Genomic DNA, 144,179 nt, shown 5'->3' with positions numbered 1-144,179 from the left:
ACTCACAATGTATTTATTTTTTGTTCAATTTCAATAGACACATAGTTCTAGAATTGCTAAACCACTGCCCCACGAGAAACACATTTATCAACTAGATTACAATATCTATGTACAGTTCTTTTGCCTTTAGTGTTATAGTATATACTCTATAAGTTTTCCAAAGTTGCATAGGTTAGTCTTTTCTTACCACTTGTTCTATCTAGGATTCTCCCAACATCCTATTTGAATTTAATTAATTACTGGGGGAGAGGGGAAAGTTCCAGAAGTCAAAGCTATACAGGAAAGTGTATTCAGAGAAGTTCAGTTTATGCCTTGCCTCTACTACTCCGTTTCCATTGCACATTCTTTCCACCCTGTTTTCATTCACCTCCTACAGGTAATGAATCTCATTCCCTTCTGCTTTATTGGAGCTGTATTACTACTTATGCATAAATGAACAAATATATGTACATGCTCTTAATATTCTGTTTTTTTTTCTTAAATTAAGAACAATACTATAGATATTCTTTGGAGTTCACTTTTTTCATTCAACAATATTATTCTGGAATTACTACCTACCATTTCATAGATTTTACTTATTCCTTTTTATAGATACATAGTACTCCATGTGTAAATGACTTAGTTTATTCAATCATTTTTCTATGTGTGGGCATTTAGATTGTTTCTAATACTGTTCAATTATAAATGATGCTTCAGTGGACAACCTTGAACACATGTATTTTCGTATTGTTGGGAAGTGCATTTGGGAATAGACTTCTTAAAGTGGAATTTCTGGGTCACACAGTAAGTGCCTATGTAGTTTTGCAAGGTATTGCAAAATTTCACTCTAGAAAGGTTGTAGTAGTTTTATTTCAAACAAACAAGCAATGTATGTGAATGCCTATTTCCCCAGAGCTTCACCAACAGAATATTTGTTAAATTTATTAATTTTAACCTATCAAATAGGCAAGAAATGGTATCTTGATGTTAATTTCATTGTAGTCCTCTAATTATGAGTGAGTGTAAACAGTTTTGTGGGTATAAATGTTATTTTATATCTTTTCCTTGTGACTTGTCTGCTCATGAATGCAAAAGCCAGCAGCAGAAATGGTCACAAGACTTTCAAATCTGTCAGCTAGTATCTTCTGGGTTGAGCACCAGGCATGGAGACCTTGGACTTGCCTGCTTCCTTGGCACTCTCCATACCCCCAGCATGCCTGGGAAACAGAATTCAAGTCCTCCCAGAGACTGACTGAGTCCTTGATTCTGTAGTTCAATAGGTGCCCTGACCAGGCTCAATGATCTGTATATCCAAGGCCATGTTATTTTTACATCTCTTTTGTCAATAAAAAACTTTTTTGAGATGCTTAAGAGTAAGCCCTGTGTTTGGAAATCATGAAGTTAACAATTAACATGAGCCCTGGATGTCTTTGAGTTCCAGGTCTTAGTTCTCATGTTTCATGCTGGGAAAGGTTATTCAACTCATCATTTGCAAAGGTCTAAGCAGGAGAATGACCTCATGACTGATGAATTTATTTCCAGATCATCATGAATTCCTCTACCTTTCTGTCTGCAAAAGGAAAAGGGAATTTTTCTGAGTTACATTTGAATTAATCACACTTAAAAGCTCTTTAGAAAGAAAAAAAAAAAGCAAACATAAATCACGGGTTTACTTTTAACAGCCTTGGGATCCACACCTGAGGCACCATCTCTGTGTATGTGGTCAAGCTGGAAAGGAAGCTGGGTTTCAGCCTCTAAACCCAAACCTTTACCAAAGGCAGCATTTCTGCTACTCTCTTTTCAATATTGCATCAGTAAGAACTGGATCAATTTGAATAACAGTGCCATTATTGTATTTCAATTTCAATCCTTTTTGCTAATTTCTTGTCTACTTTTGATTCTCTAAATTAAAAGATTGTTGCTGTTGTTGCTCTTATTTAGCACTATTATAAAATTAAACAAGCAAATCTTACTTTGCTGATATTCTCCAGACCTGGAAGGGGAGCACTGTAGTACAAACCTTATTCAGATCACACAGCTTAAAAGCACCCTCACAAAGAGAGTGTGTTCAAGAGGCATTTCCTTTCCACATAAGCAGTCTCACCAAGAACTCTAACCTGACACCTAAAGACCATTCTACTTGCATATGACCACTATTTTTCAGTTAGATGACACTGAAGAAAATTAATCTATCCTCAGGGTCCCCATTACCCCAAACTGCTCTTAAATCTAGCTATAATTTGGGGAAAATAGGTAAGGGGAAAAGTAGCTAACAGAGTCTATCACTGACTTAAGGTGAAATTCAAGGTCTTGTTTGTATTATAGCTATATTTCTAAACACCTAAATCTATGATGTTTCAGCTAAGGACCATGAACGATAAACTCAAGTTCACTTTTCACTACAACCTTGGTTAATGAAAGAGAAGCTATAACTTCAGGCATTAGTCATCTCAAAGACCTTTACCATGGTTTGGTAAAAGTGTGATGGTTTCCTGACTTTGATGTAAATAAAAATATTCCACACCTTTCACTTTTTGTACCACGTGGTATTACTGGTGACCTTTTCACAGCCCTTTGAAAAGAGACAGAATGAGTTGGAAACTTATCAGTTTGAATGTTTCATAGGAAACAACTTCTGTCAGAGCCCCTGGCATACCAAAATTACTCAATATTATGTGAAACAGGGAGTCTGTTTTTGAATAATTTCTAGCTGGGGTGACCATTTTCCTATTTGTAAACTTTAAAGAGCTCTTATCAGGGGCCACGGTTTAACCATTAATAAGAAAAACACAGGCTCCTTTAATTCTATGATTCCCTTGTTGAACTTGGTCAATCATAGGTATAATGGCTCAGTGCCCACTGAGTCATTCCAACACTCTTCGGTTAGACATTGAGAACAATAACTTCAATTGTCCCCCAAAAAAGACATTTTATATATATGTTCATATTTATGTGTGTGTATATATATATCTCCTCTTAAACACATGAGCTATCTTCTGCATACACAACATACTCTGTACATGAACAGCAATGGCCTTACAAGCATAATAAAAGTTCTTTTAATCTCTTCTCTCTTTAGTGATTCCTATTTCACAGCCACACCACAGAGCCTTTGTGTTCTAAGTTCACAGGAAGCATCCCAAGCATTCTTGCAAGTCCTGTGGCTTGGCTCAAGCAGTTGGGAATAAAAGGTCCCTTGAACACAAATGGCAATGTTGCATTCTAGCAGCTGCCACCCAAGGGAAGCAAACACCATGCAGCTCATGTTTTGTACTGCTGCTTTCTGTCCAGAGAAAAAGATGAGAGAAATATTCTTCCTGGGGAGTCCCTTTGGTTTGATTTACTGGGGTGGGCGGGGGGTGGGTAAGGGGTGGGGATAGGTTCTTTAGATGATTCCCTGTGGTATGTAAAAAGTCTGACTTTAATTTTAACTACTAGGAATACATGAACTTCTACACAAGGTTATGTCTGAATTTTAAAAATGAAGGAATTGAAGGAACTGTTTCACTTTGCATGAAGCTACCACTATTCATCTTTCCAGACAACTGTAATGCGTGTTGTTAACAGCAGTGGGTTAGATCCTCTACCATTAATTGGAGGCGAGCAAGAACACTTTGGGAAAGGTCAGCAAGGCTTAACTGGAGCTGGAGGAAGTGAGTGACTATATTTATAGTCCTGGGATGGAGCATATTTCAGTTTTCACACAAAGAGGGCTTTCTTTCTGCTTTTAACATGTCACTAAGTCGAGGTGGATAAGTTCTGAAGACTCAGAGGGATTTGTTGCCAAATTGTAAATCCAAACTTACATGAATTTCATTACTGTATCTCTCATTCCACAGGAAGAGCCCATGGCACAGTGTCTTTGGACTAGCATAATCATGTGGAGGACAAAGAGTCTACAGAATTTCATGAGATGAAAGAATGGATGCTCTACTTCATTTTTTCTTTCTTCTTGAACTTTATGCATTTAAGATTGGCACACTTACACAGGAAGTTAAGTGCCTGAAGATGTGCTAGTGATGTAGACACAAAGCTTTTCACCTCTGGATATTGGGTGTAAACCTAGACTGAGTCAATGGTGATCAAAAGTAGATTAATGAGTAGCATGTTTCTCATGAAAATAATCTCTCCTTATTGATAGTTACTATGCTACACATCATCATACTGTCAAGAAATCCCGCAAGAGAAAGGGAACTTAGAGACAATGTTGTCTAACTTTCTTATTTTACAAACATCAAAAATAAGACTGAAAAAAGATAAACAACTAGCCTAAGGTCATAAGAGCTAGTAATGTCAAACCTGGGAATACAGTCAAGATTTCTAGACTCATATTCCAGTGTTTGGTCTCTTTATAAGTCCATGACACTTTACTGAATGTTATGGATTATTTCTCCCAAATGCATGAGATGTTTTTTTGCCACATAATTACTTAATTGAAAAATGAAGTAAATGGTGGATAATATATGGATAAGGGGTTAAGGGAAATAAATCACTGTAGGTGTCCAGGTAGGACTACTTCTGAAGTAGTCTAGACTGCATGTTAGAATCACCTAGGGGAGAGTGTTGGTTATCTAGTGCTGTGTAACAAACTACCACAAACTAGTTAGCTGAAAACCACAGCCATTTTATTAAATCTCACAATTTTGAAGGATAGGAATCTGAGGAAGCCTCAACCATCTGATTCTTCTGCTCCATAGGGTGTCAACTGGGATTACTGGATGGTTTTTAGCTGGCAGGTGGATTGGTTTGGAGGATGCAAGAAGCCTTAACTCACTCACCTAGTGCATTGATGGGAACAAATGGGAGTGCGGGCCCATCTGGGCTCTCTCCCATGTTATCTCAGTGAATCTCTACAGCCTTCTTACATAGCAGACTTCTTCCATGGTAGCTCAAGTCTCAGGAAACTGCTGGCAATTGCCATTTCCTTTTCAAGATTATGCCCATAACTGGCCCAGTGTTGCTTCTGCCATTCTCTGTTGGTAATGCAGTCATAGACAAGAACCATAGGGAGGGAAAACAGATCCCAATTCTTAGTAGAAGGAGTACCAAAGACTTTATGGCCATCTTTAATTTACAACAGTCCATCCTTCAACCATTTTTTATTTCCAATCCTCCCATACACAAAATATACTCCTTCTGTCCCATGATCTCCAATAGCTTCATCTCATTATAGTGTCAGGCTCAGATCGGAGATGCAGAATTTCCTCTTCTAAATTATATCTGGGTACAGATTAGACTAATCGGGTGTGATTCTCTCAATCTGAAACCTGTCAACTAAAGAGCCAACCTCTCTACCCATTATACTCTAAATATAATGATCACATTGAGATAAATAATTGCAGTAGTCACTCAAGTTCAAACATAGGGAGGGAGGGCAACAACAGTCACAGGGAAGTAACTTGTCCATGCTGCTGCTGCTGCTGCTAAGTCACTTCAGTCGTGTCCAACTCTGTGCGACCCCATAGACGGCAGCCCACCAGGCTCCCCCGTCCCTGGGATTCTCCAGGCAAGAACACTGGAGTGGGTTGCCATTTCCTTCTCCAACGCATGAAAGTGAAAAGTGAAAGTCAAGTCGCTCAGTTGTGTCCGACTCTTAGCAACCCCATGGACTTCAGCCTACCAGGCTCCTCCATCCATGGGATTTTCCAGGCAAGAGTACTGGAGTGGGCTGCCATTGCCTTCTCCGAACTTGTCCATAGAAATTCTGAAATACAATGGGCACATGCCATCAATTTCATGATTAGTATCCTGATTTAATTGGGTTTGGGGTGGAACCAAGGCATTGATATTGTATATTGTCTTCCATAGGTGTTTCTAATGTGTAGCCAGAGTTGGACACATTGACCTAGGGAGTTCACCCTGCACTTTTCTTATGAAATAGTTACTTGAAAACTTTATTTCCTGAAGTGTGTTCTCATTTCTGACAGCATCTAATCACCTTGGATTTTTTTTTTAATGCAAATTTCTTTTCTCAGTCTAGAACTATTGAACCCAAACCCATTTAACAAACATTCCCAAATGATTCCTATGTTACAAAAATTTCAGATCCACTGTTGTTGTGTGTGCATGCTCAGTCATGTCGGACTCTTTACGACCCTATGGACCGTAGCCTGCCAAGCTCCTCTGTCCATAGGATTTTCCAGGCAAGAATACTGGAGTGGGTTGCTGTTTCCTTCTCCAGGGGATCTTCCCAACTGAGGGATCGAACTAGCATCTCCAACATTGCAGGTAGATTCTTTACCACTAGCACCAGCTGGGAAGATCCACTGGATCTTTATAAAAATCCGATTGTATTTTGTGAATTTTTAAAGAATGTGATAGTATTGCACATTCAGTGGCATACTAATAAATGTTCAATAACCAGCTTTTTGGGGAAGTGAAAAAACTTGATTTAGAGTAGATGCCAATTTCTTTGGTATAAATACTCCCACACTGACTGATTTCAAGCTTGACACTACATCAAAAAATATGCAAAATTTCTCTTCTATGCACACCTGAAACTAACACAATATTCTAAATGAACAAAACTCCAATAATTTTTTTTTTAAAAAAACGTGCAAAATTTCTGAAACTACACAATCACCTCTCATGAGACAGCACAGACTTACTCTAGCATAGCATTTCCCATCTCAGGTGATGTGAAAAATCACAATAATAAATAGGAACAGAAGCTGTGAAGGAAGACTATCTTGGGTAAAAATTCTAATTATGCAAATTATTGGCTATGTGACCCTGGACACATTAATTTTCATAAGTAAAACACAATAATTTTCATAAAGGTACTTATTAATTTTCATAAGTAACACATTAATTTTCATTTTATAAGGTTAAAATTTAAGTTTCTTCAATCATGTACTCCCAAAGCGCTATGAACTTCTCCTATCTCAAGACTCTTCACACTTGCAGAATTTACTTGGCTGCCTTCCTCACAAGTCTGTGAGCAGAATCACTCCTTCCCTTTTGTTCCCCCATCCCCAGTGATCAGCATAGTCCCTGACACACAGCAAGGGCTCAGCAATCACACGTTGACCAAACAGGAGAACATATGTGCCCACTCCCTCCTACTGTAACCACGGCAAACATTTATAATGAATCGTGACACTTGGATACTAGAGGATAAATCATTTGAGAAAAATGGCACTCCAGGAAGCCTCTACCAACTAACCAGAACCAGTACATGAGATCAACATGCTTTCCACTCTGCTATACGCTCTGCTAATAAAGGATTCTGAGCCTCAAGGGAAAAAAGAGCAACCAGGTTTCAGAAACCTTTCTAACTACAAATAAAATTCTGTTTTATAATTTGAACAGAACTTAGACCTTAAAGTCTGAGAAGGAGAGATGAAAAGGAAGCTAAAGAAAAACTGGTAACTGTTCCATTTCCCATCAGACTAATTCCAGGACAGATGTAATTTTCTTATGGTCATTTTGATCTCAGTCAAATGTTGCTCTGTTGGCTCTCAGCTAAGCTAATGGTGTGAAATATGAGGATGTGAAGCCAGTCCTCAGACTCCATCCCTGACACTGGTCTCTGAGCTCGGGTCCCCACTGCCAATTAAAGGTCCAAAGAAGAAGGAAGGAAAGCAGAAGCCAGTGACCTCAAGAGAAACATCTCCATGGTAGATAAATCTTCTGAGAGGACAGCTATGATGGACTAAACCTCAGAATCTTACTTGTTCCCCCTCTCACACTTCACAGTGCCTGGCATGTCTTATCCCACTCGTGTAGTTTATCTGCGTTAGAGATTATTACATCATCTGTGTACTTATTAAGCAAACATCTGTTGATATAAAAATTTCTAATCACTGAGTAAATAAAATGCAAAAAAATATATATGTGAGATATTTTTGTTGAGATATTTTCAATCCACTTAGGAAAACAATGTATACATAAACAATCACAGTACAAGTAAGAAAGTAATATGTCACTGAAGAACATAAATAAAAATCTTCAGAGAATTCAGAGAGAGCAGGATCTAACTCTGGCTGGAGGTGGGGGCTTATTGATGGATAGGGGAATATGGAGGAGGATACCTGTGATGGAATACATGAGCACATACAGGTTGAAAAGGTATAAATGGTGCAACTGAGATGCAGTTTGATTAGATAGAAGGCCCAGGAGGATATGTGATGGCTAAGGTACAATGACTGGCTAAGGTGCAAGACAAGTAAAGATTTTTGAAAATGAAAAGTAATGGTTATGATAAATATTTTAGTAATGAGCAATGAAGACAGTAAAGGGAACAGATCCAGTGGACCACTAGTTAGAAGACTAACTATAATAATCCAGAAAGAAGCAAAGTTTTGTGCAAGAAAATTAACAGTTTTGAGATTCAATATGGAGAGAAAGCAAGAGGAGAAAGTCAGTAAGTCTGTGAAGTTCAGGGTCTGATGGGTAGGGAAATTCATCCATCCAGTCACCACAGAATCACGATGCTCTTGTTATGTGCCAGGCATTGTTCTTGGAGTATTTAGCACTGAACAGAACAAACTTGGGTTCTGCTTTATGGCACTTATAATTTATTCAGGAAATCAGATCACAGACAAATAAAAGATAAATAATCATAGGTGGTGATAACTGCTATAGTGGAAGTTAATAGAGTGAAAAGAGAGATGACAAGAGGAGGACCTTACTCAGAGAGGGTAGTCTGAGGCAGATTCTCTGTGTGGGTGGCCCTACACTGAGCCCAGAGGATGCGGAGCTATTCCTAGAATGGGGCTCGAGCAGTGGGGAGGAGATGCCCTCTAGGAGGAGGGAGTTATGTGGCTGAAATAGAGGTGATGCTGAAATGGAACATGGGAGATGGAAAAGGAAAGGTTAATTTAAGAAACTGTAGATGAGGGTCCAATGGGCCCACAAAAGAAGATAATAAAGCCATCACTGGAAACACTATACTTGAGTTCAGAAAAGAAGATCACCTGTATGGAGGTGATGGGGAAGCAGTGCTTCTGAGGGAACAGCTAAGGGGAGGGATTGAAATTACACAGACACATGAGACATGGAAATGGGATCAAAAAGATTCTGGGGCATGCAGGGTCAGTCCTAGGAATGATTGGAGGTCACAAGTCCACCTGTGAATTGAGGAGAATCAAGGTGGTGGAGGAGAGAGAGCTAATAATAGGAGTTCATGCAAGATTTCAAAGGCAAAGATAATAAAGGGAGCAAGGCTGGGACAGGTAATAAGATTGGGTAGCTACCTCTAGAACACCCAAAACTGTGTCTATTGCACAACAACATGGGCAGTGCCAGTGAGAGCACCAGTGAGAACCAAGCATGGAGCCTCAGGAAACAAAAGAAAGAAGGGGCTGGGCTAAATGCTGCCCAGGCTGAAGCAGATACAGATGGCCCTGGAGGAGAAGAACATGGACTGGAATTCCTTATTTCAGCTGTTTTGTATGAAAGCTAGTCCTGCCCAAGTCAAAATGCATGATGTGTTTACAGAAAATGATGACCTTTTGTTCTCCCACGAGTGAGTAGAGCAGGGATAGAGAAGGGAGTTGCTCTGGAGAAATTTACAACTAAATTAATGGCTCAAAAAGGCCAGGAGTGTGATGACAACTGCTTTTTCTCACACTTTCCTTTCCTGTTCTTGGAGACACTCTGTTTTCCCATAGGCTTTGCTGATCGTTGCTACAGAGAAACACAACACACGAAAACTTTCAAATCTGCAAGAATGAGAAAGAGAAATTCCCCTTTGGAACACTATTTTCAATAACATTAAAGCCACAAGGATGAATTTAACAGCATGATGCTGTGGGGGACTTCCAAAAGAGGAGAGTATACAAGTCACATATCCTTAGAAGAGAGAACGCTTTCTGGAATATATCTGGGTATCCACAGGAGGCTAAGAAAAATGACTTACTGGGTTTCCCAGGTGGCTCAGTAAACAATCCACCTGCCAATGTAAGAGACATGGGTTTGATCCCTGATACGGGAAGATCCCACACAAAACTAAGCCCGTGCACCACAACGGTCATGCCTGTGCTCTAGAGCCCCTGCTCCGAACAAGAGAAGCCATCGCAATGAGAACTCTGTGCACTGCAACTAGAGACTAACCCCCACTTGCCTCGACTAGAAAAAAAGCCCAGGAAGCAATGGAGACCCAGCACAGTCAAAAATAAAATAAATAAAATTATTTTTTTTAAATGGCTGCATTTGCCTTTCCACTGACGTACCCTGAGGCACAGCCTGTAACTTCCATGCAGTGCAGGTCAAGGATCTGAACTTAAATGATTGATTTTGCCATGTTTTTCACCTTCACTATGCTCTTAGTAATTCTTACAGAAATTGAAGAAAACAATTTCACTAACGTTCTTGGTCTGTCTGTACACACATGTGGACTTGAGTGGTTTGTCTCAGTACAGATCTTGTCACGCAATGAAGCAAAATGTTCTATTTCTCTCTGTCTGCTGAAATCCAATCAGTAGCTTTATTGTTACTTCACATCCCAGAGGATGAGAAAGAGAATGCAACAGTTTCTTCCTTCAACACCTCAGCAAGGTTTGTTTACCTTAATAAAACCAACCATATGCAGTTTGCACCTAACCAGCTACTGCTTAATTGTCCAATTGTCTAAACAATATGACATAGAATTTATTGGTATAGACACTATGCTAAAATGTAATACTCTTTCATTCATGCATTATTTCACACATACAAGTTCTTTCTCCAACAAAATTGTAAGCATTTTGTACTCAAGGATTGTGCGTTTCACTTTTAAAATTTTCCTGTATCAAGGCACAGGAGAGTGAGAAATGTATTTCACATACAGTAATAATAGCCTGGTTCTCCAGATATGAGTAAGCTTATTACTAAACTCTAAGAAGTGGTTAGTAAGACAAAAAGGGAAGATGAAGTTAGATAAACAGGTGAAACCGGTAAAGCAAGGATTCCCACCCCCATCCCCCACTGCTGATACAGAAGAAAAAAGGTTGTGACCAGAACCATTCTATGATTCACTGAGATGGTGGGGACAGACCATGCAACCTTCAAAAGGGATGCAGCAGGCTGAGCTCCTCTCGGAGTCTGGTACAATGAGAGTAACCACCTGGGAGGAGTGTCCCCTTACAGGTAAGAAGGAGAAGATGAAAAGTTGCTCTGAAATGAAAAGACAAGAGGGTGGGTCATCTCAGGAGCTCAGTTTCTGTTCCAGCACTAATGCTTCTGGTCCTAGTAAACCACCAGCCAAAAGAGGCTAAGACTCAAGGTCCATGCAAGAAGAGCTAAGGGCTGAGGTGAGAAGAAGCCCTTCCACGGCAGGTGGACATCCAGACCAGGAGGGCTACAGCACATGGTTCTTTCACAGGGCAATGGCCATGCGGTGCACCCAGGTAAGGAAAGAGCCACTGAAGACCCAAACTTGGAGACTTGTAAAGATGTGGGGGAACAGACAACTCCTAGAAAGGATGGCCTTCTCTTGATTTTATAAAGTGACCATATTCTGAGCCTCATGTGCTGAATTAGAATAAGCTAAACAACTCCAGAATCTCAGTGGCCTAGCACATAAGGGTTTCTAGGTTGCTCACACTGCAGGTTGGAAGCTGGCTGGCAAAGGGCTCTCTGTTTGCCATCCTTACTCAAATAGCGAAGTTGATGAAGGCTGCCTGTCCACCCAGCGCTGGAAAGAGAACTATATGAGTTGGGTGCTTGGCAAAGCTTCCTCCTGGAAGTGACCCATATCACTTCTACTCAAATCTCATTGGTCAAGGCAAATCATGTGGCCATGCCCAACTTCAAAAGGGCAGTGAAGCAGAATCCCACCAAGTTCCTGGACAGAAAGGTTTGTGAACTGCTAGTGACTGCCACCTGCACCACAGGAAGACCTGTTTGCCCACAGGTCAGGATCTACTTCATTCAGCACTGAAAAAATCTTTTCTCCAGAAGGTAAAAACTGAAAACTACTTGCCTGCTAATTTCACTTCATCACTGAAACATCACCCAAATATTTAATGAAAAGATTCAGAATTAAAACTTTTTTTAATCTTACTAAATCAATTTTATTGCAATAAGTAGTTAAATGGTAAATTCTCCTTGGCTAATTCTTTCCAGAAAGCTCCAACAAAGTAGGTTCCTTCTTCTTGTCCTCCTTCTCTTCACCCTGTTAATTCCCTTCATAGAATTTATCATTATTTGTAATTATTCATAGATCATATTGGTATAATTTTAGTCCTAATTATAGCATAGAAGACTTAAAATATATAAATATTATTCTCACCTACCATTTGCCATCTTGACTCATTACATACTGAAGGCTCAATAGATAGTACTGAAGCCCTCATGATAATAATATATATGAGAAAACATGTTTTCTAAGGCCATTTCATGTAATAAACAGAATTATGAATATCAGTGGACCCGTAATTAAGTCAGTGAATATTCAGGCTTATGATGAGAAATTTGGGTCATTAAAAAATAGTTAACTTATATTCACTATCCTCTTGGTAAGAGTACAAGAATAGACCTCAGTAGTAGAGATACTTAAAGCAAAGCCAGCAAAATCTTTACCTTTCAGATCATAACTAAATTACCAAATGAATATTAAAATAGGGGAAAACCTGTGTCAGCTCTGGAAAGAGTACCATCAATATGCCAGGACTTCAGGGAATTCCTAATGTATTGGGTTGGCTATAAGATGCTATGGAAAAATCTGAATGAACATTTTGGCCAACCCAGTATGTGTAGGAGGAGGTGAGCTCCACGTCTTTCTATTCTACCATCTTGACTGGTACCCATATGCTTGAAGAGGGAAGCAAATTAAAGGAAAGCCTTAGGTGGCAATGTGGAAATTTCTTCATTGAAAAGAACAGGAATTTTCAAGCAAAGGGAACTTGAGCCCAAATGTTCACAGCAGCATTATTCACAATAGCCAAAAGGTAGAAACAACCCAAGTGCCCATCAGCAGACCAATGGATAAAAAAATATGATATATTCATCTAATGAAATATTATTTGTCCATAAAACAAATGAAGTATTGATACATGCTAAGCATGGATGAACCTTAAAAACATTATACTGAGTGAAAAAAGTCACATACTACATGATTCACATGAAAATCCAGAATTGGGAAGTCTATAGAGACAGAAAGTAGATTAGAGGTTGCTTAGAGGCTAGGGCAGAGAAGGCAATGGCACCCCACTCCAGTACTCTTGTCTGGAAAATCCCATGGAGGGAGGAGCCTGGTAGGCTGCAGTCCATGGGGTCGCTAGCAGTCGGACACGACTGAGCAACTTCACTTTCACTTTTCACTTTCATGCTTTGGAGAAGGAAATGGCAACCCACTCCAGTGTTCTTGCCTGGAGAATCCCAGGGACGGGGGAGCCTGGTGGGCTGCCATCTATGGGGTCGCACAGAGTCAGACACGACTGAAGTGACTTAGCAGCAGCAGCAGCAGAGGCTAGGGAGCAGGGAGTGGGGCACAGGGGGTGATAGTCAAAGGGTACATGTTTCTTTTTGAGGTGATCTGCAGTGGTGATGGTTGGACATATCTATGAATATACTAAAAATCTTTGACTTGTATACTTTGAATGGGTGAATTGTAGATTGTGTGAATTAGGTCTCATGAAAGCTGTTAAAAATTAAAAAGAAAAAGAACAAAGCAAAGGGAACTGCAGGGAACCCTAGTCATTTGGCTGAGGGGGTGAGGTGGGGGTGGGCAGTGAAAGACAGCTGTAGGATGGATGAGGTCGGCTCCCTTGAAACCTCTTTCCTCATGCAGATCAACAGCATTCTATAGGAGATACACAGAAGGCCTGGGGCTGAGGGCAGTCACAGCAAAGAGAGAGCCTGCAGCCCTGGGCTGCTCCCAGTGCTGTGGATTCTCTGATGTGTGGACAGAAGGGCCTCTTGTACAGCAGCTTTATGAAACAGTGCAGAAACTGCCTAGAAAGAGTTCCAACTGGGACTGGCCACTTTGGCCACAGTAAAGCAGTCTTTGACTGTTATATTACGATCACACATGTCACTTCCATCCACCATCCTCTCTAGTCAGTGAGGTTTCTAATGACATCCAGGTTCTTATGATTCTTTGGCTATCCAATTTTCTCCAAACCCCTAATAGTGTCTAATGTACTTACTTCCAGCAAGTTCTATATGTCAGTAACCACACCCAAATTTCTTTCCTGGACATAACACTCAAATATAATTTACTTTTTTCCTCACTCAACTCCTTTCCACTTTTTCCTCAAATTAATGGTGGCTATTTGGGGAGGGAATATCACACCCTTAATGAATTCTTTGTCTTGAGACTGAGTCTTCTTCTTCTTTTTTTTTTTTAAGAGACTGAGTTTTAAGGGACTTTAGTTGCTTCTGTCAACCTAGATTCCCACCCTCTGGGCTCTAAAGACAGGCAACTTTTCCTACTTGAAAAGCTTCAAATTTCTGGACTCTCTCTAGTCTCTCTTGAATTTTTGAGCCAGGCAGTTCTTGCTTGAGCTCTTGCTCCTAAAACCTTACAAAATATAGTTACTGTCAACTAGCATACAGCTCTAATATTCTTTATTCAGTTTCTACCCATAGAACTATGGTTTATTAGTCACTTTATCTACCTTAAAAACTATCACTAACAAAAGTTTTCCCAAATATTTTGCCATTGTGAATCACGAGTCTCCATCTTCTAACTTCCAGTATCAGTTTCATCACTGTTTTCTCAACTGTTAAGACAGTACTCTGTGTTTGAGTTTTGTTGTTATGGTAGAACCCACTTTCTTCACCATCTCTTATGTAAGTTCACACTAGCTGCCATGATATTAGCAGCTGAGTGGCTTTACATAACAGAAGTTTATTTCTCTCTTACATATAGTCCAGTTGGCAGTAGAGGGGCTCTGCCCCATGCAGATATTCAGGGACTCAGATTAATAGAGACTTTGCCAATTCATGTGTGGTTTACAAGGTGGCCTTGGGAATTGCCATGCAGACCAGAAAGAGCAAAATGATCACACACTTCACCTTTACCATATTCTGTTAGCCAGAACTCAGTCATATGCTCACACTCAACACCAAAGGAAACTGTGGGCCCAGGAAGAAAATCAAATGCTCTTGGAGAAGACTAGACAGTGTCTGAACTCATCCTAATCATTCCAGAGATATTCACATAGGTCCAAACAAAAAAGTCAACAAAATCTCTATACTTTTGATAAGAGAAATGTAAGGAAAAAACGTAATAAAGAAAACTTAAAAACACAAGGATGACTAAAGACATACCAAAAAATACACAGAAAAAGAAAGCAAGGTGTTCATATTATTAACATCAGACAAAAAGTATCAAGGGAACTGACATTAAATAGCACATCAATTAAGGGAATTAAACACTACATCAAATTATATACAATGGTAACTGGAAATATAAGAAGAAAAGATGGGCAGAAAAAGTATAGTTGTGAAGACTTTAACAAACTACCTTTACTTTCTCATTAGAAAACCAAAAATAAAAATATAAAGTATTTTTAAGTGTATCTCATGAAGTTAATTTTAAAATGTTATAACTTTAAAGTTGAAGGATACAAAATAAATACACAGAAATCTGCTGCAATTCTATACACTAGCAACAAAGGATCAGAAAGAGAAATTAAAGAAACAATCCCATTTACCATCACATTAAAAGGATAAAATACCTAGGGATAAACCTCCCTAAGGAGGCAAAAGACCTGTACTCAGAAAACTGTAAGATGCTGATGAAAGAAATTGAAGATGATGCAAATAGATGGAAAGATATCATGTTCTTGGATTGAAAGGATCAATATTGTTAAAATGACTCTATTACCCAAGGCAATCTACAGATTCAGGGCAATTACTATCAAATTACCAATAGCATTTTTCACAGAACTAGAACCAAAAAATGTTAAAATGTGTATGGAGACACAAAAGATTCCAAATAACCAAAGCAATCTTGAAGAAGAAAAACAGAGCTGGAAGAATCAGGCTCCATCACTTTAGACTACTACAAAGCTATACTTATCACAACAATATGGTACCAGCACAAAAACAGAACTATAGGTCAATGGAACAGGATAGAAAGCCCTGAAATAAACTCAAGCACCTATGGTTGAGTAATCTACAACAAAGGAAGCAGGAACATACAATACAGAAAAGACAGTCTATTCATTACATGGTGTTGGGAAAACTAGACAGCTACATGTTAAAAAAAAAAAAAAGAATTAGAATATTCTTTAACACCATACAGAAAATAAACTCAAAGTGGATTAAAGACCTAAATATAAGATCAGATACTATAAAATTCTTAGTGGAAAAATATTGGCAGGATGTTCTTTGACATAAATTGCAGCAATATTTTTTTAGTCCTGTCTCCTAGAATAATGGAAACAAAACCCAAACTAAACCAGTAGGACCTAGTTAAACCCAAAAGCTTTTACACAGCAAAGGAAACCATAAACAAAATGAAAAGATAGCCCACAGAATGGGAGAAAGTACTTGCAAGCAAAGCGACTGACAAGAGATTAATCTTCAAGATATACAAACAGATCATGTGGCTCAATTAAAAAAAAAAAATCAAAAAATAGGCAGAAGACCTAAATAGACATTCTTCCAAAGAGGACATACAGATGGTCAAGAGGCACATGAAAAGATCCTCAACATTGCTAATTATTAGAGAAATGCAAATCAAAACTGCAATGAGTCATCACCTCACACCAGTCAGAATGGCCATCATAAAAAGTCTACAAACAATAAATCCTGGAGAGTGTGGGGAACAGGGAGCACTCCTAGACTGTTGGTGGGAATGTAAATTGGTGCAGCCACTATGGGGAACAGTATTTTTGCTGTTGTTTAATCACCAATTCATATCCAACTCTTTTTAACTCCAAAGTCTATAGCCCACCAGGCTCCTGGGATCCTGGGATCCTGCCCATGGGATCTCCCAGGCAAGAATACTGGAGCAGGCTGCCATTTCCTTCTCCAGTGATGGAACCCACATCTCCTGCACTGGCAGTGGGGGTTCCTTAAAAAACTAAATATAGAGCTGCCATATGATCTAGCAATCCCACTCCTGGGCATATATCTAGAGAAAACCATAATTTGAAAAGATACAGGCAGCTCAGTGTTCATTGCAGCGCTATTTACAATAGCCAAGACATGGAAGTAACCTAAATGGCCATTGACAGATGAATGGATAAAGAAAATGTGGCTCATATTCATAATAGCAAACCACTCTAGTGTTCTTGCCTGGAGAATCCCATAGACATGAAAGATATAGTCCACAGCCTCGCAAAGAGTCAGACATGACTGAAGTGACTTAGCACGCATGCATGCACTATTCAGACCTGTGGAGGATTCATTTTGATATATGGCAAAACCAATACAATATTGTAAAGTTAAAAAATAAAATAAAATTTAAAAAGGAATAAAATAATGCCATTTGCAGCAACATGGATAGACCAGGAGATTATCATATTAAGTAAAATAAGTCAATAGACCAAGACAAGTATCATATGATATCGCTTATATGCAGAATCTAAAAAAAAAAAAAATGATACAAATGAACTTATTTACAAAACAGATTCACAGAGAGAAGAAACTTAAGGTTATCAGAGGAGAAGGTTGGTGGGAGGAATTGGAGGTTTGGGATTGGCATCTGCACACTTCTATTACTTCTGTATTTAAAATATATAATCAACAAGGGCGTATTGTATAGCACATGGAACTCTGCTCAATATTCTGAAATAACCTAAATGGGAAAAGAATTTGAAAAAGAGTAAATATATGTATAACTGAATCACTCTGTTGTACAGCTGAAACCAACACTACATTGTTAATCAACTGTACTCCAATATAAAAGTTTTTAATGGAAAAAAATTAATAAATGAATAAAATAAAATATTGTACTTTCAAATTGAGAATGCACATTTCTTTAGCATATGCAGAAATGTATAATATTCTCAACTACAAAGAAAACCTCCTAATCATTTTGTGATAAAATTAGAAATATATTAAAAAAAAATGTATAATATTCTCAACTACAAAGAAAACCTCCTAATCATTTTGTGATAAAATTAGAAATATATTAAAAAAAAGTATAATATTCTCAACTACAAAGAAAACCTCCTAATCATTTTGTGATAAAATTAGAAATATATTAAAAAAAATGTATAATATTCTCAACTACAAAGAAAACCTCCTAATAATTTTGTGATAAAATTAGAAATATATTAAAAAAAATGTATAATATTCTCAACTACAAAGAAAACCTCCTAATCATTTTGTGATAAAACAAAAAATATATTTAAACAAAATATATTTAAACAAAAAGTTTACACTCGCACACACATACTTACATAAGAAATAGCTATAACCCTAAGATAAAAAATCCATTCCCTTAAGTAACTGTTGTGTTTAAATGATCAGAGTAACTGTTTTATTTATATTCTTTAGCCTCAGGTAATAGAGACTCACTCAAACTTCAATCTATGAGTTGATGAATTAGTGGATGGAATTGTGAGAATATCTGGAATCCTAGGGAGATGAGATCAAACAGAAATCAAACAATAGGAGCCACTGTAAGAATGGGCCACCCCCAGTCCAAGTGGGAGGTGATTCATGGGAGGGACCAGCAGACTGAGGATGTAAATTTTGCTCTAGTGGTCCACCATGAACTGACCCAGGTACCCTCCACTGCCTGCTTCTTCCTGAACTCCTCCAACTGACTTCCTCCATCTCCATATCTCATCTTTATCTTACCATTTCTGCTCCTTTGTGCCCTAAGCTTAGCCCTTTATGACCTCTCCATTCTTGCAGTATAAGATGACTTTTCAATTCTTCTCCTGCTGTGCTTTTTCTTCTTCTGCATATTTTGAAATGAAAGTCTTAAGAAATGGAATCTCATTAGCTAGCTCATCCTTTGCTTATAAGATGAGACCACACCTTTAGGTCCCCTGGCCAGCCTGTGGATTCTCTGGGGCCTCTATGAACCTCTTACTCAACTGGCAAAGACTGAAGAAAGAACAAATGGTATAAAATATGGATGCCTAATATCTGCCCTTTCTGCAAGGGTAGCAGTCAACTGCCCAGGAGGAGTTACAAGCATGGCAAGTGGGATTACAAGTACTTGTTGCTAGTGTCAGATGTTCTGCTAGACACTAAGCACATTGTGTAGGACACCTACAAACTACGATGCACTTTTCCAAAACCCACATTTATAGGCATGGAAAGAGATTCACAATATAACATTGATTTAAAATATCAGTTCACAAACAGGATTATTCTGTTTCTGAAAATAAAATATTTGTATGCATAAGAGAAAAATCTGACAAGATATAAAACATATGAACATGTTGAGCCATGATTTTCTTTGGGTTGCAGAAAATTTAGATAATATCCTAAATTATCTTTAGGATAATTTTAATTTCTTCCTCAATCTTTCTGAAGTGCCTGTAAATATCTAACATTGACCTTATTTCAGTATCTTTTCTATAATCAGGACAATAAAACTATTTTTTATTAGGGGATGGAGAGTCTTAAAATATCTATACCTTGTATCCTAGTAAATCCATTTCAAAGAATTTCTCCTAAGGGAATAATTGGAGTTATCCTCAAACATATTTTTATAAGAAAGTATGCAGGGTTTTTTTCCCTCCTAGAAAAAGAGTGTTTAACTTTTCTGTGGCTTCATGGTTTCTCTATAAATGTGACTCAAAAATGAGCCTCCTTCACATTTCCTTGGATGGTCTCAAGAAAATCCAGTAAAACAAGTCAACCACTGACTTTGAGACTATATAGTCTACAGGTATAGGTGAGAATGGTTGGCAGCACCCCACTAGAGCAGTTAGGGAAAATGGAATTGGTGACTATTAGTCTCATATCAGAAAGTGTTTTTCCTTCAGATATCAAGTATTTGAAGCATCTGTTGTTGTGAAAATTTGTTTCAGAAAAGAGTATTGAAACTAATTTTTACAAAGGTATAAGAGATAACCATGTGATTCTCCATTGGCACACTTAGTAAAAATTCTTTCTCCTTCCATCCTAAGATTTGTATCAGGAAATGTGAGTCATAATTAGCATTTTAACAAGCATGACAGATGACTTTTTATGGTATTAGTTTTAAGATGACACTGTTAGAAGGACTGCTTTAGGAAGCTATCTAAAGCATAGATATTTGCATTTTAACAAGAACCAAAACTTCAACTTTGTCTTCCCACATGGTTCAGTGGGTAAAGAATATGCCTGCAATGCCAGAAACACAAGAGATGCAGTTCTATCCCTGGGTGGGGAAGATCTCCTGGAGAAGGGCATGGCAACCCACTCCAGTAGTCTTGCCTGGAGAACCCATGGACAGAGGAGCACGGCAGGCTATAGTCCACAGGGTTGCAAAGAGTTGGACACAACCGAAGTGACTGAGCACGAAGCCTCAACTTAAAGGAGTGAAGTCAGTATTCATTTCTGACAGCATGGTGAGCTAGAGACCTTGATCAATTCTATCACTGGAAACAACTAAATCCCAGATTAAATATCTTTTAGCATCTTGTAAATTTGTTGATGAGCTGTCCAGAAAGGAAGACATTCTCTGAGGTCAAAAAACCTAAATTTAAAGCGAAATCAAAAATGTAAGCAGATAAACCTGTGGCGGATTCATTTTGATATTTGGCAAATCTAATACAGTTATGTAAAGTTTAAAAATAAAATAAAATTAAAAAAAAAAAAAAAAATGTAAGCAGAGCAGTTATGTTGGCTTTTGCTCTCAGGGATTTGCCAAACCCCATTAAAACTGAGTTTCAGTTTTCATGCTGCAAAGGACTTAGGGAGAAAGATGCTACACAGACAGTGGGGAGCCTACTAAGGTACCTCCATTAAAGCTGGGGTTCACAGGGCTACATACTCATTTAAAGGTTGGTTTAGAAATAAGCCTGCTCTCATTCCTGGGTAATGTATGGAAAAGTATCTGTCTCCAACTGTGGGGAGGATAAAAAGGGGGGGAAATCTCCCTTAAATATTCTTAACCACAAGTGAGATTTCATATAGCTTCATGCTTCCTAGACCATCCAAAACTCCTCAACATGAATATTTGTTTTTAAGTGTTTTGGGGTCAGTAGTTGCCCAGAAGCCTGGCAGAAGCAAGAGAAAATTCTCTCTGATGCAAATCATTTCTGACCTAGGTACAAAATATTGCCAAAGATAAAGTTTTCAAAATATGAGCTCTTATTTAAAAAATTTCCCATTTACATACAAATACATAGATGTCAATATCACACTGTATTACTGTAGCAATGAATCCTGATGACTTGATCTTTAACATACACACACAATTTCACCACCTCCATATTTACCTCCCTTACTTGAGTTCAAATCATCATTTCTCACCAGTACTGCATGTTCATGTTCACAATTTTAGATATATAATACACAAACAAAGAATTCTGAAGCATCTTAAATATAGTGTTTTACAAGAATTAAAAATATAGAGCAATATCTTGTTTTGGAAGAATTAATACTGTTAAAATGGTCATAGTACCCAAAACACCAGATGGTCATGCCAAAATCATATTGATTATATTCTTTGCAGACAAAGACAAAGAAGCTCTATACAGTCAGCAAAAACAAGACCAAAAGCTGACTGTGGCTCAGATCATGAACTCCTTATTGCCAAATTCAGACTTAAATTGAAGAAAGTAGGGGAAACCACTAGACCACTCCAGTTCAGTTCAGTTCAGTCGCTCAGTCGTGTCTGACTTTTTGCGACCCCATGAATTGCTGCACGCCAGGCCTCCCTGTCCATCACCAACTCCCGCAGTTCACTCAGACTCACGTCCATCGAGTCAGTGATGCCATCCAGCCACCTCATCCTCTGTCGTCCCCTTCTCCTCCTGCCCCCAATCCCTCCCAGCATCAGAGTCTTTTCCAATGAGTCAACTCTTCCCATGAGGTGGACAAAGTACTGGAGTTTCATCTTCAGCATCAGTCCTTCCAAAGAACACCCAGGGCTGATCTCCTTCAGAATGGACTGGTTGGATCTCCTTGTAGTCCAAGGGACTCTTAAGAGTCTTCTCCAACGCCACAGTCCAAAAGCATCAATTCTTCGCTGCTCAGCCTTCTTCACAGTCCAATTCTCACATCCATACATGACCACAGGAAAAACCATAGCCTTGACTAGACGATGCTTTGTTGGCAAAGTAATGTCTCTGCTTTTGAATATGTTATCTAGGTTGGTCATAACTTTCCTTCCAAGGAGTAAGCGTCTTTTAATTTCATGACTGCAGTCACCATCTGCAGTGATTTTGGAGCCCAGAAAAATAAAGTCTGACACTGTTTCCACTGTTTCCCCATCTATTTCCTATGAAGTGATGGGACCAGATGCCATGATCTTCGTTTTCTGAATGTTGAGCTTTAAGCCAACTTTTTCACTCTCCACTTTCACTTTCATCAAGAGGCTCTTTAGTTCCTCTTCACTTTCTGCCATAAGGGTGGTGTCATCTGCATATCTGAGGTTTTGATATTTCTCCCCGCAGTCTTGATTCCAGCTTGTGCTTCTTCCAGCCCAGTGTTTCTCATGATGTACTCTGCATATAAGTTAAATAAGCAGGGTGACAATATACAGCCTTGATGTAAGAGAGTTCCAGAAAAACATATACTTCTGCTTCATGGACTACTCCAAAGGCTTGGACTGCATGGATCACAACAAAGTGTGGAAAATTCTTAATGAGATAAGAATTCCAGACCACCTTATCTGCCTGAAAAATATGTATGCAGTTCAAGAAGCACCAGTTAGAACTGGACATGGAAAAACAACTGATTCCAAATTGGGAAAGGAGTATGTCAAGGCTGTATATCGTCACCCTGCTTATTTAACTTATTTGCAGAGCACATCATGCAAAATGCTGGGCTGGATAAAGCACAAGCTGGAAACAAGATTGTCAGGAGAAATATCAATAACCTCACATATGCAGAAGACACCACCCTTATGGCAGAAAGTGAAGAAGAGTTAAAGAGCCTCTTGATGAAATTGAAAGAGGAGAATGGGAAAAGTTGGCTTAAAACTTAGCATTCAAAAAACTAAGATCATGGCATCCAGTCCCATCACTTCATGGCAAATAGATGGGGAAACAATGGAAACAGTAAAATACTTTATTTTCTTGGGCTCCAAAATCACTGCAGGTGGTGACTGTAGCCATGAAATTAAAAGACGCTTGCTCCTTGGAAGAAAAGCTATTACCAACCTAGACAGCACATTAAGAAGCAGAGACATTGCCTACAAAGGTCTGTATAGTCAAAGTTATGGTTTTTTCAGTAGTCATGTATGGATATGAGAGTTTGACTATAAAGAAAGCTAAGCACCAAAGAATTGATGTTTTGAACTGTGTTGCTGGAGAAGACTCTTGAGAGTCCCTTGGACTGCATGGAGATCAAACCAGTCAATCCTAAAGGAAATCAGTCCTGACTATTCATTGGAAGGGCTGAAGCTGAAACTCCAATACTTTGGCCACCTGATGGGAAGAACTGACTCATTGGGAAAGACCCTGATGCTGGGAAAGATTGAGGGCAGGAGGAGAAGGGGAAAACAGGATAAGATAGTTGGTTGGCATCATCAAGTTAATGAACATGAGTTTGAGTAAGCTCCAGGTGTGGGAAGCCTGCTTTGCTGCAGTCCATGGGGTTGCAAAAGTCAGACACAACTGAGTGACTGAACTGAACCCAAAGCAATCTACAGATTTAATGGGATACCTATCAAATGACCCATGACATGTTTTTCACAGAACTATAACAAATAATTCTAAAATTCATATGGAACCATAAAAGACCCAGAATTGCCAATGCATTCCTAAAGAAAAAAAACAGGAGACACAACCCTCCTAGACTTCAGACAATACTACAAAGCTACAGTAATCAAAACAGCATGATATCAGCACAAAAACAGATCAATGGAACATAATAGAGAGCCAAGAAATAAACCCACACACCTATGGTCAATTAATCTTAATGGAGGAGACAAGAACATGCAATGGGGAAAAGACAGTCTCTTCAACAAGTGGTGCTGGGAAAAATGTAAATCAATGAAGTTGGAACATACCCTCTCACCATACACAAAAATAAATTCAAAATGGTTTAAAGACTTAGACATAAGACATAGCTCCTTAAAACTCTTAGAATAAATCACAGGCAAAATACTCTCTGTCATTAATCATAACAATGAGTTTTAAGTCACTCTCCTAAGGCAATAGAAATAAAAACAAAAATAAACAAATGGGACTTAATCAAACTTACAAGCTTTTGCACAGCAAAGGAAACTGTAAAGAAAATGAGAAGACAACCTACAGAATGGGAGAAAATAGTTGCAAACAATGCAATTGACAAGGGATTTAATCTCCAAAATATAAAAATACCTCATACAACTCAGTAACAAGAAAATAAACAGCCTAACTGAAGAATGGGCAGATGACCTAGACATATCTCCAAAGAAGAAATACAGATGGCTGATATGCACATAAAAAGATGCTCAACACTCTAATTATTTGTTGTTGTTTAGTCATTAAGTCACGTCTGACTTTTGCAATCCCATGGATTGCAGCCCACCAGGCTCCTCTGTCAATGGGCTGAGCCAGGCAAGAATACTGGAGCTGGTTGTCATTTCCTTCTCTAGGCGATCTTCCCAGCCCAGGAATCAAACCCATGTCTCCTGCATTAGCAGACAGATTCTTTACCACTGAACCACCTGAGAAGCAAATCAAAACTACAGTGAGGTACCACCTCACATAGGTCAGAATGACCTTCGTTAAAAATTCTACAAAATTATTTGTAGAATTATTATTCTACAAAATGCTGGAGAGACTGTGAAGAAAAGAAAATCCTCCTGCATTGTTGGGAATGTAAGTTGGTACGGCCATTGTGGAAAACAAGAAGGAAGTTCCTCAGAAAACTAAAAATAGAATTACCATATGATTCAGCAATCCTGCTAGTGGGCATATATCCAGACAAAATTCTAATTTGAAAAGATACATGCACCCCTATGTTCATAGCAGCACTATTTACAATAACCAAGATGTGGAAACAACCTAAATGTCCATACAGATGAATGAATAAAGCTGTAGTACATGTATAGAATGGAATAGTACTCAATCATAAAAAGAATGAAATAATGACATTTGCAGCAACATGGATGCAACTAGAGATTATCATACTAAGTGAAGTAAGTCAGAAAGACAAATACCATAGGATATCACTTACATGTGGAATCTAAAGTATGACACAAATGAACACAACTACAATACAAAACAGAAACAGACATTGAGAATAAACAAACATCATGGACATAGAGAACAGGCTGGCGGTTGCCAAGGGGAAGAGAGCTGGTGGACGGATTGAGTGGGAGACTGGGGTTAGCGGATGTAAGCTTTTGTGTTTAGAATGGATAAACAACAAAGTCCTATTGTATAGCACAGAGACAGAGAACTATATTCAATATCCTATGATAAACCATAATGCAAAAGAATATAAAAAATGTGTGTATGTATACATATATATGTATATTGCTATTGCTAAATCACTTCAGTCGTGTCCGACTCTGTGTGACCCCATAGATGGCAGCCCACCAGGCTTCCCCATCCCTGGGATTCTCCAGGCAAGAACACTGGAGTGGGTTGCCATTTCCTTCTCCAATGCATGAAAGTGAAAAGTGAAAGTGAAGTCGCTCAGTCATGTTCGACCCTCAGTGACCCCATGGACTGCAGCCTTCCAGGCTCCTCCATCCATGGGATTTTCCAGGCAAGAGTACTGGAGTGGGGTGCCATTGCCTTCTCCAATATGTGTGTGTGTGTATATATATATATATATATATATATATATATATATATGCATAAATGAATCACTTTGCCATACAACAGAAATTAGCACAACATTTTAAATCAACCATACTTCAATAAAAAATTGATAAAAATATAGAGAGCTATATATCTAGCAAAAAATGTGTAAGACCTTCATAGAGAAAATCACAAAACGCTATTTCAAAGTTAAAAAATAAATATAGCATTAGACCATGATATGAATTGCTTAATTCAATATTGTAAAGATGCCAATTCTCCTAAAATCTATAAATACAATGCAGAGCAAACCAAAATCCCAAGAGATTTATTTTTGATTCTTTCTTTTGTAAGTGTGTGGGTACATATTTAAGCTGTGTTTAAAATGCATGTGGAAGTACAAAGAACTAAAAGTAGTGAGGATTATCTTGGTAAAAATTGCTTGGGAGTGGAAAAATTTACCTAATAGCACGTCAAGAATTATTATATAGCTACCTTAGTTAAAACAATAGAGTATGAGTAAGGGATAATGAAGAACATAGCACATATGTGGTTTATGGCAGAGAGAGATTACAGAACAGTAAAGGAAAGATGAACTTTAAAAAAAAAATGGTTCTAAAACAATTGGTTATCCATAAGGAAAACTAATCAAATTGGATCTCTTCTGCACAGGTTATGTGAAAATCAATTCCAGGTGAATTAGAGACTTAAGAGAGAATGGCAACACTTTAACATTTGAAGGGAAAAAATAGAATATCTTTATGATGATGAAATAAGAAAACATTTTTTTTTTAAAATAAGGCTTAAAGACACAAACCATAAAGGAAAGACTCAGCAAGAATCAACTATATTAAAGTTAAGTAATTCTACACATTAAAGGACATCAAAGAGAATAAAAAGATAAACTACCAACTGGGAAAAGATATTTGCAACATATATAACCTAACAATGTTTAATATTCAGAATTGATAAAGAGATTCTACAAAAAAAAAAAACAAAGAAAATGGCCAAAGTTTGAATAAACATTACAAGAGAAAAAATACATCTTGAAAATTAACTTGAAAAATAAACTTGAAAATATAACTTAGTAACAGTAAGAAAACTGCAAATTAGTGCTACAATGATTAATAGCATTTCATGCCTATGAGAAAAGCAAAAATTAAAAATTTCAAAAACCAACCATTATTGGTGATGATTTTAACACTTATACAGCATTGATAGGAATTTAAATTGGTGCAACCATTCTGGGAAATAATTTGGCATTTTCTAATAAATTTGAAGTTGCACAAGCCCTATGATTCTACATCTTCTCTCCTAATAATAAACATAGAGAAACTCTAGTACATATGCACCAGAAGACCTATGCAAAGAATATTCACAGCAGCACTGTTTAGTGATAGCAAAAATCTAGAAACAGTACAAATATCCATCAGTTGTAGAATACAATTTAAATTGTGGCATATTCACTCAATACACTTACGTATAGCAGTGAGACAAATGAACCACACACAAACCAAGAACATGGATGAATCCCAAGATATACCACCGATTTTTTAAAGTTGAAGAACATAGTATAATTCCACTTAATATAAAGTTCAAATATAGGTAAAAACCAAACAATATGTTTAAACATAAAAGGTAAAATCTTAAGCAAAAGCAAGGTGATGATCAACATGAAAATCAGGATAACAGTTTTCTCTGAGAAGGAAAAGACTGCAAAGGACTTTAAAGACAATGATGAACTACTTTTCACTCTTCATTTTATCTTATTTACCTATTTTGTATCTTTTATTTTAAAGCTACTTTTAGATATTACGTATTCCTCAAAACAGTGAATTTCTATTAGGACATTTCAAACTTTTATAAGCAATTGGGAAAGAGACTGAAAAGGAATTTGGGATTCAGAGAACCTTCTCATCCCTCTGACATGTGGATATTAGGAATGACTTGCCTTCCCAAAAACAGGTCCCTCTGACTCTCCTGTTCTCCCACTTCTTGCAAAAGTTGGAATTTTAAAAATTCCCCAGCTCTCCTACTGCCATTTACAGGCATTCTTTTCAAGGCCATTATGGCCCATTTCCTCCTCAACTTTGTAAATAAGCGCATTTACCCACCCAGATTTAGCCAAACCTGTAGAAAAAAGGCCTCAAAACGGGCATGTTGTGTCACCTCAGCAGAATTTGCCCAGATCTCATCTCCTCTGGCCTACCAACTTTCCTGGTTGCTCAAACACCGTTTTGACCCAGTTCCTTGGTTCTTGACATTTGCTCAGCTCTTATGATGACTCGATGGACCTGAGTTTGAGTGAACTCCGGGAGTTGGTGATGGACAGGGAGGCCTGGCGTGCTGCAATTCATGGGATCGCAAAGAGTCGGACACGACTGAGCGACTGAACTGAACTATGATGGGTAACCTGGTTGGGCCACATGTTTCTGCCTTATCTTCAGCACTTTCCCGAACTTCCCTCCCCCTTCAGTCTGTCCTCCATCATCCATTCCCAAGCCTCAAGCACCAATGATCACACAAACGGCTTTGGGAGGAACAAGTCTGGCCCCCTCAGATGCCCACCTCCCCATCCCCAATATAGAGGAGAGCTGCTGCTGCTGCTGCTGCTGCTAAGTCGCTTCAGTCGTGTCCGACTCTGTGCGATCCCATAGATGGCAGCCCACCAGGCTCCCCGGTACCCCGGGATTCTCCAGGCAAGAACACTGGAGTGGGTTGCCATTTCCTTCTCCAATGAATGAAAGTGAAAAGTGAAAGTGAAGTCGCTCAGTCGTGTCTAACTCTTAGTGACCCCATGGACTGCAGCCTACCAGGCTCCTCCGTCCATGGATTTTCCAGGCAAGAGTACTGGAGTAATATAGTGATTTCATATCATCTGAAGCATGTACCTCTCTCAGTGTCCCCCCCATTTAAGCCTTGCTGACATTAGCAAGTTAAATGTTCCCACTGGGAACTTTCAAACAATGGAAAAACTCTGCAGAGAAATTGACGACTGTTTTACTTTTGGCCTAAGCTTGAGGTAGGATGGGCATTCCAGAGAATCCATCCAAGACATCACCTGATCTGGTTCTTTTACTCTCCAAGTTCAAAATGTTCCTCACAGAGGGACCTTGCATTTTACAGACTGTTGCCCAAAGAACTTGTTGCTACAACAAAAACTCCCAAACCATGGAAACTGTTTGTGTCAGCCAAATTCAAAGCTCAACTATATACACAGCCTAAAAATCAAGTTGCCTTCATCTTGCATTTTTGGCTCATTTTACCTGGTCATATCCTAAAACCAAGTGGATTGCATTACTAGGTAAAAATAAATTTCATCTGTGGGAACTGTTGCTATTGTCTCAGAAAACAAAGGGAAGGTCTTTTTCTGCCATGTCTTGAAAGGAGTGAAGTCACTGAGGATTAAAAATCAGACTTAAATTCCTACCACAAGCAGAAAAATGAAGCTGGTTGCTTAATTAGACTCCCTGCTAAAAGGTTACTTAATTATTTGAAATTGTGTTTTAAAATATTAAGTTCAGGGAAGACTTTCTGGGGGACAATTTGAAAATGTGCATTTAAGTTCTTTAAAAGGTATATAATTTTACCCAATAGTTCCAGTTCCAGGAATCATTAAGAAAGTGCCTTAAAGAATTATGTGCATGGATACTTTTAACAGTAACAAAGAAAAGAACTTTTAGATACCCAACATAGGAAGTTGGTTAAATAAATCACTGCATAGTAGAAGTATTCTTTAAGATCTATATAGGCCCCTGGATTAACCATCATGCTCTATTCTTTACCTAAAAGTATTGTCTAATGCCCCAGCATGCTGAGTTTTCACCGCTGGAAGCCCTCTTTAGCTAACCCACACACTCACACTCTCACTAGGTGAGTTGTATGCTCACCAGGATGCAGTTGTGTTTGTTCCCAAACCTATTTATGCTGTTACAGCTTTTGCTGTAATTATGTAATTTAATTAAATAATATGTACACCATTCCATGACAAAAGACAGATTTTTATTTAAAAAAAAAAAAAGTATTGGATATTTTAGAAAGACCGAGTAAGGTTGAGCTCCATCCTCTCAAAAATGCTGTTAAGTTCGGTGATAGTGAAGAACTGTAAAATAATGAGAGAAAACTTTTAACAATGCCAAAGTCCTTTCTCTAGATTGGTAAATATTTCTTAATCTAAAATAAATGGCCTGGGGTACATTATAAGTTAGAATAAAAATTGGATATGAGAGATTCTACTGAATCTAATCAAGTTGAATATGAGAGAACAGACTGGTTCCAAATAGGAAAAGGAGTATGTCAAGGCTGTATATTGTCACCCTGCTTATTTAACTTACATGCAGAATACATCATGAGAAACACTGGGCTGGAAGAAGCACAAGCTGGAATCAAGATGGCCAGGAGAAATATCAATAACCTCATATATGCAGATGACACCACCCTTATGGCAGAAAGTGAAGAGGAACTCAAAAGCCTCTTGATGAAAGTGAAAGAGGAGAGTGAAAAAATTGGCTTAAAGCTCAGGAAGTGAAGATCATGGCATCTGGTTCCAGCACTTCATGGGAAATAGATGAGGAAACGGTGGAAACAGAGTCAGACTTTATTTTGGGGGGCTCCAAAATCACTGCAGATGGTGACTGCAGCCATGAAATTAAAAGACGCTTACTCCTTGGAAGAAAAGCTATGACCAACCTAGATAGCATATTGAAAAGCAGAGACATTACTTTGCCAACAAAAGTCCGTCTAGTTAAGGCTATGGTTTTTCCAGTGGTCATGTATGGATGTGAGAGTTGGACTGTGAAGAAGGCTGAGCACCGAAGAACTGATGCTTTTGAACTGTGGTGTCGGAGAAGACTCTTGAGAGTCCCTTGGACTGCAAGGAGATCTAACCAGTCCATTCTAAAGATCAGTCCTGGGTGTTCTTTGGAAGGACTGATGCTAAAGCTGAAACTCCAGTACTTTGGCCACCTGATGCAAAAAGTTGACTCATTGGAATAGACTCTGATGCTGGAAGGGATTGGGGGCAGGAGGAGAAGGGGACGACAGAGGATGAGATGGCTGGATGGCATCACCGACTCGATGGACATGAGTTTGAGTGAACTCCGGGAGTTGGTGATGGACAGAGAGGCCTGGCGTGCTGCGATTCATGGGGTCGCAAAGAGTCGGACACGACTGAGCGACTGAACTGAACTGAACTGAACTGAATGTCCCTTGTGTGTTTCACCTCTTGGAATTTGGGGTACATGTCTAATTTCTTTATTAAACCATGGGATCCCTGAAGCAAGGACTGAATTTCCTGTTTTATCTCCCATGGTGTTTCAGTTAATCCCTACCTGTGGTCAGCATTGCCTTTGTTCCCTGGCTCTACCACTTGCCAGCTGTGTGACTTCAGGAAGATTGCTCAACCTTTCTGTGCCTATTATTTCTTCTCTAAAATAAAATGATAATTTTATCATGTTTCCTAAATTCTATAGAAATTAAATTACTCCAAAGATTAAGTGAGTGAAAGTCATTCAGTCATGTCTGACTCTTTGTGACTCCATGGACTATACAGGTCATGGAATTCTCCAGGCCAGAATACTGGAGTGGGTAGCCTTTCCCTTCTCCAGGGCATCTTCCCAACCCAGGTCTCCTGCATCGCAGACAGATTCTTTACCAGCTGAGCCACAGGGAAGCAACCCACCCCCCGCAATAGATTAAGTGAGTTAATAAATGTGAAATACTTAGAAGAGTGACTGGCACATAGTAAGCATTCAGGAGGTGTTAGTTATTATTAGTGACATATGTACCAGCACTTACAAAATATAGACATGTTTTTTATGTATTTCATATAAGCTGGCTTCTGCAAATGACTAAACTCTGGTTATTAATTTAAATTGACAAAAGATAAATAATAAATAGTTAATCATTAATATCATAACTCTAAAGTATATTTTTTATTTTACTTATCAGAAATATCACTATTACCTGAAACTAGCATAAAACTACAAGTCTTGATGAAATCTTCTCAAATGATTAATAATGTGTAATCAGGGAATATTTGCTAACTCAATGAACCAATATTCCCTGAAAATTTGAGCATAAAAAGAAATAACAAATCCAAAGTTATCACTTTTCTTATTCTCTTCTATTTTGCCTTGTATAATAAAATCTTGTATTTCTATCTAAATTGATTCAACAATTTCACTAATTTTGACAGGAACAAACCTGGGCTAAAGTTTGTTCTGTGAGAATCAAAACAATAATATAAATAGAATTGGAATAAAAATTCAAAGAAAACACTTCTCTTAGTTAGATAAACACTTTGGAAGTATCCACTTAGGTACTGATAATTTTACTGAATTTCTACACATAATAAATATTGGAGAGAGTGTGGGGAAAATGGAACCCTCCTTCAGTGTTGGTGGGAATGTAAATTTGTGCAGCCACTATGTAAAACAGTATGAAGGTTCCTTAAAAAATTAAAAATAGAGCTAACATATGATCCAGCAATCCCACTCCTGGTCATGTGTCCAGAGAATAATAATTCAAAAAGATAGATTCACCCCAGTGTTCATAGCAGCACTATTCACAGTAGCCAAGACATGGAAGCATCCCAAATGTCCACTAACAGATAAATGGACAAAGAAGATATGGTATGTATGTATGTATGTGTGTGTGTGTATATATGTGTGTGTGTGTATATATATATAATTCAGCCATAAAAGAGAGCAATATAGATGGACCTAGAAATTATCATACTAAGTGAAGTACGTCAGACAAATGCAAATATCATATATCACTTATATGTGGAACCTAAAAAATGATACAAATGAATTTATATACAAAACAAAAACAGACTTATAGACATAGAAAACAAACTTATGGTTACCAAAGGGGAAAGGTTGGAGGGAGGGATAAATTAGGAGTTTGCGATTAGCAGATACAAACTACTGCATATAAAACAGATAACAAGGTCCCACTGTATAGCACAGGGACCTGTATTCAATATCTTGTAATAATAAACTATAATGGAAAATAATCTTAAAAAGAATACATATCACACAAGAATACTAAAGTGGGTTGTCATTTCCTCCTCCAAGGGATCTTCCTGACCCAGGGATCAAACCTGCGTCTCTTACATCTCCTGCTCTGGCAGGTGGGCTCTTTACCACTAGCACCACCAGGGAACCCCTATATATAGAGAGACATACATATATATGAATTCCTTTGCTGTACACCAGCAACTAACAACACCGTAAATCAAGTATACTTAAAAAAATAAAACCCTACAGTTGTCATTATAAAAAATAATTTTACTGAATTTGAAACATAGATGGGCACTGTTAAGGCTATTACAATATCTTAATTTTAAATTGTTCATCAGGATCAATTCAAGAAGAAACAGCACTTTATCTGATAACTGCAGATACTCAAAAGTAATAGTTATATTTTAGAAATAATATTCTAGTGATCAGATAACTTTTCTTACTCAGACTAGTAGCTCTACTTTAACCTAAATTATTGGTTAATAATCATAGGCATAAATGCACACCTATAAAAAAAAGATTCAGTACAGACAGCGGCTAATGTCCACCACAGGAAAGCAGTAGATTGAACACTTATTGAGCACTTGCTATTTTCAAGACTGTGAAGAATGAAAGATTAGTTACAAATAGTCCCTCAAAGCACTAGCCTACCAAACTGGTGTGGGAAATGCACCAGACAGATGGATTTAATACAAAGCAGAGGGAAGCCCCACTGTAATGTCTGAGAGTAGATGAGGGAGTGGTTGACTGTGACTCAAGGAATCAAGAGAGGGTAAGGTTTCCAAGAGCAGAGTTGGGCCAGGGCATCAGTGGATGAATGCACATAAGCACTGGTGGTGTGGAGGAAAAGGGCTTGCCCTAGAGCCATGAACAGCTTCCTGTGAGTCGAGGGTGTGCCCATTCTGGGTGGGGATGAGCAAATGTGTGGGAAACAAGACTGGAGACTTGGACTGCAGCCAGACCAGGGAGAGACTTGGAGACCATTCCAGGGAGGTTGGGCTTTATTCTGTAAGGGGGAGATGCACAGACATTTTTTGAGCCTAAGAGTGAGCAGACCTCCATTTGAGGCACTCTTTTATGCAGCAGTGGGGAGGATGGATTACAGTCAGGAAAACCAGGTGACCAGCAAGAAGGTCATGGTGTCCATTGTCCCTGGTGGAGACTTTTATTCTCAATCTTCCAGTTTCCTGCCATCTTCAGAGAGGATTGCTCTGTAAAAATTGTTTTACTCCAGCCCCCCCACACCCCCCGCCAAATCATCACAGCTACAAATACACACTATACACTTGGACAATATACACAATACCAGTTCAGTTCAGTCGCTCAGTCGTGTCCGACTCTTTGCGACCCCATGGACTACAGCACGCCAGGCCTCTCTGTTCATCACCAACTCCCGGAGTTTACTCAAACTCATGTCTATTGAGTCGGTGATGCCATCCAACCATCTCGACCTCTGTTGTCCCATTCTCCTCTCCGCCTTCAATCTTTCCCAGCATCAGGGTCTTTTCCAATGAGTTAGTTCTACCCATCAGGTAGCCACACTATTGGAGTTTCAGTTTCAGTATCAGTCCTTCCAATGACTATTCAGACGGATTTCCTCTAGGATGGACTGGTTGGATCCCTTGCTGTCCAAGCGACTCTCAAGAGTCTTCTCCAACACCACAATTCAAAAGCATCAATTCTTAAGCCTGTAGCTCAGTTGGTAAAGGATCTGCCTGCAGCGCAAGAGACCAGGGTTTGATCCCTGGGTTGGGAAGATCCCCTGGAGAAAGAAATGGCAACCCACTCCAGTATCCTTGCCTGGAAAATCTCATGGACAGAGGAGCCTGGAGGGCTGCAGTCCATGGGGTTACAAAGTGTCGGGCACAACAGAGCAACTAACACTTACTTACTTACTTAGTAACTAACAGTTTTCTTTATAGTACAATCCTCACATCCATACACAACTACTGGAAAAACCATAGCTTTGACTAAATGGACTTTTGTTGGCAAAGTAATGTCTCTGCTTTTGAATATGCTGTCTAGGTTGGTCATAACTTTTCTTCCAAGGAGCAAGAGACTTTTAATTTCATGGCTACAGTCACCATCTGCAGTGATTTTGGAACCCAAAAATATAAAGTCTGTCACTGTTTCCATTGTTTCCCCATCTATTTGCCATGAAGTGATGGGACCAGATGCCTGATCTTAGTTTTCTGAATGTTGACCTTTAAGCCAACTTTTTCACTCTCCTCTTTCACTTTCATCAAGAGACTCTTTAGTTCTTCTTCGATCTCTTCCATAAGGGTGGTGTTATCTGCATATCTGAAGTTATTGATATGTCACCTGGCAATCTTGATTCCAGCTTATGCTTCATCCAATCCAGCATTTCTCATGATGTACTCTGAATATAAGTTAAATAAGCAGAGTGACAATATACAACCTTGACATACTCCTTTCCTGATCTGGAACCAGTCTGTTGTTCCATGTCCAGTTCTAACTGTTACTTCTTGGTTTGCATACATATTTCTCAGAAGGCAGGTCAGGTGGTCTGGTATTCCCATCTCTTTCAGAATTTTCCACAGTTTGTGGTGATTCACACAGTCAAAGTCTTTGGCATAGTCAAAAAAGCAGAAGATGTTCTTCTGGAACTCTCTTGCTTTTTCTTCATGATCCAATGGATGCTGGCAATTTGATCTCTGGTTCTTCTGCCTTTGCTAAATCCAGCTTGAACATCTGGAAGTTCACAGTTCATGTTCTGTTGAAGCCTGGCTTGGAGAATTTTGAGTATTACTTTGCTAGCATGTTAGGTGAGTGCAATGGTGCAGTAGTTTGAACATTCTTTGGTATTGCCTTTCTTCGGATTGGAATGAAAACTGACCATTTCCAGTCCTGTGACCACTGCTGAGTTTTCCAGATTTGCTGGCATATTGAGTGCAGAACTTTCACAACATCATCTTTTAGGATTTGAAATAGCTCAACTGGCATTCCATCACCTCCACTTGCTTTGTTCATATTGATGCTTCCTAAGGTCCACTTGACTTTGCATTCTAGGATGTATGGCTCTAGGTGAGTCATCACACCATCATGGTTATCTGGGTCATGAAGATCTTTTTTGTATAGTTTTCTGTGTATTCTTGCCACCTCTTCTTAATATCTTTTGTTTCTGTAAAATCCATACCATATCTGTCCTTTATTGTGCCCATCTTTGCATGAAATGTTCCCTTGGTATCTCTAATTTTCTTGAAGAGACCTCTAGTCTTTCCCATACTATTGTTTTCCTCTATTTCTTTGCATTGATCATTGAGGAAGGCTTTCTTATTTCTCCTTGCTATTCTTTGGAACTCTGCATTCAAATGGAAATATCTTTCCTTTTCTTCTTTGTTTTTCACTTCTCTTCTCTTCACAGCTATTTGTAAGGACTCCTCAACCATTTTGCCTTTTTTGCATTTCTTTTTCTTGGGGATGGTCTTGATCACTGCCTCCTGTACAATGTCATGAACCTCCATTCATAGTTCATCAGGCACTCTGTTTATCAGATCTAATCCCTTGAATCTATTTGTCACTTCCACTGCATAATCATAAGGGATTTTATTTAGGTCATACCTCAATGGTCTAGTGGTTTTCCCTACTTTCTTCAATTTAAGTCTGAATTTGGCAATAAGGAGTTCATGATCTGAGCCACATTTAGATTCCAGTCTTGTTTTTGCTGACTGTATAGAGCTTCCTCATCTTTGTCTGCAAAGAATATAATCAATCTGATTTCGGTATTCAGCATCTGGTGATGTCCATGTGTAGAGTCTTCTCTTGTGTTGCTATGACTAATGCATTCTCTTGGCCAATCTCTATTATATGCACATTATATATTTCAAAAATTCTGAAAAATTCATCTTTTGTTTCAAGCTCTAGGTCTGAACCTGTGTGCAATCTTGGGGGGTTAGAGGGGACGCATCTGAGCTAATTTGTTGATCTTAACATTTCCTTCCCTGCCTACAGCATAAGCCACAGATACCCTATGAAAAGGGGTCCACAGCTGTGTGCTATGAGAGGGGAACCCTACCCAGGATGTCTGCGTCTCATCCTCTCCTTGAAACTCTTTCTTTTTGCCTTAGTTTCCTTCCTGATATCATCTACCTAGAACCTACCCAACACTTTTGGGTGGACAGCTCAGTGCACAGCCTGCCTAGATCTATGGTCCAGCCTCTCTTGCATATTAAGATGCCATCTCTCATATCCTTCTCTGCTCCTCACCCACCAACCCAAAGGCCAGATCTTCCCAATCCAAGATGGGCCGCTTCTAGAAGAAAATTCACACAGGATGAGTAAAAAAGGGGTCAAAGCAAAGGATAAATCCTTTCAGCTCCACACATGAGAGGCCTTTAATGCTTATCCTTAAAAACCTTAACTACCAAGACGGAGAAGGCAATGGCACCCCACTCCAGTACTCTTGCCTGGAAAATCCCAGGGACGGAGGAGCCTGGTAGGCTGCAGTCCATGGGGTCACTAAGAGTCGGACACGACTGAGCGACTTCACTTTCACTTTTCACTTTCATGCCTTGGAGGAGGAAATGGCAACCCACTCCAGTGTTCTTGCCTGGAGAATCCCAGGGACAGGGGAGCCTGGTGGGCTGCCATGTATGGGGTCACACAGAGTCGGACACGACTGAAGTGACTTAGCAGTAGCAGTAACTACCAAGAACACATTATAGTCTCTTCAGCACAACTATAAAGAGAAATTTGGATTTGCATATAAAAAAGGAGGTTGTTGGAGCTAACTGATTTGTCAGGCCCCTGTGGCTTGCCATGTTACATATTAGTGGCTGACGTGTCATAGTCTGGCTGACTAACTTGGCCAACAGACTCCCCAAAGGTGAGACTCTAATGACTCACCTGAAGTTTTAACATTCCGAAATCTGGACTTCTCCCTGGGAAATTTTCTGATGAGCAGGATGTAGGTTTGTGAGCCTGAGCACTGCCTTGGCCTCTGGCCGTATCTGGCGTGGCAAATGTGGAGACAGAACTCAGCACAGATGGTGGCTCCTGAATCATTAACTCCAGGCAGCTGTGTTCAGTGGTCACTGAGCTCCTAGCAACACGTGTACTGCTAGCCTAGAGACTATACCGAGAAATAGTATGAGGCCTCTTACAGGTCATAGGCCATGGAACACATGTTTAATTTCTTCAGGAAAAAAAAAAAAGAAGCACTGGCCAAAAAATGATAGAAAAAAATCTGCCAAACATCTCATTTCCTGCTATATAACCAGATGGCTATGAATCATGTGAAAAGCCCTTCCACCTCCATGAACAAATATTTCATGTTATTTACAAATGAGGAGTACATCGGTGACAGCATAAATGGCTAAAAAAACATCTAGTATATGGAAGTATACAGAAAGTATATTTTTTCGTATACTTTTCTCAAGTATACGAAAAAATATGTAGCATTCAAATTTTTAATCTCTCCAGGTTTTCTGAATAATGCACATTAAACAGTTATCAATGATGCAACAAAGATTATTCAGTGTTCAAATGCATAGACACATCACTATTTTGAAGAAAGGATTTTCCATGAAGCAGTAATTAAATTTTTTCACTGTGGTTTGACCCTCTTATTTAGAAACAGCAATAAACATTTTTGTTATGGCTTTGAAAAGAGAAAATGAATGCTTTCTTCAAAGAGAAAAAAAAGACAGGAGGAACAGAGAGAAGGGAGGAAGAATGGCTGGTCCTTTGCTAGGTGAGGTACCTACAAGCTGTGAACAAAATGAGGCAATGCTGGAGCTTTGTACACATCCGCCTCTCGCTGGGGCAGCGCACAGCCCTCAGCCTCCCAGCCCCCATGGGGAAGCAGCAGCCTGTGGCACAATCTGGCACAGAGTGGTTCTGGCACTGTCCTCTTTGGCCTCTTGACAAGAATGTTCACTTACACATCCCAAGTTATCCTAAGTCCATCTGTTGTGTTCTGGGGATCAAAAACAAATATGGACACTCCCCTGTCCTGTGACCACCCTATCTCTCAGGCTCTGACTTGCTTTCACAAGCATTTGGGGAAAAGCCCAGACTTGTCTCAGGAGGATTGTCTGGGAGGCAGAGCTGAGCCCACAGCCAGTGGCACCCCTGCCCCCGACCTCACCCAGTGATAGGGTGAATCAACTGACAGTCCCCAACAAACAGTAGGAACAAGGGACTGCTGGGTCTCCCAGAGTCTTCAGTTTGGAGATAAGCCACACACTGTTTGGTTCATTTCTTGGTAGAGACAGAGCTATAAGGAAATTTCAAGATGATTTTACAGAAGGAAGACTCATGAGGGTGAGCAAGTTCAAGCAACTCATGCTGGTTGCAAACTGAGTTCCAGAAGAGTTGGGATTAGATACCAAGGATGGGAATTTTATTTTTGAAGTCATCTTGGGGCTTCCCCAGTGGCTCAGCAGGTGAAGAATACGCCTACAATACAGGAGACATACATTTGATCCCTAGGTTGGGAAGATCCCCTGGAGAAGAAAATGGTAACCCACTCTAGTGTTCTTGCCTGAAAAATCCCATGGACAGAGGAGGCTGGCGGGCTACAGTCCATGAGGTCACAAAGAGTGAGACACAACTGAATGACTGATCATGACAAATTGAATTGGTTTAAATTAAAGATAACAGCCTTAATCGAGGTACTCTTCAAAAGGAAATAAAGCCAGGGCTTTTGGGGTGGTAGGGAATGGAAGTAAGGGAAAAGAAACATCAGTCAGTGTTGATATCACTGAACAAACACCTTTTGGACACAGGTTTGATGGGTCCAATAAAATACCATGCCATCTGCACAACCTGCCAGACCTGAACAACAAGTTCAGGCGCCAAGAAGGAGGAGGGGACATACAGGAAGAGAAGACAGGGGAAGAGGTTGCTGCTTCTTCTCAGCACAGCAGCCTGGCACCTCAATCTTCTGGGGACAACAGAGCCACTGTGTGCCTCCACATTACATGCCAGGAGAAGCCCCGAGGCTTCCTCACTGGCTCCTGATTCCAGGGGCCCTGGGTTGGTGGGCAGCTCTTGAAGCCCAGTCATGTGAACTGTTTACCCACCCTGTCCTTGATTTTACTTTGTTACAGGGAGAAGTCAGAGGGTAACTGCAGGCTCTCTGAGTCTGGATTTTCTGCTAAAGAGGACTTATAAACAGAACTTGAGGGCCTTCCTGAGAAAGAGGAATTGGCCTCTCTTCATTCAGGAGCCAGTGATTATTTGCACACGAAGCAAATAGTACTCAAGCTAACAGTAAACGGCTCTGGGGACGTGTTCTTCTTTGACCCTGGGAATTTACCCAAGATACCTCTGTAATTTGAAAATTGCTGTTAATCACATTAAATTCTGATGGTTACAGATTCTTCCAGAAGGGATGACTATTAGAAATACATATTGACAATCGAGGGTCTGACGAACAGGCACTACCTGTGTAAATTGTTTTTCTGATAATCCAAGTCCCTTAAGTTGACCTGAGAATTCATAATTCATAAATGCAAGTTATCTATGAGTCAAAATTGGCCAATATAATGGGAAGTGAAGTTAAAACCTGTATTATTCCCTCCTTCTCCTAAACAGAACACATACTGCATTTGTTCTGGTGCTGGAACCACCCACTGCAGGTTATTGCTTTGGGCTTTTGTATCCAAGAGAATTTCTTCAAGATGAAAATATCTCAAAAGGGACATATCAGCTGTCACAGACTAACATGTGTCCCCTCAAAATTTACATGTTGAAGTTCTAATCCCCCGTACTTCAGAATGTGACTACTTGGAGACTGGGTCTTTAAAGAGGTAATCAGTTAAAACGAGGTCCTTAGGGTGGGCCCTGATCCAATATGACTGCTGTCTTTATAAGGACATTAGGACACAGACATGTACAGAAGGAAGACCATCAAAGATACTGGAATAAGACGGATGTCTGCGAGCCAAGAAAAGAGGCCTGGAAAGAAACCAACCGTACTAACACTCTGATCTCAAATTTCCAGCCTCTACAATTGTGAAAGAATAAACTTCTGTGATTTAAGCCACCCAGTTTGTGGTACTTTGTTATGGCAGCCCTAGAAAACAAATGTGTGTGTGATCACTTGATGAGTCGTGTCTGACTGTTTGTGACCCCATGGACTGTATCCCACCAGGCTCCTCTGTCCATGGAATTCTCCAGGCAAGAATACTGGAGTGGGTTGCCATTCCCTATTCCAAGGGATCTTCCCAACCCAAAGATCGAACCCACATCTCCTGTGTCTCCTGCATTGCAGGCACAGGCTTTACCACTGAACCACTGGGGAAGCCCCCAGAAAACAAATAAACATTCAAACATGAATTATTGATAGAAAAAAAGCAAGCCCTGTTGATTCCACAGGAATGGAGACAATATGCAAATCAAGCCCCTTGCAGAGATGCTGGGGAGCAGTGTTCAACAACATGAGCTTTGAACTCACTGTTATTAATAGCTGAGGAAAGCTACTTCACCTCTCTAAACTTCATGATAATTGTGCCAACCTTATAAAGTTGTTAGGATAATAAAATACATGGAAAGTGCACAGTGCCTGGGATGTGGTAAATTCTCCACAGATTGTTATTATGATAATGGTGAGAGGGACCAGGAGAGGAAGTCTCTGACAATGGGACTGAGGGAGAGAATAGGAAGCTGATAGAAACAAGGATGCTCTGGAGAGCTGACAACCAGATTTTAGGCCCAGCTCTATAGCTGATTAGATAACTTTGAGACATTGCTTAGCCACTGTAATCCTCAGTTTCCTCACCTATACAATGAGAAGTCTGGACAATATACAAAAGAAAGTACGGCGAGAGGGAACTGAAAACCACCTCAATTTTTTCTTGTGGTCCTGGTTCTTTGCTTTTCCTTTCCACAGATGTCAATCATAGATCAACCTTAGAGTCACACAGGGGACATAAGTATAAGTTTCTACTTTCTCTCTCTCTTTTTTTTTTTCTCTATTCCACCAAATTCCCAGCCCTGTAACAGGTATCATGATTGACAGGAAGAGCATTTTCCTAGGCCACTTTGAGTACTGATCTTAGGACTCCAATGTGGCCCCTTTGACCCCTCTCTTATGATTTTCATTTGAGTCTCCCCTCAAACTCTGATATCCAAGAAACTTATATTCCCACATTCCAGGGCAAAATTACCCTGGGTCCTAGGAGAGTGAAAGAGCATGGGTAAGTTAGATCTGTTACCCAGAGATTTACCTGGCATTAAATTCTCTGTCAACATCAAATTTAAGAGCCTTAATCACAAAAATGATTTAGTATATGACAATTGATGAAGCTTTGAACAGAACACACATTCGTTCAGGCAATCAGCACTTGCTCTGTGCCTACTTGCTCCCAAGATGCTGTCCTAAGCTCCAAGGCTGCACATGGGGAGGAATAAGACACAGTTCTTTGGGAAGGAGTGATTCATGGACTCAGACAATGTTAAAAAAAGCCGTCATTTTACCATGCTTCTTACATCAAATGAACCATGGCATTTTGCTGTTAAATACTGATATAAGCCATCATGAAAATAATGAAAACTTCTTCACTTCTAGAGCTATCAGTTGGCCATTTCTCACCTGTTCAGTCAAGGCAAATGGCACTTTTCCAGATTCCAGGACTCAGACTCATTGCTAATATCAGGACTCTTCTCAAGTCAGAGAGGCCAGACTTGACTGCTTATTGACTGCTCGGGCAGATTTATGAATAAACAGAAAAGTCTGGACTCTTTAGGTATCTCTGGTCAAAACAAGTACTTGAAATTTCTGACTCTGCCATTATCTGGCACCCAACTTGGGCCCTTTTCTAGAAGTAAGAGGACTGGGAAACATCAAGATCAGGGAACTGACAAGCAAATCCCCACTGTGTGGATACTGGGCATGGAAGTACCTGATAAAAAGTGGTTATAAAGTGAGAACACAGTTTTCCAGTTACTGAGTCCCTGGGTCTCATATGCATGTGTCTGGACTTCGAGGGCAAATTTCCCAAGCTTCAGTTATCAAAGGAGGAGGAGGACTGAACACCCTCAGAAAGTTCTAACTCAGTCTTTATAGCACAATTTGAAAGGAGTATAGAAGGGGGCAAGTTCCCATTTTACAGGATAAAGTTGAAAGATTACAGAGATGATTTTCATTGTTGCTTGTTCTATAGGTAACAAAACCCTAGCAGCCCCAAGTATGTAAGAAGGAAAATAATGCAAGGCTTAACATGATAAGAGGAGGAGTGAAGGGGAAAGCGGGGGTGGAGGGGGTGGGGGGTAGGGGTCGGGGGGTCGGGGGAGGAAGAAGGAGAATATGATGGCAGAAGAAGAGAGGGGAGAGAAGGGACAGGAAGAGGGTGAGGGAGGGTGGGGGGAGAAAGAGAATGGGAAGGGAAAGGAAGTGCAGTAATTGTCCAGTTCTGTCAATAAACTGGCCTGTGCATAGAGATGAACTTGGCTGGCTTGACAATAAAGATTTTAACATAGAACTTCTTTGAAGACTCTCTATATCATAGTGATCCTACTGCTCCCTGGAGAGTGGACTTTTCCAACAAGGATGTATGATCAAAATCTTCCCACAGCCAGAGATGACTCAAGGCTGCCTCACAAGCTTCACTTCTACACTGTAAGAATATGCTTTGCTTTAGATCTTTGACTACACAGATCATCTCAATGTTTACAAATGAAAAGACATGATATGGCTTGAAAAATGTGTATTTTTAGATGAAATGCCAGTCCAGTTTTGATGCGCGATACTGGATGCTTGGGGCTGGTGCACTGGGATGACCCAGAGGGATGGAATGGGGAGGGAGGAGGGAGGAGGGTTCAGGATGGGGAACACATGTATACCTGTGGCGGATTCATTTTGATATTTGGCAAAACTAATACAATTATGTAAAGTTTAAAAATAAAATTAAAAAAAAAAAGGTATTCTAAAGCTAGAAGATTTTAAACTTGCAACTTGAAGGTTTCTTATGAGCAAGCAGAATGCATCCAAAAAAGTTTGTCTGTAGAACAGTCAGAATGATTATCTGTGCTTTGCAGAATTAAGAGCATATTCAGTCAATGGAAAGAAAATGCTAAATGTTTGGGGAAAGGCCTAGTAGCCGATACTAACAGGTTATATTTATTGAGCATTTACTAGGCACATTTGCTCTTCCCAACAACTCATGAGGTGTGTATTATTTTCCCTGTTTCATACATTAAGGCAGTTGAGGTTTAGTGATATTAAACAACTTATATGGTAATGGGATTTGTCCGTATGTCAGGATAACTTAAGAACCTGGCGTCTGACCCAGGGCCCATCTATTCTTCCAAGTACTACATTGCATTGTCTCCCTACAGATTAAAAAGAAAAACATCTTAATCTTCAATTGTCTGATGAAATGACAGGTGATTCCTCTGCTTGGGAGTCAATAAAATATGTATAGTGCAACGGACTCTTTTCTACTCCTTCCTCTTTGGGATTTCCAGAACAGGCCTTTTCATCATTGGCTCAGTATAGGAGGAAACTAGAATCTCCATCTATTTTATTTTCTTCTTCAGCTTGAGCCAAAAGCTGCTTCTCCGCTCAGGCCTGCCCCAGCTATGAAAATCCACCTACTCTCTCACACAGAAAGGCATGTGTGGTCTCTGGGGAGGCCTCACAGACTTGATGAGTATGGAAGGGCACCGTGCCTTACAGCCAGGAGATGCCAGGAAACATTCCACAGGGAAGTCTGGAGTCACAGGACCATTGAGAGACATGCCTCCCACTGAGGAAAGTACAGAGCTTTTCCACCCTCAGTTAATATAAGTGTGGATGAATTACCTGGTAAATATGAATGTAGCATATGTAAGATCTCAATTCTTCTCATCTGTGTCCGTCATTGTCTCTGAAAATGGGTTAATGACACTCTTTCTTGCTGCCCAGCCATTTTTTGGTCATTTGTCAACACTTTAATACTGTGTAAGGGGTAAGAAGGGAGAAGGCAACGGCACCCCTCTCCAGTACTCTTGCCTGGAAAATCCCATGGACGGAGGAGCCTGGCAGGCTGCAGTCCATGGGGTCACTGCGAGTTGGACACGACCTAGCGGCTTTACTTTCACTTTTCACTTTCATGCATTGGAGAAGGAAATGGCAACCCTCTCCAGTGTTCTTGCCTGGAGAATCCTGGGGACGGGGGAGCCTGGTGGGCTGCCGTCTATGGGGTTGCACAGAGTCGGACATGACTGAAGCAACTTAGCAGCAGCAGCAGCAAGGAGTGAGAAAGTAAGTCAGACTTCAATCCATCAAAGGTGATGACATCCTGAGAAAGAATTGAAGTGGTTGGAGGATAAACATGTCCTATCAGTGCAGGAACTTTGTGTGTCTTGTTGACTGTCAGTGGCCCTCATATGAATATGTGTCAGAAAAGGAAAAAGGAAGGAGGAAGAGGAGAGATGACATTATTGCTCCCACTGGAAAAGTGCCAATTGCTCACCTAAGCCTTGAGCTCCTGCTTGTTCTCAAGATCTAATTATGCCTTTGGTGGGAGAGATTTACATTTGTCAAGCATCAACAGAGCATTGAGTCGATTTGCTGCCAATTTCTTTTGATGATATATTTACAGTCTAGAATGAGAATGATTGTATGATCGGTTATCTACTGCCACAGATAAGCCTCCCAGAAACATAGCAACTTAACAGCAATCACTTATTTGCCCCAAATTCTGTAATTTGGTCAGGATCCACTGGGGACAGTTTGTCTCTGCTCCATATAGCCTCAGCTGGGGCAGTTCCACTGGAGAAGGATAGTCCACTTCCAAGATGACTCACTCGCAAGGCTGTCAAGTTAATGCTGGCTGTAAGCTGGGATCTCAACTAGGGCTGTCGGCCAGAAGCCTCATTCCTTTCCTCCCAAAGCCTGTCCTTGTGGCTTCTTGGGCTTTTTCACAACATGGCAGCTAGGTTCCAAGAGCAAGTATTCCGAGAAAACAAACCCAAGTATGATAGCACTTATCAAGCTTCCACTTGTATTATACTTGCTAATGCCCCATTGTCCAAAGACAATGACTTGACTTGAGTCCAGGGTCTGCATGGTCAGTTTCATGGCCAAGTCCAGAACCAGGAATCCTGGTTCACTGTTGACCACCAAAGAAACAGTTTACCATACAGTTTGATCATTTTTGTTTCCACTAGTAGAGAAAAATGGAAAATTGGTATTAACTGTCCACTTGTACATTTTTATTAGCCAGAAACTTAATACCAATGTTTCCTAAGTTTTCAATTGGCTTAGGAAAATTGTCAGAGAAAAAATTCTATGAGAGAAAAAAATTATATTCTATGGGTATAAAATCAGGAGAATAGAAGTTCTTATTTAACAAACAACTATCCTGGAACCACAGGCAAAGAAGAGGCACACATATGATCGAAAATGTGAAAATCGCTCAATCATGTCCGACTCCTTGTGAGGCCATGGACTGCAGGCTGCCGGGCTCCTCTGTCCGTGGAATTCTCCAGGCCAGAATACTGGAGTGGTAGCCATTCCCTTCTCCAGGGGATCTTCCTGACCCAGGAATTGAACCGGGATCTCCTACGTTGCAGGTGGATTCTTTACCAGCTGAGCTACCTGGGAACCCCTACATATGATTAGGGGATTAGGGTATGATTATGTTATAGATGAAAATCAAGACATGCTGGTTGGCAAAAAAGCATATACAGGCATAAAGCATACATAAATGTCCTAAGAGAGGAAATGTCACAAGTTAATGATGATTCATAAAGAAATAATAAATATTTTTCAGATATAGTCAGAAAAAAGGCAAGAAAATAGTTCAATTTTGTAAGAAGCAATATTTCAACTGTATTTCAAAGGGTTGTTAATTTGACATTTCATGTTCTTACAAAATTGTTAAAATAGTGAGATGACTAATATTTTGAAGGATTAGAATTCAAATTAACTGAACAAATACAAGAATATTATTTTTTGAGATGTTAGATGTTCCAAGCCTATACTAAGAACTTCACATACATTCATGCTCACAAAAAAATTGAAGGCACAGAGAGTTTTAATCATCTTCTCAAGGTCACAGTGCTGGTCAGTGTGGGAGATAGGATCTATAGCCAGATCTGTCTGCTTATTATGACCAGTTTGGTAGATAACATATTTCTGTAAATTGCATTTTATTTTTCACTGGCTCCAAGAAACTGAAAATATACTTTCAAAGGAAAAAAATACAGATCAAAGATACAACAAAACATCACATGTAAGAATTTTGAAAGATCTTCTAATCCATAAGCTGAAAGAAAATGTTAATGAAATGATGATAATAACCTCAAAGCAATTAAACCAATCAAATACTAAACCTTCAAATATCAAACTGTAAGCATATTTCCCTGTGGCTAAATATATGTAGGTATTTTGTAAATAAGCAGCTTATTCCTTTATTCCAAGTATTCCCTTTTAACTCCCCCAAAATTTAAAAACCCAAATCTATATACTTTTTAAAAAACTTTAAAAAAACTTGTGCTATACAGTCTTTATCTTAGCTTATTTGCTAATTTCCTGTGGGTCCCAAATTGTTTTATTAACTAAGGATTTTGCTCTTCTTGGGCTAAAAATAGTAGTAAGGTTCATTTAATTGATTCATTTGTTTGACATCCTTGTAAGTTCTTGATGCTAGTAAAATAAATAACTCATTTTTATGTTCCTTCTTAGAATTAAAAAGGGTAAGTAGAGGTGTTGACCATTACCTTAGCAGTATCTGTAACTCTGTGAAATACTGTTAAAAATCCCTGATTTCCTACTTCAACACTTTCTTCCAAAGTTGGCATTTCTCCCTTGAGGGAAAAAACTCAATAGTGCTCAGCATAAGCATGGACATTACTGGACTAGGGGATAGGTCCTTTAGTTCATTTTTCTCAGAGTTCTATTAGAATTAAATGCCCAATTTTGAAGTCAGGAATTTAAGCAAGGAAAGTTTGAAAAGTGTCCAAAAAACACGAGTTATGAAAATTTTTGAAAGGCTAAGAAAATAGGTCTTATGAGAAATTTAAAAGAACTAGAGCTATTTATTCTATACAAGAGATGTCTACAGCGGGACTGAAGATCATCTTCATGTCTGGGTTGGGCTGTTAAGGAGCGGTGGTGGCTCCCTCCTGAAGGGGATTGAGGCACAAAATGAGGACATCTGTAAGGACTGCAGGGTTCTGGACCAGATTGCCAGGAAGGGGAATTGATTTTAAAAAAACAGGCTAGAATTATCTTTCTCCAGTGTTGCCCAAGAACAGATTTATACTCAATCATCAACAGCAAACCTGGCCTCATTTCTGAGACACTAATTATTCACAGAATCCAGTGAGATTCAGAGACTAGGCCAGAAGGGTCAACCCCCTGGCTCTACACCCCCATGTTTTGTTTACAGAGGATTCTTCTAGTGTAACACTGAGTAGTTGCTAATGGTAATGTGTTCTCAGGAGACTACCCAGGGTCCTGGAAGGAATTCAGGTTTGGGATTCAAGCAGATCTAGGTTGAAACTCCATCTCTGGCACTTTATCCATTGGTAAATTCTTAATTCTTAGTTTTTCAGGAGTTTGCTTTCTCCACTCTTGGATGAGGATAATAATGCTTACTTTACAATGTCATGAGAATCAAATGATCAAATGAGATAATGTAAAACTCCTCGTCCATTGTAGGTATTTAGCAAATCTTAAGTTTCTCTGTCTTCCTAAAACTGGGCAGGACTATTGGAATGAGAAGGATAGAAATGAATGTTTAGTTGGAAGCATGAGGAACTGTACACATTTTATAGCCAAATTTCAACTTTTCAAATACAAGCAGTATATAAAAACTACCCTGAAGTTCAACCAATCTTCAAGTGATAATTCTAGGAGGCTCAGTTCCTACTTACTGTTTCCCAAGGTCTATTGCATTTCTCAAGTGCTTTCAGAATGCCAAGTTCTTTGCTGGGCCCTTTACATTCTAATACAACATGGTATTGGCTCTATTTTATAATTGAAGAAACTGAGCCTTGGAAGATTATGGACTTGCTAATCATGACACATGGCACGGAGTGTTCAATAAATTATTAGTACTGCTGCTTTCATGATGATAAGTACAGGGAAAATATGTTTTCTAAGGCCATTTCATGAAATAGAATTATGTATAACAGTGGACCCTTAATTCACTGAATAATGGAAGGGACTTATTGTACATCTTAAGTGGATTTCTGAGAGTACAGAAAAAGTTCTCTCTGCTCCTGACACCAGTAAGTCTTGAGTGTCACTTGACTTATGCTCTTTCCCAGCTTGTGCCAGCAAGCCCTCTCTGTGCCTACAAATAGCTCTCCATTCATTGCAGGCGTGCAGGTAGGAACAGAGCAGTTCTGACTCATCATTAGGCAGTTCCAACCTGGTGCAATTTGCCTTTCTTCACCCTGTCACCAAGTTAATGGGTTGTATTAACAGTGATATTTATAGACAACAAATTGAACTCCGAGCGGCAGCTGTGCCTGCGCCTTTAGGAAGCCCCCATTCACTGAGGCTCACACTTGCAGTGCTGCCGTTTTCTGGTGGCCCTAATCCCAGTCTGCTTGCCAGATAGTACATGTGTTTCTTCTCCCTTTCGTGTAAGAACTTTTTGGCCACAGTGATTGAAGGAAGAAAGGGTAATAAAAGAATGTATATGATACTGTTCTTCATGTTTTATAGTTATTATGTATGTCCTGTCACACTTAGAATAAATGATTCCTATGGCCTTCAGCATTCTTCATGATCAGACCTACCCCCAAGACACACACACATGCCCCAATTCCCATGTCTCTTTCCTTTGGTCACCTGGCTCTTGGCACTGTGGCCTCTTCTTGCTCCTGGGAGACACTTAGCAGTGTCCACCTCAGGACCTTTGCACTTGTTTCCTAGATGCCTGCAACTCTCTTCCTTTACCTAGCCTTGTGACTGAGTCCTTCTCTTAGTCCCAGTCTCTGCTTAGATGTTAACTAAATAGACCTTCCCTGTCATCCTAACCCAAATAGCACCTTTAGTCACTTTCTTATCTTTCATCCTGCTTTATGTTCCTTCTTAGCACTCAGCTATTTGATACAATGTTGTCCGTTTGCTTGTTAACTTGTACTCAGTCTATACACACACACCCACAGAAGTTCAGTGAGGGTAGGGTTTCATCAATCTTGTTCATTGCTCCATGTAGCCCCAGTGCCTAGAACAAAGCCAGGCCCATAATAAGTACACTATAAACAGTGGTTGAAGAAATGATTGTATGTGAAGTTAGGCTAACTTTTAAGGTGTGATAAATATTCCTGTTGCTGCTGCTGGTAGGTCACTTCAGTCATGTCCGACTCTGTGCGACCCCATAGATGGCAGCCCACCAGGCTCCCCCATCCCTGCAATTCTCCAGGCAAGAACACTGGAGTGGGTTGCCATTTCCTTCTGCAATGCATGGAAGTGAAAAGTGAAAGTGAAGTCTCTCAGACGTGTCCAACCCTCAGCAACCCCATGGACTGCAGTGCAGCCTTCTAGGCTCCTCCTAGAAGTCCTATATATCCATTGTTAGCTGGCCTCACCGAAAGTTACAAACAGTAGTTTCAATTTTTGTCTGGAATTTATTGTGAAAGGAGTAGCCTCAAAAAAATGCACCTTCCTTAGATGTGAAAGGAAAGAATTTGACACAGGTAAAAACACAGAAAGAGAGAGAGAAGGAGGTCAAAAGATCTAGTTACCAGTTATAACGATACAACCAATTCAATTGAAAGAGTAGATAAAACTACTGTTGCTTCTGAACAATATTTGGACCCTAAACTTACACAGAAACATATTTCAAAAAGGGCTTGAATTTCATGACACAATGTTTCATAAGTCATTACAAACAGAATGAAAAATACACTTGGTGTCCAGAAAAATGACACTCTCATCTAATGTTTTACGCTGGAGGAAGTAGCGCTCACGGTTCACCTGAGGTCTTTACAAGTCGATGGAAAACGTTAAGGACTGGAACTCGTCTGTTCCCTCTGGTTGACTTTTTCCCAAAGGTACACATTTCTTCCGATCCCTCTCCCCTTCAGCTTTTATATTAACAAATCAGCATCTCTTTTTATATTAATAAAATACCAATTCTTTGTTCCCCCCCTTTTCTAAAGGAAAATCCATATTTATTTTAGAAACCAAGCCAGCATTTCTCAAACTGCATTCTAGATAATATGCAAGGTATTTACATATATTCCTCATCTCTTATATACACACTGTATATTTCAGTAAATTTAGGAAACTAATGTTCTCTCTCTCTCTCTCCTATTGGTATGCTGCCTGCTAAGTCGCTTCAGTCGTGTCCGACTCTTTGCGACGCCATGGACTGCAGCCTACCAGGCTTCTCCGTCCATGGGATTCTCCAGGCAAGAACACTGGAGTGGGTTGCCATTTCCTTCTCCAATGCATGAAAGTGGAAAGTGAAAGTGAAGTTGCTCAGTCATGTCTGACTCTTAGCAACCTCATGGACTGCAGCCTACCAGGCTCCTCCATCCATGGGATTTTCCGGACAACAGTACTGGAGTGGGGTGCCATTGCCTTCTCCCCCTATTGGTATGCAGGACACTAATAACTCTGAGAAGTCATGCAATAGAGAAATTGCCTATCTTTGTTTAGCTAACTACTTCTAGAACTTATTTAACAAAAGAACTTTTTTTTTTTTTGAGACATTTCTCACAGGCACAATTGAGATAAATAGTTCTTTATCTATACACATACAAGATAGATACATAGGCATTTATAAAACATTGCTTATATTAATAAAGAGAGAAATGTACAGAAAGAAGATTCCATGTCATAAGCACACATGTATATTGTTAGAAGTCCTACCATCTAGCCCACTGGAGGAACAGACAGGTTAGAGTAAACCAAGAGTTTGTGCAAAGTTCAAGTTGCAGTTAGCTGACAGAAAGGAAAATAGGGGAGCAGGAATAGCAGGTACACTATTTAATTTTTTGCCCTGCTTCTCTTTTCTAGAAATTGCTTCAACTGACTCACTCGACACCCAAATAATCATGGCAGAAAATGCCATGTCTCTGTACCCTGGAGTCTTCACCCTTATAAGCTGTAATCAACTGGCACATGATTAGGGCAAGACAGTCTACTAAAACTAGCCATCTGGTTCCTTTCCTAGGAATTTTGAATCCATACTGAAGAACCATAAGGAAAGGAAAAAAGGTGGCATTGAGACAGAAGCTGAGATAGGGATTGGGGAAAAGGAGGTCTTCCCAAAGAGCCCCGAGCCTGAGTCTCTCACTGAGGTCTAGTCCTATCCCCCCTTGGAGTCCATGAGATATCCCCCTAAACTGCCAAGAAATCTTCTTTCTCCCTTGTCCTGCTTTTTTGCTAGAATTGATTTCTGCTCTTTGCAGACTGATTAACACATCAAGGCAAGAGGGACATAATAAATGAGTCAAAGCCAACAGGGAGCAAACACCAGAATACAGAGCCCACTCATTTGTCATTTTCCATCCCCCAGACTCACCATTTATCCCTCTCTGTACTTTTTGATGGGGAAAAGGTACAGTTTACACAGAAGGAAGAGATAACTGATTTTGTAGCACAAGATGCCAAGGCATTTAGATTTTCTTTAGTCTGTCAAAACCTGATTACTTTTAAGAAAAGCTTTTGTTTTTTTTGTTTTTTTCTTTTATTTTGTCCCAGTGTTTTCTGTAAGTTGTTTGAGCCACTCATATATTATATCACACTTTGCTTCATAAAGATATCTTTCTTTCCAAGGACCTCTGAAGCTTTTTTTGAGGGAAGGATTTTAGGTGGTTTATTCTGATTCAGTATAAACATTATTTAGACCTGGTAAAGCTCATTGATATTGTGGTTACATGTAAAAAGCATAGCTGTAGATTGCAATCTGTATTTTGGTGATTGATATAAGGAATGTTAGAAAGCTATAAACAACCTAATTTTATTGTAACTATTTGCCTTAAATCAACTTTAATCAAAAAAATCAGTTTCCTAGAAATGAGACCAGCAACACAAAAGCATTGAACAAGCAAATAACCTTAGAGGCACACAATTAGGAAAAGCTTGAAACTCACAAGAAATCAGAATTACAAACTAAACCAAGGCATCTTTTTCTATTAATCAAGTTATACACACCCACCCCCCACCCACCCCCACCACACACACAGGTGTGTATGCTTTGGGGAACAATATGGCAGCATATACCAAATGCTATGTAAATGCATGTGCTTTTTGATCCACAGTTCAACTTCCAAGAAAAAGGAAAAATATTAAATATGAAAAGGCTACATCCTTAAATATGTTAAATACTATAATTTTTAACAGTAAAAATGGAAATAAAAACTACTAATGTCCAGTTAGAAGAGAATAATGTAATAAATCATAGTATATACACATGATAAATTGTTATACAATAATTAAAGCAATGGTTTTGGTGACAATACTGTTATTTAGCTGCTAAGTCGTGTCCGACTCTTTGCAACCCCATGGACTGTAGCCCACCAGGCTCCTCTGTCCATGGGATTCTCCAGGCAAGAATACTGGAGTGGATTGTATCTCCTTCTCCAGGGGATCTTCCTGATCCAGGGATCAAACCCTCATCACCTGCATTGCAGGATTCTTTATAACTGAGCCACCAGGGACCAGGCAACTTATATAAGCAACTAAAACTTATTCATAATTTTATATTAAAGAGCAGGGCCAACATTGCATATATGGGATATATACATATATATGTAAATATATATAAACTATATAAAAAGAAATATATGTTAAAAAGTCTGAAAGAAATATTCCTAATTGTTTATAATGGTTTATTGAATTGTAGTATAACTAGTTTTTGGTATTTACTAAAAGTGTGATTGTGTTATTTTTCTAATTTTACATTTGCTAAATGAAGCAAGTCTTGAAATCTGTAAAAAGTAAATGTTCACACACTGAGAAACCAAATTTTGATACTAACATAGAGCCAACTAGAATTTAAAGACTAAGTCCCCCCCCTAAAAAAAAGTATCTGTTAAAAAAAAAATTCAATCACTTGTCTATACCTAGTATAAGTTCCAGGGAAAGTATTCTAATCTCAGAGTACACAGTGTTTTAGAAACTGTGTATTAAGAATACATTTTTAAATATGCACCAATACAGTTCCCAGGTGTGATAATATGCTATTCAGCAATGAACAAGGTAATTATTTTCTTTTGGCACATTTTTGTTGTTCAGTCCCTAACTTGTGTTCAACTATTTGCAACCCCATGGGCTGCAGCATACCAGGCTTCCCCGTCCTTCATTATCTCCCAGAGTTTGCTCTAACTCATGTTCATTGTGTCGATGATACCATCAAACCTTCTCATCCTCTCTTGCCCCTTTCTCCTTCTGCCTTCAATCTTGGCTAACATCAGGGTCTTTTTAAATGAGTTAGCTCTTTGCATCAGGTGGCCAAAGTATTGTAGATTCAGTATCAGTGCTTTGAATGAATATTCAGGGTTGATTTCCTTTAGTATTGATTGGTTTAATCTCTTTGCAGTCCAAGGGACTCTCAAGAGTCTTCAACACCACAGTTCAAAAGCATCAATTCTTCAGCACTCAGCCTTCTTTATGGTCCAACTCTCACATCCATACATGACTACTGGAGAAATCATAGCTTTGGCTATATGGACTTTTGTCTGCAAAGAGATATCTCTGCCTTTTAAAACACTGTTGAAACATGTAAATTATCACATGTGAAACAAATTGCCAGTCCAGGTTCGATGCATGATACAGGGTGCTCGGGCTGGTGCACTGGGATGACCCAGAGGGATGGGATGGGGAGGGAGGTAGGAGGGGTGTTCAGGATGGGAAACACACGTACACCCGTGGCGGATTCATGTCAATGTATGGCAAAACCAATACAATATTGTAAAGTAAAAAATAAATAAAACTGAGATTTTAAAAAATAAATAAAAAATAAAACACTGTCCAGGTGTGTCATAGCTTTCCTTGCAAGAAGCAAACATCTTTTAATTTTGTGACTGCAGTAACCATCCACAGTGATTTTGGAACCCAAGAAAAGAAACTCTGCCACAGTCTCCACTTTTTTCCCATTTATTTGCCATGAAGTGATGCGACTGGATGCCATGATCCTAGTTTTTTGAATATTGAATTTCAAGCCAGCTTTTTCACTCTCCCCTTTCACTCTCATTAAGAGGCTCTTTAGTTCCTCTTTACTTTCTGCCATTAGAGTGGTATCATCTACATATCAGAGCTTGTTGTTATTTTTCCTGGCAATCTTGGTTCTAGCTTGTGATTCATCCAGTTCAGCATTTTGCATGATGGACTTTGCATAGAAGTTAAATAAGCAGACAACATACAGTCTTGAAGAACCCCTTTCCCAATTTTGAATCAGTTCCATGTCTGGTTCTAACTGTTGCTTCTGGAATTGCATACAGGTTTCCAGGAGGCAGGTAATGTGGTCTGATATTCCCATATCTTTAAGAATTTTCCACAGTTTGCTGTGATCCACACAGTCAAAGGCAGTAGCATAGTCAGTAAAACAGAAGTAGATGTCTTCCTGGAATTCCTTTGCTTTTTCTATGATCCAATGAATGTTGGCAATTTGATCTCTGGCTCCTCTGCATTTTCTAAATCCAGCTTGTACATCTGGAAGTTCTCAATTCATGTACCGCTGAAGCTTAGCTTGAAGGATTTTGAGCATTGTCTTCAGTTCAGTTCAGTTGCTCAGTCGTGTCCAACTCTTTGTGACCCCATGAATTGCAACACGCCAGGCCTCCCTATCCATCACCAACTCCCAGAATTCACCCAAACCCATGTCCATCGAGTCAGTGATGCCATCCAACCGTCTCATCTTCTATCATCCCCTTCTCCTCCTGCCCTCAATCTTTCCCAGCATCAGGGTCTTTTCAAATGAGTCAGCTCTTTGCATCAGGTGGCCAAAGTATTGGAGTTTCAGCTTTAGCATCAGTCCTTCCAATGAACACCTAGAACTGATCTCCTTTAAGATGGACTGGTTGGATCTCCTTGCAGTCCAAGGGATTCTCAAGAATCTTCTCCAACACCACAGTTCAAAAGCATCAATTCTTCTGTGCTTAGCTTTCTTCACAGTCCAAGTCTCACATCCATACATGACCACTGGAAAAACCATAGCCTTGACTAGATGGACCTTTGTTGGCAAAGTAATGTCTCTGCTTTTGAATATGCTGTCTAGGTTGGTCATAACTTTCCTTCCAAGGAGTAAGCGTCTTTTAATTTCATGGCTGCAATCACCATCTGCAGTGATTTTGGAGCCCAGAAAAATAAAGTCAGCTCCTGTTTCCACTGTTTCCCCATCTATTTGCCATGAGCATTGTCTTACTAGCATGCAAAATGAGTGCTATTTTAATGGCAACCCATTCCAGTACTCTTGCCTGGAAAATCCCATGGATGGAGGAGCCTGGTAGCCTGCAGTCCATGGGGTCACTAAGAGTCAGACACGACTGAGCGACTTCACTTTCACTTTTCACTTTCATGCATTGGAGAAGGAAATGGCAACCCACTCCAGTATTCTTGCCTGGAGAATTCTAGGGACAGAGGAGCCTAGTGGGCTGCCATCTATGGGGTCTCAGAGAGTCGGACACGACTGAAGTGACTTAGCAGCAGTAGCAGCAGTATACATTCTTTGGCATTGTCCTTCTTGGGGATTGCAATGAAAATTGACCCTATCCAGTCCTGTGGCCATTGCTGAATATTCCAAATTTCCTGGCATACTGAGTATAGCACTTTAACAGCATCATCTTTTAGGATTTGAAATACCTCAGCTGGAATTCCATGATCTCTACTAGCCCTGTCCGTGGTAATGCTTCCTAAGGCCCACTTGACTTCATACTCCAGGATGTCTGGCTCTAGGTGAGTGATCACATCATCATGGTTATCCAGGTCATTAAGACCTTTTTTGTATATTTCTTCTGTGTGTTGTTGCCATTTTTCTTCATCTCTTGTGCTTTGATCAGGTCCTTACCATTTCTGTCCTTTATTGTGTCCATCCTTGCATGAAATGTCCTTGATATCTCCAATTTCCTTGAAGAGATCTCTAGTCTTTCCTATTCTATTGTTTTCCTCTATTTCTTTGACTTGTTTACATAAGAAGGCTTTCTTTTCTTTGCTATTCTCTGGAACTCTGCATTCAGTTGGGTATGTCTTTCCCTTTCTCCCTTGCCTTTGGTTTCTCTTCTCTTCTCAGCTATTTGTAAAGCCTCCTCAGACAACCACTTTACCTTCTTGCATTTCTTTTTCTTTGGCACATTATACTGTTAATTTTTTTTTTTTTCTGAGAGAAAGCAAACATACTAGTGTTATAAATGTTGAATATCTACTTTTACATATTATTATTTTTTATCAGTCTCAATTCATGTGCATGAGAAATTCTGAAAACAATTCTATAACAAATCCCATCAGAAGGCAAGTTTGAAAAAATTAACCGTTATTTTTCTGATTGTTGTTGCTATTACTGTTACTCTACATTTTGGCTGAAATGTAACATTCTAACACAAACTTTGTCCTCTCCTACCACCACTCCAAGAAAACTTTCCTTCAAAATGTCATTCCTCACCTCCCCTTTGCCAAAAGAAAAGAATGGTCTTTGTCTTCTCCCCATTAGCCTGGAGTCCTCTATAGCCTCTGGCACCATTAATAGCTTTTGAACTTCTGCTGTATTCCAGGCATTGTTCTCAGTGCTTTCAAGCATGATTTTACTTAATCCTCACACCAACCCTAAAAGAGCAGATACTTTTAATTGCCCCATTTACACACATGGGGAAACGGAGGCACCCAAAGTGTAAGTTGCCAAGATAATCTTGCTAGTTATATTAGGGAATCTAAATTTGAACTCAGCCAGTCCTACTTGAAAATCCAAGTGCTTGTCCACAGGAAAGTCATCATCTCCAAGCTGCTGTGCTTTTTGGAGTAACCTATTACATTACTTCACCCACTCCAGTGTTCTTGCCTGGAGAATCCCAGGGACGGGGGAGTCTGGTGGCTGCCGTCTATGGGGTCACACAGAGTCGGACACGACTGAAGTGACTTAGCATAGCATAGCATTACATTACTTCTGTGCCCTTTGCTACTTTCTCATGCTTTCTCTCCTTCGCCGCAACTGATGAGTAAGCCCAGGATCTATTTCCCTCAGCCCAGAGGTTCTTCCTCCTGGACTTAGAGATCATCTCATGACAATGAGTGTCAGCCTCTATCTGGGAGAGCCATCTGAAATACTTTGTTGTTGTTATTCAGTTGCTAAGTTGTGTCAGATTCTTTTGTGACCCCATGGACTGTAGCGCCTCAGTCCATGGGATTTTCCAGGCAAAAGTGGATTGCCATCTCTTTCTCCAGGGGATCTTCCTGACCCAGGGACCAAACCTGTGCTGCTTGCATCTCCTGCATTGGCAGGCTGATCCTTTACCTCTGGGCTGCCAGCAAAGCCCTTAAAATACTGGTGGCAAGTGCAATTAATGGTATTGTTTTATTATATGAAAACAGTGCTTCACATGAGAATATGCCTCACACATGTTATTTGATCCTCAGACTCTACATGTTCAAGGTCAAGTTAATTTCTCTTCAACGACTTCCGGCTTCCCTGTTCTTTCAGGGTGTTATCATTCTCCTGTGCTCAACATCTGAGTCATCTTTAATTCCTCCTTCCTCTTTAGTCTCCACATTTGCTCTATTACCTGGTCCTAAAGACTTTCACCAAGCCTTTCAGCTTTTTTTTCCTTCTTTTCACTTTCTTTGCCACTAAAGTACACTCCAAGAATATCATCCTCCTCACTCAAAAACCTTCAGTGGCTCCCTACTACCTAACCAGATTAAGAGCAACCTTCTAAACCAAAAGGTTAAGGTTTCTTTACATCTTCACCATCTTTCAGCATCCATTTAAATTAATTCACTATGTGTGTCCCACACTCATTCATAGTAGAAAACACTTATGCCTCATCTCTAATCAAGGGGAACACGGCAAGGTTTCAGATAAATTAAGTCACATGCATTTTGCCTTAACAATTGTCGCACTCTTCTTAAGGCATGATTTTAAAGTAATTTGGCCTGAAAAGTTCCTACAACACCTTGCAGATATCAGCTAAGATTACCTCATCTTTAAAAAAAAAAAGCCATGTGACTGTTCTCCACAGTTACACTTACAAAATAATCCCTACATTTTAACACAGAAAACTGCCCCTCCCATTCCATATAGCAGTAGAACAGGAAAAGAGAGGGGTACAGAGTACTTTTGGGCTGTTGAAATTGTGAAAATCCTTTTAACTATTCTCCCTCGTCCTAATGAAAGAGTATGGTTCCCAAATAAGGAATCAGTGCCTGTCAGCAGGGCTGTAGTCATGACACCCGGGGCTACAAACAGGATTACCCTGAATGATGAAAGCAGCCTAAGGGTAGTGAGGCAGGTAGCAAATTTTTTCTTAGCTTTTGATTTGTATGAGAACTTACTCATATGAATCATATTTAAACCTAATTTTGGTAATATTATTTAAATTCTACATGTTTTAAAAAGTAAAAATCAGCTTATTCTCTATGGTTAAGTCTCCTAGTTTGGCCCCGCAATCAAGGCACTTAAGTGCCCCCTGGTGGCAACCTATCATTATTGCAGGTTCATACTTGTTCCTGCTGAGTCGCTTAGTCCTGTCCGACTCTTTGCAACCCCACGTACTGTAGCCCGCCAGGCTCTGTCTTTTTCAGGCAGGAATACTGGAGTGGGTTGCCATTTCCTACTCCAGGGGATCTTTCCTGGGATCAAACCCACACCTCCTGCGTCTCCTGCACTGGCAGGCGGATTCTTTACCACTGCACCACCGGGGAAGATAGACTTCCTTGAAGACTCTCCATTTCATCCTTTCCTAAGTTCTTGATAGACATGTGATAGACACAGTGCTATTTCAGGGGCCATTAGTTCTAATCTTCTACCCATCTTTTAAAAATCCCCAACTACCTAGCCAATGCCTGATATTCTTCAGGTAGTCCTTTATTACTTTGGGAATAAAGAGAAGCTATAAGAGAGAAAGAAGCTATGAGAGAGAGAGAAGCTATGAGAGAGAGAAGCTATGAGAGAGAGAGAAGCTATGTGTCATGTATGCCTTATTGTTAACAGGCTACTCTATGGTGTGAATAAGTTCACAACTCTCTGCTGAGAAGGGTTTTGACAGCAGACACAATACTCCAAGATCTTCAGAAGAGAAGGGAATATTCCTGGCAAAGGTGAGGGAAGGGCACAAAAGAGGGGCTACATGGACCAAAGATCAATTTTGTCCATCTGGGGTGTCTTCTTTTTTAAAACCATTGTCAGCTTTGGGAAGGAAGTATCTATGATGGAAGCAAAGATACTTTGGTGAAAAGTGAAAAGGGGCTTTAATATGAACAGAAGCACTTGGACAGATAGGGGATGGGGGATGACCAACCTTCCTGAGTGTCTCTATTCTACCCTGTCAGCATCAGGAAACTATTGTGATTTGTCCTGAGAAATGCATTTAACCTAGTTCTCAGCACACGTCACTAACGCTTTCTGCTTAACTTGCCTCAGGCGCAGAAGAGCTACATGATCTGGTTACAGTTGAACATATGCCAAAGGCTAAGTGATTTCTCTAATTTCTGTAGGGAAAAACAATCCCATGGTAAAAATCAGACCCTAGGAATCCAATCTAATGCTAACACTGGGAAGATATTTATTGTATTCAACAGCTGGTATGGCAGTGTGTAAGATTTCTTTTCTGAGGAGGAGGATAGGGCCAGGAATGCCAAGCCTCACAATTTTATCATTCCACATCCCTGATTCCAACACTGACTCAGCTATGCAGATATGAAAATCCCGGAAGATGCTTGTCCTTAACACTGGTTGATTCCAGGAGAGGAAAATAAAATGTAGTCAATGACTGCATTTTTTTTTTTTTTTTTTTTTTGAGATCAAAATCAGTAGAAGCTCAGTATTTCCCAGTATCATAGCTGCGGAGAAACTCAGCACAATATTCATCTGTGAACCTTAATATAGAATCACGGAAGGATTGGTATATATCATTTAAATCCCAGACAACATTTCCCTTTATGGAAGAAACTTTGCAAAGTTTCTAAATTCTGCCTCCTCAGTGACTTCGGCAATGATCCTTAAGAGGCTGTTGACAAACAGGAAATAATACAGAATTATACCTCATGGTTTCCTGAACCATCACATCTATGTTAAATGGGTACTCATTTTGTTTTCCGGAGATGTAAATCTAGCTTTCATGGTTGGGCACTACTGTCTTTCCTTGAAGCTGCACTGTCCAACACGAGAGCCATTAGTCACAGGTCTCTAGTACTGAATTCTTAAAATGCAGCTAATCTGAACTGAGACGTACTATAAATGCAAACACACAACAGACTCAGAAGCTTTACCAAGAAATACAAACTACCTCATTATTAGTGTTTTATACTGATTACATGTTAAAAGAATATTTTGGACATATTGGGTTAAGTAAGACATATTACTAAAATTATACTTTGTTTCTATCTTTTTAATTTGGCCACTCGATCATTTAAAATTGCACATGTGCCTTGCATTCTATTTCTACCAGTAAGGCTCAACTCTTGCTGCATTAGGATTACTCAGAGCTCTTAAATACTCCCAGACTCCAGGCTCTCACACCTGAGCAGTTCAATCAGAATATCTGGGGTTGGGGCTCAGCATTGGGACGTTTTGTTTGGTTGGTTTTCACTTTTTGAATGCTCCCAAGGTGACACTAACATACAGATAACATGGAGAACTACTGCTCTACATTCTGGAATTCCATGATTCCAAGATTCTAATGACAACTCATGCAGGTTAAAAGTTCAGAGTTGTTTTTTATTCTGTATAATCAACTTTGTCTGTTCTAATCTATTTCTCCCTAAAGAAACAATGAAATGTTTTTTGAGTCAGACAAGTTAGAACTCTGTTTGTTTTATTTTTTAATGAAGTTCACATGAATCCAACACATTGCCAGGGCTCAAAAAAAAAAAATGCACTGAACTTGAAATTTTAAGGTTGATGAGTAATACGTAATCTTTCCTGGGGCTGCTTCTGACACCGGCCTTTTCTTCTTGGAAGCACCTGCTTTGTCCCTGCTAGGAACAAGAAATGCATTCACAGTGCTTCTAGACTTGACTGAGCCTATGAATCATCTGGGTATCTGGTTCATATGCAGATACTGATTCAGTATAGCTAGGGGGTAGCTAGGAGGTAATTCCTGCATTTCTATCAAGTGTCCAGTCCAGGTGAGCAACAGGGCTTAGGGAATTATCTAAAACTCACCTGGGTGGGGCTCATGCACAGCTGCCCAGCCACACGCAGAAAGGTCAACAGCATGCTTACTCTGCTTTCTATAATGTGCACAGAGCAAACTGTTCAGTGACCTCTGCTCTGGTTTGTCCACTGAAGCATCGTTGCATGAGCACCTATTTCCTCTCTCTCTAAAGGTGAGCATCCTGAGAGTGGGACAGTGTCTTTATCACATCTCTTAGACCTACTCCACTGAACCATCTTTCTTCCCATCCTCAGGGCTGAAGAAGGAGCCTGTGGGTTGGAGAAGGGGCTCTGAGTGGGACTAATCCCATGTTTCTCCAGACCCTCTTGCATCTGCTGACAGGACTCAAAACTCAGTCCAGGGTGTCCCCTAGGACTAATTGCACCTTGCTTTTTAGACTTGTCTGTATCACTGGCCACAAGAAGTCCAGGCTCCCAGGTCACCCCACTTCTCTTATTCTTGACTTCCCATCAGGCTCTTCACCTCCCTCATGCGATATCCACCTTCCAATCACAAGATCCTCAAACCACAAGACCCCTCCAGGGTGCATTGTGCCCTCTGGATTCACAGTCCTCCTTCAGCAATTCTCTTATATCCTCAGCCTCTTCTCTGAATGTTTCTTCCACCTGGGGCCCTTCCCAAGAGCACTGCTCCCCTGCCACCCTCCCAGATGGCAGCAATGTTTCCCCTTCTTCTTCTGGGCCTGGAGATGGAGTGCATGTCCTCTTTGACAGCACAACTGCCTCCATACCATTCTCCCTTGCTAAAACCCTGAGCTTTTCTCTCAAGTAGTCACCCATCAATTGCTACCACTCCCCGACTGCACCTGCTCATTTCGGATTCCTTTAGCTTCTGGCTCACGATCACTCTCTCCTGCACTGTTTCTCCTTTTCTTGCTGATTTCATGCACAGATAAGTGTGGACATAAATGGAACATCCAGCATGTTCTCTTAGGCACTTGAAGCCTCTCCTCCAATAACTGTGTTTGACATCTCCCTCAACCACTCACCCCTATGAACAAACCCTCCTGGATCAATATAATTTCAGCATCTCTGATTTAGCCAGGATAGGATCAATGCTTTATAAATATCACTGCTGCTGCTGCCAAGTCACTTCAGTCGTGTCCGACTCTGTGCGACCCCATAGACAGCAGCCCACCAGGCTCCCCTGTCCCTGGGATTCTCCAGGCAAGAACACTGGAGTGGGTTTCCATTTCTTCTCCAATGCATGAAAGTAAAAAGTTAAAATGAAGTCTCTCAGTCATGTCCAACTCCTAGTGACCCCATGGACTGCAGCGCACCAGGCTCCTCCGTCTATGGGATTTTCCAGGCAAGAGTACTGGAGTGGGGTGCCATTGCCTTCTCCCATAAATATCACAAAATCTAACAAAATAGGCATGGTCTGAGCTTATTTCTAACTCAAGGCATATCACATATTGAGGTTGGGTGGAGAGCCTTCCATGTGGTGATTCAGGGACCCTTTGACTTGAGGTGCAGTCCTTTCCCAGGTCTGACATTCTTTTGCTGTATTCTCTGCAGACAGCTGGTAGACAGAAAAGAGGGAGGATATAGGATTGCAGAAGATAATTTCTTATGGGTCAGGCCTAGAAACAGGGAACCCTTCCACTCACATTTCATTTTCCATAACCAGTCACTGGCCATATTAACTCTAAAGAGAAATAAAAAAGTGTAGTCCAGCCATGTTTGGTGGTGAACAATGACCACACCATCCACATTCTCATTTTCACCCATCCCAGTGTTGGACCCCTTACCTCTTAGCTTTCCAGTTCACCTTGTGCCTCAACTACAAGCCTTCAGTCACTGGGAGCACTGATCCATTGATCCTACTATCTTTTGCTGTCCCTCACCCTATTCTCTTTTTTGCCCATTGAAATCGCCTGGCCAGTCATCATGACTCCTTGCCCCTCTAGCTTCGTCCTTGGCAAAACTGCAACCCTGGTTAAAGACAGCAAACTGCCTACAGTTGGACAACTAAACACGCTGGGGGAGAACTCACAACCACACTCACGGATCCCATTTCAACTTCCTGGTGATGAACATCAGCAAGCTCCTTCCCCTGCAAGGCAACTGTGTGTGTTTCGTACTCTCTGAGACAACCAAGTAATACCTTATCCACTCTCCTCATGCCTTTGATATCTTCTCCACCATCTTGATGTCTTCTCCGCCACTTTCAGGTGATGGTTTTGCTTCCTGTTTCACTGAGAACGTTTAAGCCAGCAGAAAAGAAATCCACTGACTCAGTCCACTACCTACCCTCTGACAACAATATGTGTCATGCATACCCCCACCCCAAGACCATTGTCACCCATCTAATGCCACCCCTCACCCTGCCCCCCATATTCTAGATCAGCGGTCCCCAGCCTTTTTGGCACCAGGGACCAGTTTCACGGAAGACAATTTTTCCACAGATGGGGTTCAGGGGATTGGAGAGAGGAGGTTTGGTGATGATTCAAGCACACTGCATTGATTGTGTACTTTTTATTATTAGTGTACTTTTTATTATTACATCAGCTCCATCTCAGATCATCAGGCATTAGATCCTGGAGGCTGGGGACTCCTGCCCTAGATCCATCCCTTCCCACCTATTCAAGAATATGGCTCCACCACTCCTCTCTCTCCAGTACCAAGAATTCCTCCTCTTATTCAATTATTCTCATCATCACATAAAAATGCTACAATCACTCCCATTTAAAAAACAAAAACAAACCAAAAATCCTCTTTTGTTCACCATCCCCTACTAACTGCTTCCCTTCCCTCTACTCTGTTTCCAATTCCTCCCCTCCCCTCCTCTTTTAAGGGCTTCCTTGTGGCTCAGCTGGTAATGAATCTGCCTGCAACGTAGGAGACCTGGGTTTGATCCCTGGGTTGGGAAGATCCCCCGGAGAAGGGAAAGGCTACCCACTCTAGCATTCTGGCCTGGAGAATTCCATGGACTGTATAGTCCATGGGGTCGCAAAGAGTCGGACAATGGAGCGACTTTCACTTTCACTCCTCTCTTAAACTCATCCATACTGGCTCTTAACCCCTACACCACACACTCTTGTCAGAGTAACAGATAGCCTCCCCTTGACTTACCAGTCACTTCTCAACCTGTTATCGAAATGCAAGTGCCTGATGCTCAGCAAGGCCAAAAGATACCAAAACGTCAGAGTTTGTAGCAGAAAAAGTTTTATCTCAGGGCCATGCAGAGGGGTGAGTGGCTCATCCCTTAAAAACCCCAAACTCCCCAAAAACTTTCAGAAAAGCCCTCTTATAGGAAAGGTGAGGGATGGGCGTGGTTAGTTGTGGCAAACTTCTTGGTGTCAGATCCTTTGTTCTTGAGGTCAGGTCACGATCAGGTATCCATGTTCCTGTAAACCTCTACCAAATGAACGTTATTCTCTGTCCTGACAAGAAAGGGAAAAGTCCTCAGGCACAACTTTCACCTTCCAGGGTCCTGGACCTGGCTAAGAGGAGGCATATCTCAGTTGGCGGCTTCCTCGGGGTCAGATGCCACAGACTGCACTTTATACAGGTGGCCGCTGCTATTAGGTCACAGGGGCAGGGATGGAGGAGAGGTTTACGGCTACCTCAAAGCCTGGGCCTGGCCAGTGGGTGGCCTTGGTGAGGGCTCTGGAGTCCTGCAGGACACAGCCCCCAGACTCTTCCCTGGACATGCCACACCCACCCCCAGCTCACCTGTTGGCCCAAGGAGGGCCCCAGTGAGAAGGTCAGGATCTGCTTCTTACCTCACTCTCCACCTGAGGACCACCACTCCACCAACCACTGACTAAATCCCCTCACTTAACAGTGGCTTTTTGACAGTTGTTGCTTGTGGGCGGGGCCCACTGCAGCACCAACCAATGGCCGAGCAGGACCACTAACGGTTGCTCATTGACAGTTGGTTGCTTGTGGGTGGGGCCCACTGCAGTGTTAACCAATGTCTGAGTGGGACCTGTTGGCTAGTAACAGGGTGTGGCATAATGGCACACAGCAGGGCAGGCTGCTAATGCACAGTAGGGCAGTCTGTTATAAGCCCTCTGTGACTGCAGCCATGAAATTAAAAGACGCTTACTCCTTGGAAGGAAAGTTATGACCAACCTAGATAGCATATTCAAAAGCAGAGACATTACTTTGCCAGCAAAGGTCCATCTAGTCAAGGCTATGGTTTTTCCTGTGGTCATGTATGGATGTGAGAGTTGGACTGTGAAGAAGGCTGAGCACCAAAGAATTGATGCTTTTGAACTGTGGTGTTGGAGAAGACTCTTGAGAGTCCCTTGGACTGCAAAGAGATCCAACCAGTCCATTCTGAAGGAGATCAGCCCTGGGATTTCTTTGGAAGGAATAATGCTAAGGCTGAAACTCCAGTACTTTGGCTACCTCATGCGAAGGGTTGACTCATTGGAAAAGACTCTGATGCTGGGAGGCATTGGGGGTAGGAGGAGAAGGGGACGACAGAGGATGAGGTGGCTGGATAGCATCACTGACTTGATGGACATGAGTCTGAGTGAACTCTGGGAGTTGGTGATGGACAGGGAGGCCTGGCGTGCTGCGATTCATGGGGTCGCAGAGAGTCGGACATGACTGAGCGGCTGAACTGAACTGAACCTGACCTTCTCGGAGAAGGCAATGGCACCCCACTCCAGTACTCTTGCCTGGAAAATCCCATGGATGGAGAAGCCTGGTAGGCTGCAGTCCATGGGGTCTCTAAGAGTCGGACACGACTGAGTGACTTCACTTTCACTTTTCACTTTCATGCTTGGAGAAGGAAATGGCAACCCACTCCAGTGTTCTTGCCTGGAGAATCCCAGGGATGGGGGAGCCTGGTGGGCTGCCGTCTATGGGGTCGCACAGAGTCGGACACGACTGAAGTGACTTAGCAGCAGTAGCAGCAGCAACCTGACCTTCTAGCAATGTTTGGTGTGGTTTCTCTCACCCTCTTCCCTCCCTGCTCGCTTCCCTGGGCTTCTGGGGCACCACACTCTCCTGATTTCCCTTTCACTTTGCTGAAGGTTCCTCATCAGCCTCCTTTGCTGGTTCCTCCAGACATCTTGGGGAGCCTGGGACTCAGGCCTTGCACTTCTCCTGCTCTCCATCTGCACAGCCGATGAGCTCACACAGTCCTCGGCCTTCAGCACCATCTCTTCCTTGATGGATCTCACATGTGCCCTTCATCCCAGATGCTTCTCCTAATTCCAGACCCTTAGGTCAATCCATGTCTTATCCATGGACACACAATCCAGTGTCCTCCACTTGAGGGTCAGAAGCCAATGACCAAAAGCCGACTTTTTAAGTATTTTTTTCCCCAGATGTCTTCACCCATGGTCCCCCGCTTAAAAGCAACTCTGTCCTTTTGCTTAGGCAAAACCGAAAAAAAACAAAACAAAACATTTAGTGTCAGCAATTTCACTCTTTCTCTTATACCCACTTCAACCTGTCAGGAAATTTTGCTGAATTTTTCCCCAAAATATATCTGCTTCTCACCAGTTCCACTGCCACTGTCTTAGTCCAACCCTCTGAGAGCCTTCCCTAATTCCTGCAGGAACCTCCTCACTGTCTCCTCTTTTGTAGCCCTGGCTTCCTACAATCTATTCTCAATGCTGCTACAGAGTGATCCTGTTATAGTACAAGTCCAAGCCTCCTCCCTCCCCTGGTTCCTAACCCCTCAGTGTTGTTTTATCTCACTTAATGTAAATGCCAAAGTCCTGAAATTTCCTTCAAGATCTGACATTGCTGCTGCTAAGTCACTTCAGTCATGTCCGACTCTGTGCAACCCCATAGACAGCATCTCACCAGGCTCCCCTGTCCCTGGGATTCTCCAGGCAAGAACACTGGAGTGGGTTGCCATTTCCTTCTCCAAAGATCTGACATTATCTGGCCATTTTCTCTTCAAACTCATCCCCCATTACCCAACTTCTCTCACTTCACAGAGACGATCCTGTTTTCTTTGCTGTTCCTCAGACATACTCTGGTAGCCTCAAGACCTTGGCACTAACTGGTCCTTCTGCTTGGAATATTTTTACTCCAGGTACCCCCATAGTAAAACTTCTGTGCCTTCTTCAAGTACTCACTCAATGAATCTTCTTAAACAAGGGTCCCTGACCTCTGGGATCTAATGCCTGATGATCTGAGGTGGAATGGATGTAATAATAATAGAAATAAAGTTCATAATAAATGTTATGTGCTTGAATAATCCCCAAATCATCACCCAGCCCCCTAACCCTTGGTCCTTGGAAAAATTGTCTTCCCTGAAATCAGTCCCTGGTGCCAAAAAGGCTGGGGACTGCTGTGAGCTATCTTTTATAAAATACTCTTTAACATTATATCACATCCTAACACTTTATAATTTGCTTACTATGTTTAGTTTTTTATTGCCTCTCTCTATTAGAATCCAAGAGGGTAGGGATTTTTTATCTGCTTTTTAAAATCTTTTTTCACTCATACATCCCAACACTGTAGAGCTACGCTCAATAAATATTTGTTGAATGAAATCATATCTCCATGGTCCTTAGACCATGTCATGTACCTCATAGGCACTCGGTAAAATTTCATTGCACAGGTAAATTAAACCACTCTACAACATTTATCTTAAAATGGGTCTGCTTTATTTGGCAACGTCTAAAGCTCTCTAGCAGAAAATCATTCTTCTTAAATATTCAAAACCTGGAAAAGCATGTGTAAGAGTTATTTCCTGCAGACAAAGTACTGGCAGTACCATCTTTCATACCTTCACTTTCACTGTTCCAGACATTTAAAGCTGACTAATTAGCGGCAGGACCTTAGTCTTGTAACTTTCATCCAGCATTTGCCAGAGTCAATGTCCAACAGGAATGCTGTCAGCCTTTACTTGTTTTTCATGCCCCTGCTTCCCCACACATCCCATGACTGAGTCCACTTATGCCTACACTTAATACCAAAGGGGGGGGGGAGGAGAAAAAGATGAGAAAGAGTTGGAGGTGATGGCAGTGGAGGAGAAGGTGGATGAAGAAACTACCATTTCTTGTTGCCTTACTATGCCAATCCAATGTTATTCAAGTCAGCCTGACTTTTGCAGTCATCTGTACACTTTCTAAACCACAGATGCTTGGAACATACTCCAGAATTACCAAGTCAAAATTGCCAACAGCCAGTCCCAGGTGTGTGTGCCTTGTTAAAACTCCCCCCATAGCCAGGTGTGAATAAAACTGGATAAGGCATTTCACATTATTTCATCTTCAAAACAGCCACAGAAGGTAGGTATTTTAATCTTCAATTTATAGACAATGAAGCCAAGTCTCAGAGAAGTTAAGACCTTGCTCCAAAGTCAAGCCTTTCTAAGCTCTACTCTGTCTGCAAGTACAGGCCACCCCATGTTCTATAGCACCCTGTCAAGGGCAGGCTGTGCTGACATCTCTGATGGAATCTGGTCATCAGTCCTCTCAGGAACCTCATAAATGCCTGTCAGAGTCAATGTCTTAAGGACTGCCCACTGGGCACCCATTAGGCCCAAACTTCCTGCTCACCATCCACAGGTCCTAGTCCTTGGCTTTGGCCACAGCCCTAGTTCCTAAGCCCTGTCTTCTAGTCCATCTCTGATAAAGCCATGGGGTGTTCCCCCTCACTATATTAAAACTACATGTTTCCTTAAGGTTGTGAGCACCTCTGCTTTGGATTCCCCATTTCCTTGCTCTACCTCCTCAAGGAGATTCTGATCCTTCACCTTGTAGAAACACCCACCCAACTCCAAGTCTGAGGCTATATCTATTATCCACTTGTTTATCCATTCATTCATAAAGTATTTACCAAGCACCCACTAAGAACCAGAAACTAGTAAGCTCAACCATCCTAGTACCTTCCTGAAAGTTATGGCAGAGACAATGTGAAAGTCAACTCACATTCCCACGTCCATTCTTTTTTTTTTTTAAGATTTTTTTTTTATGTGGGTGGACCATTTTGAAACTCTTAAAAAATTATTATTTTTTTATTTTTGGCTGTGCTGGGTCTTCGTTGATGTGTGGGATTTTTCTCTAGTTGCCACACACAAGGGTTACTCTCTAGTTGTGGTACACAGGCTTCCCATTGCAGTGGCTTCTCATGTTTTGGAGCACAGGCTTTAGGGCAAAGACACTTCAGTGGTTGTGGCATATGAACTCAGCAGTTGTGGCTCCTGGGCTCTATAACATAGGCTCAGTAGTTGTGGTGCATGGGCTTAGTTTCTCCATGGCACGTGGGATCTTCTCAGATCAGGGATCCAACCTGTGTCTCCTGCATTGGCAGGTGGATTCTTTACCACTGAACCACGAGGGAAGCACCCCATCCGCAAACTTCCATTATTATATCTGGATCTTGTTATGTACTGTAATGGCCATTTCTTTCTCCATGTATTCAACAATAGAACACATGGTAAGTGCTTTGAAGGAAAACAGAAAGATTGGACAAGCAGGAGACAGAGACATTTACCCATAAGAGGCTGGTCCAGAAAGGCTTTGCTGTAATGAACTCAGCTACACTGTGCCCATAGATGGGAAGGTGCCAGGTATGGGAACAATGACAGGAAGAACATAGAGGGAGAGGGGACAGAATGAATGGATCTTCTGGGCAGGAAGGCACTCCGAGGGGCAGCAGCAAGACAGTTGGCAGATGTAGGGCTGGAGTCAACATGTGGCTTTCTGAAGAAAGAACAAGTGCAATATACACATTTTGCCAAGAGAAACATTTAGACTAATTGACTCATACAGAGCCCTGAACACTGAAATGGGGAAGCAGGGCATGTGACACTGAGCTAAGGACCCAGGAGATATGATTTCATACAACAAATATTTATTGAGCATGGCTCTAGGGGGGCTTCCCAGATGGCTCAGTGGGTAAAGAATCTCTGCAATGCAGGAGACACAAGAGACATGGGTTCGATCCCTGGGTTGGGAAGATTCCCTGGAGGAGGAAATGGCAACCCACTCCAGTATTCTTGCCTGGAGAATCCCATGGACAGAGGAGCCTGGTGGGTTCCAGTCCATGTGGTTGCAAAGAGTCAGCCACAACTGAACGACTAAGCACATGCATGAATACACACACACACACACACACACACACACACACACACACAATAGCTCTGGGGTATTGGGATACATCAGTGGAAAAGATTTTAAAAAAAGCAGATAAAAACTCCTACCCTCTTGGAGCTAACATTCTGGGGATGAGAGACAATAAAATAGTAAACATAGTAAGTAAATTAGAAAATGTTAGAGTGTGATAAAATAAAGAAGAAATAAAGCATGGACCACTTCAGACTCTTTGTGGGGAAAAGAAAAACAACTTGAACAGCTCTTTCTAAATCATGTTCTACAAGTTCTCTCACCCATCTTTTCAAGTCTATTACATGCCTATGGGGTGATGTACCATCCTAGACACTGAAGAGCCAGGGGCAAATAAGAAAAGTCTCTTTCCCTTCTCTCTCACCATTAAATAGATTCTGACTCTACCCAGTTGGGTTCTCTCCTTCCCTGGCTTTCCAGATTCCTCCTTGGGAGTCTTTAAATACAGAATGGGGAGGGGGGCAAGGGGGTGGAAGGACAAAGAGGCACAAACTAGGGCTGGGGGACAACATCCCCACCCCCACATCACCGGGTTTTTTAAAAGAGTGCTGCAGTGTGTGAGGAAAATTAAGGAAAATAAGGAGAGTTTTAAGAAACAGGAAGAAATAGCATAGCTAACAGGTACTGAGCTCTTAATATGTGCCTGGCAATATTCTAAACATTCACATGTACCATTGCATTTAAACTTCATGATTTATAAACTATAAAGCACTCATTTTACAGACGAGAAAATCTAGACTCAAAGAGGCTGAGTAACTCACCCAGGGTTACCCAGCTGCTAAGCAGCCAAGCTAGGATGTGGACCCTGTCAGGATGGCCCCCACACCCACGCTCTTTACCATTATACTGTTTCCTGACACGCACTGCTCTTGACTGTCAAAGTTCTTTATGGCATTCATGAAATGTAAATTATTTTAAAATTGCTGTTCTTATTTTCTTCTTCTCTTTCAAATTTTCTATTCTAAAACTGATGCAGAAGACTAAGCAAAGTGGGTGGATAGTTTAGTGAACTGGAACAAGGTAAACGTCTTAGCAACCATCATCCAGGTCAAGAAAGAGCCACCACTGCGTTTTCACCAGCCACCACCTAAGTCCCTCGATGTGTTCCACCCTGGCCAATGTGTCTTCCTCCTCAAGGGCAACTGCTATTCTGACTTTTAAAATAATCATACCATATTTGTGTTTCATTGTAGTTTGATCACCTAAGTACTGGGTACAACAGTACACTTTACCCATTTGTAAATTTGAAATGTCTTTTAAGTCTGTTACATTCTACAGGTTCTCTCTCTCTCTTTTTCCTTTTTCTTACAACTTCTTTGGGAATCTGCCCTGTAGAACTCCCACCATCGGGGCTCTGCTGACTGTACAGTCGTAGGGCAGTTCACCATGCTCCTCTGTCTTCTCTAGTTCCTGCAAATGGACAGCTGAGTCCAGACACTTAGTCAGTCCTAGGTCTGATCTCTTGGCAGGACTGTAGGTGCTGATTTGTTCTTTCACCAGGAGCATGTGGTACGTGTGTTTCTCTCTTTTTGTGATGATAGCAGCTGTTGGCGCTTAATGCCAAGACCTAATTATCCAAAGGGGGTTGCAAAGGGTGATATTCTAGTTCTATCATTTCTTTTCTACTTATTAATCCACTCATTGGAACACTTTTATAAATATGAATTTTCTGGATCTTCCCTGGTGGTCCAGTGGCTAAGGCTCTGTGCTCCCAATGCAGTGGACCCAGGTTTGAAAACCTGGTCAGGGAACCAGATCCCACATGCTACAAGTGAGAGTTCCCATGCTGCAACTAAGACGTAGCACAACCAAATAAATAAATAAATGTATACACATTTTCCCTCACCTACTATTTGGGTACCCCATGATACCATTCATATAGGAAAAACAGAATAAATTACTCTTTCTCTTCATCGACCAATGTTCACAAAAACTAGTTCCCCATCATCCTCTGAAAGAGGTCAATTTTTAAAAATATCATTATGAGGTCAGAGCTTTCAACTTATTTGATGGACTTCAAGTAATTATAATTATTCTTTTTAAAGCTCCTATTTTTGCCCTTTGGCTAATAGAAACCTTTTCAAGTTGGCTCTGGGGTGTTTCTGACATGGCCCTGGTGATACATGACAGCTCCATGTCTATCTAGTATGACTAGATGTTCCAGATGCATCTCCTACATTTTCTATCCCAAACCCAGAAACAGACATTTGTCTAGATTCCTTTAGTGGAAATGATATTTCAAGACTACAAGTCTGGGCACTAAGGATGTCACAGAATCCAAGTCTGTGTGCCCAACACACGTGGCTTTACACAATGAAGCAAACTGAAATGTCAGAGTTTGGAGCAGAAAAGGGTTTATCGAAGGGTCAAGCAAGGAAAACGGGTGGCTCATGCTCAAAAGCCTGAACTCTCTGATGGTTTTCAGGGAAGAGTTTTTATAGCCTAAATTTTGAGGGAGGGCTGCAGGACCTGTGACCTTCCTCTGATTGGTTGATAGGGCAGTGGTCCAGGAATCTTGTACTTAGGCTGAAGTTACCATCCTCCACCTGAGGGAGAGGGGTTGGGGAGGGGCTTAGTTACTGCAGAAGAACTCACAGATGCATTGTTACATATATCCTCTGAGGAAGAGCCAGGACCCTGCTTCACTTGCACTTTTGTTTCTTGACTCCTCCACTGTTATTTCTGCATTCCCTCTCTCTCCTAATTAGTAACTGTTGAACCTGCCCTTCAGAACTCAGGGAAGGTATAGGAGGCCGAAGCCTTTTTCCTAAAAACATGATACGGTGGACACAGAAAGACTTTTGTACCTGGAGGGCCCCATAGGGTCCTGCTTGGTTTCAAGGATAATCATAGCCACTGGCTTGGTCATTGTTTCTAAGGCTTTTCCATGAGTAGGGCTAGGAACTATGCGCACATACACAATGCACACACATTTTTTTGTACGTATGTTATAGTAATAAAAAGAGGTTTTTATTAAAATGAACATTTTGTCCATCATTTTGCTTCCTAGCTCCTTAGCAGAGCCCACTGAGGAGCTATTGGCACAAAGTTCATTTAGTATCTTGAAGTCTTAGTGGAGAAAGAAAGTAATTCTTCAGTTTGAGTTTATGGATCCAATTCCCATTTCAATGTCATTCATTTTCTCTGTCATATATTAGTTCAAAAACGTCTCTTCTTGTCCATACCATTTTACAATCTATTTATATTTTCCAAATGCCAAAATTTCAGTAAAATAATCCTCTTGGGGGACTGTTTGAGATGCAAGCTGTTACAGAAAAGAAGAGGAAAGAATGGCCTGTAGGCCAGCCCACCTGTACTTTCCTTTCATTCTGTGATTTTGCTAGCTGCAAGTCCAGAGTAAGAATGAGCTACACAGGTTGCTAACACAACAGAAACACACCTTCTTACAAGGATATTAGCCAGCATAAGGCCCTGAATCCTAATGTTCAGCTTAAATGCTAGGCTGTAAAAGGAGAATTACAAGAAGCTTTGGAGGGACACTAGATTAAGGAAGGATTTAGTCTATACTGAAAGGCATAAAAATAGGATGGCAAGTGCAAGAGTCAAGAGCAGATACTCAGTGTCTCTCACCTTTCCCCATGGAAATAGAGGAAAACATTGGCTCTAATATCTGTGTGGTCTTGAAGACAGGTCCAATATGTCAAGTATGACATGGCATAATACATATGAAAGGACTCTGCATGTTGCAATACACTGTGCAAATGAGCTAATGATACTATTATTAAATATTATTTAATTAAATTCAGAAATTCTTCTCTTAAAATTATCTTGACCAAGTCTATGTGCCCCGACATGCTGTTTTCAAATGAAAGGCAAAGGAACGTGAAAGCATCAGGCTGGCTGCCTCTGAGTGCCTGCAGGGAGGCCAATAATATGACTCTGGGATCATCATTATCTTCATAAAAAGAAAGTCTAGGGGTTGAAAAGGGGCCAGCCTCCTGGCTTCCCACTGACAAAAAGCACAAAGACAAAACTCTTCTTACGCCCACAGGTCCTCACATGCCTTTCCTTGTTTACCAGAACTCAGGCCACAGGCATTTTGATAGAGGTGCCATGTCTCAGGAAAGTTCTAGAAAGTGTGTAGCCCTGAGGCAGGGTGTTGGGGCCTGGGCAGAATGAAGGGAAGGCAAGAACATGTGTGATGTTTCAGGGAGACTGAAAATGAATGAGCGTTTTTGAGAGAGAGAGGGAAGGAATGTAGATGTTCTGCGGGCCCCTAATTATGCAGGTTCATGTGTGGGAATCCCAGCAACTCTGGAGGCAAAAGAGAGTTAAATACCTCATCGAAGAGATGATACTTCTCTAGAGGGGACAGAATGATGGAGCACCAGCAAAATAAGTGGGGAATGCTATAATTATAGATTAAGTTGGAAGAATATCTTTAAAGAAGCTTCAAAAATCATTTTCTCTAGATCTGTATCTCTCTTATCTGTGGATGGTACAGCCTCTTTCCCACAAGCAGAGATCTAGTCTTTATTTTAACAGCTGCTACCCTTTGCACTCATACAAGGAGTTTTCATTGAATTTGTTCTAATGCTATTAAGAAAGAACAAAGGTGCCGCCCAAGCAAAGAAAATATAATTATTCCATTATACAGTTTACTTTGCCTTCCTCTGCTGTGAGAGGAATAACAAATGAAATGGTTAAACTAAAAATTCTGACTCATGAAACAGATCTCCTTCCTTTCCTAAATGGAATGTTATGATTGGAGACAAACAGATAAATACATGCCTGAAGTTTTAAATATGCATTTCAGAGATAGCTTACAGCCTCTTCTCTCTCTCTGTCTCTCTCTTTCTCACATCAGTTCAATTCAATGCTCCAGGAACATCCAAATTCCTTCTTTAGAAAAGGACATAGATGTGTCATCAGAAACATCACTAATGGTATGAAGAGTGTCCCTGTCCTGGCTGCAGTACAATCAGAGCCTTTAATCCCCAGAGAATGGGAGTCTTCACATCAACTCAGAAGAGCCAGTGCTCTTTGAGGAAGCATAAGCATAAATGGGGCTTCCCTGGTGGCACAGTAATAAAGAATGTGCCTGCCAATGCAGTAGACATAAGAGATACGATTTTGATCTCTGGGTCCGGAAGATCCCCTGGAGGAAGGCACGGCAACCCACTCCAGTGTTCTTGCCTGGAGAATCCCATGGACAGAGGAGCCTGGCGGGCTACAGTGCGTGGGTCATAGACAGTCAGGCCCGACTGAAGCAACTTGGCACGAGCATAAATGCCTCCAGGCCTCATTACCTTGTCTTCTCAGCCTGGATTTAGAACTCAAATCCAGCCTATGCTCACCTTTTTACTGTCCCTGCTACCTCTACTTCTGGCTCCTTGCTCTCCCTTCCGGTTCCAACTTTGCCATTAATTCCTTGGTGCCCACGTCAGCCATCATCAGGAGCCACTGCCTCTCTTTCTGACTCTTGACTCTTTCTGACCTTTCTCAAGTGTCAAACTCCATTAGCTCTTTGCTGACTATTTTTGCCTCCTGACAGTGAGAGCTCTGCCTGCCCAGAGCAAGCAGGACTCATACATTGCAATTCTAACAGGAATTAATGTGCTGGGTGGTAACAGCTATTCTGTTTGGAGGGTCCTGTGTTTTAAGCTACCTCACCTCTATCATACCATGGGCTCCTGGAGTATAAGAGGATTTAAGGACACAGAGAAGCATGCCTCAGCTCAAAGGAAGGAATATGTTAAAGGGCAGTGGAAGTCTGCTCCAGGGAGAGAAGCATGGAAAGGGCTCATTTAACCTCAGGAAGATTTCTTCAGTGTATTACAGCAAGAGAAGTTTATCCTCTCAAAGTTAAAAAAGCATCTAACCAGAATCACTGAGAATAATTGTAATAAGTTAAGGGAAGCAATATTTAAATAAAATGGGCAGCCTCAAACGTTGATTATAGAACAAGGTATGTGAAATTAGAGTCTAAATAATCCTATATACACATCAGAAAGAGGAAGCAGTGTAAGAAAGAATGAAAATATATTATTTTTGTTTTCTTTGGGTTTTTTAATTGATGTATAATTGATTTACAACATGTTAGTTTCTGGTGTACAGCAAAGTAATTCAGCTTTTTTTTTTTTTTTTCAGATTATTTTCCATTATAGGTTATTAGAGACTTCCCTGGTGGCTCAGATGGTAAAGCATCTGTCTACAATGCAGGAGACCCAGGTTCGAGCCCTGGGTTGGGAAGATCCCCTGGAAAAGGAAATGGCAATCCACTCCAGTACTATTGCCTGGAAGATCCCATGGACAGAGGAAACTGGTAGGCTACAGTCTATGGGGTCGCAAAGAGTCGGACACGACTGAGCAACTTCACTTTCTTTCTATAGGTTATTAGAAGATATTGAATATAATTCCCTGTGCTATATAGCAAGTCCTTGTTACTTCTCTATTTTATGTATTGTTGTTTTTATTCAGTTGACCAGTCATGTCCGACTCTTTGTGACCACAGGGACTGCAGCACGCCAGGCCTCCCTGTCCCTCACTACATCCCCGAGTTCGTCCAAGTTCATGTTCATTGCATCGGTGATGCCATCTAGTCATCCATCCTCAGACGCCATCCTCACCTACATTGTGAGAGCTGGAACATAAAGAAGGCAGAGCACCAAAGAATTTTATGTATGTGCCTAGTTGTTCAGTCTTGTCCAATTCTTTGTGACCCCATGGACTGTAGTCCACCTGTCCATGGGGATTCTCCAGGCAAGAATACTGGAGTGCATTGCCATGCCCTCCTCCAGGGGATCTTCCCAACCCAGGGATCGAACCCAGGTTTCCCGCATTGCAGGCAGATTATTTACCAACTGAGCCACCAGGGAAGCCCAGGGAAGATTTGTTAATCTCATACTCCTAATTTATCTCTTCCCCATCCCTTCCCCCTTTGGCAACCATAAATTTGTTTTCTGTGTTTTTGAGTCTATTTCTATTTTGTATATAGATTCATTTGTATTATTTTTTAGATTCCACATATAAGTGATATATATAATATCTGTCTTCCTCTGTCTGACTTCACTAAGTATAATACTCTCTAGGTGTATCATGTTGCTAAAAATGGCAGTATTTCATTCTTTTTATGACTTGCTAATATTCTATTATGCATGAATAGCATATCTTCTTAATCCAATCATCTGTTAATGGGCACTTGGGTTGTTTCCATGTCTTGGCTATTGTACACAGTGCTGCTGTGAAAACTGGGGTGCAGGTATCTTTTCAAACTAGAGTCTTCTTCTTTTCCAGATATATGTCCAGGAGTGGGATTGTTGGTAACTCTATTTTTAATTTTTTGAGGAATCTCCATACTGTTTTCTATAATGGCTGCACTGATTTACATTCCTACCAACAGTGTAGGAGGGTTTCCTCTTCTCCACATCCTCTCCAACATTTATTACTTGTACAGATGTGGTCTGTGTTTGGTCATGTACAGATGTGAGAGCTGGACTAAAAAGAAGGCTGAGGACCAAAGAATTGATGCCTTCGAATTGTGGTGCTAGAGAAGACTCTTGAGAGTCCCTTGAACAGCAAGGAGATCAACCAGTCAATCCTAAAGGAAATCAACCCTGAATATTCATCAGAAGGACTGAGGCTGAAGCAGAAGCTCTAACACTTTGGCCAGCTAATGCGAAAAGCCAACTCTTTGGAAAAGACCCTGATGCTGGGAAAGATTGTTGGCATGAGGAGAAGGGGGCGACAGAGGATGAGGTGGTTAGGTGGCCTCACAGACTCAATGGACATGAGTTTGAGCAAACTCTGGGAGATAGTGAAAGGCAGGGAAGCCTGGAGTGCTGCAGCCACTGGGTGGCAAAGAGTCAGACATGACTTAGTGACTGAACAACAACAGTCGAAATCTACCAATTTAAATGTTAATCTCATCTTTTAAAAAAACCTTCACAGAAATGCCTAGATTAATATTTGATCAAATATCTAGGTATTGTGGCCTCACCAAATTGACACATAAAATTACCCATCACAACCCACCCTCTAATAATTGAGAGACAGCATCTGGATCCCAGCACCCAAAACCTGAGTCTCTGGAAATGGCCAACTCTCTAGAAATGATCTCAAACCAAAGGGCTAAGGAATCTCCTGTCTCCACTTCTGATAGGGCAGGAATATTCTATCAGCCATGCAGTTTCTTGAACTGTGTATGCATTTCAAAGTATAGTCTCTGATGTTTCAATTCAAAACACCAGACTAAGAAGGCTAGAAGAGGCTGGTGAAAATGTCAAGTCAACATTAGAGATAAAGAAAAAATTTTTTATTTTATTATAAACTAATTTCTGAATAGATGTTGTCCTTTCACATGTTAAAATTTCTATGAAACCGGCCTGCTGCTGCTGCTGCTAAGTCGCTTCAGTCGTGTCCGACTCTGTGTGACCCCATAGACGGCAGCCCTTGAGGCTCCCCCATCCCTGGGATTCTCCAGGCAAGAACACTGCAGTGGGTTGCCATTTCCTTCTCCAATGCATGAAAGTGAAAAGTGAAAGTGAAGACGCTCAGTCGTGCCCGACTCTTAGCGACCCCATGGACTGCAGCCTAACAGGCTCCTCCGTCCATGGGATTTTCCAGGCAAGAGTACTAGTTTAGTGCTATTTACCATTTTCCAGCCTGATTATTTCTATGTGTTTGAGAAGAAAGGTTGATTCCGTTGTGTGTTCAGCCTGCAAAAACCCATCAAATAAGACCCTCAGTGAGTAGAAATTATCTTGGAAGAATGAAGGTATCCTATATTTGCTTCCTGCTTATGGAACACATAGGCCAAGTGCCCAGCAAAATACTTTGCCTGTATTCAAATGTTGAGTAAACTGAATCAATATACTTATTTTTAGCAAGTTCTTTCATTTCTCTGTACCTTAATAAATAGGTAACTTACTACTAAAAGGCTTATCTAGGTGTTGTCAAAATATTTTATTTTTTAAATAGAAGTCACTCTGTGCAACTCATGGTTTTATTCAAAATATAAAAACTGACTAGACACTGTAGACCTTTTATTCTCACTTCAGCAATAAATGGCCCCTGTCAATTAAACTGAACAATTGTCCATCAGACCTTAAGGAAAGCTTATACAGAATTATGGTCTGGCAGCCTGACAGCAAATGGTAAAGGTTCCTTATGAAAATAAAACCTTTTACTTTTCAGAGTAAGCACTCTGAAGTAAGTAAGATGCCCTACTGAATATTCTTGAAATGCTGAAATATATTCCTCTCTGATTCTCATGAAATAAACTGAGCAGAGTATGAGCTGATAGGGAGTTGCCTCTGGCTCTCTGGGCCAGGAATGAAGAAAGCATAGTGCTGTCAACTCCACAGCTGTTGATAGTGTGCCAGTGGGGGAAGCTCCTCTCTTTGGGTTCCTGACCCAGTTTGCAGAAGATGACCGTCTTTGATGCCAACAGGACCCCTCTACCTACATGAGTACAAAACATCGGTACAGTGACTGCCTGTGGCCAAATCTGGCTTTATATGTATATGACTCTAGAAGGAAGTTTTCAGTACCCTCCATAATCCTCAACGTTCTCTACATAGTTTGGAGGTATTGTTTCTCATTTGTTGATTGCTTTAATGATGGTGTATATCTTCCACCCATAAATGTGGGGGCATCTCATGGTTATCCTATATAATAGTTAACTCCATGGGGGGAAATCTCCTGGAGCAGTCATTCACAAAGTACTTTTCAAGGAGCACTAAGTCATCAGGAGTCAAGGTTTCTTGTGAGAAGAGGGAGGAAGGATTCTGAGATTAATTTCAGGAAAATACAATTAAGCAAAGTTCAATAGTTTCCTCTTGCAGAACTTCTCAGAGAATGTAATATGCTAATGCGGGTTGCCATCTGTGTTTGTGTGTATGTATACTGTGGGTGCTGTATATATTGTGTCTGCTGCATGTGCTATGTGTGTGTTATATTATGAACTGGTGTTTTTCTGACTTTATACAGAGTATAAACTTGGAAAATTCTATGTGTTTAAACAACTTTTCATATGTATTTAAGATTTTTCTGCATTTTAATAAATTAATATACTTCCAGACTAGATGACAGAGTTCCTTATAACATAGCTATTTCTGTTCATCAGAATTTTAGCTAGGTTTGTGTAAAAGAAACTTACAGAAACTTAAAGCAAAAAAACTAAAGTTTAACTTAAAGCTTAAAGAAGAAACTTCTATTAAGTACAAATGCCTATTAATCTGTGATCAACTTGAAAAGTGTTTGCTAAAACCTGAATATATTAGGACTTGATACTAATAAATAGAATTAAATATAGTTTTTAAGACATATTCAAAAAGGAAATAAAGCTTGAATGAAAGAGTAGCAATCATACCTCAAATACGAGTGCTATACACAAAACAGGGCTTCCCTGGTAGCTCAGCTGGTAAAGAATCTACCTGTAATGCAGGAGACCCTGGTTCAATCCCTGGGTTGGGAAGATCCCCTGGAGGGCATGCCAGCCCACTCCAGTATTCTTGCTTGGAGAATCCCATGGTCAGAGGAACCTGGTGGACTCCATGGTGGGTCACAAAGAGTTGGACATGACTGGGTAACTAAGCACAGCACACCATACACAAAATAAGTTATAAAATAAGAACATTTAAATATAAATGGTGAACATAAATAGAATGTATTTATTCACTTTACCATAACACTAATGTTCACACTGCATAATTCCTAAAACCTTCACAATTTTAAAGTTAATTTCCATGCATTAAGTACCTAAATAATTTTAATATTGTATCTAAGGTCTTTCTTTTGCTTTCTTGGCACTTTTTCCTTTTACTCGAACTTAAATTTTCTTTCCACAATCTCACTCACTCAACAATGATCAAATATGGTAGCTTATAAAAGAAAGCATGATTACCTTGCTTAACTTCAGAAAGTCACTCAAGGTCTACCTACCATCAAACCACTACATTTTGGTTCCAAATTTTGTAGTTTAACAAGATTCAACCACTCTTTCCTAATATTTTAAAAGCTAATGGGAATTCCATTAACCATAACACCAAATGTCTTTGCTTTTAGCCAAATTATATTAATTATAAATATTCTATTTAGAATATCTCAAGCTGATCAGATGCTCTAAGCATCTGATTAATTAGAAATAGATGGGAAGATGAATGTTTACTTAATAAATTAATATAATGGACAAAAATATTCAAAACATTGGGTACATAGAGGAAAGAAATAATGAAAATGCTCGGCATTATGAAACTAAAAATATCCAATCTCTGTTGGCAAGAAAAAACATTACTAAGAACATACTATGTGTCAGGTACCATCCCAAGTGACTTACATGCATTATTTCATTCAATCTTTAACACCCTGAAATAAGTACTATTCTTATAGTTAAAGTAAGAGGCTCAGAGATGTTAAGTAATTTCCCTGAGGTAGCAGCAGCAGCAAGACTGAATAGCTAATAAATAGAAGAGCTGAGATTTAAACCCACCCTCTTACATACTAACCTGAGGAGACTGTATTAATTTTCTATTACCAAGTTTATGGCTTATAACCACCCCAATTTACCATCTCAGTTTCTGGAGGTCAGGAGACAAGGCATGGTTAACCTGGATCCTTGGCCCACGGTCTTTCAAGGCTGAAATCTAGGTGTCAGCCCAGCTGTGCTCCTTTCTGGAGTTTGAGGTCCTTTTTCTTATTCACATGGGTTTGGGCAGAATTTGGTTTTGTGCAGCTATAAGACTGAGGTCTCTATTTTTTGAGCCAGGTCCACTGGCTGTCACCTGAGGGCCACTCTAGAGACTGCCTACAGTTCATTACCATGTCGTAGCTTCCTTCTTCAAAGCCAAAGGAGAATTTCTCCTGTCTGCTGCAATGGATTCTTTCCAACAGTAACATAACTGTGGGAGTGACTGTCCCATCACCTTTGCCATATTTAGTTTGCTAAAACCAATTCACACACTCTGCCAGCACTCAAGGGGAGGGAATTATACAAGGAGGAGATTGTTGTCTTCCGCATAGGGGTCAATACTACACAGAAACATGAATGCATTCAGGTTGGTCACAGCTCTAAGAATCAAGCTCAACAGAAATCAAATGAGAGGTTCCAGTAGACAATGTGAAGCCTCCAGTTCTATAAATCTCAGGACTTTTGTGTCTAGGTTGTTTCGTGATTTCATTATTAAATAATTTGAGATCAATATGAGATGAATTCCCATAAATGAATAATATTGTTTAGAACAGAACAATAGTGACTAATTTTCTAGAGGCCAGATTCCTTGTGAATGAACTTAATTTACAATAACTAGTGAAAGTGAAAGTTACAGATCATTTAAACACAGAGTTTTTCAAACAAGTAATCAAATAAATCAACCCTGAGCTACAATTTTACAGTTGTTGAACTGAACTCTCTAGAATAGGTTTCCATGCCAATTTTCAGAATTGATAAGGTTGTGGTGACCCAGGTGATCCACGGATATTATCACTGGTGAGATTGTCAAGTGGCATGTCCCTTCTGTAAAGCAATAGTGTACTGGCTTTGCTAGTCAAGTCCTTCAGGCTTATAAGGAGGATATGTGCACCAGTTATTAACAAACATTAAAGATTTTTGCAGAGAAGCATGGGAAGGCTCAACAAAAGGCAGTGGGGGAGCATTATCCATCAGCAGCATAGATTCTCAGGACCGACTGCAATGTGCAGTTTCATTAACAATTAGTTCCATTGGCTTACTCTTACTCCAGACAAAGCAACAAACTTCAGTTGAGTGACTGGCCTTTTCTTTGATTATCTCATACTTTTTAAAAATAGGAAGTTGATTAGCATTTCACAATATGAGTGAGTGAGTGAGCGAGTGAAGTCACTCAGTCATGTCCAACTCTTTGCGACCCCATGGACTGTGGCCCACCAGGCTCCTCCATCCATGGGATTCTCCAGGCAAGAATACTGGAGTGGGTTGCCATTTCCTTCTCACAGTATAGAGGAACTTAATGGGTACACCCTCTCCCAGTCTTCCAAAGGTGATTGGTTCCCTCACACAAAGCCCATACAGCGTGGCTTTCAGTTTCTGGATCTGGCCCAAGTCTGATAGGTGGTAACCAGTTAATAGGAGGCTCTGTCCCTAAGAAAGAAAGAACTAATTAATAATTATAACAATGGCAAAAAGTTGGGAGGCCATTTTTCTTAAAAGATGGATGTGTATGTGAATAGTCTTTAAAAATGTTTGAATATCTCCTCCAGACCTTGTGATTCAAATGAGTGACATACATATCAAACACTATAAAAATATTTAATCTCTTTGACTCTTGAAAATTTACCCTATAGAGAAATAACATGAGAAAAAAAATATATATGAAAATATGTTATAGTGTTATCTATACTACCCCTGGGCTTTCCTGGTGGCTCAGTAAAGAATGCACCTGCAATGCAGGAGACCCAGGTTCCATCCCTGGGTAGGAATGATCCCCTAGAGAAGGGAATGGCCCACTCCAGTATTCTTGCCTGGAGAATTCCATGGACAGAGGAGCCTGGCGGGCTACAGTCCACTGGGTCACAAAGAGTTGGATATCACTGAGTAACTAACACTTTCATTTTTTTTTCATAATATTCCCAAATTAGAAACTATTTAAATGACCTATAATACAGGATCAGGGAAGAAAGTTAAAATTTCTATCATCAGCCATTAACAATAACTATGAAACTATGCAAAACTTGAGGGGAAAAGGTAAATTAACTCCTAAGTAGGAAAAAATATAGATATATGTGTGTGTGTTAATAGTACTTATAATTAGTAAAAGCATGATGATACAGAGTTGGGAACCATCACTGGATTCTCCGAAGCCACAGAAACGTGTAGTATGAGAAGAGGGGAGAACCAAGGACAGACTCTTGGGAAATAGGATTAAGGGATAGTCTGTACTATGGACTGAATCATGTCCTCCACAAAAGTCATATGTTAAAGCCCTAATCCCCAATGTTATTGTTTTTGGGGATGGAGACTTTGGGAGGTACTTAGGTTTAGATAAGGTGATAAGGGTGGGGCTCTCATGATGAAGTTAGTGCCCTTATAAGAAGGGATAACAAAGAGCTTGCTTGCTCTCTCTCCACCATGTGAGGACACAGGAAGATGGTGGCCATCTACAAGCCAAGAAGAGAGTCCTCACCAGAAATTGAGTATACTGATGCCTTGATCTTTGACTTCTAGCCTCTAGAACTGTGAAAAAATAAATTCCAGTCATTTAACTCACCCAGTCAATGGTATTTTGTTATGGCAGACCAAGCAGACTAATAACAGTTAGGAAAAAGGTATCCCTTATAGAGAAGAAGAGAAAAGAAGTCTTGAGATTTGGAACTAGAACTCCAGCTAATGATTAAAAAAAGTAACTAGGGTGGTGGTGGGGGGAGGGGGGGCAGAGGTGGCTGTTGGAGGAGGGAGAAGGAGAGAGAGAGAATGAACATGAACCTGAAGGAGAAAAAAAGTATTTGCTTTTTGGAAGAGAAGATACCCTGCAAATTAATGGGGAGGTAAAATGTTCCAAGAAATAGGTAGTCAAAAACATCAGAGTTTAGGGCTTCTCTGGTAGCTCAGTGATAAAGAATCTGCCTGGCCAGTGCAGGGCACACGAGTTCAATTCCTGGTCTGGGAAGATCCCACAAACCTCAGAGCAACTATTGTGCCTATGCTCTAGCCACAACTACTGAGCCCACGTGCTGCAACAACTGAAGCTCATGTGCCCTAGAGCCTGTGCTCTGCAATAAGACACCGCAATGAGAAGCCTGCACACGGCTACTAGGGAGTAGCCCCTCCTCACGGCAACTACAGTAGAGCATGTACAGCAACAAAGACCCAGCACAGCCAGAAATAAGTAAATAAATAATTTCTTAAAAAAACATAAAATATATCAGAGTTTATTTTGCAACAAGGAAGCAGTTTTCTTTCTTTCTTTCTTTCTTTTCTTAATTTGACCAAGTTAAAAGTCAGATTGTGATGAGTTGAAATGTACTTAGGAGAAGAGGAGGGACACAGAACAACTACAAATAACACTTTCAAGTGAGTTGGCTATAAAGGGAGAACAGAGATAAAGTAGTCGATGGAGGGTAACCAGAGATCAAAGGAACATACTTTATGATGAAAGAGATGATAACTTTTAGATGTTTCTAAGAAGGACCCAACAGAGGAGAATGTTCAAAGATACTAGAAGAGGAGGCATAACTGCAGGAATGTGTTCCTTGAAAAGACAGCCAGGGGCTGTGGTCCCAGATGGAAGAAGCTTGCTATGGCCAGGAGGAGACACACTTTTCATACTATGACAGGAAGGGAGAAAAAAGTGTGAATTTGGACACAGGTTAGTTTGCAGGTGTGTGTCAGAACGCTGAGGAAGTGTCTGTTCGGTGGTTTCTATTTTATCTGTGAAGCAGAAGGTAAAATTTACTTAGATTCTGGGAGAGGAAATATGACAAAATACAAAGAGGGTAGAAAAAAATTTAATTGAGCACTGTGAAGAGTAGGAGAGAGAGCCAACCATGAAGGAAACCATGAAGGAAAATTACCAGGCAGTGTGGGGCTAGAATAAGATTAGAGTGCATAAAATAAATGAGTAATGGCACCTATCTCTGTGATAAGCGATGTCTCTTCAGCAGCCCAGACACGTGCACAGCATTGACAAATCTTAGGACTGGCTCAGGGTGGGAAACTCAGTGGTGTGCCAGCTGGGGATCTGGTGTTACTGTTCACTAAAACTCTGACTCAACCCTTACTTAGCCGATATTTAACACAAATGAACCAGGGCATCCTTTCCTTCAAATTTCCTTCACAAATTTAAAAAAAAAAATCTGAATAAATAACATTTCCTTGTTAAGTCAGTATGGACCAACACTACTAAATTGCAAGAAGTTGAGAAAAAAATTAGAAAATGGCATATTCATAATCATTCATCTAAAATATTTATTTACTTCTTACTCTGTCCAAGGTACTGTTCCAGGCATGGAGGACACATTAGTGAACAAGAAATTGCTTGCTTTCTGGTGGGTAAAGACAGGTATTAATCAAATAAAAAAATAAAATGCCTTGCATGCTGTTATGGACTGAATTGTGTTCCCCAAAAAAGATGTGTTGAATCCCTAACTCAGAATGTGAACTTATTTGGAAATAGGATCATCACAGATGGAATTAGTTACATTAAATTGTGGTCATATTACAGAAAAGTTTGCCTTTAGTCTAAAACAAAGGTTATCTTTACATGAAGGGCAGAGAGACACAGAAGGAAGACAGCCATGTGAAGGTGAAGGCAGAGATCAGAGTGAGGCATTTATCAACCATGGGATAACAAGGACTGCTGACCATCACCAGCAGCTAACAGAGACAGTGAACAGATACTTTCTCAAACCCTTGGAAGGAACCACCTCTGCCCACACCTTGATTCTAGACTTCTAGTCTCTGTAACTGGGAAAGAATAAACTCACACTTCGCAAGCCACCCAGTTTGTGCTACTTTATTATAGCAGCCTTAGGGAACTAATACAAATGCTAACTAGATAAGGCAATATGGGGAAAATAAAAACAAATATGAGTGTGGGGAGGAGGTATTGGGTATAGAGAATGCTGTATATAAATATTACTCAGGAAGAGCTTCACAAGTGAGATGGTATTTGAACAGAAACACGAAGCAAAGGAAAACAGACAGGCAGCTCTCTGGGGGAAAATCTATCCAGTTAGGACAGTCAAACAAAGCTACAAGGGGAATAGCAAGCTAGACGCCAGTGTGGGTAGAGCAGAATGGATGAGGGTCAGGGGGGTGAGGATGGAGGCAGTGATGGAACATGGAAGTATTCAACTAGAAGTGAGATTAGAATCCTTTTGAGTATAAAATGGCATGAAGCCAAGATAGAATCAGGATGAAGACCCCTTAGGTGGCTACTGAAATCATCCAACCAAGAGATGCGGATGATGTGAGCCAGGGTGATTGCAGTAAAGGTGAAACAAGGGGTGACTTTCATCTGATTCTGGACAACTTGAAAGGCAGAACGAACTGGAGAAATGGGAGGAATTTTTTTCTTAATCAAGAGAGATTTTATAGAGATTCAGAAATTATTTTTTAAAATAACAAGGTATCACAATAAAATGCATTCACCAGATTACATATGAGGGTGCAGGAATTTTTAAAAATAAACATTCTGATGATAAATGCCTCACTCCAATCTCTGCCTTCACTTTCACATGGCTGTCTTCCTTCTGTGTCTCTCTGCTCTTCATGTAAAGATAACCTTTGTATTAGACTAAAGGCAAACTTTTCTGTAATATCACAATTTAATGTAACTAATTCCATCTGCGAATGCAAATTACTTTTGGATGGTTTCTTTTATAACTACTTAAAATACTCCTGGGCATATATTTGGAGAAAAATATAATTTGAAAAGATACACGCACCATAATGTTCATAGCTATAGTATTTATAATAACCAAGACATGGAAGCAACCTAATTGTCCATCAACAAATGAATTGATAAAGAAGAGGCAGTATGTGTATATATATTTAACAATAGAATACTACCAAGCCACAAAAAGAATGAAATAATGCCTTTTGCAACAACACGGATAAACCTGGAGATTATCATACTAAGTGAAGTAAGCCAAAGATAAATATCATATAACACTGCTTACATGTGGAATCTAAAAAAAAAAGGATACAAATGAACGTACTTGAAAAACAGAAACGGACTCAGAGACAGGGAAAACAAACTTATGATTACTAAAAGGGGTGGGGGCAGAGGGATAAATTAGGAGTTTGGGATTAACATATACACACTACTATATATAAATTAGATGACCGACAAGGACCTACTGCATAGCACAGGGAACTATACTCAATATCCTATAATAATCTATAAGGGAAGAGAATGTAAAAAAGTATATATATATGGACAACATCCCATGAACAGAGGAGCCTGGTGGGCTATAGTCCATGGGGTCGCAAAGAGTCAGTCACAACCAAATAACTAACACTTTCATTGGCATACATTTATATATATATATATATATAAACCACTTTACTATATACTTGAAACTAACACAATACTGCAAATAAACTATATTTCAATAAAACTTTTACAAAATGAAATAAAAAGTAAATAGTAACTCTGTTTACTACTGCTGTTTGTTTTTATGCACGCAAACTAAAAGGTTTACCCTTAAAAGAGAAGATGCCCACACCAATTACTTACATCACATTAAGTCAAACCACACAATTTGAGCTTGTGTAACATGGAAAAATCTAATACATGTGAAAACTAATCCCAGCATCAAGAAATCAGATTATTACTATCAAGAAATAATGATAGATGACTTTTCAACATGAGAGGTTATTTTTCAGAAGAAAAGCAATCTGATTGAACATGTATAGCTGTCCATATCCAAGGACTGCTTTTCCTCAGATGATTTATTAGTGTCTGGTCCTCATCTCAGCTTGACATTATTTCCTCCTCTAGCTTTGGTCTTTTTTTTCTTCCAGTTTCATTGAGATGGAATCAACATACAGCGTTATATAAGTTTAAGGTGTACAGCATAATGATTGGATTTACATCCATCGTGAAATGATCCCCACAAGAAGTTCAAGGATGGCAGGATTTGAAGAAGGGTTGGCTGTGTGATATAAGAGAAAAGAATCAGAAAACTTCAGACATGGTGTGAACAGCTGAAGGATGAGTTGCCATTTGCCAAGAAGGGGAACCTGGGGTGCGTGTTCATCAGGAGTTTAGCTTTGCATGCTAAGTTGCTTCAGTCATGTCCAACTCTTTGCGACCCCATGGACTGTAGCCCACCAGGCTCCTCTGTGCATGAGATTCTCCAGGCAAGAATACTACAGTGGGTTGCCATGCCCTCCTCCAGGGGATCTTCCTGACCCAGGGATCAAACCCTCATCTCTTACACCTTCTGCATTGGCAGGCAGGTTCTTAGGCATAATAAATTATGACTATCAGTTATCTAAGTGGAGGTGGCAAATAGGCAGCTGTACATGTGTCTAGCATTGAGGCTAGAATTTGGGAGTTGGCACTGGATCGATGGTATCTGAAGCCATGGTACCTGATGGGACCACCTGGCAAGGGAGGGGGCCTGAGGCCTTAGGACTGAGTCTGGGGGCACCTCCCACTGGTAGACATTAGAGAGATGAAGAGCTTCCACTAAAGAGATTTAGAAGATTTTCATGACAACTGAAAGAGAAATGTCCCAGCCAAATGAAGAAAACATTTCAAAAAGAGAAAAATAATATATTTTAATCTTAATGTTACGGAAACAGAATGATGTAAAGTGAAAAAAATCTAGGGCTCTTAATTTTGCATAAAGAAACATGTTTAAGCCTAGAAAAACAGAATGAAAAAAATATAGCAATGTAAACAGTTATTTCTGACTTTTTACTTTAGGATGGTATTTGCTTTCTGCCTTTATAGCAATTTTCAAGTTTTCTACTGTGAATTTATTCTTTTAATAAAATTATATGCAAATTTTCAAAAAATCATTATAGCAAAGACTTTTGGATTCAGTCTTTTAAAAGCAAAAATATGTAACACTTGCAAAATCTTTAAAGCAAGACAGTCTAGTGTTGACATATCATGTGGTTAAGTTAATTAGGTAGACTTCATTTGTTTCTCAGAAAAAAAGCAGTAAAGTATTCAAATTTTTTCTTTCATTTTTACTTGCATTGCAAGTATCTCCTCCCAGAAAGAAGCGATGTAATTAAAATAATATTTGGTGATTTTTATTCATTTAAAGAATCACCTCTATAGACATGGAGAAGTTGGGTTTCTATTTTTAAATGTTAGAGTTTTACTGAAATAAGTCAGATAGAGAAAGACAAATACTGTAGGATATCACCTATGGAATCTAAAAAACCAAACTCTTAGGTACAGAGAATGGATTGGTGGCTGTGAAGTGGTGGAAGTGGGCTAAATGGATGAAGGCAGTCAAAAGGTACAAAATTCCAGTTATAAGATAAACAAGTCCTGGGGATATAATGTACACCATGATGACTACAGTTAACAAGACTGTACTGTATATTTGAAAATTGTTAAAAGAGGAGATCTTAAAAGTTCTCATCACAAGGAAAAACCTGTAATTATGTGAGTTGATGAATATTAACTAGATAGAGTAGTGATCATTTTGCAATATATACATATATCTAGTCATCATGTTGTACACTTTCAAATTATACAATGTTATTTGCCAATTACATCTCAATAAAACTGGAAAAGAAAAAAAATTTAAAGCAAAAAATAAATGTTAGGATTTCAATGTAGCCTTGAACAGGACACTTAATAGGTCTGTATCCTGGTTTCCTTGTCTGTTAAATGAGACTGATGGACTCTCCCTACTCCATAGTGTGGTTCTAAGACCATTAGACTAAGTTAAACTAGACACAGTGTGGTTGTGAGACTGAAGAGAGATGGGGGTGGGGGGTGACTCTTAACCAGCCCCCATCTAGGTTCTGCCTTCACTGCCAGCAGCCAGCACCAGCAGCAATAGATGGCTTCGATCAGGTGGCTTGCTTTTAATGCCTGTATGTGGCCATATTACCTCTGCCAATAGGCCTCAAGGGCACAGCTCCTAATTAGCAGGAGAAGGACAGGGTGGTTTCCAGCCAGGCCCTAGAGTTTCAGATTTACTTTGTGAAGCTGAGAGTGAGACAGGAGCCATTACCCTGTTATTACCCTGATGGGGGCAGTGGTGGAGTTGAGCTCTGTCTATCCTGAGGCCGTGCCTGGCTGGGCATGTGCTGGAAGCCTCTGTGAACAACTTCAAATAACAACATTAAATGTCTCCAAATGCCATGAGCAATTGAGGGCAGTCTGGACTCAGCAGGCTGCATCTCTTTATTTTATTTTACTCTTTATTGAAATATAGTTGATTTACAATGTTGTTAATTTCTGCTGTGCAGAAAAGTGATTCTGTTATGTATATATATACATACACACACTTTTTTTTGCTATTTTTTTTTATTTTTTAACTTTACAATATTGTATTGGTTTTGCCATATATCAACATGAATCCGCCACAGATATACAGGTGTTCCCCATCCTGAACCCTCCTCCCTCCTCCCTCCCCGAACCATCCCTGTGGTTCATCCCAGTGCACCAGCCCCAAGCATCCAGTATCGTGCATCGAACCTAGACTGGCGACTCGTTTCATATATGATATTATACATGTTTCAATGCCATTCTCTCAAATCATCCCACCCTCTCCCTCTCCCACAGAGTCCAAAAGACTGTTCTATACATCAGTGTCTCTTTTGCTGTCTCATATACAGGGTTATTGTTACCATCTTTCTAAATTCCACATTCTTTTTTGTTTATTCTTTTCCTTTATGGTTTACCATAGGATTTGAATATAGTTCTCTGTGCTATACAGTAGGACCTCGTTGATGCAGGTCTCTCTAAACAAATAGTTTATCACTGATTCTTTTAGCAAAAACAACAAAAACAAAAAACAGCGTAGGGGAGAGGAGATGAGGTCCACTAACAGAAATGACATGTAGAGGTATGAAAGTTTCAAACATACTATTTCCTTCTGAAGTTAATTTGTCAATGAAACAAGCACACAGCTCAAGAACAAACACAACACAGACCTGGTCTCCACTCTAGGAATTTGAAATAAGGTTAGATTTCTGTTCCCTAGACTAGAAGCTGAAAGTCCTCCCCACCCCACCCCCACCTCTCACCCCTCTGGATAGCAGGGCAATAAGCAGAAGAGACGAGTCTTTTATTTCTCTTAAGGAGTAGGGTACCTGGGAAGACATTCTCACTCCCAGGAGAAGGAGATGAGATTTGGGGTCTACAGTGCAATCAGGCACCTGTAGATCCTGTATGAGTGAGGTAACCATTTGGAGACTCAGCTCATTTCCCATTTCTGTAAAATCTGGCTAATCACAGACACTCTCAGGGTTACTATGCCACTGAGATGCAATAAACACGGCTGGATTTTTGGCTTACATTTTCCGTGTGCCTATCCTACACCAGCAGAGCCATTGTCTATGTGCCTCTTCCAGTTGCCTCTTCCAGCCGCTCCTCAGGTCCTCTCCTCACCACACACCCACCCACACCGCCCACTTTGAGCAGCTCATAGCCTTCAACTTCAATTTTCGATCTTCGGCTCAGTAACAATATGGACGACCCACTGCTGCTACCTTAAAAAACCTTTCCTCATTATTCCTGCTCCTCCACTCACTAAACGCCTGCCAGCATCCTAGCTAATCGCCTCTTCAGCACTTGGGAATTTTGAATCAATCTGCAATCCCTCTTCCTAGAATCCTTCCCCAAGAGTTCTGATCACATGTGAAACAAGTTTAGCCATTGTGCAAATCAGTTCTGTGGCCAAGTTCCTAATAAAAAGTCTAACAAAAGCCAAGGGTGGGACTGGGAGAAAGAAGTGAGTGTGACAGCCCGTGGAGAGGGGCAGAGAAGGAAGGCTGTGTGATTCAGAGGAAAAACGCTGGACAGGAGTCGGGAGACCTCGGGTCCAGCCCCAGCTCTGCCTTCTGCCCCAGCTCTACCAAGCTCTGCGGCTGCAGGTCACACACTCCCCATCTATGGGCTTCAGTCTTCTCACATATGAGTCAGGAGGTCAGGCGCTGCCACAATTCACTGCCTCTCCCTTTGCCCATGGCAAACATCCCTGATCAATCAGTACACTCTTTCCTGTGGAACCCAGACTCCACGCAGCCACCATCAAACCAGTGCAGTTGGTACAGGAGACAAAAACATCTTTGCAATCCCTGTGCTTCAGTCTAAAATCTCCCTTATTATTTGACTAGTCTCTGCCTCTATGACATGGATGGCCTCAAAGGATAGGTTTGCTCACTGGCTAGCATCACCAGGAAGTTGAGCGTCATGACTTTCCTAGAAAGCAGTCATGCACACCTATAGTCCAATGCCCTTCATCACTGCAGCTCTGGGCAGACTAGCGATGGGTCCTGCCAGTGTGCCATGTGGAGGAAAACCAATCGCAACTATAACCCACAGCTGGGTGGAGCTTTGCCCCAACCATGTCCATGCAGGGGGCAGGGCTGGCCCTTTAAGACCTGACACTGACTTTTGGTTGGAATTTCCAAAGAACATATCCCATGAGCCTCGTTTCACCATGGATAATCAGACTAATTCCACAGATTCTGCTGTGCCAAGTCTTTCCTTACTTGCTAGCTTCAATGTCTGCTTTGGCCTCCTGCCCTGCCTGGGAAGCTCTGGCCACTTCCACCCTAGATTCCACAGCCAATGACCTTGACTCAACTCTGTATCTGGCTCCGGTCACCTTGGGCTGATCTGGTGCCTCTCTCCCCAGCCAGCCAGGGCCTAGAAGCCCTAGAATTGCTCTGCACTGCCCCATCTTCCCTGAGCATCCACCTCAAATGCAGATTCTGAACTGACTCTTCCCAAATGTATCTGACTTCATATCATTTTTCCCATGAGCATGCAAGTGACACCCAGCTTAGGGAGGCTCCTAGCCCTGCTGGATCCATGAAACGGTATTGTCTCTGCTACCCAACAGCCTTCAATAGCTTCTGTAATTCTCTTTTCTCATCCACATTCGTCTACCTGCTTCTAAGGCCCTTGGTGACCCAGCCCATCCTAGGTACCACCCAGCACACCTTCCCACCCCCCAACTCAAGTCACTCAGGTCTTCTTACTGTACCATCAGCCCCCAAGCCCACTTCAACTTCTGGCCACCAGATACTATATTCTCCTTGCCAGACATGTCCTGTTCTCTTTCTTCAAGTCCAAATCTACCAATTTTTCACAATCCAGCTTACATTTACCTCAGGAAATCTAATACCCAATTATATGTTATGTCACAGGATCCATAAATGTTTTGTCAGTGTTGGCCTTTACTTATCAAGGATAGTGAAAATTTTTGGAGGACAAGAATCTGCCACAGGACCTGGGTATCTCTCAGTGGTGACATAACAAATCAATAAACACATTACTGGGCACCTGTTCTATGTTCAGAATTTCTCAGCAAAATATGTTTGCGAATTCATTGTTCTAACCAAGTAAATCTACTCAGATGCATCAAATTCTTACCCTTTTATGTCCAACCTGGACCATTACAGATCCTTCCCTCTCTGAATTTAAAAAGAAAAAAAAGTTAGATTATATGCCAAAGCCCAAGAATGTATTTGTTGATTAGGCTTCAGTGAGGTGTGCATGCATGCTCAATTGTGTCCAACTCTGCGGCCCTTTGGATTGTAGCCTGCCAGATTCCTCTGTTCATGGAATTTTCAAGGAAAGACTACTGGAATGGATTGCCACTTCCTTCTCCAGGGGCTCTTCCTCACTTGAGGATTAAACCCATGTCTCTTGCATCTCCTGCATTGGCAGTCAGGTTCTTAACCATCTGAGCCACCAGGGAAGCCCATAGACTTCAGCAGTGGTTTAAGTACAAAGAGTCATCTGGAGTATTTTCTAGAAAAGCAGATTTGCCAACTGCATTGCAGAGTTTCTTAATCAGGGAGTCTAGGATGAGACCTAAAATGCACATTTTAACAAACAGTCTAGGTAACTGTGAAGTAGACAGTTTCCCCTACTCTAAGGAAAACTGGGCTCTAGGAACCTCACTTTCCAGAGACACACTGCAAAGTGTGGGTGAAGGCAGGCAAGGGCCCACCACCCCTAACAAGTCTATCCAGGTGGCCTCTGGCTGAGAACTTCCTCAGTCAACTCTGTGGTTTCAGTCCAAATCTGGTTACCAAATCTCTGAGCTCTTCAGCCAAAAGACCATTTGGCCTTGGAGGATCATTTTTATCTGCCGCAGCAATCTCCCTCCCAAAGGCCTCCATTAGCCCTGTCCTTGCTGAAGAAATCAAATCATCATGCCAGCACTCTCACTCAACCAGCAGCAGTCCTGGGCTCACAGGTTGTTTTAGCTCCTGCTATGAATCAGAATGGATTTATGAATAGCTTGTAACAGGCTTGTCACATCTTGTTTCAGACTTTCTTTAGCTCATAGTTTTCCTTATTTGGCCCTTCCAGTACTTATACTTCCATTTATTTTAAAGGTTTTAAGTCTGGAATATCACATATGCAGCGTTATACAGAATCTGGCCTCTCAAAATTGACATCTCAGTAAGCTCTCAAATTTATAGCCCCATGGTCAAAAGCAAGGGAACAGAGAAACCTTCTGAGCAGGGCAGAGCTAAGTAGGGCATCTCAGCTCCCCTAGATCCTGCTGGCACCTGGTTGAGTAACCCTTCTACGTGTCTTAGCATGTTGTATACAGAGGCCTGAGGCCAAGCAGTTTTCCACAACAACTTTTGTAGGATTATCAGCACTTAGTCTGTTGGCATCTGAGAACTTTGTAGGGTAAACAACTGTTCTCTCTTCCTCCAAAGCTTGATTCCACTCTGGGGTTTGCATAAACACGTGCAATGTATTTACTGAAAAACTGGTTTTTGCTTTCCTGCAGGTGTGCAGGGTTTCTGAGCTGGGGGGGCGTTGGGGATGGGCGGGTGGTAGAGTGGGAAGAGTGTCTGGGAAGACTGAGAGTAAGGACGTCCCGTGTGTTGGAGGAAGGGAAACAAATGGGTGCCTGCCCATTCCTGCACTTGGCCCTATTCAGTTGCCTTCACTAGACCCATGCAGGCCTTAAGCAAAGTCATTTCATGCAACTGATTGGCTTATATTAAATTCTCTTTCAACTCACCTCAAGCATGAGAAGAGTTACCTTTCATTAAACTTCACTAAGCCTCTTTTAAATTATGGTTCTCCCTTCGAAATGATAGCTGTGGCATTAAAGTCTAAAGATGCAGTAACTTTGATCACCATTCAATAGCAGGTCAGAGACTGAGTCAATCAACTGGGGTGAAGAGCACCCACTTGGGTATCAGTGGATTGGGCACCATCCAGAGGTACCTACCTCTTGGGATGCAAACATCATGAGTGGAGGGGCAGCAGGGCCTGTGGACAGTAGAGAAGAGCACAGGGGCCACAGTGGGGCAGCCTAAGAGCAAATCCTGTCTCCACTACCTTGAACCATCTCACTTTGGGAAGTTTACCTGACTGCCTTGTGCTTAAGTTTCCTTGTCTGGGATGTTGGGATAACAATAGGAATAACTTTTTTTTTTTTGACTGCACAATGCAGCATGTGGGATCTGAGTTCCCTGTGCTACATACTCGGTCGCTTCAGTCATGTCCATCTCTTTGCAACCCCATGGACTGCAGCCCTCCAGGCTCCTCTGTCCATAGGATTTTCCCAGAAAAAACACTGGAGTGATTTGTCATGTCCTGCTCCAGGGGATCTTCCCCAACCCAGGAATCAAACTCATGTTTCCTGCGTCTCCTGCATTGCAGGTGGGTTCTGTACCTGCTGAGCCATCAGAGAAGCCCCTTTAGTCCCTGACCAAGGATCAAACCCATGCCCTGCACTGGAAGCACAGGGTCATAACCACCTGACTGCCAAGGAAGTCCTAAAACAGGAATAACTTTAAGGGACTGCTGTGACTATTAAATGAGTTAACCTACATAAAAACATTCATAATAAATATCTTTTAAATATTTCTATGTGTGTGTGTTAGTTGTTCAGTCATGTCCGACTCTTTGTAGCCCTATGATCTGTCCATGCAATTCTCTAGGCAAGAATACCATAGTGGGTTGCCATTCCCTTATCTGGGGGATCTTCCTGGCCCAGGGATCGAACCCAGTCTCCTGCATTGCAGGCAGATTCTTTGCTGTCTGAGCTACAATGAGCTCATTGTGTCTGTTGTAGAATACTGATCTTTGACTCTAACTAATATAGATGCAGGATTTAGTCTTCATGATAAGTGTCTTCTGAAGATGTTAAAAGGGGCCATGCTTCAGAGGCTGGCAGTCTCCTGACACAGGGACACAGGCAGCAGTGTGCTTGGGCACAGCTGTCCCTGTGACCACTGCCCACCAGTAATGCTCAGATTGGCTGAGGGAGACATCCAATGAGATGCATCTTGGCCTCTATCTTGGGCAAAGTAAAGAGAAAGCCTTTCTCCACTCTTGCTTTCATTTTCATTTCATGAAAGAATTTAAGATCTTCTTTGAATTTCTTGAGTGTACATAAAGTTCTTACCTCACAACACTAACCTACCTCACAGAACTAATTATTACTGTTAATATTAACAGTACATGTTAAGTAATATTTCTCTAAGTCTATTTTATATTTATCTTAGCTTTTTCTCATATAACCCAATGAAATGAGTCCTGTTATCATCCCATTTTACAGAGAAAACAGAAAGGTCACTTGCCCAAGGCCAGCAGTTTAGGAAGGACTTTCCGACTCCAGTGCCCATGCTGCAAAGTCATGCCTTGCCTTAACCAACCCACTCTCCTCCTGACTCATTTCAGTATTTTATTTATTTTTATCAACATTTGCTAAGAAGAGCAAGTGAATAATGAAAAATGCTAGTGAACTTCCATTTTAACAAAGTTGTATCCAGCACTTAACCATGAACCGAGTTACAAATCTACTCTATTGGAACTAGAGATGAAGAGGGGAGGGGCAGACACGCAGCCCCTGCCCCAATGAATGTCCAGTCTCCTTAATGGTAGGGTGAGTGAGGGAGAGAGCTCAGGAAATGAAAATAGGGGAATATAAGGGAGGGAGAGGAAGGGAGGGGATGTCTAGGCGAGGACAGAGGTGTGTTGGCATAATTTGGCTCCACAAGAAAAGTTAGTGTGTCCTTTTCTCTTTCATAGGAAACAGAGGAAACAAGCTCAGAGAGCTAAAATAGTAAATCCTGCACTGCTCAGCAAGCCAGATGGAGAGGTAAGAGTCCACTATCTAACTCTGAAGCCCACACTCTTCCCCACTGCATCATGAATCTCCTGGAGCCTGAGAATGTGGTTGAAGGCCATGTCCTCAAGAGCCTGAATATTGCTCTAAGAAGCTTGGGCTTTATTCTCTAATATATGGAAGCACCCCCATACCCCCTTGGCTCTTAATTTAAGAGCATCATCCAGGGATTTCCTCGCAGAAGCTGAATCCCAGGGTTTCCTGTCTGTGCCTACATCAACTCCCCTGACCCCAGGGGTGTCCAGTGAGCCAATCAACCACTTCCTTCATATTTTTATGCAAACACAGTAGCTGGAATTGCTGCACCGGCAGCCCCCGCTGTTTCACACACGATAAAAGGATCAAAGCCTGGAAAATGACTTCAGACTATAATTTAAGATAATTATGATTTTTTAACCTAAATTACATTTTAACATTTCATAACAGAGCTGTCAAGATTCTATCTATCAAAACTCTATCAAGCAAACAAAAGAGGATAATTATATTTTCAGACACATGCAGTCATCACTCTGGTTTCTCATAGAAAGACTGCTGTCTTCCTTTACATTCTCATTTTCAAATGCTCTTCCTCTTTCCCACCCACCTTTGGAGTCTGAGACTATACACTCTTAAACAAATGGAAAAATATGCCAAAAGAGTCTATAACTCAGGGCATAAAAGCATTTCTCAGAAGCAGCAGCTCTAATGAGAAGTGCATCAAAAGGAAATATCCCCGAGTTGGTAAGGGCATCCTGTCTCACTAAATAGACTGATTGGGGATGGGAGAAGGCAGGATATTAAACTCCTCAAATCAAAGTGAACAATGAAATGCCGAAACACTTCCTTCAAGAAGCTGAATTTGCTTTCATTCTGACCCGTTGGATTAGGGAGCTTGTTCTAAGATCTTTGAGATTCGAGGGAAGAATACTAACTGTATCAGCATTGTTGGACGATAACCCATCATCCATTTCACCCCTCCCTGGACCATGATGAAACAGAAATGTGGTTTTGAAAGGTTGTTGCTGAGCTGTGAAAGACACCTTGTTTCTTGGCCTCCGGAGGAGAGGCATTCAAGCTGGGACCAGTGACGAGGCTTGATTGCTCAGAGCTTTTGTGTAATAAAGTTTTATTAAAGTATAAAAGAGATAGACAAAGCTTCTGACATAGACATCATTCTGCCCCCCTGCTAGTCTTTAGCTGGATGTTTTATGTCTGTTAGAAAGCTATTAATCAGATAAGAGAGACACCTCAAGGCTGATGGGGTTTCACCAGGCCCCTCTCCCACAATATGCATTTTTGAGATAGGATGGCACGAGGTCTGTCATCCCCCAGCCATAAAACAATTGATATGAATACTGGTTTGTCGAGCTATTATCAGCCCAAGGTTTGAGAAAAGGAAAGGAGAAACCTCCTTTTAATTTTGTATAGAGACAGACAAAAAATCTGACCCTTGTAGTTTTTTCCTCCTGCCGCTTAAGGGAGAGATAAAAAATGTCTGACACTTGCAGCCTATTTCCTCCATTTGGAGACCCCTGGCCTTCCTGCCTGTTACCCTCTCAGTTTGAGTAACAATGACCCTTCCCCCAGCCCCAGGAGTGGGTTCTCAGTGGCCTCAGGCACTCAGTGTAATCTTATTCTCTTTACAAATGGGATTGATGCAGGAATGGGCAGGGAACACAGGCCTTAACCAATTAGGGCACAGCGTCCACCCCAGTGAACAGGTGAGAAGGGGCACATGACCTCAGAAGGTCTAATCAGAGTGAAGTTCACAAGTGGTGTAGGATGGTGGGGAGAGAGACTTGGAACCGTTGCATTTGGTACCAATAAGAGAAGCCAGAGGACCCAGCCAACACATGAAGAAGGGCAGAACCAAGAGCATAACTGAGAAATGAAGCAGAAATCCTAATGAAACCGTGTATGAAAACTGACACATGGCCCCCTGAGGTGGATTATCTTTTGTTTGCAACCAAGAACATCCTAACTGATCCACCAACTCTAATAACTCAGTGCCTTGTGGGACCACAGTCCCTTTGAAAATCTGTTATAGGCCATGATCCTTCTTCCCAGAAAAAAAACACATACACAAAAGTTCACATGGAATTTAGGGAAGACAGAGGCACAGACTCTAGACTGAGAGTTTTCTGCAGAGGGGTTAGGACCTTAGGCTTCAGTGTAGGACAGATTTGAGTTCAAAGGCTGCCTTGAGCACGTAAAACTGCATGACATTGGGTTGCCTTCGAGACACTTTTGAACTTCATTTCAGTCCTCTATAAAATGAGAATAATAATAATAATAATAATCCCTACTTCATAGGAGTGTAAAAATTAAACTATGGCATGCCACATGGTCACAACAAGAACACTGTGTTTGGGTATGTGTACTCAGCCATGTCTGACTCTCTGCAGCCCCATGGACTGTACCTCCCCCCTCCCTACCCAGCTCCTCAGTCTACAGAATTTTCTAGAATACTGGACTGGGTTGCCATTTCCTACTCCAGGGGATCTTCCCTACCCAGGTATCAAACCCACATCTCTTGCATCTCCTGCTTTGGCAGGTGGATTCTTTACCACTGGGAATCATGTAATTAATTCCCATCTGGCAACAAGTAATTAAGAATAGTCCTAAGGAGCTCCGGAGAGAAAGCCCTTCTGATGAATATCCATGTCAAATATCAGGACATGCAAAAATGAACCCATGACTGCCCTGAAACTGCAAAGCAGTTGATCAGGGATTGGTCCTAAACTGGGGGAAAAACTGATTTTCAGGGCAGGATTGAGGGCAGTCCACAGCTTCTTCATCTGAAAAGTGCCTAGATGGTGCTAAGGATTATTGTGGGTTAAAGGAGAGAAAAAGGACTTGATCCTCCTGGGACAGAATGGGGAAGGTTTTGTTAATTGTGAAGTTTAAAAAAATAAATAAAGAGGGAATAAAAAACATCTATGGTTGCACATTTCCTAAAGACTTTTAGAATCCTAAGGGAGCACAGAGTTGCAGTTTCCCACCCCCAGCTCAGCAGAAGTGACTCACCAGGCTGTCCTTCATGGGCCAAAACCCCAAAGTTTCTTTGAAAAAACAAGAGAGATCTTGGACTCCACAGGCAGTGGCCACCCTGTCCAGTACCCCTCCCTGCTGTTCCACTCTCGCCCTGCCACCTCAGTACCTTGAAGCCTACCCCACCCAGCGGCTTTCCCGGACATGCACATTCCAGCGCAATCAGATGGCTCTTCGAATATGTCCCCTTGACTTATGACTTGGAAATGTCAGCAGGAATGGAAAACCCAGGGCACAGCCAGCAGGAGCTCTGTCCAGGGACATTTTCAAACGGACGCAGCCCATCTGCTTGGCCTTTCACTGTGGTCTTCTATTTCTACCTTCCATTATCTTATTTTTCTTTCTGCATCAAAACTTCCCTTCTTTTTCTACTCCATTTTTTCTAAGTAGGTCAGTCACAAATAAACAATTTTTCAAGAATGAATGCAATCTCATCTCCGCATTTCCTGCATGTATCTCATTTATGTTGATGCCAAAGCAAGTCCCAGTGAAGTAGCACGTATGGACCCCACCCCACTGCGAGTTGGGCAGAAAGCCTACGCTGGGAGGAATTACATCCCATCCCCAGCTATTATCCTCCTCATTAAATCAATTCCTTCCTATGAATCGTCTCCCTCAAGGCACCCTCAGAGCTTCACTGGGAGGTAACGTAGGGGTTACAAATTAACAGGAAAAGGTTAAAAACTGTTCTGACTTCCCGCATCACAGCCAGCTATGACTCAGCGACAAAGTTCTACCCCCTCCCAGAAACAACGCAGATCAAGAGGAAAAAAAGGAAAGAAATGCTGACAGGGACCCACAGAGCCCACTGCAATTTGGTAAAGCACCAAACCAGCCAGTACATCTTATGGAAAAGGAGAGCAGATGCAACCACAGTGGGCACTGACAACAGCCAAGCCACAGCATTGCCAATGACAGTCACGACTCGAGGAGCGCTCCAAAGGCAGCTGCAGAGGGGACAGCTGGCTCATTGAGGAAAAAGCCAGTCATGGCTGAGGCAAGGCGAGGTTGGGCCGCTCTGAGGGAGTGGCTGTAACATCTGCCACATGTCCTCAACGGACACCTCACCAGAAGGTAGAGATTCCAGGAATTATGGGCAAGGGCTTGAAGAGCCAAGGTTCAAAGGCTATGAAGATTTTAGACACAATCCTTGGAGATTTTTGTAAATCGATGTGCACCTAACATGTACCTTTGTTTTTCCTTTTTTTTTTTTTAATGTAGACTAGTAGTTCTGCAAGCCTGGCTATTTCCACGTTTTTCAGAAAAAGAAATTTCAATTGAGAGCCTCCTATACTGCAGCTCAGAGCAACTAACTTTTCCTCCAGATGGCAAGGATAGGACATAAAGGAACCACAAATGATTGTTGGTGTGCGGAGCACTGTGACCTACTCCATCGCCAAAACCTCAAGCTGAAAAATTCCTCTTCCTGCTCTAAATCTTCTTGACTTATCATCCGACAGCTCTCTCATGCCTGCTGCATCTGTCCCCACCTTCTCTGAGCCTGAATTCTCTAGATCCTTCTCTTGCATCCTCATTCATCAGTGTCCTGGCTCCATTTGTCCCCTACCCATCCTGGACTCCAGAGAAAATTATTTAAACAAGATACTTTCCAGAACCTGAAAACTGCTCTTTCCCAAGCCATGGCTGGACTGTCAGTCATCAGTCTGGGACACTCTTACCTTTTCTTCCCCTTGTTTCATAGTGATGTGGACAAATCACCAAAGTGACCCATGTGGCCACTTTCTTGAAACGCTGACTGGGTTCTAACCCCTACTGACAGTCTTTCTTGTTAACTTTTCCGGCTGTCACATGGCACTTCTAATAGCATTCATCTCCCCAGACATACGTCTGTTTGACTGACTTAACTATAAAGACAAGCTTATGTTTTACTTTTACAAAAACTTGAGATTCTCTCAAGTTCTTTACTCAAAAAAGTCTCTGTATTTTTCACCAGTTTAATCTGCCCTCCTGTTACAAAACAGAAGTAGTCTTAGTATATTTTATAAAGTTATACCTGGGCTCCTCATCTTCTAGCTTCTCACTTTCTCCAGGATCCTGCTCTATCAATTTTTGTCCTCTCTCACTTGGAACCTGTCTTTCTGTTACCGCGAGCTCTTTCTTCTCTGTGGTAACCAGGCCCAGGTAACCCATCTCAAGAAATATATAACTTTGCTGAAAACATGTTTTAGCTATTCCCTGTAAAGACATTTAAATTGCCTAAGCTCACAGATGTCCCGTAAGAAAACATACACAAAAACAAACACCCCTGGTGATAATGAGCTCAAAATAAATATTATAGTCAACAAATGAAATGGATAAACTACCAAGAGGAAATGCCAACAGATGCAATACATGAGGGAATTATCATTCCAAGTATCTGAAAAGAAACAGATTCCCTGTCATCTTTTCCATTCAACACTGACCTGGAGATCATATTAAGTAAAATAAGTCAATGAAAACAATTAAATACATAGGACTGAAAAGAGAAAACAAACTTTTGATTTTCAGACTATATTATTATATACATAGAAAAATGCAAGAAAATGTACTATATTAGAGTTGACACTTCCAAAAGATTCCTAGATATGAGATCTGTATAAAAAATTTTTGTTGAACACATTCTGCTCACAATAGCATCAAAAATATACATTCAGTAAAAATTTGCTAAGCATCTGCTGTGTACCAGGTACTGAATTATTCACTAGAATAATATGTACAAGACTCTCATGGAGAAAATTATTAACTTTTCCTGAAAAATATGAAAGGAGGCCAAGTAAATGGAGCAACCTATCATGTAAGAGGAGAGCTTAATATCCTACAGAGGATAACTCTTTTCATATTATTCTATAAATTTGGCAAAAGTGCAATCAAAACCCAAAATAATTTTAATTGTAATTTGAAAATACAATTTTAAAATTAATATGAAAAAAATAAAGGAATAAGAATACCTAAAACAATTTTAAAGAAGAAAAACAAGGTGTAGGCATCTGTCCTATAAGATAAAATTTATTTTCAAGTTATACTAATTAAGAAAGGAGGTTCTTGACACTGAAGCTCACCTTGGGAAGGGGAGACACCTCCCCTGGACCACTTTAATAGGCCCTACATTGCCTCAGGGCGCTGATAACAAATCTACTGTCAGTTTGTTTTTGCCAAATCATAAAGTTGAATTCTCTGCTACCCTCCACAAAAAGCTCCTAAACTAAATAGAAAAAGGAGTCAGTTCTGTGTCTGGACAATGGAAATAGCTTCTCAGCAGTAATCTGTAAAGTGAAAGTGAAAGTCGCTCAGTCCTGTCTGACTCTTTGCAACCCCATGGACTTATATATTCCATGGAATTCTCCAGGCCAGAGTTGAGTATCAAATGAGTCTTTCAGAATTCCATGCAGAAAGGCAGCCTTATCAGGAGACAAAACAGAGGTTGAGAATTGCCCTGGCTGGGCAGAGAAAGATATTTGAGACAGAAGGCCAATCACGGTGACCTTGACTAGCTTTTGTTAACAGGAGGCAGTAAGCTTTAGAAAACCAAGATGAGCCATTTGCCACAAAGCAATTCAGGGCTAGAGGGCAGGGGCATTAATTAAAACTCCTTGGAAGGCAGACTCAGTCTTCTCATTGTCTCCACCCCTACCCTCTTCTCTCCAATTTGGAAGAGATCCCTTTGGGATGGTCCATCCTCTGGGGCTTAGAAGTAACAGCAAGCCAGATTAGGGCAAGAACTCAGTTCCTCAGGCATGAATATTAAATGAGATTTATGACAGATGGAATATTTGTTAATTCTTTCTATGAGTAGAGCCATTCACAACAGCAAAAAAAGGACCATCCCAAACACACTGGGATGTCTTTTAGTCCTTCCTCTTAAAGAAGACTAATATTCAGTATTTCTCTCTCTCTCTCCCTCCTTTCTTCTTTCTCTCCCTCCCTCTCTCTCTCTCTCACACACACACTGTCTCTCTCACACACATACATAGTCTCTCTCTCTCTCTCTCACACACACACACATACACACTCTCTCTCTCTCTCACTCTCTCTCTCTTTTCATCCAAGGAAACCAAACTGCCCTCAGCTATGAACCCACATTCCCACTGATAGCAGCAGGAGTTGTGGGCATGGCATTGGGAGCCAGAATGTGACCCATGTCCTATTAATCAGTCCTACTCCATAGGAATGGAATTTGAAGTTAACAGAAAGAGTCCTGTGCTCCAGCCATCTGCTCATTGACTCCTGTTTCTTCACGTGAGAGCTGCAGCCAGAGCTCTATAGGGCTCCCTGTTTGTTAGCAAGGTTCCTACTTCTTGGCCCTACTCCTTTCTTCTCATGCTGTCACAGAAAAAAACAAAACAAAAACGTTAGTCAGTAACCCCTCTTCCCAATGTTTATACTACATGACTGTTTTTTTGTTGATTTTTTTTTTTCTTTTTTGGCCACAAGGCTTGTGAGATCTTAGTTCTCTGACCAGGGATAGAACCCATGTCCCCTGCATTAGAAATGCCAAGACTTGACCACTGGCCACCAAGGAAGTCCCTTTAAGACTGTTCTTTCATTAGGCTTTTGAGGGACCCCAGCAGCCTTCTCTGACCCACTTGGAAATGACAATTCAGTATGTGAACACAGAGTAGCTCTACTACAAGGCCAAAGACCAAATGATGCAGGAAGCCGACCAACAGAGCAGGCGGCTTCCTTTCTGCTTTACAGTTCTCATTTCAGAAAGGTGAAGGCTGGGCTTCCCTGCTGGCTCAGTGATAAAGAATCCGCCGGCCAGTGCAAGAGACACGGGTTCCATCCCTGAACTGGGAGGATCCCATGTGCCGCTGAGCAACTAAGCCTCTGTGCCATGACCGTGTAACCTGTGCTCTAGAGCCCGGGAGCCACAATTACTGAAGCTGGCAAGCCCCAGAGCCCAGTGCTCTGAAGCAAAGGAAGCCATTGCAATAAGAAGCCCTCACACTTCAGTGAGAGAGTAGCCCCCAGTCGCCACAACTAGAGAAAAGCCCATGCAGCAAGGAAGACCCAGCGCATCCAAAAATAAAAATAAATTATTTTTTTTTAAAAAAGGTGAAGGCTTATATAGGGAATGCAAGAGCTAGGGAGAGCAAGGATAAAGAGCATGAATGAAAAATATTCACTGAGGTTGTCATGCCACGATCCATCCCTTATCCTACCTTGAGTCGCTTTTCTCCTGGGCAAAGCTGATATCACTCCACACGTCCAAAGCACCAGCTTGGGTTTGCTCAGATATTGGTGTTTCAAAGAGAGACTGAGCAACACTGGCATTCGATGAGTCACTCATTTCTGCACTCATGCTTTTAATGTTTTACTGAGTGCTATAGACCAGGAAGGAAAAGAAATATACCGTTGCAGTGCAGTGTGATTGGTGGCTAAACTGGATCTGTGCTTGTGGTGCTGGGGCAGGGTGTGGAGAAAATTTCCCGGGACCTGGAGCTTGAAGGACAAGTGTGTAGTGTGTGTATATACATATATATATTTATTTATATATATATAAATAGGTATATAAAAATATAGGCAAGTCCTCAATTTGCTTTTTAATGCATTTCATTTGACCAGAATGAAACAATGATTCTAATACAAGGTGCTCCATTTCTCAAAAATTAATAAAATATCCTGAATGTTTTTTTAATTACTTAAAAGTTTTTAAATCATAAAAGTAAAACAGTTTTCCATAGGTACCCTAGAAAATTCAGAGAAGGATAAAGGAAAAAAATTAAAACTAGTGGGAATCCAGGTATTAGAGAAAACACTAGCACTATTTTGGTGTTTTGTCGTACATTCTATGATAGACTTTGGTTTTGTATAAAACTCGGATCACGTATTGTACACATAATTTTGTAAACTTTTAAAAACTTATTCTATTTTAAGCAATTGCCACATCCTTAAATACTCTTTGAAAACAGTGCTTTTAGTGGCTGAAAACTAATGCATCCTATGGATGGACCACAATTATTTCAATTATTTCTCCACTGCTGATGGTTTATGTCACATTCATTCTTTCTCTCTCTATGCTGCAATGATTATAAATCTTGTCTGCACATCTATGATTATTTCCTTAAAATCAATTTTTAAAAGTACAATAACTGGAACAAAAGTAATGCATATTTTTAGGATTCTTGCTACATACTGCTGATTTTTCTCCTCCAGAAATACAACCATACTTATGCAGTATATTAATCAGTGAATGAGCAAATTATTTGTAAGATTCTCCTTAATACTCTTGCTAAAAACTGCCAGACTTAAACCAGTAGCAACTAAACTTTATGCGCATAGAAATACCCATCATATTGGGGGGACTACTAAACCAACAAAATTCTAATCATTTTAGAGAAGAATATACACCAAGAATTATTTCTAAAGTTGAGTTACATGTTTATTGGATAGAAAACTGTGTAGCCAAAATGATGTTGCTGAAGAATATGAATATCCACTATGGATCAAAAGCAGTCTCCAAAGTGATAAATAGAGAATGATCTCACTTTTGTGGAATATGTGCATAAGTATATAATATATAACATATGTATAATGATGCAATATTAGAAACCAAACATGAGTTTTATTGAGAAATAATTGATCTATATTACTGTATATGTTCAAAGTATACAGCATGATGCTTTGGTTTACATATATTGTGAAATGATTACAACAGTAGGTTCAGATAACATCCATCTTTCATCTAGCCACAATAAAAAGAAAAGAAAGAATAAAGGGAAAGATTTTTTTCCCTTGTAATAGGATCTCTTAGGATTTACTCTCAACTTCACTACATATCATACAGCAGTGCTGACTGTGGACTGTGCATTGCATCCCTGGCATTTATTTTATAAGTGGAAGTTTGTCCTTTTGTCTGCCTTCCTCATATTGCCCCTCCACTGCCTGCCCCTCCCCCACCTCTGATGGGGGAGTCTGATCTCTTTTTCCATGAGTTATATTTTTACTGTTTAGATTTCACATATGAGATCATATACTATTTGTCTTTGTCTGACTTATTTCACTGAGCATAGCACCTTCAAGTTCTATGTGTGTTGTTGCAAATGGTAAGATTTCCTCATTTTTTACTGGTTAATAATATTCCATTGTATATCTATAGATATAGATATAGCACAACTTGTTTATTTATCCATTGATGGACACTCATATTGTTTCCATGTCTTGGCTATTGTAAATAGTGATGGAATGAGTGGGGTGCAGATATCTTTTCTCATTAGTCTTTTTGTTACTTTTGGATGTATTCTCAGAAGTGGAATTGCTGAATTTTATGGTAGGGAAAACAACTAGACCATTTAGGTATGACCTAAATCAAATCCCATACAATTATAAAGTGGAAGTGACAAATAGATTCAAGGGACTAGATCTGATAGACAGAGTACTTAAAGAACTATGGATGGAGGTTCATGACATTGTACAGGAGACAGGGATCAAGACCATCCCCAAGGAAAAGAAATGCAAAAAGGAAAAAAGGTTCTCTCAGGAGGCCTTACTAATAGCTGTGAATAGAAGAGAGGTGAAAGGCAAAGGAGAAAAGGAAAGATATACCCATTTGAATGCAGAGTTCCAAAGAATAGCAAAGAGAGATGAGAAAGCCTTTGTCAGTGATCAATTCAAAGAAATAGAGGAAAACAATACAATGGGAAAGACTGGAAATCTCTTCAAGAAAATTAGAGATACCAAGGGAACACTTCATGCAAAGATGGGCTCGATAAAGGACAGAAATGGTATGATCCTAACAGAAGCAGAAGATATTAAGAAGAGGTGGCAAGAATACACAGAAGAACTATACAAAAAAGATCTTCATGACCCAGATAATCACGATGGTGATCACTCATCTAGAGCCAGACATCCTGGAATGTGAAGTCAAGTGGGCCTTAGGAAGCATCACTACAAACAAAGCTAGTGGAGGTGATGGAATTCCAGTTGAGCTATTTAAAATCCTAAAAGATGATGCTGTGAAAGTACTGCACTCAATACACCAGCAAATCTGGAAAACTCAGCAATGGCCACAGGACTGGAAAAGGTCAGTTTTCATTCCAATCCCAAAGAAAGGTAATGCCAAAGAATGCTCAAACTACCGTACAATTGCACTCTTCTCACACGCCAGTAAAGTAATGCTCAAAATTCTCCAAGCCAGGCTTCAACAGTACATGAACTGTGAACTTCCAGATGTTCAAGCTGGATTTAGAAAAGGCAGAGGAACCAGAGGTCAAATTGCCAACATCCATTGGACCATCGAAAAGGCAAGAGAGTTCCAGAAAAACATCTACTTCTGCTGTATTGACTATGCCAAAGCCTTTGACTGTGTGGACCAAAACAAACTTTGGAAAATTCTTCAGTTTAGTTCAGTTCAGTCACTCAGTCATGTCCGACTCTTTGCGACCCCATGAATCGCAGCTCGCCAGGCATCCCTGTCCATCACCATCTCCCGGAGTTCATTCAAACTCACGTCCATTGAGTCAGTGATGCCATCCAGCCATCTCATCCTCTGTTGTCCCCTTCTCCTGTCCCCAATCCCTCCCAGCATCAGAGTCTTTTCCAATGAGTCAACTCTTCGCATGAGGTGGCCAAAGTACTGGAGTTTCAGCTTTAGCATCATTCCTTCCAAAGAACACCCAGGGCTGATCTCCTTTAGAATGGACTGGTTGGATCTCCTTGCAGTCCAAGGGACTCTCAGGTCTTCTCCAACACCACAGTTCAAAAGCATCAATTCTTCGGCGCTCAGCTTTCTTCACAGTCCAACTCTCACATCCATACATGACCACAGGAAAAACCATAGCCTTGACTAGACAGACCTTTGTTGGCAAAATAATGTCTCTGCTTTTGAATATGCTATCTAGGTTGGTCATAACTTTTCTTCCAAGGAGTAAGCGTCTTTTAATTTCACGGCTGCAGTCACCATCTGCAGTGATTTTGGAGCCCAAAAAAATAAAGCCTGATGGGAATACCAGACCACCTGACCTGCCTCTTGAGAAATCTGTGTGCAGGTCAGGAAGCAACAGTTAGAACTGGACATGGAACAGCAGACTGATTCCAAATAGGAAAAGGAGTGTGTCAAGGCTGTATATTGTCACCTTGCTTATTTAACTTATATACAGAGTACATCATGAGAAATACTGGACTGGATGAAGCTGGAATCAAGATTGCTGGGAGAAATATCAATAACCTCAGATATGCAGATGACACCACCCTGTTGGCAGAAAGTGAAGAACCAAAGAGCCTCTTGACGAAAGTGAAAGAATAGAGTGAAAAAGTTGGCTTAAAACTCAACATTCAAAAAAAAAAAAAAAACACTCAACATTCAGAAAACTAAGATCATGGCATCTGGTCCCATCACTTCATGGCAAATAGATGGGGAAACAGTGACAGATTTTATTTTGGGGGGCTCCAAAATCACTGCAGATGGTGACTACAGCCTTGAAATTAAAAGATGCTTGCTCCTTTCAAGAAAAGTTATGACCAACCTGGACAGCATATTAAAAAGCAGAGACATTACTTTGTCAACAAAGGTCTGTCTACTAGTCAAGGCAATGGTTTTTCCAGTAGTCATGTATGGATGTGAGAGTTGGACTGTGAAGAAGGCTGAGCGCCGAAGAATTGATGCTTTTGAACTGTGGTGTTGGAGAAGACTCTTGAGAGTCCCTTGGACAGCAAGGAGATTCAACCAGTCCATCCTAAAGGAAATCAGTCCTAAATATTCATTGGAAGAATATTCATTGATTTTGAAGCTGAAACTCCAATACTTTGGCCACCTGATGCAAAGAACTGACTGACTGGAAAAGACCCTGATGCTGGGAAAGATTGAAAGTGAGAGAAACGGACGACAGAAGATCAGATGGTTGGATAGCATGGGTTTGAGTAAACTCTGGGAGTTGGTGATGGACAGGGAGGCCTGGCATGCTGCAGTCCATGGTGTCACAAAGAGTTGGACACAACTGACCGACTCTACTGAACTGACTGGTGGTAGTTCTACTTTTACCTTTTTGAGGCTCTTCCATACTCTTTTCCATAGTGGCTGTACCAATTTACAATCTCACCAACAGAGCACAAGGGTTCCCTTTTCTTCATATCTTCACCAGCATTTATCTCTTGTCTTTTTGATGATGGTGATTCTAAGAAATGTGAGATATATCTCATTGTGGTATCCATTTGCATCTTCTTAATGATTAGTGATTTTGAGCATCTTTCCATGTACCTGTTGGCCTTTTATACACCTTCTTTGGAAAGATGTCTATTCCGGTCCTTTGCCCATTTTTAATTGGGTTGGTGTTTTTGCTATTGAGTTTTATGATTTCTTTTTATGTTTTGGATATAAAACCCTTAACAAATGTATGGTTTGCATATTTTTTCTATTCTATAGGTTGTCTTTTCACTTTGCTGATGGTTCCTCTTGCTGTGCAGAAGCTTTTTAGTTTGAGGCAGTTGCCCTTGTTTATTTTTTATTTTTCTGCTTGTGCTTTAGGTATCATATCCCCATATCATTTCCAAGATCCACATCAAGGACCTCTGTTCCTAAGCTTTCCTCTAGGAGTTTCAGGAAACCCAAAAATATTAACAGTTATTCTATGTACTGGATTCTGGGGGGATCTTTCCTTTGTGGGGTGTGTAGACACCTCTGTGTGTTTAAGTGTGTATGGTCTAAATGTTGTGCATTGAGCATATATTACTTTTTTAATCAAGGAAAAAATGTTTTTACATATTGGGTTATCATGGAACTAAAAGAAATGTTTCCTACAGCAAGACAGCAAACAAAACAGTAAAACAGAATCTTCCTCTGAAGATGTATTAGTCTGCTCAGTTGCCATAACAAAATACCAGAGACCAGGTGGTTTAAACAACAGAAATTTAATTTCTCACAGTTCTGGAGGCTAAGGAGGGATTCGGGGTGTCAGTATGGCTGAGTTCCAGTGCGGGTCCTCCCTGGCCTGCAGACAGCCATCCTCTCCCTGATTCTCACATGGCGTTTCTTGCTCATGGAGACAGAGCAGCTATCTGGTTTTTCTTCTTATAAAACTCTAATCCCATCACAGGGACCTTATGGCTTCATCTAATCATGATGATCTCCCAAAGGCCCCATCTCCAAACAGTATCACATGAGGATTAGGGCTTCAACATGTGAATTTTGGAGCACAAACATTCAGTTAATAACAAAGGGAATCTCTCAGAGATTAATACTGAGATAGGTTCAAGCTCATACTTTTCTAAAAAAATAAAATATATTGAAGAGTCATCTTGCTGCTGCTGCTGCTAAGTCACTTCAGTCGTGTCCGACTCTGTGCGACCCCATAGACGGCAGCCCACCAGGCTCCGCCGTCCCTGGGATTCTCCAGGCAAGAACACTGGAGTGGGTTGCCATTTCCTTCTCCAATGCATGAAAATGAAAAGTGAAAGTGAAGTCGCTCATTCGTGCCCTACTCTTAGCGACCCCATGGACTGCAGCCCACCAGGCTCCTCTGCCCATGGGATTTTCCAGGCAAGAGTACTGGAGTGGGGTGCCATTGTCATCTTGCTAGATGGTATAATAAAGAGGGGGGAAAAAACATAAACAGGAAATAGCCCCAGCCTCAAAGGGATACATTTTTTTGAGAAGACAGAAAATTGTTACTAATCAGTGCAATACAGTTCTAACAAAAAATATATGCTGGCACATATTTCAATGGAGAGGGAGAACACAGAGGAAGTACCCTTAGTCTGGGAACAATCAGGAAATGATTCTTTAAAAAAAAAAAAAGTGAAACTTTAGCTGAGTTTTTAAAAGAAAAAAAAGATAGAATGAGCCAAGCATGTGGGAGGCTGTGCCAGGCAGAAGGAACAGCTCGTACCAAGGCATGGAGGCTGGAAAACATCACTCCACACACACAAAGGGATGAGCAGGGAGAAGAGGTCAGAGGAAGGGCTGCAGTCTCGAACATGGCTCCTGAGTTCGGAATGTCACCAGGAACCGAACGCATTAAAGTGCATACCATGCTAAGTTTGAACTTGATCTCAAGGACTATGCAAAGCACTAAATTTCAAGCAGACAGGAACAAGACATGACTAATGATTTAGATATAGCCCTCTGGTAACAAAGAGTAAGAGAATGGCTTTACCTATCAGCTTAGGGAATGGAAAGGTAGTTCAGAGGTTCTTCTAAAAGCTCAGAAGAAAAAATAATAAGATCTTGAACTGAGCACAGTTATTTATTAGGGAAATAAATTAGGTATGTATCGTCCGAACAACAATTTGGTTACAAAACTTTATATAGTAATGTCATAAACTGTATATTGTTGAGGTACTTAACTGACAAAATAACTGTCTAAGGTGACAGCCCCGGGGTTTCACTGGTTGTCCTGATACAATTATTAACAGCACTCCTTTGTTCTCAAGAGTGTCCTAATTTGGATGATAAATTGTAGAGACCTAGAGTTACTGCCTTCTTCCAACTCCCTGAATTTCTAGTCCGAATGTCCTACTTTAGACACCATTCCTTGGAGTCCTCTTTTTCCCCCCAAGATGAGTTCACCTTGGAGGCCATACTTTGGGTCATCAGAGAAGAAACTGCCTATTCTCTCTGGGCCTCGAGGTCAGCCTTTTTTATATGATATTTTTGTCTTACTGTTACCTGAATCCCCCCTTTCTGGCCACAGAAATTCTGTGGAGGAGATATTCCTGTCCTGGATCCAAGCCTGCTTCCAAATCAGCTTCTTCTGCTCAAATTCCTTACTCTCCTCAGCCCTGGTTCAGTGCCCTGGCATGCATTTATTTTTTATTATTTATATTTGGCTGCATTTGGGTCTTAGTTGCAGCAGGTGGTATCTTCTGTTCTGGCACACGGGCTCTCTAGTTGTGGCACATGGGCTTAATTACTCCATGGCATGTTTATTGGCTCTTAGTTCCCTGACCAGGGATCGAACCTGAACGCCCTGCATTGCAAGGAGGATTCTTAACCACTGGACCACAAGAGGAGTGCCCTGCCCTGGGCTTTAAAATCCCAGCCACTTCACTTATCATCTTGAGCCCATGAATCCTCTAAACTATAATGGTAACTTCCTTCCCAATCTTGCCTTACATTGTCTGAGCATCTATTGGGCCAGAGTCTCAAACTCCCATCACAGATACCTCACCTTCTTCTCCACCCAAGTCAACTTTTATTGACAGTGTTCATCTGTCACATGCCCTCTACTCTCCCATCAAGACTAACCAAAATGTAAAAGTAGTTGATTATGTGGTAGGACTATATGATTTTTACATCTCTTTTTATTTATCCACTTCTTGGTATATTTCAAATTTTCCACAATGAGTATTGTATAATGAAATACATTGAAAATACAACAATTCTACCTTCATGCCCTTTACAAAGTTAGACCACTCTTTCTTCTCACCTTCCAAGTTTCTCTGAAGCTACTTATCTTACAATCTATAACTTCCCATTTACTATCAGGTTTGGCAAAGATACTAGCCACTGTGCCAAGCTCTCTGCTAGAGTTTTCTCATACAGTGGAGAACAGCTAGCAATTTTAATAAAATGACAAAAGAATCCTACTTCTGATAGTAAATATTTTTGACTCCATGAAAAAGTTTAAAAAGAAAAGTTTTAAAACATTTAATAGATAGGTGAGGAAAAGGCCAAAATCAAAGAGATAAGAGTAGGTTACAATAGCTGTTAATGGAAATCCAGGGATCAAAGCATCATCACTGCTGTGCTCCCAAAACATCAACTGTCAGAGACAGCAGAATTTGAAGACCAAATAGGCTGAATGAAGTGGAAGGTTTGAATTAAGGAGGAGCAGCAAATACATTAGAACAAGATTACTTAAGCAACACGGTGATCAACCACTAGGACTACTTCAAGTCTGTGTACTGAATCATCTTTGTGTAAATCAATCACAACTGTAATAGTTTAATGTACATTTTTTTTCGGCCAGACAGCATGTGGTTTCTTAGTTCCCCAACTAGGGATCAAACCACTGCCCCCTGCATTGGAAGTGTGCAGAGTCTTAACCACTGGATGCCAGGGAAGTTCCTGTAGTAATTTAACATTTTAAGATAAATGTTTGTATATTTAACAGTCCAAGCTAGGGCTTTTTAGTTTAAACTCAGGCTACTTGATGTGAACAGGAAGTGGCATAAAGAGCTTAAAGGGTAAGACTTCTGCTGCCCTCCCTTCAGCCAGTCTTTACTACTTTAAGAGATAAAATATGTTTGAAAGCTACTGATCTAAATAAGTGTGTGTGTGCATATATATATGCACATATGTGTTTGTACAAGGAATATGCACAATCAAACTTTTCATATGACCTTAACCTAACTAAATACATTTATTTAACTTATTCATTGGCAGTGCCTGTTTTTGTCCTTGTTCACAGGAAGCAGAAACATTTCACTGACAGGTTTAAAAATGCCTCTTTTTAATAATCTCATATTCGTGCCTCTAATCCATATGTGAACCCATGTGGAAACTTCATGCTGCTGCTGCTGCTGCTAAGTCGCTTCAGTCATGTCCGACTCTGTGGAACCCCAGAGACGGCAGCCCACCAGGCTCCCCCATCCCTGGGATTCACCAGGCAAGAACACTGGAGTGGGCTGCCATTTCCTTCTGCAATGCATGAAAGTGAAAAGTGAAAGTGAAGTCACTCAGTCGTGTCCGACTCCTAGCAACCCTGTGGACTGCAGCCTACCAGGCTCCTCCGTCCATGGGATTTGCCAGGCAAGAGTTCATGAGCACACCACAAATCATGGGTTTTAGATTCTCCCCATATGTTACATTCGTATGTGCAAGAGTAAGCTCAATAAGTATTTGCTAGTTAAAAAGAAAAGTGATGGCAGGACAGGTTTTAATATACATAATCACAGAAATTGTTCTGTATACCCCAAAGTAATTCATCTGAAGAGAAATATGTCCAGGGTTAAAGCTGTAATCCACAAACACATAAAGAGAATGCTAATTATCAGCATAAGGGTCTAACAATGATCACAAAATCAATAGAACATAATCCCAGTTTACAACCCAGCCATTGTAGGATGTGGTAGGAAAACAGCATATCAGAATAGTTTGGCTTTATGTTAAGGAACACTACTGGCTTGCTACATTCCAAATGATTTTGTTGAAAATTTTCTCATTACTACTTCTTCTCTTTATGTTAAAATACACACACACACACTCATTCTCTGAACAAAAGAGATAGTGTTAAGCAAATTTTGCTGTCTCTGGCAAAACCTTCTTGTGTAATGATAAATACAAATGAGATGAGAGGCTGATCTTTGTGCAGTCTGCAGGCATTTTTTTAAAAAAAGGAATCAGCATGGTTGTGTTGACTGCCTCAGACACTGGACCTAATAGCTCATTTGAAACTTTAGTGTACAAGAGAAAACGCCGCCTGCAGTGATTTTGTAGGTTTAATGAAAATGACAGATAGAGCCTGAACTTGTTTTAAGTGCTTGAGAATCATATAGAAAACACAGACAAAATCACATAGGAAATAAAAGGGTAGAAATAAAAGGGCAGGCTGCTGTTAGCTCTTTATTTCAGGCATCTGATAATGCTGTGAGGGAAAAGGTTATAAAACAAACAATAACTTGGAGATTGTTTCTCCTAGAATAACTAAATTTATAAACCATGCATGTTATTATATTATAAAGCTTTTTGAAAGCAAGGAAAGGAAGAGCAGCTTGGCTGTCTTTGGATAATTCTGCCTTGATGCCAATTTGAATAAAACAAGAATCTTTGGATGGATTTATAATCTGATAGTGCAATTCAGGCATGGGATAGATTAAAGATGACAGGACAGGTGGTATGTAAGCATCACACTGACAGGTAGCCTATAGGAAAACACTGCAGCTATGAAAAGGAGTTAGGCATGGAGATAACTGAGCTCTGTGATGCCCTGCATACTTGGGAAGGAGAATTTTTGTTTTTAATTTTTATTGGCGTATAGTTGCTTCAGGGCTTCCAGGTGATGCTAGTGGTAAAGAACCTGCCTGTCAATGCAGGAGACATAAGAGACACAGGTTCAATCCCTGGGTCAAGAGGATCCCCTGGAGGAGGGCACGGCAACCCACGCCAGTATTCTCACTGCGAGAATCCCATGGACAGAGGAGCTGGCTGGCTACAGTCCATAGCGTCGCAAAGAGTTGGATACAATTGAAGTGATTTAGCACATGGTTGCTTTACAATGTTGTGTTAGTTTCTGCTATACAGTAATGTGAATCAGTTATATGTATACATATATCCACTCTTTTTTAGATTCTTTTCCCATTTAGGTCACCTCAGAGCATTGAGTCAAGTTCCCTGTGCTATATGTAGGTTCTCATTAGGTATCTATTTTATTTATAGTAGTGAAGGAGAATTTCCCGATGGGTGGTATACATTTCAATCCATTATCTTTCATAATAAATTCATAAATTTAAAACACTGTTCTTTGAAAAGTACAATCACAGTAAACCTGAGATCATGTTATATCCATTATGGGAAGAGACATGAGGATCCCAGAGAGGTGGTTAGTGACAGCCCACCACAAAGGGGCCACAGAAGGGCCTGACACATGGGAATACCACCTTCCTGCTCCATCCTGTGATGTTGAGTCACTTCATCCACATCATCCTCCGCATCCTGTGTTTTCAGACCCCAAATTCAGAAGTCTCTCTCATACTCTTTTATCCCACAAATTATTTCTCAACTTTTCACACTTTGGGTTACCACTCTGGAGAGCAGGTTTCCATTCTATTGACACAACCACATGTCATCTCCATCCCAATCAAGGGAAATGGGGAGAAGAAATTCACTTTCCCTCAACATGAAGTGTGTGAAACAAGGATGTTAATCCAGGGAGAAATGAGTAGAGAAAAGAGAGAAGAAGTGAGCAATCACTTGAAATGGGGGTGGGGTGGGGTGGAATCCACCTTTATTGCATTAAGACAACTTCAGAGACATACCAGGAAAAGGGCAATCACATTCTCATGAGTGTTTAAAAATGGCTGAAATACTGCAGAACAAACTAGAGCTAATGATCACTGATGAACACACTAACTATTTACCTTTAGTGAGCCTTTTTCTGGATTTCCAATATCTATCATTAGGTTGATTTATAAAAAGTTCAGAGAGATGTTGGATCAAAAGGGCAGAATTCACTCAAAAGATTCAGTCTTGACTTTCTTTACAAATCAATGGGAAGTCTGCACAAGGTAAGCATAGAATTCTGTGCCCAGTTTGATATTCCAGAATGCTCTTTGTGAGAATTTAACAGATTGCAGATTGCCGACAAAGGTCCATAGAGTCAAAGCTATGTTTTTTCCAGTAGACATGTATGGATGTGAGAGTTGGACCATAAAAAAGGCTGAGCATCAAAGAATTGGTGCTTTTGAACTGTGATGTTGGAAAAGACTCTTGAGAGTGCCTTGGACTACAAGAAGATCAAACCAGTCCATCCTAAAGGAAATCAGTCCTGAATATTCGTTGGAAGGACGGATGCTGAAGCTGAAACTCCAATAATTTGGCCACCTGACACTCATTAGAAAAAACCCTGATGCTGGAAAAGATTGAGATCTAGAGGAGAAGGGGGCAACAGAGGATGAAATGTTTGGATGGCATCACTGACTCTATAGACTTGAGTTTGAACTCAAGGGAGATAGTGAAGGACAGGGAAGCCTGGCGTGCTGCAGTCCATGGGGTCACAAAGAGTTGGACATGACTGAGAGACTGAACAACAATAACAGATTGCTGAGACTGTGAGTAGGGTTGAAGATTCTAGTAACAAATGCATCTCTGCTCCATGAGGCCTTCCAGGGGATGCATGACTGTCCTTCTTCACTGCATTACTCAGGTGATATTACTAACTAGAGTTTCAGGGGCTCTAGAGTCACAGTATACACAGTGCTACACAAAGAAGATGGTGTGTGCCTCACTTGCATGGATGACACCTAAAGGAGTAGAATATCCAAGACCATACTCATCATTGTTGTCTTTGTTATCATGAATGACAAGACTTTTTTCCTGGCTCTGTAGTCTTAAACTTACTAAAACCTACAATGAACAGCACCAAGTCCCAGAAAAGAGGGTGCTATGTGTTCAAGAGGCAGGGAGAAGAGTCAGGTGCATACTCAAGGAGAATTCCCAGAAGGCATGATGCCAAACCAAAGCAGGAGGGAGCATGTGGTGGGATGGGTTTCAATGAGCAGCTGGTCTCCCACTACTCTCCTCTCTTCTTTTAATCACTACTTCCCTTAAGCCACATCAAGAGTCTTTCCATGATCCTCTCACCTCCATGGGTTTCTGTTCCGGGTTTGGGTGCAAAGCCAGGAACTTGGAAGGACTCCTCTTCTCCATAAATCACCAAACAGACGAAAATAGAGCCCATTCACCAGTTATTCTTCTCTTCTCAAAGGGTTCTATTTACAGAGCATTATCAAGTGAGTTAAAAGGGAAAAGATTTAGGAAAGTTGGCTCACCTTGGTAACTATCACTTATGATTTTATTGAAGTTAAACAGCTAGAACGGGTAGGTAACACATCATTAAGAAGAATAACACAAGAAACCTACAGAACCTCTTGGCAGAGTTCTTGGTTCTAAATGCACAAACACTGAACCCCAAAGAATAAACAAACTGCAAGTTTGCAATTTGATTTCACAAACTTATCCTAGAAGCACAAATAACAATAAATGATTAAAAGAATAAACCTTTTACTTGGATGTGTTAAATACACACAGCTCTTTCATTGTGCATAAGCTAAGTAAAATTTTATTATAATGGAAATATTTAACTTCTTGCACTTCCTTTCACCTCCTTCATGCTTTTTCTAAGAATAACAATTCAAACAATCAAGAAATTATCCATTGTGATTTCCTAAGAAAGGTGCAGCTCTTTGTTTCCCAAACGCTCACTTATGTAATGAATGACCTTGAACTTGCAGGGAAATGTTCACCTGATTATGTGATACAATTTTAGGGCATGAACTGAGCAGCAATAATTAAATCTTAAATACAAGTGTGGGACTATTGTTCAGTGAGCACGAAAAAGTCCTATGTGATTAAGTTAATCAGAGATTAGAAACCAAAAATACTGTATTTCATTGCTCTGCCTGAAATTCTTCTGGGAAAATCAACATAGTATCTATCCCAGAAATTACAAAACCTCTAAGAGGAAAGAGACCTGAGATGACATTAAGGGTGATCCTCTTTGTTAGGGTGATCTCTTCATCCAGGTTTGCCTTGTATTTTTTTCTGATTTTAACACTGAAAATTTCAGTCTTGGGCAAGCTGGAATAGCCATTCACTCCTCTCTTTGGATCCATACTTCTCCTCAAGGATATAACCTACAAGCGACTTAACTTTCACAGGGTTCTTTTCCCAATCATGAGTCAAATCTGTGTCCCTATAGCCTACCCTTATTCTGTCTTCAGCAGCAAAACAAAAGTATATTCCCTCTTCTCCTTGGTAGTCCTCACCTTCCCTCATCCTGTACTTCACCAATCCAGTCTGTTTTCTAGGTTAAATTGATCCAGTTTTTCCATCCAGTCCTTGAGTGTTCCTGTTCCAATGGCAACCCCATTACTCTTCACTGGGCAAGCTCATCTGCCAAGGTTACTCAGATGGTGACATCCCAAACTGAGCTCAAGCCTCCACACTCTAGCTGTGCAGAATCCTTGAGTCCCTGCCCTGTCCTGTCCCTGCCAACAAACTGACATTCCATTGGCTCATTTGGCAACCCCATTCCACTATGAATAACAGTACGATTCATGTCAACAGAAAGCCTTGGAGATTTTTCACACATGCTGTTGTTCAAAGCTCTGCCATCCTGTAGTTATGCAAAACTAGTCTTTAGACCCAAAAATCACACAATGATCCCTTAGAATGAACCCATTATTCTAACCCATGAGTCCAGTTTTAGATCATAATTCTTTCACCAAATCCCTCACTCCCCTCCCAGATTCATGGTGTTTGCTGGCAAGTGTTTTCTGTGTCAGCATCTGCAGTCCTTCAAATCATTGGCAGAGAAGTGTACAAGGTTAGGGGGCAGACCAGATCACTTGCCAGTACGTGGCTATTGGCTGCATAATGACAGGTATTCGCTTGGGTTCTTTATTTTGAGATATTCCCCAGGGCTTTTCTTTATTTCCAGATGTTAAGAGGGGAGTTAAAACTAGGAGAAAGGATACACTGAAACAATACTTCCGTCATTTTCAGCTAGCAACTGCCTTCTCCTTTATCTGTACTCACATATATTCCAGATGTTTTCAATCTTCAGTCAAACACAAATAATTTCCACCATGAGCCTGGAACCGAGCAGGGCTCTGCAGGTACTGAGTGCAGCTCCTCTGGTGTTCCTGACTCTGCTCTTCCCAGGCGCATGGTCAGGTCTCACTTGCCTACCCCTTTTGAAGTTAGGCGTGCAAGGCTTCGTGACTTGCTTTAGCCAATGACATGCTTATGGAATGATATGTCCTATATCCTAATAGAAGCTTTAAAAGCCAGCAGTATGGTTCCTTATGTTTTCATCAGGCAAGCATCAAGATGAAGCCTTTCATGAGCCTGGATCCCTGAGAGACCCATGACCCACATCATCTGAAGCTCCCTGTGGCCCACACTAGAGTGCAAATGGAGTAGGAAATAAGTCCCCTGAGATTTGGGAACGTTTCATTACTGCTACATGTCTTAGCCTGCCCTGACTGTTATTCTGGGGATGCATAAGGAGAAAGAGACACCAATTTCTTGTTTACAAGACACTTATAATATAGTTGAGGAGATAAATCATACCCGCAAAATAAAAATGGGGACCAGAGTAGCGTGTAGTGAAAAGCTGAATCGGAAAGTAGAGATAATCAGCAAACAAGATATGGTACTAAAAGGGAGTCACTCAGACAACGTGTTAAAAGGGAATTAGAAAAAGGGGAGTTCAATGTGGACCTACAGTCCTCAGAGGACATCTCATTTTTGATATATCAAAGAAAACTTTAAATTATATAATCTATTGAAAAATACTCTAGAAAATGGTTCTACAAATATGCTGAGTCTTCTCTTTTAAAACTGAAATAGAAGTGTGAGCCTAAGTTACAGGGCCATTTTAAGTATGTTTGATTTTAGCCTTCTCAATAACCAGTACTAATAAGGCACTCTGATTTTTTAAATGGATGTATTATAGGTCTCTGTCTCTCAGAGAAATGGATAGATTTAGCACCCTATTAAAGACAGAGAGGTAATCCTTTACAGGAGCTTTATAGGAACCTTGGCAATTTGGGGAATGCTGATTAAATGGAGCTGAACTTAGCACTCACTTAAAATATGATTTATTTTACAAAAAGATCCATTATTATAACTATAAAAATAAATACTGGCCTGAATACTCAAGGCCCAATACCAATTTGGTCGATCTAGCAAAGATATGGGTTTTTTCTTTTTAAAATATATTCAGCATCTCCCTTCTGTCCTTTTATAGGGAGGGAAGAATTTTGGTATTAATCGGCAGAGTCATTCACTTAGTCAACAGAGATTTGCCAAGCACTCCCTGCCTAGGACTATGCTAAATGTTGGCTACTCGTTACTGAGAGGAAGAGTCAAGGGTCTGCCCTCAGGAAGTACAGTGCAGAGGGCCAAGAGCAGAGAGTGGGGAGGGTGTGGGAAACTTTGAAAGGAGTAGAAACAGCATGTGCTCATACCCCGAGGCGGGAAAGCGCCTTGAGTGTTCAAGGCAATCAACGTCCAGCAGGTGTCAATTAAACACGATAAATGGAGAGGAAGGCAGCTTGAGATGAGGTTAGAGTTGGGAGCTAGTTAGACCACTTGGGCTGTGTAGCTCCTGTTAGGGATTTCTTTTTCTCATTTTGTCCCAAATGTCCTAAGAGTTCTGAACAGGGAGTGCATCATGATGTAATTTCCATTTTAAGAAAGTTATTCCGGCTACTGTGTGAAGAATGGACTGATGGGATTTGAGGTCAACAGAAACAGTTGCAGTAACCTGGACAAGAGGTAACAGTGACCAAGACTGAGGTGGTAGCAGTGGTCACAGCATAACCAACTCAACTGGGAATATATTTGGAAGTAAATGCTTCAGGACTCGGTAATAGAGTAGATGTGGGGTGATGGACGTGTCAGAAAGAACTCCCAGGTTCTGGCAGGAGCAACTTCTCCAGTTCATGCAGAAGCAAGGAGGGGAAGCCAGACTGAGGCAGCTGAGCAGGAGCTGTGTGTGGAGAGGAGGAAGGGCAAGTGGAATCATTGGTCTGAAGCTCAGAGCAGAGTAGCTGGGAGATACACACTGAGTGCCAGTGTCAGGCTACAGGAGAGATTCAGGGCTGTAGGAAATCGCTGGGGTCTCACACAACGGACAAGGAGTGTGTGTTACAGAACTAGGATGGGAATGTAGGTTTGGAAAATGTGAGCAAGATCAACAATAATGTTTGTGAGCCAAAAGAAGTATAATGATTTAGGAAATTAATTCTTGGCAGCCCTTGATCCAACACCAGAATTATTGGAGAATATGGAAATGCTTACACCTGGCTCCAACATGCTTCCCAAACCATAGTTGAAAAATGTGGCATCTCTCCTGTGCCTGCCCTACATTGCAAGCTTACTTTGTATTCAACGTTTACCAAAGTTTCATCTCCCATTCAAGGACTACTTTTCAAATAAGAATGACATTTTTATCATTTTACCAGTTTTTACTATCCATTCTTCTAACTTTTGAGTGGAAGAATGTTTCCCAAATACCAAACTATGAGAAAGTCCTCACCAGTTAATGGAAAATGGGAAAATCAGAACCATGGAATGTGTGGTTCACACATTACACACATGTATAGACATATGTATATATATACATGTATCTCAACATCAGGTGGCCAACTATCATTTCCCAGAGATACAACCCTTTGAGATAATATCAGTCCTGCTCTTTTAGTATTCGAAGGCCATTTCTTTTATGAAATAATGGGTGATAGGAGATCATTTTTAATATCCTTACTTGGCAAAATAAAAACCCAGTCATTCTATGTATGACTCCAATCTTTTATCAGTGGTACAATCTGTGAAATCCTAAATCAGGAAAGAGCAAAAAGTGAGACAAGCAGCGCATCACTAAAAAGCCAACTGCCAGCTCCCAACTAGGCACACTCTCGCTGTGCCCTCCAGGCACAGTCCCGCAAGGGTCTGGGACTAACATTTATGCCTGGACAGATACTGCTAAATGTCACGGACATCTGCAGTTGTTTCCAGACAGCCAAAACCACAAATGTTAGGGCGCACTTTACCGGCAACGCTGAGTCATTGTGCAAAATGCAAAGAAATTCCTAAACTCTCAGAACTGTAAACAGGGCCCTGTGTCACTGGCTGCTCTCTCCTCTGTGCCCTGCCTTGTTGGGATCCTGAGGCAATCAGTTCAACTATGAGACAACGGGAGATATTTGAATACAGTCTGGGTATGACTTGCTATTAAGGGATTATTGTTCCATTTTGTTAGGTGTATTAATGGCATTATGTTAAGAAAATAATCTTTTTTAGAAATGCATGCTGATACATTTGAAGTGAAATGTATGCCATTTGAGATTGTTTTTTAAATACTTTGACAAAAGTGAACTAGATAAGCAGAAGTTGCAAGCCACTGAATATCATTAAATTTAGATAATAAGGAAGGTACATTTCACTGTCTCCTTATATTTAGGTATATTTGAAAGTTTTCACCAATGAGGAGTGTCAAGGAAGGAGAGGATGGAAGGAAGGAAGAGAAACTACCCTCCAATACCTTTCCTAACATTTCACAAGGACTAAATGGAAAGAAAGAAGGTGGACTGGGGCAGAACTTACCACTAATGTCTGTGAACGCCTCCCTTGGGGCAGCCTCTGCGGCGTGGCCTTCATGGGCACTCATGTGACAGCAGGTGCATGTTACTGCCACCATTCTACAGACAAAGAAAATCAGACTCGGGTTAAATCTACTTTCCCACGTGGAAACTAGAAAGAGAACAAATTGGCCAATTGCAGCTATTTAGGCTGCTAAAGAAATTCATTTCCGAGCAGATTAAAAACAAAAGCAATTATGCTAATACCTAATAGGCTGTCTCTAAATCCCCACAAAGCAGACACAGGAGCTCTGCCAGGACTGGGGCATCATCTTCCTCCAGGCCCTGTCCCTGCCACCGAGGTAAAGGAACAGGATTCTGACCTGGGGCACGTGGAAAGGAGAAACAGACTTCTGTCATCACATACAGAAACCAGCAGGATGAAAAGCATTAACCAATCTGATTGCCACGTGACCCAGAGCCAGCTGCCCTGACACTTGAAGGCTCTGCGGAAACTCCCCTCTGGGAAGGAGAGAGCACAGCTCCCCAGCACACCCTGGTTCCCTCTCTTAGACAGGGCTCCCTTCAGCTTTCAGCCCTGCTGCAAAACAGTAGATGCCATCTGTGCTTTCCGCAGCCTAGTGCTTCCAAGGGCAGGCTTGCAGCCGGACCACCAAAGTTAATCCTGGAACTGGGTGACCCTGGACTGGTTCTTAACCTCTCTGTGGCTCACTTCCTCCCCTCTCTAAAAACAAGGCTAATCCATGACTGCTGGAGATGAGGGAGTTCAAGGAAAGCACTTTGAACACAGTGACACACAGCTCTGCAGAATGTTAGCATTCTTATTACCATAAGCCACTCGTATTTGGTTTCACCCCAGGCAACTTACTATACAACTGATCCTCAAACGCAGGCAGCCCCCCATGCCTCTTTAATCCTTGCCTTTGCCTGATACTCTTCTCAAATATTCTGTCTCCATTGTTTCTACAAATCCTCCCCACCTGTCACCACCTAGGGGAAGCCCTGACTTCTCCCCAAGGTCTGCCTGTTGCAGCCTCCCAAATCTCCTGCTACTGTCTGTAGTAAATATTTGATCATCTCTACCACTACCTGGGGCTTCCCAGGTAGTGTAGTGGTAAAGAATCTGTCTGCCAATGCAGGAGATGAAGGTTGGATATCTGCATCGTGAAGATCTCCTAAAGTAGGAAATGGCAACCAACTCCAGTATTTTTGTCTGGAAAATTCCAGGGCAGGCTGCAGTGCAGGGGGTCTCAAAGAGTTGGACCTGAATAAACACACACACACACACACACACACAAACACATACACCACTACCTGGACATTTTTGGGAAATGAGTCAGTGAATCATGATGTCATCAGAAAACAAGCAGCACCTCAAAAAGGCAATCAAGGGACTAGTTACAGAGGAGTGGGCAGGGCAAAGGGACAGTGAGGCACCCAGGGACCATCAGGAGAGGGAAGCAGGTACCCACCCCCCAGGCCCAAGGGCATGGGGCAGGGAGTACTTACTGGGAACCAGTGAGAGGCACAAAGTGGGCACCCCAGTTGTGGCTTTAAAGTTGAGAATGAGTGACTGCCAAACCAGGGGGTATGGGGTGAACAAATATATCTCAACCTCCTTCTCTTCCATACTCCAGTCTCTTGGAGGCGATTCAACTGGTCAGTCCCAACTGGAGGCCAGAGACCAGGCAGCAGGTCAGTCTCCCCAGATATGCAGAGGACGGTAGAGAATGGGACTGGAGAGAAAAATGCAGACTAAGCAGCACAGACAGGTTAGTACCAAGCTAATCATCAATTGATTGGCAGCACACCTGTATTCATCCTTGTCTCTCACACATGGGCCTCTGTAAGAAGTTGCCTAGTGAAATGTACGAACATGGCCTTGTAGTCAGAGACCTGAGTTAGAATCCAAACCAGCTGCACAATCTTGAGAAATTAATTTACTCTGAGTCTCTGATTCCTCATGTGTGAGATGAGAGCAATGACGCTGACCTCACAGGGTTATTGTGAAAATTCAATTAGAAAAGCTCTTTCCTCTGCCCTAGTCTCTAGTCTAACTACTTATACTGCCTTTAAGGTGGAGGCTCTAGTTCTTTCACTTCTTCTGTATCTAGAAACGCTAGGGGAGAAAAACAGGAGGAACATGCACACACAGTTCGAGAATTCAGTCACTCTAGGCAACTTAAGGAATTTGTACGGTCTTTGCCTTAAGCTAGTTTGTCTACTAAGGAAAGCAGAAAGATATCTAAGGATTCACAGAACCTTGCAAATCAAAGTGTGATCCAGCCATCACCTGAGAGAGAGCCTTTTAGAAATGCAGAGTCTTGGGCACCCTACCCTCCCCAACCTCACCCCTGGAACCAGAAGTTTAACAAGATCTCCAGGTGATTTGAATGCACATTAAAGTTTGAGAATTCCTGCTTTTGAACTAAAAGGAGCCCCAGAGATCACCTAGATCCGGGTTAAACCACCTCATTTTATAGCTGAGAAAGTCAGTGTCCAAAATGACATTAATTGGCCAAGGACACCAGGGCAGAGGCTGCCCCTTGACTAATCCTATACAGCCCCCTCATCCCTTGATATTTCCACTTAACAAGATGAAACAATTAAACATTTTCCCAGTCTCTCTTGCAGCTGAGTCTCTATCTGACAGTTCTGACCAGTGGCATCTACCAGGAGGGTTTCTTGGAAAACTGTTTTCTTGGGAATGTAAACCAGACATTAGATTCTCTGTTTATTCTGCCTGAGTAGTCTAATGCGGGGGTGGGCATCTTGTAATAATAAAGCTACAAGCATGAAGATTAAAAGTCCCCACACTGCTGACTTACATTGTTGTACAGCAGAAACCAACACTACCTTATAAAGCAATCCTCCAATTAAAATTAAATTTTTAAAAGTAAATTTGAATTGCTAGAAAATGTTTAAAATCTGAAGCATTCATTAAAAAACAAAACAAAAAAAAGGTCCACGTGCTAAGGACTGTAAAAAGGAAATACATGGGGTACCTGGAAGACATCATTCAGCTGGCAGCTGAATTGAGCAGTTCCTTTTTCCTTTTAGCCTTGTTATGGGGAAAAAATTAATCTCTCTTTGTGTAAGATGCCACTTGAAGAGTTTTCTGTTGCTGGTTGTCACTTGCATCCCAGTGGTATCACACACACAGGTGGCTAAGCCAACATTAGGACTCAGGGCCCCTGACTCAGCCAAGATTTTTTTTTTCCCATGACCCCCTTCATCATTAAGGCAGAGAAATCTCCTTCCTGACTAAATCTGAGTAAATACATATGGAATCAAGAAGGAGAATTGCTAATGGGAGGGTATACCTGTTCATGGAAGAGAGGTGTTATATAAACCCTCATGAAGTTGACAAGATCTTCAGGGTAGACAATCAGGTCCAATCTAGAAATTCTGCATGTGTGTGTTCACCCAATCTTTAAAGAGAGAGAGAGAGAGTGAAGAGCAGACAGATCCTCATTTCATCAAAGCATTTCCACTGACCATTTGTATTCCATGTGGTATTTAATACATAAAATGTAAATAAATGCTAGGTTCCATTCCTGCTCCATGATGCCACAAATGTCACATTGCTTCATCAATGTCCACAGATTCCATTAATATGGATTTACTGAGTTATAAAAAATGCAGGCTTGTTTAATCACAGGTTGTTATTCCCAAACTTACTTTTTTTTAACCATTTTTTTGAAGAACACATGGTTAATTTACAGTCTTGGTTGCAGGTGTACAGCAAAGTGATTCAGATAAATACATGTATGTATGTGTGTGTGTGTGTGTGTATATGTATATTCTTTTTCAGATTCTTTTCCATAATAATTTATTACAAGGTATCAAATATAGTTCCCTATGCTATACAGCAGGTCCTTGTTGTTTACCCAAACTTACTTTTTAAAAATTAACAAAATGAATGAGTTACAATCTTATTAAGTCAGAGAAATCACAAAAGTAAATGAAAGCGACAGCACACCCAGAAACAAGGGAAACTTCCAGAGGCTGGTCAGCCTCTTGGAGGAAATGCCACCTCTGGTTGAGCCCAGGGATGATCCTGAGCAGACATGGGCCAGGGCTGAGGGGACAGGGCAGGCTTGCCTCCTTTCCTGACACAGAAAGGCTCTGGGAGTGAAGGAGGGTCCAAGCGAAGGAGGGGCCCATCTGGGCTCCTGCCCAAACAATCTGTCATGTTCAAGTGAGTACACTGACCTGTCAGATCCTGAGGACTCATACCATTTTGTTTTTGGAAAGCTACTTTTTACAAGGCAGCTTTCCATCCTTGCTGCAGCCTTGCCAGGTTGAATGTGTTCCCCGTTTTACAGATAAGAAAGTAGGAAACTTTCTCAAAATCACATACCAACGAGTAGAAAGACGAAACTCCAGAGGCCCCTGCAGGATCTTACCCTGCTTCTCCCTAACCTCACAGTGACTCTAGCCCTCGTGTTTTATCAGCTTCAGCCCCTTTGGCCAGGCCCCAGCATACCACCCAATCTGTTCCATTTCATACCTCTTATTTCTGGTCTCAGGTTAAAAGTTACCTGTTGAAGAACTCTTTACCTTGAGTCCTATCCCAGACTTAGGATTCCTTTAAGAACTCCCACAATGCTGGATACTTCTTAGCACTTAACAACTGTCATTAACTAACCAAGTGATTGATTGAATGAATGATTAAATAAATTAGATAATCTCCGATGCTGGCTCAGTGTTATGTTGGGGGAGGGGGCCACTTGGCAGTCCCCATCAGCTTTTTCCTCTCCACCTACCCCAAATAAATAGACAACGTGAGAGGAGACCAGTCATTTTGCAATGCAAAATCATCTTCAAGATATATCTCTATGCCACTCCCTTTCTCTCTTAAAATCAGGGTGAAGCCCCTGCCCCTGTAGAAACTTCAGAGTTGTCTTTCAGTGTCTTTCACAGTTAGGGTAAACACTCCTTGGAGGCATGGACGATTCATGTTCACCTTTGAATCTCAGAATCTAACACAGTGCTTAGCACATGGTAAGCAATTAAGTATTTGTTCAGCGAATGAATGAATGAATAACAGTGCTCTGCGACTGGTGCTTTTCCACAGGAACTGCTGACTAGGATATTCTCTTCTTCAGTCTTCAGTGCACAGCCGTGGTGGGATCCAGGGATGGGCAAAAGGCAGCCCCCATCAGACAAATCTTGGTTATGGATTTAGCCACGATGTTTCACGTTATACTCAGTGCCCTTCCTGGGGAGGCATTCTTTCTGTGGCGAGAAGAGCTGAAATCTTGGAGGTGGCAGGGCCGAGCAGGAGGTTCCCAGCTGCAGAGCCTGCGGGAGCCATGGCCCCAGGACCTATGTCATCCTGGCTTTCACATCAGATCTGGAAGGAGGCAGAAATAGGCCCTGGGCTCCCTTCTCTGAAGACAAGCAGAAGAGCTCCCAGACCCAACAGAATCAAAGAAGGACCGAATGCTTGAGGGCCCAGATAGCCTTCTCTTCATTCCAGCTCGCAACATTTGGAAGAATAAAACCCTTCAGGGTCCCTTTCTCAAAATCCCTTGGAGATACTAATTTTAAAAACAAACATAAGGACTTCCCTGGTGGTCCAGGGGTTCGGAATCCACTTGTCAATGCAGGGGACACAGGTTCAATCCCTGGTCTGGGAAGATCCCACACAAGGGAACAACTAAGCCATGTACCACAACTGCTAAGCCTGTGCTCTACAGCCTGCGAGCTGTAGCTTCTAAAGCCCACGAGCCCTAAAGCCCATGCTCCACAACAAGAGAAGCCACCACAGTGAGATGCCCACAACCAAAGAGTAGCCCCTGCTTGCCACCAACCGGAGAGCGCCTGCATGCAGCAGCAAAAGACCCAGCGCAGACAAAAACAAATAAACTTTTAAAAACATACATATATATATAAAACAAATGTAACAATTCCAGGACACCCTACTAAAGCAGAATTTCTAGGGGTGATTCAAGAAATCTGTGTTTTAAACCAGCTCTTCAATAATTTCTGATGTTGGATTCAGTGTGGGTCAGTCTTAGCTCTCAAGTGCCCTCTTAACCTGGAACTTTCAGAAGCTGAGCATCAGTGTAAGCCACACCAGGCCCAGGAGACAGAGGAATTCCATGGGACTCAATGAGAATCCATCCAAACTAACCTTTTTACATTTTCAAATTGGAGCATAAAAGTCACCACCCCTGGCAAGTGGCCTGGATCTCTGCCCCTTCAGCACCCACAAGCTTCTCCTTATCACAGTCAGGGTATCTCTGACCTGCCAGAGGAAAAATAAAGGATTAGGACCTGGTTTTTGTCACTTAAAATAGCTCAAAGTACCAGATTAGACCTGGATGGCACAGGAATGCAGTGGTTTGTCTTTGTTTATTTTGAGGAAGAGCTGGGACATCTGAGCAGCCAAATTCCCTAAATCAAGACAGAATCACAAAGCTCGTCTTCCAGGTGTCTTGTGTCTCAACAGGCACCCTCAGATGCTGTTGGGTCTCACCCAGCCTCCTGCTGAGCCAAAACTCATGCCAAAGTGCCCCTAGTCAAGAGGGGCCCAGGGCCAGGTCACAACTGACCCACAATGCTGACCAGTTCATGGATTCTTTTATTCTTTTTCAAAAAATGGACACTTTTGAGAAATTGATGACAACCAGAATCCCTCTACTCAATACCAACAAAATGCACATAATACTCAGGATTTTTCATAATTTCAGAGGCACACAGGCTCACTGGAGCCCATCCATGGACCTCTGCTCTTGAGCTGCAGCTTAAGAACTATCATAAACATGATGGAGGATTAGGAACCAGAATTGTCAAGGCTTTCTCATCCACATGTGGGAAAGTCAAGGTGGGGATGGGTTTTTTGATGGATAAGGACACAAGTCTCTATGCTTTTTGTTCATGTTCTGTTTGGTAATAGACATTTGGCAGAAATGTAGATATGTGCAATAATTAATTTTCTTGTGCTTTTATTAATCTGAAGTGATTTTGTTATTTTGGGGATGTTAATCATGGACTAACTATATAAAATTTAACCTGCTTATACATAATCATGGGCTTCCCAGGTGGCGCTCATGGTAAAGAACCCCCCTGCCAATGCAGGTTAGACATAAGAAACATAGGTCCAATCCCTGGGTTGGAAAGATGCCTTGGAGGAGGGCATGGCAACCCACTCCAGTATTCTTGCCTGGAGAATCCCTTGGACAGAGGAGTCTGGCGGGCAGCAGTCCTTAGGTTTAAACAGAGTTGGCCACAACTGAAGCAACTTAGCATGCACACACATACATAATTGTGCTTGGCAAATTTAAAAGCATAATCTTCAAAACAATATTTACTAGTTGAATTGACTTGAAAATATTTTATATTTGTGGTGGGGTATGAAACTACTACACTGTTTTAAGTGGTTAAGTTTAATTTTTACTTTAAGTACCCCCAGAATTATTAACATTTTCTTTAAACAAAAATCCATGCCTTTTTTTTTTAATCCCTCATCTGTCTCAAGGTCACATGTCTAAGAGGAGGACTGGTTCTTTGCCCTCCATACTTGAGACCCATGCTATCTCCTGTTCATTAGCCACCCGGACTGTCACCCACATACAGATGCCCTGACTCTCATAGTCATGGCCAACAGTCTCCCATCTCTGTGTCAAATCTCCTAAGAGCGAGCCCACCAGCAAAGGGCACTGGGGCTCTGTCTTCCTTTTCTGTAAAATGATAGTGACTCCCTGAACATCCTAAGCATGTATTTGTACCATTTACCATTGATTCTAAGACACACCTTTCCTTATGTACCACAAAAGAAAAAACACTGTCCATTCAACTATGGCTTGACGATAGACTCCACAGTTAATGCAAACCTCTCTTTGCTTTGACATTTTTTTTCCTTCAAGAAGGGTTGACATTCTCTCCTGTTGCTCAGCTGAGCTTGTGATAGCAACCCTATCATGGATCTCAGCACCAGTGTCTTCTACTTCAGGGATGGCTCTTCCTCTCCTAGCATCCAGAAAGTGCTCAGTGGGTGCTTTGCAAAAACCATGAGTTTGTGTTCATTCCTCCAACCATGCATATCTGCTTCACCCATATCGAAGACCTGTTACTCTGTTTCCACAAATTTTTGCACACATGGTAATTTTTCATTTCAATGCCAAGTCATAGTGTAATCTTTTTAAGGACCTTTTAAATAGCAACTCAACACCTTCAGTAACAATACTGAACTTAATTAGACTGAATGAATGGCAACATGAGCGACTATGTCCAAGATGGGGCACTATTTACAACTGCATCTCCACTGAGCCCAGCTGACACCATCAACTGATCCTCAGAGATGCTAGAAGGTATAAAATGTGCCTTTTAGAATCAATGAAATATGGTACCCACTTCCTATCCCATCCCATCATCTTAACTTCTCACTTATACCAGGAGTCATAACTAAAATGAGGAAGAAAATAACTCCAGGCAAGAAGATGATAATTATTAAGATATATATAGTCTTTTCACTATTCTGACTCATTTCTACTGTTTTATCTTAAAGTGAGGGAAAAGCTACCTTTCTTCCCTACTCACCTACACTATGTCATGTTACTTTATAATTGTCTTAGTGACAGCATCTCACTACATCTCTTTTTCCTCCCTCAATTTGTCTTTTTTTTTTTTCCTCTCTGATCTGATAACCTGGAAGTGAAAGCAAGTACCGGACTTCTATGTCATCTATCTGGGCTAGTACCATGACTTTGAATTTAAAATAAAATTCCTTCCTCTCATATTTATAACGATTCCTCATAAAACTTGATTGAGTAGTAAGAGAAACAGGAAGAGACTATGATTTTTCAGATGACGAAAGTAGGAAAAACTAAAAGCATAGAGTATTGGTGGAGAAGCCGGTACTAGCATTCAGTCTCTCACACTAGGGTTTATCTCCTCTGATGCTGACTCATGTTGGATCAGTCACTCCACAGACAGAAGAACCTGTTATTGTGACCCTGGAAAGGGTCTCCCATCACAAGTCCACCCTCAAGATGAAAAGTACTTATTGTAAATTCCTTAGAAGTTGAAGTTTGCTAAAATACGCTCAATTTAGCAAATACTCACCAAAAGACTGCACAAGTTAAGGACCTGAAAAAACTGAGTCACTTTGCAATACACCTGAAACTATCACAACATTGTAAACCAAGTATACTTCAATTAAAAACTTAAAATAAATTTTAAATGATAAACAAAAGTGCTTGCAATTGCCCATAAGATTTTCCATAAAAATAACATTTTTCAATTTTATATATAGCTAACAATTCCAGGAAAAAAGAAATACAAAAATACTGAGATTTCCAGAGGCAAATAAAATCTATATTTTATTTTTAAAACAAAAACACAAAAAGACTATGCACAGATCATACCACGCTGGATGCTGTTTGAGATTCAAGGATGAAAGTCATGGTCCTGCCCTCCAGGGACTCTAATCTAGGACTGTTCTCAACCTGGGGTTGGGGAAAGAGGCAGAGAGGCAACACTGACCCTTTTGTGAATCAGATGACATTTAAAGGCCCCAGAAAATTGTTCCAAATCCTCATGCGTGCACACTCACACACACACACACACACACACACACACACACACACACAATTTTGCGAATAATTTTGGGGGCTTATAGAGCCCTGGGGGCTTCCCAGGTGGGTCAGTGGTAAAGAACAGGCCTGCCAATGCAGGAGACACCGGAGACGTGGATTTGATCCCTGGGTCAGGAAGATCCCCTGGAGAAGGAAAGGCAACCCACTCTGGTATTCTTGCTTAGAAAATTCCATGGACAGAGGAGCCTGGCGGGCTACAGTCCATGGGGCTGTGAACAGTAAGACACAACTGAGCGACTGAGCACAACAGCAGCAACAACAGAGCTCCTGGACTTTGGAGGAGTAGCTCGTGTGGGTGTCCTGTACCATCCGCCCACAAAACTCACATATATGAGCTTTTTCTCACGGTTACCCCATCCAAGTACAAAGAGACCAACCAAGCCAGTCATACAGTTCCAGAAGAAAGCAAGAGCCTGCCCTTGCTGCCCAGGTTTTCTTGATTAACTGCTGCTCCAGAAACGCCTCACTCTTCTCCCTCCGACTTGGTATTTTGTGGCCCTCTTTCCTGGCAGGGGATGACTGTATTCCAGCCAGCCAGGGCACTCTAGTCTAGGAAGCCAAGGCTCTCCTCACTGGACTGGCCCACAATACCTCCTGGCCCAGCCTCCTCATCCCTTTACAGCCCCTGGGAGACACTGAAGCCTCATTGTAGCAGCTGACCCAGGCAGAAAGGAGGGTTCCTCTTAAAGAGGCTGGGGGACCTGGCCCTGAAGGGAAATCTCTGGCCAGGGATATGGCTACAGGATTTTCTGGTCTTTGTGAGTTGGCTGGTGTTTGGGGATTTTCCAGTCATTTATTACCCTGAAAAAGCAACCAGACTGTTCATTTTAAGTCAGGATATTGAAGTGTCACTGAATCGCTGGGGACCAATATCTGGGATCAGAGCCTTGCCTTGATTGAAGCCAGAGCCTCAATATCACTTAAGGACACAGACGCTCCAGCTTCTTCCTCACATTAATTTGTGAGTATAAATATGAAACTTCTGTTATGTTCCCTACACCCTCTCAGGAAAGGGGACAGAGTTCCTATCTTGGCTTTTCATTCTGACCTTCAGGCCTAGAGCCATGAAGCGTCTGTCGAAACTCTGAGACTGCAGTCATGTTCTAGTGTTTGTCATCATTCTTCCCTGGATGCTGGTGCTTCAAGGGACACTGCAGAAGCCTCTTTTGAACTATTACCCCTGCTAGTACTGGTAATAATACACAGCGTTTGGGGAGCTTCCCAGGTGACGCCAGTGGCAAAGAACCTGCCTGCCAATGCAGGAGACCTCAGAGATACAGGTTTGATCCCTGGGTGGAGAAGATCCCCTGGAGGAGGGCATGGCAACCCACTCCAGTATTTTTGCCTGGAGAATCCCATGGACAGAGGAGCCTGGAGGGCTATAGTTCATAGGGTTGCAGAGTCTGACACAATTGAAGCAACTTAGCACACATAGTACTTTTTACTTTAAAAAGTGCTTTCACCTTTACTGTTATTTTAACAACTGTTATCTAACGATGAAAATATATCAGTCAAGATCCCAGGAGGAATCAGCGGGCTCATTTAAGGAGTCTGTGCATGCGTGCTCAGTCATATACAACTCTTTGCAGCCCCATACACTGTAGCCCACCAGGCTCCCCTATCCATGGAGTTTTCCAGGCAAGAATACTGCAGTGGATTGCCATTTCCTTCTCCTGGGGATATTCCCAACCCAGGGATAGAATCTGTGTTTTCTGCATTGGCAATGGATTCTTTACCGCTGTGCCATCTGGGAAACCCTTAACAAGTTTAATTGAAAATTATTTAAAGAAGGAACCATTTACAGAGATATATCTGAGTCCAATCAGGAAAACAGAAGCAAGGCCAAATATTTTAATAAAGAGAATATTTAAAGAGTCAGAAATCTTTACATGAAGTATCTATAGTAGTCAAATTCATCCAGACAGAAAGTAGAGGGGTGGTTGCAGGGTTGGGGGAGTAGGGTAGGGGAGTTATTGGTTAATGGACACAGAGTTTCGGTTTTTAAAGATCAAGAAGTTCTGGAGATGTGTTTTCCAACAATGGGAAACAGATCACTTCATGCCACTGAACTGGACACTTAAAAATGTTTAAGATGGAAAAAAAATGTTTAAGACAATAGATTTTCTGTGTTTTATGAATGAATGAATGTGAAGTTGCTCAGTTGTGTCTGACTCTTTGCAACCCCATGGGCTGTAGCCCACCAGGCTCCTCCATCCATGGGATTCTCCAGGCAAGAGTACTGGAGTGGGTTGCCATCTCCTTCTCATGAAAAAAGGGCTAGAGATCTGAATATGTGAAAGGACTCCATGAGGTAACACAGAAAAGTAACTATAAAAAAGCAGCTGACACTCCTGGGGCCAGGGAATGAAGGGAAAAGCCTGGGGTTGTTATAACCCAGCACTTGAAAGCACCGAGGACAGTCCTGGGAGTGTCAGAAAAAGGCAGAGGGCTGGACCCCACTGCAGGGCGACAGGCTGTCGTGAAGCCCCTGGAACAGGAAGAGTAAGCTAGGGGAGGACCAGGTCCCTCGGCCCCTGAAGGCTCCCCGTTGCACCCCACAGGTATAGAACCAGTGGGGAGCGGTCCCAAATAAGGGTGTAATTTTCAAAGTCAAAGCCAAGCACCAAAAAGCAGGGTATAGGGTGGTTAGTGGTTGAGCATTATTAGCTAATCAATGGTGTGGTTTCACAAAAGGGGTGGGCAGGGTTAAGGGAATGGTAAGACAACCAGCAACTGGAAATAGCAGGAGACGTTTACCACCCTGAAGCCTAAGGGGCAAGAGGAAGGAATGGCGTTATATCAGGCTCATGGCTATGAGAGAGAGGCTGCCTCGAGGGAGCTGTGACCAGCTGCCCAAACCAGGGCCAAGCAAGGAGGGCATGGGCAGGAGTATGGGAGCGACCCCCTGACCTCTCACTCCTCCCACCTGCTGATCTCCTGAAACTGCTGCAGTTTGTCCAGACCAAACTGGAAGTCAGAGGGCAGTATGTTTAACATTCCTTTAATGAAAATAGAATCTACCATAGATATTTATCTGCATCTTCATCTCCCTACCTAAGGACAATAAAAACAGTAACAGCAACAAAATATTAAGAAGAATCTCTCCAAGTTTATATAGATCAACTCATTCTTTCAACATGGATGGACTTGGAGGTTATCATACTAAGTGAAGAGAGTCAGAGAAAGACAAATAATATATGATATTGCCTATATGTAGAATTTAAAAAATGGTACAAATGAACTTATTTACAAAACAGAAATAGAGTCACAGATGTAGAAAACAAACTTATGGTTACCAAGGGGGTAGGGAGTAGAAGGATAAACTGGGAGATTGGGATTGATATAGATACACTACTATATATAAAACAGATAACTAATAAGAACCTACTGTATAGCATAAGGAACTATATTCAGTACTCTGTAATGACTTATATAGAAACAGAATCTAAAAAAAGAGTGGATATATGTGTATGTATAGCTGATTCATTTTGCTGCACAGCAGAAACTAACACAATATGGTAAATCAGCTGTACTCCAATTTTTAAAAAATTAGAAGCTAGGATAAAAAACACAATTAGCTCCTTGAATTTATGGAACTAAGTTGGTGGCCCAGATGGTAAAGACTGCCGGCAATGCAGGAGACCCAGGTTGGATCCCTGGGTTAGAAAAATCCCCTGGAGAAAGAAATGGCAACCCACTCCAGTATTCTTGCCTGGAGAATTCCACGTACAGAGGAGCCAGAAGGGCTACAGTCCATGGGGTCACATACAGTTGGACACAACTGAGCAACTAACATGAGATAAAGAGCTCATCCTCTGCACCAGTCCAGAGGCTCTTACTTGGCTTTGTCCCACAAGTATCTAAAGAACTTAAAAGGTACAGATTCCTGAACCCAGCTCTTGGAATGTATGACTCAATGGGCCTGGGAAGCAGCCCAAGAGCCATGTTAAGTTCCACAAGTGATTCAGACCATCAGCTGATGGTGAGAAGTCCACTGCCTAGCACTCATCTTAGTATTTTTATGCAGCCTGAGCATTCCAACATAGCCCTCTCAGAGCCCACTCTCCATTTTCTGGCATGAAAGAAGCTTTTTTATATTCTTTTGGCACCACCCCCAGTTCCATGGGCTCAGGATTTAAAAGAAACACAAACCAGCTTTCCTTATTCAGCTGAGATTGGATACACCTGATCTAGGCTAAAGGCAACAGAGGGAGAGGATGCATTTCCATGTTTCCATGAAGAGAGCTTAATCTGAAACACAATTGTTATCTTTTCTACTTCCTGTATTGGTGGTTGAGCTAGTTAACAAATAGTACCTCAGAAATATTCTTGGCACCTGATGTAATGAAGGTTTAAGGAAAGGAGACAACTTCCTGATTTGCTGGTGGCACCTGCACACACATGTCACCCTGACATCCAGGCTTCTCAGGAGCCAGAAACACCAGTTCATTCATTTCTCAAAAAAAAACATTTATTGTCTGCCTACTACATAAAAGCTCTGTTCTGGGTGCTAGGGACACAGTGAGGCATAAAACAGACAAGATTCCTTCTGCTCTTGGCTTAAAACCTAGTTAGAAGAGACAAACACAAAACAACAAAAGACAGTGTTGGACTATGGTCACTGTAATGCAATAAATTAAACATACGTCGTGATACAGAGTGAAAGGTGGGCTTCCCAGGTGGCTCAGTGGTAAAGAATCTGCCTGCAACGCAAGAAACGCGGGTTTGATCCCTGGATTGGGAAGATCCGCTAGAGAAGGAAATGGCAACCCACTGCAGCATTCTTGTCTGGGAAATCCCATGGACAGAGGAGCCTGGAAGACTAGAGTCCACGGGGTTGCAAAGAACCAGACACAACTTCGTGACTAAACAAAAACAACAGAGTGAAAGGCAGGAGGCAGGATGCAGGCGTGGGCAGTGCATGGTGGGCAGTCAGGGGCCTCCCTGAGGAGGTGACATCTTAGCTGAGACTCAAGGGAATGCAGAGAGCCAATTGTTACATTCCATTGTTGAGCAGCCATCTTAACAGTCTAGCTGAGAGGTAAGTACAGCTTGCTACCTAGTGGAAGTGGAGGAGAGAGCAGGAAAGGGGGAGAAAAGTAGGCAGGTGTGGAAAAAATTTCAGGAGAACTAACAGAATCGGCTGATGGATTAGAAGGTAAGGGGTTAAGAAAATGGGAAATCAAGAATGACTCCCATGTGAGTAACAGACAGACGGTGGTCCACTTTTCTGGAATGGAGAATGCTGGGGAAGAAACAGGTTCGGGGTGGGATAAGTCAAAGATGTTGTTTTGCATCTAGTTAATTTGAAATTTCAGTTAGACATCCAAGGGACAATGTTCAATAGGCCACTCAGAATGGGGGGTCAGAAGAGATAATAATAATTCAGAAATCACCGACATACAGATGGCACATAAAGCCCAACGTGGGATGAAAAAAGGCTCGGTCCATGCATGACTGTACCGGGGCTGGAAGCTTCTGTAGGCCAAGCCATGTCAGGACAGGGAGGAGAAATCCTGACCCAATCCAAACCTCTCTCAAGGCAAGCTCTCAGAGGCAGCATAAGATTTAAGGTGCAGATGCAGGCAACACAAACCCACTTGATTTTAGTGATAACCACAGAGGAGAGCGAGCATGTGTATGTTGCAACTAGGCCATGCATTCTGTAGACTTCTATACCAGAGAAAGCAACAAATACATTTGGGACCTATCATCATGGAGCAAATGCTCTGCGCAAGCAGGAGACCAACAAGCAACAAAGCACGCCCTCCCTTTATTCTCAAAAAGAAGCTGGTTATGGACCAACCTGCCAGCCAGAAGCTATCTGGAGGCTGCGTTGTCTAACTGTTGAAAAAGACCTAAGCTCTGGGTCTGGTTTTTCACCATACACTCGGGCATTTTTGTTGCTGGGTAGGAGCAAGGGGAGAAGAATGCATAAGCCTCCTCTCACTAAATAAGGGGAGGTGGCAGAGTGGAGGGATGGGAGTGAAAGGATGAATATACTATTTCCAAAGAAATAACCCCACCTATGGAAACTCATTTCCATCTAGATTCCTTTAGAATCACTCTCCTGAAACAGTAAGAGATCTCCACCATCAGGAAGTGGATGTCTGACAACCTGGAGACAGACAGGCTTAATAAAGATTTAGGGAAACCTATATGAATGTCACGTAAAAGTACCAGGAAAATAGAAAATGGTGAAGAGCACATCATTCTTCAAAATGCAGGGTGGAAGGAAAAGACAAAGGGAAGAGAAAAAAGAAAATGAGAGGAGGGAGAGGATGGGAGGCAAGAAGAAAGAGGAACTCTTTTTTTTTTTCAGGAATTAGTATTACTTAACTATAACCCTCTTGCTCCCTCTGGAGGTCAAGATCATGAATAACATGCCTGTAAAAGAAAATTCTCTGTACTAGCACCATGGCTTCATTTTTCACTGCGCCTTTCTTCTTCACTTTAAGTCAGTATCGGGACTTCCCCGGCGGCCCAGTGGTTAAGACTCCGCGATCCCACTGCAGGGGGAACAGGTTCCATTCCTGGTTGAGGAACTAAGGTCCTGTATGCTGTGTGGCCAAAACACAGAAGGAAAAAAATAAAGAAGTCAGTATCAAAAGAACAACACAAAGACAAGAAATAAAGGCTCCTCTGGCTTTCCAGCACTTTCTTCACACTCTGAAATTTGAAGACCAAGAATTCAGGGTGTTTTGTAAGCAAAGCCAGACCTACAGTTCTAATCAAACACCTTAGAAAATGGGGAAAGGTTATATTGCAACAGCCTTCACTAATCTATTTCTCCAAACTGTTCATTGTTTATTTTGAAAACAGGAGGAGTCTGTCAGATGGCATTCTTCCTCACTTCAATGTTAAAATCATTCTGGAAGGACAATGTCTGGATTTTGTTCCAGGTTTTCTGTATTTTAACAAGGATATCATTGTTGCCAGGCAACTTTGGATTCCAGATGCAGGTGCACACAAAAGTTAAATGACCTCATAATTCTAATGACTCTACTCTGGCAGTAATCGCAGTATTACAGTTTGTCTACCTAGATCCAGCAGCTGAATTAAGAAACAAGTCAAGGAGCCAAAGACAATGAACCCTAATAAAGCTGGTGCTCCTGAGGTCATTCTTCAAGGTTTCACGACAGCGCTTCCAAAGTAGCACCGAGAGTAATTTTAGAAAGCTTCATTTCAGCCTCATGATTTTACATTATAACAGATACTGATAACATATGGACAGAAGGAGCAACGTCTCATAGCCTTGTGTTCAATTTGGGTTAACAGTGTTTTATAAATACATAGCCAGAGGGTACATTTCTCTAGCTTTCAAGATTACTGGTGCAATAATTAACAATTAACTATACTTTCAGAAGAACAAACATCAATCTGGGATGCTATTTGTGGCCACAGGCAATGAACAGACAGCATAAGACAAGCCACACCACGACAAAGAAAAAGAACAAAAACTAATATTTTAAAGGAGACACTGAGCAATTTATTATACGATAAAAGTGATGTCTTAATTCACTGAGGCAGAGATCGACTTTTTAATTAATGGTGTCAGGACAAATGGGTAACCATTTAGAAAAAAAATGGTACAGTTAGATCTATTTCATGTCATACAAAAGAATAAACTCTAAATGTATCAGATTTACATAAATGTAAAATATAAAACATAAAACTATACAAGTACTAGAAATAAATGAGTAAATTCCTCTTCGATCTCAGTGTTGAGACAACGACCTAAAATACAGAGGCAGTAAAAGAAAAGATAGATAATCTGACCACATAAAAATAAATATAAAGCATGGGGGAAAATACCACCCCATAAACACAGGTGAAAGACAACTAACAAAATGGGAGAAAATCCTTGCAACAGACATACCCCTAATGTGTAAAGAGCTCTTTAAAAATCAGGGAAGAAAGGACAATTTACCCAAAAAATATAAAACAGTCCTTATATATATGAAAAAATTATAGTTAGAGAAATTAAAACAATACTGAAATTCTTATCTATAAGACTGGAAAAAAGTAGAAAATATGGTAATACATTAGGTTGGCAAGACTCATTGCTGGTGAAAATGAAGATTAGTACAACTCTTCTAGAAGGAAATTGGATAATACTTAACTAAAATCTATAGATGTACTTAATGGAATCTACTGATAGATAAATATTCTGAAGAAGATAACTCTCCAAGAATACAAAATGAATGTTTACAAGGTTTTTCACTGCAACACTATTGCAAAATATTAGAAGCAACCGAGCTCAATGCCATACATCAGAGAGTGGCTAAAATCTCCTATGGATAAACTATGATATATCCATACAATGAAGTACTAAGCAGCTATAAAAAAGAATAAAGACCAATTTATATGGACTGATTTCTTTCCAGGACACACAGAAAAAACAAATTTAAAAAGCAAAATGCAAGAATATCTATAGTATGCTATCTTTCATACAAGACAGATGGGAATATGTAAATATATATATATATCAGCTGTGTGTGTGTAGTGTATATATATATATATATCATATATATGATATATATATATATATATATATATATATATGCTTCCCAGGTGATGCAGTGGTAAAGAATCCACCTGTCAAGAGACACAGGTTCAATCCCTTGGTTGGAAGATGCCCCGGAGTAGGAAATGGCAACCCATTCCAGTATTCTTGCTTGGAAAATTCCATGGATAGAGAAGCCTGGTGGAATACAATCCATGGGGTTGCAAAGACTCAGACACAACTGAGCAAACATGAGCACTCTCTTTGAAAAATTCATCCAAATTGAATAACTGACTTTTAGGGCTTCCGGTGGCTGAGCGGTAAAGAATACACCTGCCAATGCAGGAGCTGCAGGAGCTGCAGGTTCGATCCCTGGGTTGTGAAGAGCCCCTGGAGAGGAAGAAATGGCAACCCACTCCGGTATTCTTGCCTGGAGAATCAAAGAGTCAGACACGACTGAGCATGCACACACATAACACCTTTATC

General features: G+C 41.0%; 1 long non-coding RNA gene and 1 other non-coding gene across 5 annotated transcripts; one reads left to right on the top strand and one right to left on the bottom strand.

Moving 5' to 3' along the window:
- Window positions 1–29,692: 29,692 nt before the first annotated feature.
- On the bottom strand, window positions 29,693–128,510 carry LOC129621322 (uncharacterized). Of its 4 annotated transcripts, XR_008699217.1 has the most exons (4): window positions 127,391–128,510; window positions 127,089–127,315; window positions 125,584–125,678; window positions 119,329–120,179 (listed from the first exon to the last, which is right to left on the bottom strand). It is a non-coding gene; the product is annotated as an uncharacterized LOC129621322 (long non-coding RNA). The 4 variants fall into 4 exon arrangements; XR_008699218.1 differs by lacking the exon at window positions 119,329–120,179 and adding an exon at window positions 29,693–29,814 and having other exon boundaries at window positions 127,089–128,510; XR_008699219.1 differs by lacking the exon at window positions 119,329–120,179 and adding an exon at window positions 45,657–46,296 and having other exon boundaries at window positions 127,089–128,510.
- On the top strand, window positions 77,172–77,243 carry TRNAC-ACA (transfer RNA cysteine (anticodon ACA)). The gene has a single exon. It is a non-coding gene; the product is annotated as a tRNA-Cys (tRNA).
- Window positions 128,511–144,179: the final 15,669 nt, after the last annotated feature.

Source organism: Bubalus kerabau, chromosome 10, assembly GCF_029407905.1.
Source record: "Bubalus kerabau isolate K-KA32 ecotype Philippines breed swamp buffalo chromosome 10, PCC_UOA_SB_1v2, whole genome shotgun sequence".
NCBI lineage: Eukaryota > Metazoa > Chordata > Mammalia > Artiodactyla > Bovidae > Bubalus > Bubalus kerabau.
This window is presented reverse-complemented; position numbering and strand designations above follow the sequence as displayed.